This window comes from Bos javanicus, chromosome 1 (assembly GCF_032452875.1).
Source record: "Bos javanicus breed banteng chromosome 1, ARS-OSU_banteng_1.0, whole genome shotgun sequence".
NCBI lineage: Eukaryota > Metazoa > Chordata > Mammalia > Artiodactyla > Bovidae > Bos > Bos javanicus.
Window position 1 is genome coordinate 117,490,869 of NC_083868.1, and position 110,283 is coordinate 117,601,151.

At 39.4% G+C, this 110,283-nt stretch overlaps 2 protein-coding genes and 1 non-coding gene across 3 annotated transcripts; 1 reads left to right on the forward strand and 2 right to left on the reverse strand.

Moving 5' to 3' along the window:
- Positions 1 to 206: 206 nt before the first annotated feature.
- Positions 207 to 42,042, reverse strand: EIF2A (eukaryotic translation initiation factor 2A). The gene is made up of 14 exons (XM_061418972.1): positions 41,913 to 42,042; positions 29,535 to 29,604; positions 26,602 to 26,676; positions 23,745 to 23,863; positions 22,420 to 22,519; positions 22,090 to 22,172; positions 19,057 to 19,130; positions 18,770 to 18,914; positions 18,450 to 18,566; positions 15,114 to 15,685; positions 11,124 to 11,237; positions 4,918 to 5,046; positions 4,172 to 4,237; positions 207 to 1,030 (listed from the first exon to the last, which is right to left on the reverse strand). Exons 1-14 carry the CDS (start codon positions 41,938 to 41,940, stop codon positions 965 to 967), a joined length of 1,758 nt encoding a protein of 585 aa, XP_061274956.1. The 5' UTR covers positions 41,941 to 42,042; the 3' UTR covers positions 207 to 964.
- LOC133255301 (small nucleolar RNA SNORA42/SNORA80 family) lies at positions 33,205 to 33,336 on the reverse strand. Its single transcript, XR_009738919.1, has one exon. It is a non-coding gene; the product is annotated as a small nucleolar RNA SNORA42/SNORA80 family (small nucleolar RNA).
- Positions 42,043 to 42,076: 34 nt separating the features above from the next.
- Positions 42,077 to 46,816, forward strand: SERP1 (stress associated endoplasmic reticulum protein 1). The gene is made up of 3 exons (XM_061418986.1): positions 42,077 to 42,731; positions 43,011 to 43,086; positions 44,272 to 46,816. Exons 1-3 carry the CDS (start codon positions 42,648 to 42,650, stop codon positions 44,310 to 44,312), a joined length of 201 nt encoding a protein of 66 aa, XP_061274970.1. The 5' UTR covers positions 42,077 to 42,647; the 3' UTR covers positions 44,313 to 46,816.
- Positions 46,817 to 110,283: the final 63,467 nt, after the last annotated feature.

Here is a 110,283-nt window from a genome sequence, read left to right on the forward strand (position 1 = left end):
ATCAGGAAGCTCAGTTACCTGTATATCTCTCTCAGAGTATTCCTAGATTCTTTTCTTTTACTTAGCTTAAATATTAGCTCTGGATAATTAAAACCTGTATCAATGTAAATGTAATAAAAATAACTTCAAATGTAAATCAGATTAAAAAAAAGTAGCTGTAACAGACTCCAAAACCAAATATAAATCAGTTTTGATAGCTAAATGTCTTGGGTTACCAGTACATCTTTTATTCATCATATAAGTGAACAACTTTTATTCATCATATAAGTGAACAACCACAACAATCAAGACAACTACAGCAAAATAATCATAGTTCACATTTAGAAAATATTACCTTATCATTAAATGGCCAGGTTTATTATCTGAAATATCACGTTTTATTATTTTCTTTTTTTAAAGTTGATATTTTAAAACTAATCAGAAAAACTTTACTTCAAATACTACCAATAATATAAACAATTTAATATATTTAGTACAACCTGATTTTAAGGCTTTTCTTTAATGTTCAACCATATAATCTTTTAGGATCAAGATAGTTATGTTATATATTCAAAGGAAAAATTTCCCAAACTTGTCTTTGTAAATTAATAAAGAAATTGTTAATTGAAGAACTTAGAGTCAACAAAGGCTAAAATTAAAATATTTTTATTCATTTATATGGTAAATACTGTCTCCTACTAAAAAACAATGACATTAGTCTTTCAATCTGTCAAGCTTAGCTAAACAGAAAATCATATGTCTATTTTTGATATCATATGTTGACATGATACAGAATGCAGGATGTAAAAATCAATTTAACAGACATATTAAGTAATCGTATAGATATGTAGAATCTTAGATAAATGATCAAAATTATAAGTGAACGTTAAATGTGGGCACATGGATATATCTATGTACACTGATGGGTTTAACAGAAAATACGTTTGCAATGATTTCTGGTAACCAGCTTGCTTTCTGTGAATCTTTAAATACCCAGTTCCAAATCTTCCAGCTCTTGGAGAAGGGCTTTCTCTTTCTGAATTTTCTCCAACTAGAAAAGTTTAAAACAATAAAGTTATTAAACAGGAAATGAAATAATTATTAGATCAATAGGCACATAGCGAAAGAGAAAAAATTTAGAGAAAGAATATACCTGAGACTTTACCAGATTTTTTGGTCACCACAGATTTAAAAAACACAGATTAGAGACAAGGTCTAATTTGTTGTTTGATATGAATAAGGTACTTGGGGGCAATCTCAAAAATGACAGAATGATCTCTGTTCATTTCCAAGGAAAACCATTCAATATCACAGTAACCCAGATCTATGCTCCAACCACTAATGCTAAAGAAGCTGGAACGGTTTCTATGATGACCTATAAGACATTCTAGAACTAACAGCAAAAAAAGATGTCTCTTTCATCATAGGGGACTGGAATGCAAAAGTAGGAAGTCAAGAGATACCTGGAGTAACAGACAACTTTGGCCTTGGAGTACAGAATGAAGCAGGGCAAAGGCTAATAGAGTTGCCAAGAGAACGCACTGGTCATAGCAAACATCCTCTTCCAACAACACAAGAAATGACTCTACACGTGGATATCATCAGATGGTCAATCAGACAGAAATCAGACCGATTCTGTTCTTTGCAGCTGGAGAAGCTCTCTACAGTCAGCAAAAACAAGACTGGGAGCTGACAGTGGCTCAGATCATGAATTCCTTATTGCCAAATTCAGACTTAAATTGAAGAAAAGTAGGGAAAACCACTAGATCATTTGGGCATGACCTAAATCAAATCCCTTACGATTATACAATGGAAGTGACAGATTCAAGGGATTAGATCTGATAGAGTGCCTGAAGAACTATGGACAGAGGTTTGTGACATTGTATAGGAGGCAGTGATCAAGGCCATCCCCAAGAAAAAGAAATGTAAACAGGCAAAATGGTTGTCTAAGGAGGCCTTACAAATAGCTGAAAAAGAAGAGAAGCAAAAGGCAAAGGAGAAAAGGAAAGATACATGCATCTTAATGCAGAATTCCAAAGAATAGCAAGGAGACATAAGAAAGTCCTCCTCAGTAATCAATGAAAAGAAATAGAGGAAAACAATAGAATGGGAAAGACTAGAGATCTCTTCAAGAAAATTATGAGATACAAAGGAACTTTTCATGCAAAGATGGGCACAATAAAGGACAGAAACGGTATGGACCTAAAAGCAGAAGATATTAAGAAGAGGTGGCAAGTATACACAGAAGAACTATACAAAAAAGATCTTAATGACCCAGAAAATCACAATGGTGTGATCACTCACCTAGAACCAGACATTCTGGAATGCAAAGTCAAGTGGTCCTTAGGAAGCATCACATGAAAAAAGCTTGTGGAGGTGATGGAATTCCAGTTGAGCTATTTCAAATCCTGAAAGATGATGCTGTGAATGTACTACACTCGTTATGCCAGCAAATTTGGAAACCTCAACAGTGGCCACAGGACTGGGAAAAGGTCAGTTTTCACTCTAATCCCAAAGAAAGGCAATACCAAAGAACGCTCAAACTACCACACAATTGCACTCATCTCACATGCTAGTAAAGTAATGCTCAAAATTCTCCAAGCCAGGCTTCAACAGTATGTGAACCTTGAAGTTCCAGACGTGCAGGCTGGATTTAGAAAAGGCAGAGGAACCAGAGATCAAACTTGCAGCATCCACTGCATCATAGAAAAAGCAAGAGAATTCCAGAAAAAAATCTACTGCTGCTTCATTGACTACACTAAAGCTTTTGACTGTATGGATCACAACAAACTGTGGAAAATTCTGAAGGAGATGGGAATACCAGACCACCTGACCTGCCTCCTGAGAAATCTGTACGCAGGTCAAGCCAACAGTTAGAACCCAACATGGAACAACAGACTGGTTCCACATTTGGAAACGAATACATCAAGGCTGTATATTGTCACCCTGTTATTTAACTTCTATGCAGAGTACATCATGCGAAATGCCAGACTGGATGAAGCACAAGTTGGAATCAGGAGTGCCAGGAGAAATATCAGTAACCTCAGATATGCAGATGACACCATCCTTATGGCACAAAGTGAAGAGAAGCTAAAAAGCCTCTTGATGAAAGTGAAAGAGGAAAGTGAAAAAGCTGGCTTAAAACTCAACATTCAAAAGACGAAGATCATGGCATCCAGTCCCATCACTTCATGGCAAATAGATAGGGAAATAATGGAAACGGTGAGAGACTTTATTTTTGGGGGCTCCAAAATCACTGCAGATGGTGAGTGCAGCCATGAAATTAAAAGATGCTTGCTCCATGGAAGAAAAGCTATGACCAACTTAGCATATTAAAAAGCAGAGACACTACCAACAAAGGTCCTTGTCAAAGCTATGGTTTTTCCAGTAGTCACGTATGGATGTGAGAGTTGGACTGTCAAGAAAGCTGAGTGCCGAAGAATTGATGCTTTCTATCTAACTGTGGTGTTGGAGAAGACTCTTGAGAATCCCTTGGACTGCAAGGAGATCAAACCAGACAATCCTAAATGAAACCAGTCCTGAATACTGACTGGAAGGACATGCTGAACTTGAAGCTCCAATACTATGGCTATCTGATGTGAAGAACTGACTCACTTGAAAGACCCTGATGCTGGGAAAGACTGAAGGAAGGAGAAGGGGACAAGAGAAGATGAGATGGATGGATAGCATCACTGACTCAATGGACATGAGTTTGAGCAAGCTCTAGGAGTTGGTGATGGTGATGGACAGGGAAGCCTTGTGTGCTGCAGTCCATGGGGTCATAAAGAGTCGGACACAACTGAGCGACTGAACTGATGAATTAAGGAGACAAAAGACAGAGCTGTCTTACTGCATTCTCTAAGTCTAATAAATCTTCCATTCTACACTTGGGCTTCAAAGTGTGGAGGACAGGAGGAAGGAAAAGGGGAAACAGGACAGTGTGACCTGAGATACAGAAAAGAAGAGAATTTTCTATTTGTCTAACATAATAAGCAGCAGCTACAGCATTAGTATGTCTCACAGGAAATAGGGACTCCCTCATTCACCATGATCCACGTATTCCCCTATCCTTGCGTATTTCAAAAGAAGTTTTAAAATCTATATACTCTTTAATCTGATTAAATAGTTGCTTGTAATAAAAAGGGGAAGGGTGGTAGTAACTATGAGCCCAAATGAAAAATGCAGAAAAGACCTGATTTTTTTCTAGCTGTTTTCCAGCTGCTGCTTGTTCTTTCAGCTGTTCAATTGCTCTCAGTTTCTGTAAACACCAAACAGGAGTCAAAAGGAAGAAAGAATAAGTAATTCAGAATGCACAAACTACTTTCAAAATTAAACATAAAACTGTGTACATTAAGAACATGAAATTTGGTATTTTTCAAAAATTTAATATTACTATATATGTACATCTATGTATATGTACATGTATGTAAATATATGTCTAATTTCACCATTTATTTCAGTACCTCATGGTACTTGGACCACATCTTTAGCTTTAAGAGAAACTCAGTAATGTGGCCTGGGAAGCGCTCTAGAAACCTGATTTTACCTCCAAGGCCACCATCACACAGTGGTTGCAATTTGACAATTAATAAACTTCCTTTTGTGCCTCTTTCTTCATCTTTAAAAATGGGATGAATATCTGTCCTACCTGTCTCACAAGGGTATAATGAAGCAGTGAGTATAAAAATGTTCAAATGTCCATTATTTCTTATTACTCTAAAAATCAATAATAAAGAACTAATATCCCTTAGACATCTGTGAATAAAACTAAAATCAGTACCATTCCTAAGTTACAGTATTTCATGGTGAGAAAGCAACAACAAGGATTGCTACAAACCTCTCAGATGCCTGTCTTTAGGCATCTAAACACTATTTCCTTTATATAATTCTCATGTGTTCTTTCAATAAACACATGTGCTTTTCACTGAAGCCTCCCACCTTCTTTAGGTTCTTGATTTTTCTGTCTGTCTCAGGGTCCCCGGAAGTTGACTGAGAAATAGTACTTCGTGGTGTGCTTTGCTGGGCAGGAGCGGGCGGCATATCTGGACTCTTGTCAATTCTCGCTTCCTGCAGGAAATATTTTCAAGAATTCAGTTTTCAAAAATGAAATCACTTTAGTATTTCAACAAATAGAGCCTTTTAGAAAACAAAATATGATTTAGAAAACATAGCCTTTTACACACTTTATATAAAGAAAGCAACTGAACTGCTGGCCTCAAGTATGTTATATCGTCCCATAATAGATATAATGAAGCTTAAAAAAATATTTCAGTACAAGAGATATCCAAAAGGCTAGATCTGTAACTTAAAGTAACATAATAATAAAATAAAAAATAGCATATTGGGGAATTCCATGGTGGCCTAGTGGTTTTAGGTTCCTGTGCTTCTACTGCAGGGCACACAGGTTCAACCCCTGATCCAGTAACTAAAGATCCCTCAAGACACGTGATGCAGCCAAAAAAAAAAAAAAAGGATTTTAGTAATATTAGCAAAATGTAATAAAAATGTTATTAATGTAAAATATAATTAGTTATATAATAACAAATGGAAAGAAATGAAATGACCTTAGTAAAAGAGGAGATTACTGTTTCAGCCAATAAACATTCTAGATTTTTGGTTATTTGGGGATGTGCCATTATATGGATGATTTGGAAATGTGAGAGGGTTTATCTAACTAAGGCATGTGTGTGAAGTTTCACTCTTGGATATCCTCCAAAACTATGAGTATATAAACTCAAGTACATATAACAGATGATGTTACAGGGTAAGTCCCATAGAGATTTATTTACAATCAGATCAATTCAGCTCGGCAATACTGTGCCATGGAAAACTTTTTAAGTAGGGCTTCTACTTCTTCCTTACAGAGTTCCCAGTAGAATACACAGATTCTGCAAGACTCTAGAATCTCTTAGAGTTCTGGGTGGAATACTCCAAACTCCCAAAGCATCCTAGGGGAACATGGGACAGGGTATCTATCACTTGTAGATCTCCAAATCTAAAAATGTCTGCCGGAGAGTTTTTAGACAGTGCAGAATTCGAGCATTTTTTTCTTTTTTAGAGTCATGTTGGTTCTAATTCGTACACTACAATCCACAAATGTTAATTCCTAACCTTCTATGTGAAAATATTACTGAGCATTTAAGAGTATTTAGAAAGAAATTATTTAGTTTTGACTCTTAAGGAGCCTATAAGTTCTGATAATATGGTGTAGTTTAGTATTTTTCATAATAAAAAAGGAGAGGAGTGGATAAAAGGAGAAGAGACATACTTTGCCTACCAAAATTTACTTTTGAAATCTCATAAAAAAAAACTTTTTAAAATTATTTATTTTTATTTATTTTTGGGCTGTACTGGGTCAAATCATACTGGGTCCGATCTTCACCGCAGCATGCAGAATCGTTTAGGTGTGGCATGTGGGATCTAGTCCCCTGACCAGCAATCGAACTCGGGTCCTTTGCACTGGAAACGCAGTCTTAGCCACTGGATCACCAGGGAAGTCCCCTCAATTTTTTCAATTTAGTTGTTTGGGGGAATATCCTGGCAGTCCACTTTCACAGCTGAGAGCCTGGGTTCCATCCTTGGTGGCAGAACTAAGAGCCTGTAAGCTGGGTGGCATGTCCAAAAAAACAAAAATGTAGTTGTTTGTAATCAGGTGAGAATACTAATTTTCTAGGAAGATTCAGTTCAGTTCAGTCGCTCAGTCATGTCCAACTCTTTGCGACCCCATGAACTAGAGCACACCAGGCCTCCCTGTCCATCACCAACTCCTGGAGTTCACTCAAACTCACGTCCATCGAGTCAGTGATGCCATCCAGCCATCTCATCCTCTGTCATCCCCTTCTCCTCCTGCCCCCAATCCCTCCCAGCATCAGGGTCTTTTCCAATAAGTCAACTCTTCGCATGAGGTGGCCAAAGTACTGGAGTTTCAGCTTTAGCATCAGTCCTTCCAAAGAACACCCGGGACTGATCTCCTTTAGAATGGACTGGTCGGATCTCCCTGCAGTCCAAGGGACTCTCAAGAGTCTTCTCCAACACCACAGTTCAAAAGCATCAATTCTTCGGCGCTCATCTTTTTTCACAGTCCAACTCTCACATCCATGCATGACTACTGGAAAAACCATAGCCTTGACTAGACGGACCTCTATTGGCAAAGTAATGCCTCTGCTTTTGAATATGCTATCTAGGTTGGTCATAACTTTCCTTCCAAGGAGTAAGCATGTTTTAATTTCATGGCTGCAATCACCATCTGCAGTGATTTTGGAGCCCCCAAAAATAAAGTCTGACACTGTTTCCACTGTTTCCCCCTCTATTTCCCATGAAGTGATGGGATCGGATGCCATGATCTTCATTTTCTGAATGTTGAGTTTTAAGCCAACTTTTTCACTCTCCTCTTTCACTTTCATCAAGAGGTCTTTTAGTTCCTCTTCACTTTCTACCATAAGGGTGGTGTCATCTGCGTATCTGAGGTTATTGATATTTTTCCCGGCAATCTTGATTCCAGCTTGTGTTTCTTCCAGCCCAGCGTTTCTCATGATGTACTCTGCATAGAAGTTAAATAAACAGGGTGACAATATACAGCCTTGACATACTCCTCTTCCAATTTGGAACCAGTCTGTTGTTCCATGTCCAGTTCTAACTGTTGCTTCCTGACCTACATACAGGTTTCTCAAGAGGCAGGTCAGGTGGTCTGGTATTCCCATCTCTTTCAGAATTTTCCACAATTTATTGTGATCCACACAGTCAAAGGCTTTGGCCTAGTCAATAAAGCAGAAATAGATGTTTTTCTGGAACTCTCTTGCTTTTTCCATGATCCAGCAGATGTTGGCAATTTGATCTCTGGTTCCTCTGCCTTATCTAAAACCAGCTTGAACATCTGGAAGTTTATGGTTCATGTATTGCTGAAGCCTGGCTTGGAGAATTTTGAGCATTACTTTACTAGCATGTGAGATGAGTGCAACTGTGCGGTAGTTTGAGCATTCTTTGGCATTGCCTTTCTTTGGGATTGGAATGAAAACTGACCTTTTCCAGTCCTGTGGCCACTGCTGAGTTGTCCAAATTTGCTGGCATATTGAGTGCAGCACTTTCACAGCATTATCTTTCAGGATTTGAAATAGCTCAACTGGAATTCCATCACCTCCACTAGCTTTGTTTGTAGTGATGCTTTCTAAGGCCCACTTGACTTCACATTGTCTGGCTCTAGGTGAGGGATCACACCATTGTGATTATCTGGGTCGTGAAGATCTTTTTGTACAGTTCTTCTGTGTATTCTTGCCACCTCTTCTTAATATCTTCTGCTTCTGTTAGGTCCATATCATTTCTGTCCTTTATCGAGCCCATCTTTGCATGAAATGGTCCCTTGGTATCTCTAATTTTCTTGAAGATTAATATCATGTAAAAAATTATTAAAGTTAAGTGAAATATGACACAATTTCTCCGTATTTTAAAAAACAAAGAGTAAGTCAAAATGTCTATGTTACTGTATTTAAATTCTGGTCACTCTCTGGAAAGGCTATGCATATGATAAGATGAAACTCTTTGTTTCACTTATTTTTGATAAAGATGATAAGTTCATAGAATCACCATAAATTTATAAAAGTACTTGGTTAGATTATATACATCTGACTCCTTTCTGGTTCCTTAATTCACAGTCAGGCATAAGAAAGATGGTCTGGTTAAGGTGAGGTCCTATCATAGATTGTTTACCTTCATTCTACCTCACAATCATAACTTTTACTAACTTCAACCAGTTGTTTGAAAAAAAATAATAATGCTTTGCATATTGATAGAATTATCTTGAAAGTAGAAAACATTTTGCTCTCACTGAGAAAACATGCAAAAAGCAACTCTACAATGATGGGTTAGTAGTATCACCTTTAGTAAATAACATGTGTCGGTGATTATATGGCTGTATGCAGTGGGGTGTGGGAGAATGTTTCTGTAATTATTACGTTTTACAGTAAAAGCACGCATTGTTTTTTCAAAAGAGCCACAGGACTATCATTAAGAAAGTCACTATTTTAATATTAGTTTTTCTAAATTAGAAAACTGAGTCTATAACCCTCTTCCCAAAATTTCATGTACTCAAGAATCAGAAAAACACACAAAATAAACGACTAATATTTTATTACAAAGGGAATTTACTTAGCTCAGTACCAGCAATGGTCATATTAAAAGTATCTTTTGATAAAGAGGAAGAAATATCACATAAAAATAGGATTCTGTGTTGAAAAGATTTCTGAAGACCCTTAAATCTCAATTAGAAGGAATCTTATACAGTCATTGTAAAAAACAGGATGGCAGTTCCTCAAGAAATTAAAAAATAGAGCTACCATATGATCCAGCAATCTCTCTTCTGGGTATACATCCAAAGGAAACAAAATCATTATCCCAAAGATGTATCTGTACTCCCAGGTTTGTTGCAATATTATTTATAATAGCCAGGGTATGGAAACAAGCCAAGAGTCCATCAACAAAAGAATGAATATAGAAAATGTAATATATAAACATCAAACATATATAGAGTAGAATAGTATCCAGCCATAAAAAAATAAATAAAAAGGAAATCCTACCATTTGCAACAACATGTATGAACCTGGAGGACATTATGCTAAGTGCAAAAAGCCAGAAAGAGAAAGATAAACAGTTAAATACTGCACGACTTATAAGTGGAATCTAAAAAAGAGAGAAGTCAAAATCACATAAATAGAGAGTAGAAATGGTGGCTGTCGGGAGCTAGAGGAAATGGGGAATGGGAGAAATGGGAAGGGGCTAGTGAAAGGGTACAAACTTTCAGTTATAGGATGAATAAGGTTTGAGGATATCATGTAGAATACGGTGACTACAGTTGATAATATTTTATTATACTGAACACAGTGATTGAAATTTGTTAAGAAAGCAGAATTTAAATGCTCCATCCCTCAGAATATATGTGTTATATATGTGTTAATTAACTTGACTGCAGGAACCCTATTACCATGTATACCTATATCATATCATCATATTGGACACTTTAAGATTTTTATTTGTCAATTACACCTATAATCATTAGCTGGAAAACCAATGACAACAAAAAAGGAATCTTAGCTACTAGTCTGTAACATCAGGCACCAGCAGAGGTCCCTACCCACTCTGATGAGAGGCTAAGTCCTGCTTTTACATAAGTCTAATACGTGGACTAGATTATTTTACTTGTAATCACCAAAGCCTGGGTTATTTACAGATATTTCTGGAGATAAAAATATATCAAATCATTATCATTGGTGTGTACAAAAGAACACGCCAATATTTTAAGCCCAGATTTTAGCAGAATATGGTTACACAATGAAATTGTACTGGAGAAGGAAATGGCAACCACTCCAGTATTTTTGCCTGGAGAATCCCAAGGACAGAAGAGCCTGGCAGGCTACAGTCCCTGGGGTCACAAAGAGTTGGACACGACTGAGTGACTGAAGATGAAAGAAATTCTGTACCTTAAAATAGTAACTGTCTACCAAAACACCCAAGTAACCTAGAACTGTCAAAATCTAAGCATTAATAGGCAAGACCAAATTGTCTGAACCTCAAAAATGTGATTACCACGACTTTACTAACCACATGTTTCTAGCAGCTGGTCTCACTACCACCATAAGCCACAAGCCATCACTATTTACTTGTCAATTGTTGTTTTTCAACTACGAAGTATATAAAAAAATTCTTTTAGAACAATTTCACTGTTTGGATACTTCTGGTATTTAGATTTCTAGTTGAACAATTTCCTGTAGCAATCTACTGAGTGACAAAATGGCTTTATAATCATGTAATTTCTGGTCTCTCCTAAACACATGGTTTAAGAAAGCAAACTATACTACGTCACCCAGGCTCCTCCAAAACAGTCTGCTGCAAGTAACACACTACATAATCCCACCAGGGTTTCAGGTCTTAAGGTCAGTCCCAGTTCCCTCAGTCCCACGTTACACATACAGGACTACTGAGAAATTCATAGGTAAACACAAAAGAGACATTTTGGCTACTTATGTCTAACTCCAACTACATTTTATAATCTAACAATCAAGTTTTTAGGACTACAATTCTTTAAACTTTAAGGCATAGAGCTAATTTAACTGGTTTGGTCTGTTTTGGTTTGAAAAGATAAGTGTCCCAAGTACCTGCTTTGCAGCTTTCTTAGCCTCATGCTTCCTTTGATTTTTAAGGGCTGTTTTTGATAATGGCTTCTCATTTCCTGGTTGTGGTTTCATATTCTGAGGTGGTTCTTCTTCGTGCTATGGAAAATACAAATAAATGATTCTGAAATGGAGTCCATGTTTTTAAAAACATATACAACAAATTATACAATTTTGCTAGTACATGACAAATTTATTTTATCAAATTTATCTTAAGTTCACTGACAAAGAATATTTCAAAACTCTCGTGGCAGGTTTACTTCAATGGTCAGGATGGATTTAATAAAGATCTTCCTATTAGTTGATATATGATATCTTTCAATTATATAAGAGCCAGCAAAATTCACTTTATTTTTATTTAAACAATGGCATTTTTCCTAGTACTACCACTGACACATGATTTTTATAAAATTAGATACTAACAATAGCTTCTTCTGTGGTCCTTTTGGATCTGACTACTGCCAAAAGAAATTCAGTTGCCTCAATTATTTCCTTTGCACAAATAGTCAATTGATACATCTTTACTTGCAAAATCAGAGATTAGAAGATAAATGGAAAAAAAAACCGACAGTAAGAAAACAAATTGAATAGGAAGGAGTAAATAAATTACATAATTATAAATCCAGCTAACATAATGAAGAAGTCTTTAAAAAACTAAGCAACTTGTCAGACTGTACAATGAAAACAAGCAAATTTTCATCATCAGGTATTTCTATAATTATTAACTACATTCAATAAGAGGGTGAATTACAGGTAGGATCAAGAAGGATTTAATGTAAAACATGATGACTATACTTGATAACACTGTATTGCATAACTGTACAGCTCAAATTCCTTGAGAGCAAAATTCAAATGTTCTCAATAAATAAATAAATAAGGTGATGGATGTGTTAATCCCCAGGTGAGAGGAAACCTTTTCAATGTATATCAAATCACCATGATGTACCCTCTAAATATCTTACAATTTTATAGGTAAATTATGTTCCAATGAAGCTGGGGGGAAAAAAAGGAACACCAGAGTAATTTCAGGCAACATGTAGTATAAATAACAGTACTCAACTTCTTATCAGATTTATCTACTTATTGATTTCTCTCAACTTTGCTATAATCTGAATGCTGTCTCTTAAACTATCCATACTCAGCACATCAAAAGGACCAGATCTCCATGAAGTTTTCTGAGTACTAGATCTCAGAGCTGTGTTGTACTTAACAAGTGCCATAATCAAATGGGCAGGGATCAAACATTTAAGATACAGAGTAACAGCAAAAAATCATAAGGTGATTTTTATCTTAGCAGCTGCACTAACTATAGAAAGCATCAAAGTTCTATGTGTGAATATACCCTACTTGAAGTAACTGAATATATGAGAATCCATATTTGTAGAAGAGACAAATTTGCAGAGCAAGCCTTTCACTTTTTTTTATATCCACTGCTCATAATGATAGTTAAGATATACTAATATTTATTGAACATTTGTGTTATACATCAACATTCTTTCAATTGTGAGCTCTTCTATATAGTATCTTGCTTTAGTTGAAAAGTTTCACTCATGAGAACTTCAAAAACAGACAAAGCAATTAAGAAAGATGCAATAAGAAAGGATGAAGTCTCTTCCACTCTATAACCATCATGTAGCCACTGACAGACTTTTATTTTAGATGAAAAAAATCCACACAGTTATTATGGATCACAGGCTTTTCTGGCTTTAGTATGTGTCTACTCAACTTTGCTATAATCTGAATGCTGTCTTTAAACTATCCATACTCAGCAATTTCATTCTTACTAATAAAACTTGTTTCTTCAGTAACATTAACTCTAACACTGTTTTGATGAACACATTATATAAAAGTGAAGCTTTTCTGAAAGCCAAGAAATACTTCTTTAATTAATATATAAACTTTTTACTTATAAAAAAAGTAACCTTTTTTCTTCAGGGGGAAGAATCCAAACACATTTTTTCCTCCTTCTTCTATGTAACCCTTTCTTTGTGAAATTATCAACCAGGCTATCTTTGTTTCTAGTAATTTCTTGACAATATTTTCTTTGCCATTTAGCTCTTTTCTGGAATTAAATACAAAAATTTCTCATTTATAGGCATGTAGCTCCTTCAACTAAAATGATGTGACAGGGTCACATAATCCCCAGGTTATATATAAAAGCAAAAATTTAGTGGAAATCTTGACTGTCAAAAAAGTTTAGTTTTAAGAAGCTCTCACATAGTTTTCTCCCACTTTTTTCAAAGTATATTCTTTCCATTTTATTTTTTCTCCCCCCACTGACCAAAACAAATTAGTTTTATGAGTCAGAGAACAAAAATATATACTATTAATAATTCAGAATTTCTTTCTCTTGTGCTAACTTGCACAGATTCAGAAAGCAGGATGGGTTGAGGTCACTTCTTTTTTTTAATCTTGTGTAAGAAAAATTTCAATTGAGAGAACAAATTTTAAGACTAATATATCCTTTTTAAAAATCTAAAGACAAAAATAGTAAATAGGGCTTAATTCGTTATATATTTTTACTAAATAACAATGCAACAAAAATGTTTAAATACTAAGCACAGCACAGCACATAAGTGGCATAAGTGAAGCACAGAAATATTTATCCTTTGAAAAAGTATCTACTTCCCTGAGTGCCTAATCATTTAGTGACTATATAGTTGGACACGACTTAGCGACTGAGCACAAGCCCAAGACCATGCACTAGGTGTATATTAGGACAGTACACCTAATGTATGGTCTTGGGCTTGTGCTCAGTCACTACATGGTGACCAACTCTTTTTGACCCTATAGACTGCAACCTGCCAGGCTCCTCTGTCCATGGGATTTCCCAGGCAAGAATACTGCTGTAGGTCGCTATTTCTTCCTCCAGGGGATCTTCCCAACTCAGAGATAGAACCTGTGTCTCCTGCATTGGCAGGCAGATTCTCTACCACTGAGCCACCTGGGAAGTACCTTTCTATTAATACCAGTAATTTTGTTGTTCATTCTTTTTTTATTTTTTGTTGTTGTTCATTCTTAGAGTAACTTTATTCCTCAACATCATCACAGAAACTCATGTCATTAATAAATGCTCTCTCCTGAGCTCCGAAACATCTTATAGTAGATCAGAATCTGACGAATACTTGAACCGCAATTTTGCATCAGAGGTAAGGATCTAATGGTCCAAGGACAAGTGCGTTTTGTTTGATCAGCAGTGTCTTAAAAAAACTGAGGCATTTCATACAAGCATCCAGACTTGTTTTGTCTTGAAAAATCAAACATTTTGGCAAACTGGGCCTAAAAATCTCCTGTGGAAACAAAAGGCTAGTGTTGTGCAGTTGCTATGGCCTTTAAAGAGGGAATGTTCTCTCTCTTCACCCCTCCCCACCACTCACCACTGTCTCACACTACCAGCCTAGCTTGACAGGCATTTGAATTTGAGCCCACACTCTACAGCCAGTTAAGTCACACCCACTCATCTTTCCCAAGATTTTACATTAATTACTTTGCCAAGCTAACAACCTTTCACCATCTTCAGCAGCAGGTCCTCCACAATTTCTACCCTAGAGTTTATATCTTCTAATCAGATACCAAGTAACACAAAAACATGCATGAGAAAAAGATCTAGGGCATAAAGAATGGATGTATGGATACCAGAGCGGGGAAGAAGGGGAGGGATGAATTGGGAGATTGGGTTTGACATATACACTACTGATAATATGTATTAAATAGATAACAAATGAGAACCTACTGTAAAGCACAGGGAACTCTACTCAGTGCTTTGCGGTGACCTAAATGGGAACGAAGCCTAAAAAAAAGGGAATATATATATACATATAGCTGATTCACTTTGCTGAACAGCAAAAACACACACAACATTGTAAAGCAATTATACTCCAATAAAAATTAATAAATAAATTAAAAAAAAGAAAAGATCTAGGAAACTCTGCATTGAAAAACCTTTTCCTACCAAAGCAGTAAAACTCTACTTACCAGTTTGGAATTGGTGACTGGTTTATTTCTTAAAGCTGGGGGTCTATAAGCTGTTGCAACTTTAGGTTCTTCACTAGGCACATCACTTGGAACTACTTGGTAAGTTATTGCTTTTTCTGGAAATATTCCATCTAAGAATGGCTGCCAAGAAACCTGCCATAATTCTGCATTTGATGGTACATCATACTTGTGCAAGACAGAGCCTGTATAATGCCAAATCTTGTACCCATTATTAACACGTAACCGTGGGGCACATGTGGCTGTTAAAATATGCTCACCATCTGGGCACCAAGCAAAATATGTAGAATCAGAGGCCACTGGTTTAGAGATAAGTTTGTACTTTTTAACATCCCACACTTCCATTTGTCCCCTCAGATTCCCAAATCCAGCTAGTACTAATATATGTCCATGAGGGCTGTAGTAGGCTGCATTACGAGGGCCAGTTCCAAAGTCAAACACGGGATCACACTTCAGGTTGAAAACTGTCGCTTTGGCAGGCATGAACCCATACACGGCACAAAACTCAGTAGAACTAGAATTCCAAACCACATCATAGATGGGGCCGTTTTTCGCTGGAATAAGAAGATAAAATCTGTTAGAGATAAAGAATTCTATACAGGAATATAATATTTAGTAGTACAAGTTAAAATCATACAATATTCGTAAACAAGTCAAACAAGAAAAATCCAAAACTTTCACAGTATGATAAAATTAAGATTTTTTACATGACATACTGTGGGAATTAATGTATATTTCTTTTAAACATTTTGGCAATTTGGACTCATAGAAGCATCAGCTATTATTATTATTAAACTATTGATAGTTTTCCTTGAGAGAGGCAATATACGTATATAACAATAAAAACACAAAAAAGACATGGCACAAAAATAAGCCTCTCTGGTGGTTCAGTGGTAAAGAACTTGCCTGCCAATTCAGGAGATGTGGGTTCCATCCCTGGGTCAGGAAGAGCCCCTGGAGAAGGAAGTGGCAACCCACTCCAGTATACTTGCCTAGAAAATCCCATTGACAGAGGAGCCTAGCATGCTACAGCATGGGGTTGCAAAAGAGTCAGACACAACTTAGAGACTAAACAACCATGACACAAGGACAACCAATCCTCTATCATATTTCCTGCATATTATTTCAGAATATTTTTGTTGAAATTAAGCTTCTCTCTCTTAAATACATAAATGCACATACACAAAAAAAAGTTTTAAACCTTTCTTGTTTCATTTAATACTCCTATCTTGGAAATTCTTCCATAAAGGCACATTGAGCTTTGCCTCATTCAGCTGCACTGTGTTCCATTACAAACCCTGCTATTTACTTTTCATTTGTGTAAATTTACACAAATAACACCTGTAAGAGAGAAACTGCCTGGTCAAAGGACACATAAATTTACTTGATAATGTACACTGAAATGCCCTTTAAAGAAGTTGCACCAATTTACACTACCAATAATTTTTGATAGCAAAGACTTTCCCCTCATTCTCACTCACTGTTTCATATTTTTATCTTTGCCAACCTACTAAGTGGAAAACTGTGTCTGGTTTCCTTTATTATAAGCTAAGCACCTTTTAATACACTTATACATAATCTTATTTCTTTTTTTAGTGTCCTATAATAGTCCTGTGGACTATTTTTTACTGTCTTATACCTATTTTTATTTCCTATTATTGGTCTTTGTTATACTTAATATACTATCAAAATTCATCTTTTCTCATAATCATCCCTTTTCTAAAAATATTTTTCCCTAATTTATTGTTTGTTTTGCTTAGTTTATGGACTTTTTTCTTCCCCCAATGTAGAAATGTATAATTTCATATACTCAAACTTACCACTTGCCCCATATGACTTCTGTCGTGTTTAGAAAGTCTTATTCTACTTTAAGATTAGAAGAAAATTCCCCCGCATTTTCTTCTAGTTCTATAGTTTTAGATATAATTTTTTGGCCCAGCCAGAATTTATTTTGGTAAACAAGTAGTAGCAAAATCTTTTTGTTACAAATAGCCAACTGTCCCCAAAGCATGTATTAAAAGAGCAGCATTTTTACCCATGATTTAAATGCTGACTTTATTATAAGTCAATGGCTACAGAAGTATGGATCTATTTCTGAATCCTGTTGTTTTCTACTGATTATCTGCCTAACCATAACACAGAACGAAACTGTCTTCATTACAATTGCTTTATATCTTAATAGTATCAGAATCCCTCTTTCCTTCCTCTTTTTTTACATAGTTTTCAAACCATTCTTGCATGTTTACTTTTTGATAGCAACTTTGGAATGAGCTTATCTAGTTGTAAAAAAAGAAAATCCACTGGCATTCTAATTTAATTTTTAGATCAGTTTGGAGAGAAATGACATCTTTGTAAAATTCTCACGAAAGGTTAGTTTGCCCTTCATTAGTTTTAGTTTTCTTCCCATCAGCCCTATATATTTCTTGTTTTTTTGTTGCCATATATGGAATCTTTCCTTCCATTATGTTTTATAAGAGGATGCTGTTTATACTGTGACAATCTGTATGAGCTGAGGTGATTTGCTTTTCACCTTTCAAAACTGTATACTTATTCTTTTGATCAGAACACTCACTAGGTCTTTCAGAATGTTCTATAATAGTAGAAAGTGCGTGGGGGGAGTCATCCTTGTTTGGTTCCTGACTTCAATGGGAATACATACTGTTTTAAAAGAAAGTTTACCTTACCCTTACATGTTCAATTCAAAATAAAGAAGATTACTGAGTTGCAGGAATTTTAAAACTATTAAGTTACCTTAACTCCTTGAAACAAAGTATGAAGTGGTTAACACTCTTCAGTTCTGAAGATGATGCTAAACCCACTAGATCAACTTGCTGTCATAGTTAAATAAGCTCCCAAAGAGCTAATACAGTGGAATTACCTCACTCAGCAAGTTCCCTACTCAACTTACAGCAAAACTAAATTAACTAATTGGATTCTTTCAAAATAGGTATGTTTGGGGATGAGTTAAATTACTTAATGAAGATAAATTTTATCTTAAAGGTTGTTAAAATATGTGAGTTCTATCACTTGATCAACAACTTAGATGTGGACTTCCCTGGTGGTCTGGTGGTTAAGAATTTGCCTTGCAATGCAGGAAAGTGGGTTCAATCCCTGGTCAAGGAACTAAGATCACACATGCTGTGGAGCAACTAAGCCTACTGAGCCTGTGAGCCACAATTAGAGAGTCTGTGTGCCACAGCTAAGACCTGACACAACTAAAAAAAAAAAAAAAAAAAGAACTTAGATGATAACATTTTTATGGCACAGTATTTTTGACTATCATCGATTCTCCCAAAGGGAGACTACTGGAGCACTCACGTAATTGCACCACAGCACTTTCTCCATTTGTTGCAATGTAGTGCAGCGTCTGTTCCCCATAGTAGGAAGCTCCTGTCTTGTCAACATCTGTACTAGCTATTACCAACACAGCAGTAGCTAAAAGGATAAAAACTTTAATTAGGTTTAAAACATAAATTAACCTAATGTTGATAAGAAAAGCATTAAAAAGTGTAACAGGCCATATGTAAATTTTCAATAAATAAACACTGGTAATTTTTCCTTTTTCTATACACACAGGAATATAAGTCTAAATTAATGCTTGATAAACAAAATGGGAGATAAAAAGATATTTCTCATACCTTTTTTATTCCATAGCATTGTGACCTTATCAGCCTTAAAGAAACTTTTATTGGCTAAAGCTGCATGAGGCTCATCAAAGTTGGGGTACTGATATAATCTAACAAATGAAGGTGCACCCTTACTTCCTGGAACATAGACAGCCACCTAAGATACACAGACATAAGTAAACACTTAATTTTTTGAAGCATATAAACTAAGATGGACATGTCTTTAAAGTCACCAAAAACTAGGAAAAGGCTTAATCTCATACCATTCCACATGAACAAACAAAAACATTAGCAATTACCTTGTACGGTTGGGGTCCAGGTGATAACACAAAATCATTAATTTTTTTCAAATGCAATTTATTTGCAATTGTGTCTAAAAAAAAAAGTAAATGGTGTTAGGTTAATGAGCAAAAGGTAATTGATATGTGTCAAATTCTGAATACATCATAAAAGGTTAATGTAACTATACACAAAATGTAGTCTCATGTAGGCCAGGCAGAGCTACACAGTAGAAAAAGCATGGGGTGAGAGCCAGATGGACCTATGCTTGAATTCTTACTCAGACACTACTAACTGTATGACCTTCGCCAAGTAAGAGAATCACATACTTAATTCCTAGTACACAGTGCCAGGCACAAAGTAGGTATTAAATAGGTATCTATTCTCTTCCCTTAAACCTCTGAACTAATGTTGTCTTAGAGCCCATCTGATGGGAAAGATGACTCTAGCTTGCTACTGTAGAATGTGGATATGAAAATTCCGTAACTAACATGATACACAGATCCATAACAATGTTAATCACAACAATAGTAACAATAACAATGGCTAGATATTTGTTGAATGATTCCTCTGTGCCAGGCAGTAAGAAACCATGTTATCAACACTACTGCTCTCATGGTCAATGGGATCAAGAGCTATTACTCGCCCTTTGTTCAAATATGAGATCAACAGCTGTTCAAAAGTAGCATATCCAGCTGCTAAACTGGCAGCCCCCTCCTTTCAGCATGCTCATGAAGTGGCAAGTAAGATAAATAAGCAAGCTAACCCCAAATCAGCGGGAACAGGTTAAGTCTCAAAAGCAGGAAATTGAAGGGTACAGCTAAATGATTGTGTGGATGCTATCAAAATCAGCCTGCACACCATCTCTGGTACATGTGAACAGTTTCTAATTCCCATTTTACTTTCTCAACTTACAACATGGTTATGTCCTGATAAACCCATTTTAAGTTGAAAATATCATAAGCTGAAAATGCACACCTGATGCATCGCTTATGTTAGACTACCCTAAATGTGCTCAGAACACTTAACGTTAGTCTATAGTTGAGCAAAATCATTAAACACAATGCTGATTTTATAATAAAATGTTGGATCTCTCATGTAATCCATTGAATACTGAACTAAAAATGAATAACATAATGGCTGTAAGAGTCCAGAATAGCTGTAAGTGTATCAGTTGTTGACCCTTGTGATCAGGTGGCTGACTGGGAGCTGTGGCTCACTGCTGCTGCCCAACATCATGTATCATACCACGTATCTCTAGCCCAGGGAAAGATCAACACTCAAAGTACAATTTCTACTGAATATATATCGCTTTCATTTTAGTATAAAGTCAAAAAAGATAAGCCAAACTATCCAAGTTGGGGACTGTCTGTACTGAAAAGTGTTCAGTCACCAACAGAATGCTCTAAGGACAAAAGGAGCTACAAAATTTCTCCTTTAAAGTATTTTTCAGTAATCATGTTATTGGTGTTATATTGCTGGTACTGCTATTCTTAAAACACTATGTGGTCCAGTAGAACAAAGCAAATAAATAATTATATGGATGTACTATTCTCAAACTATCTCCCCTGGTAGCCCAGAGAACCAGATTCTCAGTGTTAGCAAAAAAACAATACAGATGAAAGCTAAGAAAGAAGAAAAAAAGGAGTAGAAACAATGATCAATCAACACAGTAGCAAAGAAAATCCTCTACACCCAGACTGTAGTCTCTAAATACCATTTTCCACCAAAAGAGAGCAGAGTGTACTACAGAATTGGCTGATTATAGGTATATAGCAAGAAATAAACAAGATAACCCTAGAATGACTTGTCCCACCATACAGCAAAGAAGTCATTAAAGACCAATGACAGGACAATTTAAGCATTAATAAAAATAATTTTTAAAATGGATTAATCATATATGTTTATTAGGTTGGGGGGAGGCTAACTTGTCTAAGGGATCTAGTTGCTAGTGAAAGAATTCATTTCGTTAAAAGTGATAAACGAAAAGAATATTTATCTTGCCTTTCCGATATAAAAAGTAACACTAGGTAACCAAATAGTAGAAAAGGGAATTCTCTTTATAGTGGTAGTATAAACTAACAAATGAGATGAGGAGGGAAACTTTAATATCAGCAATTTCTAACCACTCATAAAATAATGGATCAAGGCACTGAATATTAATGCCAATTAACTGTACAAAATTAAAGACAATGAGACATTAGGTGCTTCTTGATAAAAAAAAAAATACTGCCTTATGATGATGTAGTCTTGCCCTCATATCTCCCAAAAAGAACTTGAAACTGACCAACTCTAGATTCAAATAGTTATTTACAGGAAATAGATGAATATGGTAAATTACAGAATAGGATACAAGAGCAAAACTTAAATTATGGGAAGATATATAATACAAGTAACCTTGTTTCTAAAATAATAAACTGCAAGGGGAAAAAAGAATAGAGAGGAAATCTATATTTAAAGAAACTTATATATATATATCAACTGTAATATGAAAGACATTATCTAGATCTTAAGTATTAAAAAAATTACATTTTGCAATTATTAGAAATTTGAAACTGACCAGATATTTTATAATCTGTGATAACAGTATTATGACTACCTTACTGAAATATTTACAGGTAAAATTATATGATGTTTATGATTTGCTTAAGCAGAGTAAGAGAGATGATAGGTGAATAGATGCCTGGATGAAGAAGGACTGGCAACAGGCTGATGATTACTGGGACTAGGTGTCTACTTTCGTGTTTGAAATTCTACACAATATTTTAAAAATTCATATCACAGAATTTCAATAGCAACTAAACTCAGTAAGAGCTATTCAAATATATTAATTTAGTAGTAATTAGATGGTAAAAACTTATTATAAAATAGTATATTTGTGTTATAACATTTTACTAGCATTTAGACTTGAGTTACTCAAATGAATTCCTGTAACAGCAACTGTTGTTAACATAAAAACAGGATTTAGGAGAACCATATGATGCCATATAAGGCAATAAAAACTGTACACATTTATAGTAAATAATACAATTATTTCATAAATCTTTCCATACTAAAGTTGTTGTTTTCAAAAAAGTGAACTTCATTGTTAACATTTCGGGCACAAAGCGTTTCATCTTCTGACCAGGAAGGACACCTACAATGAAGAGCAAGAATATAACTATAGCATGTTAAAGTTTATGATACTGTTTACCATTTAAGGAAGAATACTTATAAACAAAGATCAAGATCTTACTCTATTATATTTCCACATACAAAATCCTTAAAGATCTGGATTTTGATCTGACAAGTTATATTCTAAATTATACCAGAAAAACAAATAATATGCAAAAAATATATTTAAAATATTTAAAAATAACTAATATTTTAAAGCACTTATTTACCAATTTTGCATTTTTTTCTGAATGAAGGACTTCAAACATGTTCCAGTTTTCACATCATAAAGTTGCAGATTGGGTATCCCAGCTGCATCATCTTTAGAAGCTGCCATAAAAATAAATTTTTTTTGCAGTTAACTGTCTCCTAACACCAGTAAAAAGATTTCATTCTTAGAAAAAATTTCAACAAGATTATAAAGATCAGGTAAGAGATGCTTTAAATCAATTTTCCCCTCTAACTTAAGTTATAGATTTAATCGCCCATTCCTAAAGCCATGACGATATGACAGCTGTTTGAGAAGTTCAGTATTTCTGAAATGAGTCAGTTACTACAGTTTTTAAAAATACTTACGAGATTTCTTGTTTGTTAAGTCTGATGTGGTTTGCTGTTAAACAGATTAAACTGTCTTATGAAAGCTGTGTCTATAAGTCACACGCATGAAAAAAGTTACATAAAACCACTCATAGTTCTCAACTGATTCTCCAATTCTTGTTTACTTACTTGGAAAACTAAGATTCATTACAGTCTATGCCTCTTGGAAGAACAAACTCAGAAGGTTTATAACCCTATAATGAACTACTAACTGATGCTGGGAGGGATTGGGGGCAGGAGGAGAAGGGGACAACAGAGGATGAGATGGCTGGATGGCATCACCGACTCGATGGACCTGAGTCTGAGTGAACTCCGGGAGTTGGTGATGGACAGGGAGGCCTGGCATGCTGCGGTTCATGGGGTCACAAAGAGTCGGACACGACTGAGCGACTGAACTGAACTAAACTGAACTTAACATATATTTATTCAACAATATTCACATTATTACAAAATGCTTTTAAAAATAAGCTCTATACCAGTGCCCAATATTTTATCACTCATCTACAAAGCAGTTACATAAAATGCTCATATAAAGTATATTAGATCTTTACTTGTTCCAGAAAATGGCACACCATTTCCTACTCTGTCATACCATCCACATTTCTTAGATGATGTGTCTACTGTACTTCCTCTTTATGCTTATATAAAACATTTCATCTTAAAGTTCATTATTCTTCTTAATTTTGAGATCTTCTTTATCCAGTAATTATTTACTTTATAAATTTTCCCTTGAGCTTTTTCTTTTCCTCTATCTCATGACAAATCTTCTAACTTGAAATCATTTAAAGTACACTGTATTTGGGGAATGCAAGATTCATTGTTGATTAAAAATATTCTTAAACACTGCTTAGTATTATAAAGATTAATTATTTTCCTATAAGGTTATAACCTTCTCTTTCTTCCCCCACTGAATTGCATTGGTCCTATCAGAATATTTTTACAATTGGAATATACTTACCAGTGTAAGGCTGCCATGTTGCCAGGACAGTGTTTTTTGGTGAGAACTCAAGGCAAACTGCCTTTGGAAGGTCGAAGGAGTGCAGCAGTCCCTTTTTAGTGACACTGATAACATTTATTCTGGTTTCAAAAGAAATTACTTCAGCAATGAAATACTGTTTCACAATAGTCAGCACTATCCAAAACATTCATACTTCTTTTTAAATACAGATCACTCTGAAGTGTTCATTTTTCATAAAGATCAATTTTCAGTTAGTTCTAGAAAATATCCAATAAATACTCTAACATAAAAAAGAATATGTTTTACCAAAAGGCCCCTATTAAAGGCTGGTGCTGGGAATTACTAAGAGTCAGACACGACTGAGCGACTTTACTTTCACTTTTCACTTTCATGCATTGGCGAAGGAAACGGCAACCCACTCCAGTGTTCTTGCCTGGAGAATCCCATGGACGGGGGAGCCTGGTGGGCTGCCGTCTATGGGGTCGCACAGAGTCGGACACGACTGAAGCGACTTAGTAGCAGCAGCAGCAGCAGCTGGGAATTAAAATAGAATTTCCAGGAAGACACAATAGATGATACCACCTTTAGCCAAAAACAAATAACAGGCCTTTGAGTGAACACAGTGCAAACCCAGACAAGCAAAGGAATATCAAATTCAAGAGAAAACAAAAAGTGTATTTTTTAATTTGAGTAAATGGAAACTGAGCATCTGGGGAAATCATCAAGGAGAGTTTTGATGTCTATTAAAATCTCAGAAGCATTCTCCAAAAGACACTACTATAAGAATTATCATGATACAATAAAGACAAAAATGACAATAACCGTATATTAAAAAAGCAGTTTCCTTTTTTTTGGAATATTTTCTACGTACTATGTTCTGTTTTAACCACTTTATGTACATTTTCTCATTTAATCTTCACAACAATCTCATAAAATAGATATTAACATCTCCATTTTACAAATGGTAAAACTGAAGGTTAGGGGAAAAAAAAGTGATATGATTTGATGATTTGCCCAAGATCATACTACTAATAAATGCCAGATCAAGGCTTTGAAACCTGTTTGGCCTGACTTGCTCTTGTGTAGTCCTTAGGATTAAAAAAAAAAAAAAAAGATATTCCTTCTCACTGCAGAAATTCCTTAAGTTATTTTATTCAACTCAAGTTTGAGAACACTGGGTTAGGATAAGCAAAAACTGCTTAAACACACAGATATACATGCTTACAACGGTAGATTCTTTACAATTTACTGTAAATTACATATTTTAGAATTACATGAAGTTTTCTGTTGTTGTTAATAAACTTTGAAGTTATTCTTAGTTTAATGAAGGGTGTATATTTTATATGCATATATTTAAGGAAAAATCAGCTATAGCTTCTGACTTAATTAACCATGGACTCAGCAAAGACTACAATCAATACTCTACATCTGTTTCTCTCGACCCAGGAACAATATGTATTGCTGTGGCTGTAGCACCTTAAGGAAATAAATACTAGAGCAAGGTATGAAAAAATATATTAAAAAGATGAATGGACACAACATGTGGGGACATAGTAAAAGAACTGAGTTGAACTCAACAGAAAGCAAAGAGGAGATATGACATATAAAATAATTAATGATAATTGCCAAAGTGAAAATAAATTTACTTAATAAACTCTAAGTTATCAGAATAAAGGATACATCAAAAAGATAATAGGCAATGAAAAGATATATGGTATATCCTATCAGATAGTAAATTTCTATCAACTTATTACCCAAATAGTACAAACTAAAATATGGATTTAAAAACAATACAACCCAACAGGTTATACCTAAAGAAATAAGTTGAAAGTGCATCCTTTCTTTTGAGACTAAGACTGTTAACATTGTGAATAAGACCCAATATAATTACATTATTAATAATTTGAGAGTAGTAGTTTGTTGATTGTATTTAGTAACTTACAAAAAAATACTAATGAACATTTTTAATTATAAAAGTGAATCCTACCAGCTACTTATAGTTGTAGAAGTGAATCAACTAACTCAACACAATCTTTCTAGCACTTTTAAAAATCATATGTTTAATCCAACTTGACCTGATAGTCGAAAGACCCGAGAATATATTACCATGGTGTAAGAAACATTTAAAATGCACTTTTCAAACTCATGTAATCGTTTTTCCCCCTTAAAAATCTAAGCTATTGTATCTGGCTAAACACAACAACACTAAAATAACTTTAAATCAAGCAACAAATACTCGGGCATTTTTCCTGGTTCTAGTAATTAAAATACAGTGACTATGGAAAATGGAAAAGGATTAGTTTTCTGAGTGAAATTATGACACTGAAATCTAAATACTTATTTTTCTTAAAACCAATTTTATAATCTGATTATTTTATGTAATATAGACTATACCAAACATATTTCTGAATAACTTATACTTAATGACACGCTGTTATCTACAACAAAATAGCAATAAATACAGCTGTTAAGTAGTTTAACAGCAAAAATATAAAGTATCTAAGATAAAGCAGCAAAGAGAACTACTCTCTAAGTATTAATGCAGAACTCAAGAAACCCTAACCAGTAACTTGGAGCACCACTTAAAACAAACTGCTGGCATTAAATTAATAGCCCCTTTTCATATGTTCCTTTTTAATTCTAAGAAACTAGAGAACTCAAACAAGTTTGACACATAAATAGAAACTAACAACTTTGGAGATGTTCTGTGAATGTTATACTGGAGATAATACCTAATTGTACCAAGACTATAAAGATGGAGTTTATAAATGACATCCAAATACATGTTATTCAAATAAAACAATTACGTTTTATATTCATGACATATACAAAAAAAGTTATATAAATAAACACTAACTTTTCTCCATTGCCCCAGGCAAACAAGGTCCCATCCTTACTAAAGGTATAGGCTTTGCAATTTTTCCCAGATTCTCTGAAAAATGACAAGGAAAAAAAAAGCTTAAATTAATAAACATTATTAAAAAAATCTTATCAAAAATCCACAATCTTACTAATTTAGTGACTAAGAACTTACATAAATTTTAGAAAATAATTCTAACATGCTTTAGTTTGTCCAAAATACTTTCCCTCTTAAAATGTAGCATTGACCACCACTATAAAGTAAACTGGAAATCAATTTTTATACCAACAGATCAATCTTAAGTAAGAAAGAGAGCCCTTTGGGGTGAATAACTAGTTTGTCTGAAAACCCAAAAAAGTAAGTATATGTGGAAACTAGGAGTTCCCAGGTGGTTTAGTGGTAAAGAATCCGTCTGCAATGCAGGAGACCTGGGTCTGACCCCTGGGTCAGGAAGATCCCCTGGAGAAGGAAATGGCAACCCACTTCAGTATCCTTGCCTGGGAAATCCCATGGACAGAGGAGCCTGGTGGGGCTATTCCATGTAGTCACAAAGGAGTCGGACAGGATTTAGCAACTAAAAACAAACAACAATGTGGAAGTTACCAGCTGTCAGTCCTTATCCTGAGACAGCTGAAGGATTTCAACACAGCTTTGTAAAGAATTTCCCAAACTACCAGCGTAACAAAACAATGGTGGGTACAATATCCTCAAGTAGCCAACAAGTGCCCCTGGATTTAAAAGACAAAGATCTTCCATCAATTTCTCCTGTGCAGAGAAAGTATTAACAACCAGAAGAGGATATTCACATTAAATAAATATGGATGCAGGATTCTGTACAAAAACTAACCTGTGGAACTTGGACTTCTTGGCAATCTTCTATCAAATGATGAAAACTTTAAGCACTGTATCTCTCAAAAGGAGATGGCCACTGTGAGCACATCTCCCAGAGATAATGAAGACCCATAAAGAAATGTGTGTGTGTGTGTGTGTGTGTGTGTGTTCAGTAATGTCCATACATGTAGTCACAACATCAGATCAGAATTTTGTAGCTAATAAATATTTGAATTGTCAAATAACAACACACTGAGAACTCACCAGTACACCCCTTCTAAACAGGGCACTATCTTTGCATTAATTCATCTGATGATGACATTTGTGTTTCTGTAATCACACAATGCCCAGATCTAAAAGCCTGACTAGAAGCAGGTTTTTAAAAATCTTCATAGAAGGTAAATACTACATTGTTCCTATTGCAACTCACCAAGAGACATGCACTGTCTCCTTGTTCTACTCTTAGTGATGCTGAGATTGTACTGGACTCACTATGCGCCTCCTCAGATCCAGTGAATCCTTCCTGCTCCCAGGCGCCAGCCATTCAAGGAAGACATGGCCACCTCATCTCCTTAACACCACTGGTTGTCTCAGACTCTTCAGGAATGAGGGCCACATTTCAGCATGGCTTCCATTACACCTACTGCAGTAGCAGGAAGAGGAGCACTGGCACTCAGATTCAGCCCAAACAGATCAAAAGAGACTCTGGCTGCAGTCAATTCTGTACCCATCCTCTTAACAATAGGTTGTTCGAAGGCACAGTGGTTTTATACAACCTCACTGGAGAGATTTGCATGACCAAGCAACCCGGGTGGATTTTGTGAACTGGTGGTCAGCTCAGTGTATCCTATTCTATGTTTCCTTTCACTTCCTTTTCTCATTTCCATTTCTCCCTCAGTCCTGCTGCCTTGGGACTGCACATCCCAGTGAAGTGCAGCACAAAAGCTTTAATCCAGACTCATTTTCTAAAGTGGTACTTTTCAAATATTAATTTGCATACAAATTACTGAGGACCTGGTTAAACTACAGATTTTGATTCAGTAAACTGAGTAGGGCCTGAGATGTTACATTTCTGCACTGACTCAAGGTGTTGCTAATACAGTTGACCTTTGGCCCGTATTTTCTGTAACAAAGTTTTAGAGAACTGGAGCTCATAAAAAAAATCATCAATAGAGTCAGACGATGACAGTCTGATTATAAAGTTCCCTATCAACAGTTCATCTAACAGTTTCAGCATCTTTCGATGATCATTTGCCTATATCAGCTGTTCTCAAAGTGTTGTCTCTAGACTTGAAGCATCAGCATTAACTGAGAACTTAAAAATTCTTATTCTTGGGGTCCTGCCCCAGATTTACTGAATCAGAAAACCTAAAGAGGCAACAGTATCCTGTGTGTGTTTTTTTTAACAAGCTCTTCAGATGATTCTGAGGCATGCAAAAGCTTGAGAACCACTGATACATGACTTCTTTACGATAAAGAAATAGTGATTATCTAAGCCCAATCTTCCTTCTGGGTTTACTACTGCTCTATAGAGAAGTTTTCTTCATCAACAGTTTGGTTTCTCTGAAAAAGTTTGTACAGGAAGTAACATAAATGCTTGATTTTTTTTTATCAGTTTTCAAAGTAATGAATAGGATCCCATCAATGTCTAACACTGACCAAAAATATTTGGAAGGAGAAAGATTTTGGAGGGAATATTTATATACTTGACATGCCTTAATTTTTGGTCATTATTCTCCTTAATCCTCAAATTGTTTTCTCTAAGGTTGGCAGGAACTCTTTCAGGTTGACTCCTATCACAGTTTAGCAAAACCCCCTCAGGCTGTAATTTAATGGAGATGATAGGCAGTGGTCTGGCTATCACATTCACAAGTTTCTCCCCATTCCTCTAAGCCTCAGGCATGAACTAAATTACACTGTTGTCTAGACCTTTTAAATGTACTCAAGCTACTGTTTTCAAATCTAAAGGTCATTTTTTTTGATAGAGAATATGCATTCTTCCCATCTTCTGTTAACATTATGTGATATGTCCCAAGAAACTAGCTTATCTGTTCTTTTTTTTGTTCTCTATAACATTACTCAACAAAATAAAACCATACCTTGGGAACACTGTGCTTTCTGTAAAATGTGGTGGTCCATTTACCATGTACAGCCCTTCTGATCCTCGGACTAAAGGAAAAAAAGGGAAAGAATCACCATTACTTTGTTAATAAATATTCAGTCTTCACAAATGTTTAAAAAAGCGAAAAGTTTCCAATCAAAATACTAAGAAAATCACTAAATATTTCATAGAACTATTAACATCAGCATTAAATGGGTACATTTTTCTTGCTCTTCTGCATAAGATCATTTAACTGCTGGGAAATAAATAGGTAATGCAATGAGTTGAATGTTTGTGTAACCACAAAAGGCTCATGTTGAAACCCTAACTCCAATGTGATGGTACTTGATCGTGGAGCCTTTCAGAGGGTTATTAGATCACAAAAGTGGATTCCTCATGAATAGGATTAGTACCCTTTTAAGAAAAACACAGAGGATATGTGAGGCTACAATACACTGGCAGACAACAAACAAGAAGAGGGTTCTTACCAGCACCTGACCATGCTGCACCCCGGGCTCAGACTTCCAGCCTCTAGAATTCTATCTCCTGTTGTTTACAAGTTACCTAGTATGCGGCGCTTTGTTATAACAGCCTAAACTGACCAAGGGGCTTCCCAGTTGGCGCTAGTAGCAAAGAACCTGCCTGACAATGCAGGAGACATAAGACATGCAGGTTCGATCCCTGGATCAGAAAGATCCCCTGGAGGAGGGCATGGCAACCCATTCTAGTATTCCTGCCTGAGAATCCCATGGACAGAGGAATCTGGCAGGCTGCAGTCCATAGTGTTGCACAGAACCGGACACGAATGAATCAATTTAGTGGGCACACATGCAAACTGACTAAGACAATCAATATTATTCTTTTTTTTTTTTCTGCAGAGCATACTCATTTAGTCTCTGAGGAGATTACTTCAATAAACCCACTTTTATCTATTTTACAAGAAATCTATGCATGCACATTGAAATATAACATTCATACTTACATCCTTTCATTCAAATGGGAAAAAAGTGATCTTAGTATTATGTTTTCACATTATTTTGTAATCACATTTTCAAAATGTATAGCTGCTGGAAACAGAACTAGAAGCTGAGTCTAAATTAAATCTTTGTATCAGCTTACTATTTCAATTAAGTTTTATAAATAAAAGCTCAAAATTGTGACTGTCACCTGTGAAAAGTAGTTGTACTGTAACAGAGAGGACATGAACTCAAAGGCAGACCTCAGTTCCTACCTGGCTGTGGAACCTTAGATTCATTACTACCTCAAGTCTGTGCCCTACTCAACAAAATGAAAACTTTAGAACACTGTGTACTTTATGTAAAATAATAACATGAAAATACAGTATAAATTCATGCAAAGTTATTTAAAAAAAAAACAATAACAAAGCACTATTAATATAGTCACAATTTCTTAAACTAAGAGAATAAGTAGCATGAGACACTGACACCCTCAACAACACTAATGTCCTAAAAAATTAGGTGGGAACAAAGTTCAAGATTAAATAAGCAAAACCATCTACAGGACTAGATTCTACTTTGTTTTAAATGGCTGAATTAGAAGCTTATAAAGCTGAACCAAACAAAATGATCCATTCATTCAACAAATGTTTACAGAGGAAAAAAAAAAAAAAAACTACCTCTCATGTTGAGTACTACAGATACAATAGGGAGGAAAATCACTCTTGTCCCTGACCTCACTGATCAAATAATTAGTCAAATAGATGGAAATCTGTAACTGCATTTGGTGCTACAAAGGAAAGACAGAAGAGGCTACTACAGTGAATAATTCGGAGTTTCAATCTAAAAATCGAAGGATAGGAAAAGCATCCTTGACTAGTGATTTGTGTGCTGATATGAAAGATAAAATAGCAGTTAACAAGCAAGGAGTAACAGTAACAGATACAGACGCTCCATGGCAGGAGAGATGACAGCATCGCAGGAACGAAAAGAAGGCCTGTGTGGCTGGAAGGAGATGGATCTAGAGAAGAAAACAGAGCTCGGACCAAACAGGATCCCGGGGCCTAGGTTAGGCAACACTGGACTGGAGCCGAAGAACCACGGGAAAATTCAAAGAAGTTTTAGGCAGATTTTTAAAACCAGATTTGCAATTTGAAAAGGTCAACCTGACACAGTGTAGACAGAGACCCAGAAGGCAGTGAGAGGGCGTGAAGAGACTGACAGAGCGTGAAGAGACTGCTCAAGATGGTTTGCAGGAGCCCCGCAAGAGAGATACAGAAACCGGGTGATTCTCTGGTGGTCCAGTGGTTACGGACGCTTGTGTTTCTACTGCTATGGGCCCGGGTTTGATCCTTGGTCAGGGAACTATGATCCTGCAAGCTGTGCAGCATGGCAAAAACAAGACAAAAACCTTGGACTAGGGCCAGGCAGTAGAAATGCAAAGTGGAGAATCAGCATTCAATATTCAAGACAGAAAACTGACAGAACTTGGTGATGAGTTACTATTGTATCAGCTAGAATTCTTGCTAGCAGCATCAGTACACACCTGAAGAAAAGGTTTTACTGAAGTGCACCTGCTTCCTTTTCTACCAGCTATTTCCAAATCTCCCACTCTTCAGCAGCAAAGCTGGTACCCAAGGGCCACTCGGGCTCCAAATCTGATCCCCATTTCTTCTCCCTTCCCAAGGGACAGTTCTCATAACACTGATTTTCTGCCTATAGATTAACTAGCTCAATTTTCAGATATTGAGAATTGCTATTTACTTTTCAAAGTAAATGCTTTGAAGTTAGAATGAAAGTAAAAGAACCAGTGACAAACAATCCATGTACTCAACGGAGCTTTCATTCTAGTGGAAAAATGAGAAAAAAGTTGAGTAAACACATACCTGAATGATAAGTTTCTTGTCTACATTCACAAGTATACAACTGGATACCATGTTTCCTCATATACTAAACTGAATTGCCAAACTGTTGTGGCTAACTTGCCCTTGAACAGAATGGAGTCTAGCAAAGTGTTCTACATATCAGTTCAGTTCAGTTCAGTCGCTCAGTCGTGTTCGACTCTTTGTGACCCTATGAACTGCAGCACACCAGGCCTCCCTGTCCATCACCAACTCCCGGAGTTCACCCAAACCCATGTCCATTGAGTCCGTGATGCCATCCAACCATCTCATCCTCTGTCGTCCCCTTCTTCTCCTGCCCTCAATCTTTCCCAGCATCAGGGTCTTTTCCAATGAGTCAGCTCTTTACAACGGGTGGCCAAAACATTGGAGTTTCAGCTTCAACATCAGTCCTTCCAATGAACACCCAGGACCGACCTCCTTTAGGATGGACTGGTTGGATCTCCTTGCAGTCCAAGGGACTCTCAAGAGTCTTCTTCAACACCACAGTTCAAAAGCATCAATTCTTCTGTGCTCAGCTCTCTTTATAGTCCAACTCTCACATCCATACATGACCACAGGAAAAACCATAGCCTTGACTAAGCGGACCTTTGTTGGCAAAGTAATGTCTCTGCTTTTGAATATGCTGTCTAGGTTGGTCATAACTTTCCTTCCAAGGAGTAAGCGTCTTTTCATTTCATGGCTGCAGTCACCATCTGCAGTTCTACACATATCAAAACCTAAACTCCTCATAGGACTGCCCACAAGGCTCTCTATCTGGCCCCTGCACAGCTTCATGTGCTACGCATTAGGGGTTTTTGTTTTTTTTTTTCACTGTGCAACCCACTTCAGTGCCTGCAGCCTACGGGCAGAGGCTGGGCAATGGTTCGGGGCCAGTTTTTTCTGGCATGGGACACTATGAGAGGCCCAGGGGGATGGGCCTGCCATAAATCCAAACCCATGCATTGTACTAGGGATCTTAAAAAATGAGTCCATCACCGCACTCAAGATAACGGTTTCAAATGGGCTCAGTCCATTGCTACACCTTGAATGAAACACTGATGAATACCTATTCTAAAAATCTCTAATATTTGGTAAACATTTTCTGCCAAAAAATGTTATCTTAGATGACTTGAAAACTATGAAGTTTAATTCTTAACATCAGAAATTCTCAACTGTTTCTTGTTTTTTTTCCTAAGATTTCTGGATGTGGACCATTTTTAAAATCTTTATTGAACTTGTTATAATATTGCTTCTGTTTTATGTCTTGGTTTTTTGGCCATAAGGCATGTGGGATCTTAGCTCCCCGACAAAGGATGGATAAAATCTGCACCCTGTTGCACTGGAAGGCGAAGTCTTAACCACTGGACAGTCAGAGAAGTCCCATTCTTGGCCTTTGACTAAAATCAAGTATTCCGTCAAAATTCTCTTACTACACAGGCAAAGCTGTCCTCTTTCCTGTCACCAAGTCAATCACCTGCTGCAATACAATGTATGATACCCTGATTTAGAAGAAAAGACACCATTCTTAATACTACAATTACGGTTTTAATAAATATTTGAAGGATTAATAAAAAATGAATTTCCCAAACTAGGGCATGTACAGTTATCAGATTACATGTTATAGCTAGGTTACATAATATTCCATCAGCCTAACGAAGTCCCTCTCACAAACTGCAGTGACAGTTTAACTCACTAAGCACTCTCTCTCAGAATTCTCACACTCATCTAGAAAAACAAAATGGTACATTGTCAGCACAGACCCAATGAAGCCACAAATACTTTTTAAAATGTGCCATATGCTGAATGCAATCAAACCACGTTCTACCCAAAATGATTGGCAAAAAAGAAAAAAGCCATCCCCGGCTCGTCTCAACTTCTTATGCTCTCATGGAATTTGTACCTAGTGACCTCGGTCCTCTGTATCTGTTGATTCTGCTGTTATTACCAACCCAATGTTGACCTGATGAAAATTCAAAGGTTTTGTATGTTATACTAAACTGGCAGCTGTACCTCAGAACCCAAGAAGGTAGCCTTCTGCCACAGCAGTGGAACTTTCAGGGTATTCAGGGCAATCATTACAAGTATAAGATTTTCCTCTTACAAAATTCCTGTCATACTTATATTCCAAACTAAGATAAGTAGAAGATCCCAAAAGAGTTGCTATAGACTGAATGTCTGTGTACCCCGACCCCAAATTCATACACTGAAACTTACTTCTTAATGGTATTTGGAGTGGCTTTGGGGAGGTAATTAGGTCAAGAAGGCAGAGCCTTTATGAATGGGATTAGTGCCCTCATGAAATAAGCCCCCCAGAGCTCCCCTGTCTCTTTTGCCATGTGAGGACATGGTGTAGAATGACTGTCTATAAACCAGGAAGCTGGTGCTCACCAGACACTGAATCTGCTGGTGCCTTGATCTTGGAATTGCCAGCCTCCAGAACTGTAATAAATAAATTTCCGTTGGCTACCACCCAGTCTTGGAGTAGGAAATGGCAACCACTCCAGTATTCCTGCCTGGATGATTCCATGGACAGAAGAGCCTGGCGGCTGCAGTCCATGGGATCACAAGGAGCTGAACACCACTGAGAACTGAGCGTGCACCCAATCTATGCTATTTGTGTTACAGGAGCCAGAATGGACTAAGACAGGGAGCAAAACTCCCACTTAACCCTCACTCTTTCACGCAGATTAACCCAAAATCTCAGGAAGCAACACTGACAGAAAAGTCACTGTGAAAAGTGCCATGTCTTTCTTTCTCAAGTAGCATTCACTTTCGTGATTTTCAATTACTGGTTTTAATATGATTCTGGAGAAGCAAAATCTGAGTCAAATTAATCAACTCCTTTTCAACATGCATATGTTCTCATTCTAAATAAAGAACACTTTAAAAACAAAAATCCACAGTGGTCTATGATCCCGTTTATACAACACTCTTGAAATGACAAAGTATCATGATAGAGAACAGATCAGTGGATGCCAAGGGTTACAGGTGGATGGAGGCTCCAACCAGAAAAGGGTGACAGAGTAGTCCTTTGTGGTGATGGAGCAGTTCTATATTCTGATAGTGGTGGTGACATGAATCTGCACATGTGGTAAAATACATGCATGCACAAACAAGTAAAATCCAAATAGGACAGCAGTTTAGTGAATACTACCATACCAGTATCAATTTCCTGGTTCTGACAATACACTATAGTTATATAAGATATTATCATTGAGGAAAGTTAGGTGAGGGATACACAGGAACTCTCTTGACTCTTTTTGCAACTTCCTGTCTTAATTTACTTCAAAATAAAAAGGCTTTTTAAAAGCCCATCATTTTTCAGTAATATTTCGTTTACAATATTCTAAGAAATGAAACCAATCAAAAGTCTGCCAACATTCTGCAAGAATGGATTTGCTTGGGAATACCGAACAAAAGTGTTAAATTAAAAATCACATTGACCAAGAATTTCTGTACTAAGATAAAAACATATTCTGCAAGATAAAAGTACATATTAAAATTATTGCAGATGGTGATTGCAGCCATGAAATTAAAAGACGCTTACTCCTTGGAAGGAAAGTTATGTCCAACCTAGATAGCATATTCAAAAGCAGAGATATTACTTTGCTAACAAAGGTCCGTCTAGTCAAGGCTATGTTTTTTCCCGTGGTCATGTATGGATGTGAGAGTTGGACTATGAAGAAAGCTGAGTGCCGAAGAATTGATGCTTTTGAACTGTGGTGTTAGAGAAGACTCTTGCGGGCCCCTTGGACTGCAGGAGATCCAACCAGTCCATCCTAAAGGAGACCAGTCCTGGGTGTTCATTGGAAGGACTGATGCTGAAGCTGAAACTCCAGTAATTTGGCCACCTCATGCGAGGAGTGACTCATTGGAAAAGACCCTGACGGTGGGAGAGATTGGGGGCAGGAGGAGAAGGAGACGACAGAGGATGAGATGTCTGAATGGCATCATCGACTCGATGCACATGAGTTTGGGTGAATTCCGGGAGTTGGTGATGGACAGGTAGGCCTGGCGTGTTGCGATTTATGGGGTCGCAAAGAGTCGGACACGACTGAGCGACTGAACCGAACTGAAAGCTACTTTATGCACTAATGATACAGTTGGTTCCCATTAAATTAGACAACTTCTTTATACATGATGCTTTACAGTAGATATGTCTATTCTAGGGGAAGTAAATATCAATTATATTCATCATAAAAATCATAATGAGTCATTATAGCTTTGTTCATACATGTAAACCACTATTTAAAACAAATATTTTATTATATATTTCCCTACACAGAAATACAACTATAAGAAAGTGCTGTAAAAAATTTTGGAACCACTAAGATATACTACTGATATTAAACTGTATTATCAGTTTGAACAACTTCCACAAATTTGAATACACAGATATACAAAGTTTATCAGATGAAATGCAAAATCAGGTTCATAACAGAACATAAACTGCATTATAAATTAATAAAAGCAAAAATAAATATGGACTCAAAACAAACTCTTTTCAATAACCGAAACAATCTTTTTTCTACATGACTTTCTAATGAGGAATTCATTTTAATTGGAAGTGACTAAATGTAAAACAATGAGTAAAGTGTGGGGATAGCTTAATATAGTGTATTGACATGATTCCTTATTTTTAATGATTTTTCCCTTTAATCAAAAAAGGATCAACATGTTCTATAAAAAAAGAAAAATCAAGAATACAAATGGTTCTTTTCATTAAAGCAACAAATAAACAACAAAGTTCCACAAAAAATTACTGTTTAAAAACAATAATTATGTTAAATACTGTGCCTATATAGTATATTTTAAAAACTTACTAGCCTTTCTAGATACGTACCATTCATTGCTCTAGGCCTGAGTTAATAAGCGAAGACTATGAGGCTCAACGAAAATTGGCCCTAGGTCTGGGATACAGTGATATCATATTATTTCCAATCCTTGTACCCACGGAAGTATATATCAATTTAGGAAAATGACTCAATCTTGATTATCTCAATGGCCTCAAGTAGGCAAGCTGACTGAACAACATGAGCTTCATGTAAGGGTTATTGTTCTTTTATGGCCAAGCATCCTGGACCCCCTTTACAGAAGACCTTAGTTTTCCTTTGAGAAATATCCAGGGGTGAGAATAATTTGGTTCTGGTGATCCGATTAAAAACTGACTAATTTAGGACTTCCCTGGTGGCACAGTGAATAAGAATCCACCTGCCACAGCAATGGAGACAGAGAAGAGATGTGTGGTCACAGGTGTGGGAGGGGTGGGACCAATGGCGAGAGTAGCATGGAGACATATACACTACCATATGTAAAACAGACAGCAGGGGGGCTTTGCTGTATGACTCGGGGAACTCAAATCAGGGCTCTGTGACAAACTAGAGGGGTGGGATGGAGTGGGAGATGGGAGGGAGGTTCTGGAGGGAGGGGACACATGTATACCTACGGCTGATTCATGCTGATGTATGGCAGAAACCAACACAATATTATAAAGCAGTCATCCTTCAATTAAAAATTAATTAATTAAAAAACCAAACAGAAAAAAAAATCCTGAGAGTTCTCATCACAAGAGAAAAAATTTTCATTTCCTTAAATTGCATATGAGAAACTTATTGTGATAATTATTTATTGAAAGAAGTCAAATCATTATGCTATACACCTTAACCTTATATGTGCTGTCTGTCAATTCTCTCTCAATAAAACTGGGAGAACAACAAAAAGAATCCACCTACCAATACATGAACTTCCTGATGTTCAAGCTGGTTTTAGAAAAGGCAGAGGAACCAGAGATCAAATTGCCAACATCTGCTGGATCATGGAAAAAGCAAGAGAGTTCCAGAAAAACATCTATTTCTGCTTTATTGACTATGCCAAAGCCTTTGACTGTGTGGATCACAATAAACTGTGGAAAATTGTGAAAGAGATGGGAATACCAGACCACCTGATCTGCCTCTTGAGAAATTTGTATGCAGGTCAGGAAGCAACAGTTAGAACTGGACATGGAACAACAGACTGGTTCCAAATAGGAAAAGGAGTTCGTCAAGGCTGTATATTGTCTCCCTGTTTATTTAACTTCTATGCAGAGTACATCATGAGAAATGCTGGGCTGGAAGAAACACAAGCTGGAATCAAGATTGCCGGGAGAAATATCAATAACCTCAGATATGCAGATGACACCACCCTTATGGCAGAAAGTGAAGAGGAACTCAAAAGCCTCTTGATGAAAGTGAAAGTGAAAGCGGAGAGTGAAAAAGCTGGCTTAAAGCTCAACATTCAGAAAACTAAGATCATGGCATCTGGTCCCATCACTTCATGGGAAATAGATGGGGAAACAGTGGAAACAGTGTCAGACTTTATTTTTCTGGGCTCCAAAATCACTGCAGATGGTGACTGCAGCCATGAAATTAAAAGACGCTTACTCCTTGGAAGGAAAGTTATGACCAACCTAGATAGCATATTCAAAAGCAGAGACATTACTTTGCCAACAAAGGTTCGTCTAGTCAAGGCTATGGTTTTTCCTGTGGTCATGTATGGATGTGAGAGTTGGACTGTGAAGAAGGCTGAGCGCCGAAGAATTGATGCTTTTGAACTGTGGTGTTGGAGAAGACTCTTGAGAGTCCCTTGGACTGCAAGGAGATCCAACCAGTCCATTCTGAAGGAGATCAGCCCTGGGATTTCTTTGGGAGGAATGACGCTAAAGCTGAAACTCCAGTACTTTGGCCACCTCATGCGAAGAACTGACTCACTGGAAAAGACTCTGATGCTGGGAGGGATTGGGGGCAGGAGGAGAAGGGGACGACAGAGGATGAGATGGCTGGATGGCATCACTGACTTGATGGATGTGAGTCTGAGTGAACTCCAGGAATTGGTGATGGACAGGGAGGCCTGGCGTGCTGCGATTCATGGGGTCGCAAAGAGTCGGACACGACTGAGCGACTGATCTGATCTGATCTGACCAATACATGGGACATGGGTTCAATCCCTGGTTCAGGAAGATTCCACATGTCCTGGAGCAACTAAGCCTGTGTGCCACAACTACTGAAGCCCAGGCACCTAGAGCCTGTGCTCTGCAACAAGAGAAGCCACCGCAACCAGACAAAGCCTGTGAAAAGCCACGACCCAGCGCATCCAAAAATAAATAAATACATGGGGGAAAAAAAAGACTCTTAAAAAAATAAATAAATAAATCTGACTAATTAAATGGCGAACAAGAGCCAAGTCAACTCAAAGACAGCCAACCTTAACACAGGCACAGATGTGCACTTTCCTTAGGGGCTGCTGAGCTGGCTGAATGTAAACCTGGAGATCCCAGTTCAAACATTAGCCTGAGAATAAATTTAACCTGAAAGAAAGCAAGAGCTTAGGGATGAAGAAAAACAGATTTTTGGAGTCATGAGAATACCCGAATGTAACAGTAAAAGCTTTCAGGTACATGAGTTTTTTTTTTTTTAATCCTTTCACTTGTTTTAGCTTTCTGTCATTTCCAGTGAAAAATAATAACTAATACAATTTACTAGGTAATCTTAAGTTAAAACCATTAACAACTCCTAAATCCCATAAATTTAAACAAGATTTTGGAAGTAAAAGGATCCATTGTTGACTGAAATACCTATTCTCAGAATGTTTAAAAGATTAATCAGTATGTTCCAATGCAAGAAAAAATGAAACATGGGGTTGAATGATTGAATATAATTCTGACTTTGCCAATTTGTAATGTGAATCTCACCACTTAATTTCTCTGAGCTGCTATAAATATGAGAATATAATGAGAAGACTGACTGATAACTCTTAAGCTCTTGATTTTAACTTAAGTCCTTGATTTTAAGCATTGTAAGAAAACTGTCACTCTTGGTTAGTCTGAGTACAAATAAAGGGGTTATCTTTCATTACTTTATTTTTCCATTAAATATTTAGTGTCTCTTGTATACCAGGCATTGTATCTGGTATTGAGAAGACAGGGATGAATAAGACTCTGTCTCTGCCATTAAGGAGTTCACAGTCTACCAGGGGAGAAAAGCATCTGAACAAGTAGATAATCATCCTATGTGATGAATGAAAAGAAAAAAAAAAAGTATATACAAGGTACAAAAACAGTCTGAGGAAAGATTGACTATCTGGGAAGATTAAGGAAAGCCTTCATAAAGTAATGACGTCTAAAATAAAATTAAAAAGATAAAAAGAAGTCAGCCAAATCAAGAGAAAGAGGATAGTGTTAGACTAAGGAAACACGTGGCTCAAGGGTTTTAAAGTTCAATATTGATGAAGAACAAAATAGGATGAGGTTGCAAGGAGTAAAATGAATGACAAGAGCTATTCAAAAGATTATAAAGGGTTCCACATGCTGTGCTCAACAGCAAAGAATTTACCCTGTAAGCAGTTACTATAAGGATTTTAAAAGGGAAAAGATAAAATGATTACATACAAAAATGTATTAATTTTTAAAGTTCAAAAAAGCATTCAGCATTCCTAAATTGTAAGTAACATACAGGCTACCTTTGTGAAATTAGAGAAATAAATTCATTTAGTTAGGTAATTATGCTTTTAGGCAGTACCTGCCTGGCAAGGTATCTAACAAATCAGTCAGTATTTGACAAACGTTTGATGAAAGAACTGTGGTAGCCACACTGAATATGAATGAGCCTGGTGCTTAACACTGACAACAAAGATCTCCAAATGCAGAATGGCAAAAGGTGCAAAAGTTTTTTAAGGTTCCTTTCAAGTCTCAGGGGGAAGTAACCCCTTTCCTCAATGGCTTCTTTTTCCTCTACATGTTAAGTTATTGGTAACTTAATTTAAGCCTTCTTTTCTCTCCCAACTCCCCTCTCCTTACTAGAAGCTCATATATGAGACTCCAGCCACTACTCTAATCCAGAGTCATCGCCGATATTATCTAAGAGAAAGTTTATTATCTTCTGTAACATTATAAACTATGCCTCGGCTTCAAAACCTCAGGAATCACATAATGTTCTAATGTTGCTACTTTGTAATGCTCATTGCTACTCCTCTAGACCACACTCTCATCTACTTAAAACTTACACTAGCACAGCTCCACTCAGTCCCACAAACTGCATTAAAGCAAAGAGAATAGGATTTGTCATTAGTTAAATTTCGGTGTATTTAACATGCGCGGTTACTCTAGTATTAACAGACTTTCCTTTTACAGAGTTAAATGACTTCACACTGTCAACAGGGCCTGTCACCTGGTAAGCGTTAGAGTACCACCGGTATTGCAGACCCAGGTTAACAAATTCCACTGGCACTCTGTTCTTACGCCCCTTTCGCTATTCCCGTAGAACCTGAAGTGTTAGGAAAGAATGATGGATGGGCAAAAGCGGGGGGCGGGATGCTGGACCCTCGATGCTAGGGCCTAACTTCCGATTGCCACGCTACATCAAGAAATCCAAAAGGCCCTCCGGCTCTACCGCAATCCACAAAAAAAGGCGGATCTGACGCCAAGGCTTCTCGTGTGGTGCCCAAGGTCAAAGACAGAAAAAACTCTGCTCTAAAGAAATAGTCCCTCGCTCGTTCAGAACTCACCTGTCAGGAGTGGCGTGGACGGCGCCATCTTGTCCCGGAAAGAGAAACTCAGATACTTGGGTCAGAGTTCACGAGGGCCGAACCCGGCCCCAACACGTCTCCTCCGGCGTGGAGACGGCGAACTTGTGTTTCCTAGGTCATGAGCCTCGGGACCAATTCACTTCCGGTCGGAGCGAGACGCTAAAAAGACCTCGAACGCGCGCACGCGCAACTTTGGGGCCGCGCTTTACGGTGCGTGGAGGGGCAGGGCTAGGGTCGGTGCGCCGGACTTCACCCTCCCTCTCCGTCTTCCTCAGCAGGCGGAGCCTGCACTTCCGCGGGGCGGGGCCAGTCCAGTGCTGACGTTGGCAGCGGATCCCGAAGCAGTTTGAGGCGACGGGCTGCTGCACTGTCTCGTTGTTGCGTTGTGTTCGTTTCCTTCCTCTTACATTCCACGCTCCCGGCGGCGGCCAGAGCGGCAGCGCGAGACTATTCTGGCGGCCTGCTCTGCACCTCCCGCGCGCCCGCCTCGCTCGGCCGGACAGTCCGGCGTCGTCAGTCGGCCCGCGCCCCGCTAGGGTTCAGACCCGGAGCCCGCCTCGCCCAGGCCCAGTGGTCGGAGCTAGCGCCCCGCCTGAGAGCCCCCTCGCTCTGGCGGCGCGGCCACCGGGAGCGGAGCGTCGGTCGCAGCGGCCCGAGAAGAAGCGAGCGAGCGAGACCGAGGGGGTGGCCGGGGCAGGTGGTGGCGCCGCGAAGATGGTTGCCAAGCAGCGGATCCGTATGGCCAACGAGAAGCACAGCAAGAATATCACCCAGCGCGGCAACGTCGCCAAGACCTCGGTAAGGGAAGAGCGGGCGCCTCTCTCCGTTCCGCAGCCGGTTCTGAGGCCCGGGAGCCAGGGCCGCGTCGAGCTCTCTTCCCCAGGCTCCGGCCCGAGGCCGCGAGCTGGACCTAAGTTGGGAGCTTAAAAGATGGGTGCGGGATCTGGTCAACTCGGGAACGCGGGAGAGACCTGTGACGTGCGGGGACCCGGCCACCTGGCCCGGGGTGCGGGCGGTGAGAGCCCGGGCTCAGGGCGGGTTTTTTGCATTGCAAACCGCGGATTTTCCATTTTGCAGAGAAATGCTCCTGAAGAGAAGGCGTCTGTAGGACCCTGGTTATTGGCTCTCTTCATTTTTGTTGTTTGTGGTTCTGGTAAGTGTTTTGGGGTCGACCGTCGGGTTGGGTGTTGGATGACGGGTTTGGGGATGACGTGGTGACCCATGAGTGGTGAGTCCTACCCGCGTAGTTCTCAACCCACCTGCCGGGAGATCCATATAATTTTCTTTCGTCCGAACCAAATTACTTGCCCCACATATGTACAGAGGGTGGTGCTCTAGAAACTTCTCCCCGTTTGATTTGCGCTCACAGGAGAACAGAAAAGGGGGTCAGGTCCTTAGTAATTATCGAGTTGAAAAACATTAGATCAAAACAAAAAATACACCTCCCAGAATGAGAATGTAGAATGTTAAGCAACTTTTGCGAAAGAGAAGCTTGTGAATTTCACGTTCATGGAATTATTCGAACTTAATCTAACGTGTTCCAAAATCTAATGTCTTTAAGTCAAAATTGGTTATGTTTTATAAAGTAAAGCTAGTACAAGGAATTAATCCACTGTAGAGGAATTTGTACCTGATTGTCAATTTAATGTGTGAGACAAATGTTTTTAGTTTAATGAAAGAAATGTTTGGCATATGGTAGGAAGAATTAGTTGTCAGGGCAGACTGCTGTTCGAGTGGTAGACTCTTGTCTCTGCGAATGGATTATAGAATGTCTTTCCTCTCTTCATTTATTATCTTAGTATGCAGGCTCTTAATATGGAAATAACGTGTTTCTGCTTTCCTTGTCCTGACATTTTAAAGTCACTGGAGGTTTCTTTTAACCATTTCCCTTTGTCTGTCTCCTGGACGTTGGCGAAGCTTTCCTGATAAATGGCCAAGAGCCAAGCAGTTTATGTAACGTAAAGATAATTGAATTTCAGCTTCCTAAGAATGAGGAAATATGCATATATTACAGGTCAAGTACACCTGATATTTAGGGTTAAACCAAAATACTTGTATGCTAGAAAAACCTGTTCACTTTGGTACTTTAATTTCTTTCTTAAAAATCACTCCTTATGTGATAACTCTTAGACATTTAGACATAAAATTCAGGAAAGCTAAGGCATAGAAAAGTAATTGTATTATCACAGTAGGCTTGTCTTCATAATACTTCAAGTTACATAGTATTTGCAAGTAATTGTCAGGGTGTTCTTGGATTCTTGAACTACTTTAACACTTGTCAGTTGCCAGGCCTGTTTTATTCAAAGCATGTTTTAATTTTTGCTCTTTCTTTTTACAGCAATTTTCCAGATTATTCAAAGTATCAGGATGGGCATGTGAAGTGACTGACCTTAAGATGTTTCCATTCTCCTGTGAATTTTAACTTGAACTCATTCCTGATGTTTGGTATCCTGGTTAAAAACAATTCAGTAAAGCATCCTGCCTCAGAATGACTGTTCATATCATCCTTCATGTGTCATTCCAAGGTTTCTTCACAAGTCATTCCGAGTTTTCTAGTCCATACCACAGTGCCTTGCAAAAGCACCACATGAATAAAGCAATAAAATTTGATTGTTAAGCTACAGTAGTGGACCCTACTTATTCAGTCAGTAAAGAGTAAGTTTTTGGTTTTTTTTAAATGTGGTTATTAGAACAAGATATAGAATAGAAAATTAGATCAAATCTATGTAGACAGGGTCTAGATTTTGTTAGCCCAAATGTGTAAATGCAGTTAGCTTAATTTAAAATTTGGAATCCTACAGTTTTTATATAGCTAGGCACTTTATTACTATTTCTTGAATTGAAAGCACACTCCCACAGAGGGTCGTGTAACTGTCCTGTAATAAGGTACTTACAAATGGAACAACTACACGGCTAGCCTAGTTTTCCCACAATCTTTTAGCACCTAAAATTTTTTAAAAGCTTCTAAATGCCCGATATAAAGGGAGATGCTTACACCCACAATGTCTATTTTAACATTATTATTTCTATTACACTACCTTGGATTGTGCATGAGTGAATATACTAACCGAGGATGCCCTAAGAAAACAACTTGGTTGAGCATTTTATAACTTAATCACTTCAGTTTCACTAAAAGTAGCCATGGTGGAGTAAAGTCAGGGAAGGTTTTTTAATATCACTGTTGATTTCACCAGAATTACTTTAATATATCAAAGGGGTCTATTATGGTGAACAACATTTTAGGGGAAAATACTACTAAAAATGGATGCCTCACCAGGACATACTATTGAGTCCAGTGTGCCATAAGACATCTTAGCATGTTGATAGCACTTTTAATACCAAAAAGGCACATCAACTGAAAAGTTACACTTAGTTTGGAAATGCTTTTCTTGATTTATGGTTAAAATTCTGTTAGGATACTAGATATATCAGACTCAAGTGTCATTGGGAATTAAATGGATTTACTGATAAGAATCAGTCCTTAGTCTTCCCTTTGTTATATGGTTTTACAGGTTATGATTGATCAGACTTTGTTTTTACTAATGGTAAGGGTGAGTGATAAGGCAGGTTTGAGGTTTACTGGTACTGTTGAAAATTTCAAGTATTGGCTATTTAAATACTTAGCCCTAAGGTTGATGAAAAAAGCCTGAGAGGTGTCTGTGTGTTAATGAATTGGAGAGAAAGCTGCTTGTTTGCTTTGTTGATTGCCTCAGGATATCTCTTTAAAATAAGCTGTTTTAAGAGGAGCAGAAGGGAAATCTACTACCTAGTCTATACAGTAAGAACCTCAAAGCTTCTGATAGCCCTAAGTATGGGGGAGAGTGAGCGAGAGGAGTGGTTAGGATGGTCCTTGACTGCTCTGGAATAGGAAAGGAATCCGCTGACCTTGGTCCAGCACGTTTTTATCTGCATTGTTAACCTGCCTTTCTCACCCAGGAAATCAACCCCTGTATTTGTTTCCCTCTTGGTTAACTAATTCTATTTTATTGTACCTTTAAAAATGAAATTTATTGTTCTAAATTCATAGCAGGTGCCTTAGTCTTTGCTTTTGAGTCAAACTATTCCATATCTCCATATCAGAATTTCCCTTTGGTTTACTATAGATAGTTGGCTTTAAAACATTTGAGGTTTTTTTTTTTTAACAATGTCTATTAATTTGATTGTTAAATTGCCATAGTGAGCAATCATTTTACATATGTAAAGTTGCATTCCCTTTGTATTTCATATGTAATTACCAATTGGGTGCATTTTATATTAAGGATGGATTATGCATGTTTGGGTCAATGAAAGCTATGTCTTATTTGATTTACCCTTTAAAAATAAAGATCCCTGAATAGTTGATGTTTTCTAAAAGGAAATGATTTTGTAGAGTTCTTAATCTGAGTATACTTTTTATAGTTAATAGAAGATGATTTTAAGGAACGCCTGGTATGTTGTACTTGAGTTAGAAGAAATAGTACCCAGAGGCACAAATTTTAAGGTTAATAACTGGTAATAGGTACTAAGAAAAATATATAAAAGCACAATGAGTTAAATACTTTCCCACGTGGAATTTACCTTCACCTCATTATTTGAGTCTGGTACAAGGAAAAAGCACAGTTTTTTTGATCTCCCTTTCCCAGTTGAATTTTATATGTCACCTAATGTTGAGTACAATGTAGAGAATAAATACTTTATTGGGGTGGTCTGCATTATCCAATTACTCTTTTGTAATTTAGCTATAACATATCAAGGAGTTGTCAATGACTTCATTTTATCTGTTGGATTGTATATAATGTTGCTCAAAGTAATTAAGTGGGTTTCCAAAATAAGTGAAGATTTTCATTGTAACAGGATGCATTGTAATAGACTTTTATTTACATTAAAGAAGTGTATATATTCAACCACAAGGCCATGGCTCTTCTCACTGAGGTTCCTGGAGTTTTGGCACATGGGAGATTCCACAACAAAATTTTATTATGCTTTAACATCTCTAAAATTTAGGATATCATCAAATTTTCCACGTGGAAATTGTCTTGAAGTTTGGTTTAACTTTACCTACCTTTTTAGTTTCTTGTCATTTTAGATGCAAACCACAACTTTTAAGAGATAGGAGTTCAGTTCAGTAGCAAATATTACGACACTCCCTCAGAGAATCCTTTCCTGTCTGAACAGTCCCACTCTGCTTGTATTACTATATCTTCAAGTTGAGTTAGAACAGAAATGTCTGAATTTGGACAGAGTTCTAATGAGCAATAAAAGGCTAGAAATTAACTTGAAGGGAAAAATTCCACTGTCTGAACTTACATAATTCAAAGTAAATTCATATATATCACAGAATCTTAAAGATAGAAATAACATGGGAAATTTAGCACAACTGCCTCAATTTACAGATAAGAAAATTCATTTATTCAGAGGTAACTTAGGTGCCAGCTCTGGAAATAGAGCTGTGAATACAGAGTCCCAGCACTCAGATGTCTTCCAGTCAAGTGTGTGAGTCACTCAGTCATGTCCAACTCTTTGTGACCCCATAAACTGTAGCTGTCCATGGGATTCTCCAGGCAAGAATACTGGAGTGGGTTGCTATTTCCTTCTCCGGGGATCTTCCTGACTCGGGGATTGAACCTGGGCTGCTCACTTTGCAGGTAGATTATTTACTATCTCAGCCACCAGAGAAGCCTTTCCTTACAGTAGTAAGGAAAAAATGAAATGAAAACAACCGTAATTGTGATAGGTATTTCAAAAGAAAAGTAAAACCAGATAAATGGAGTCTTTGCCCTCATGGGGCCAGTTGAGGTAGAATAGAAACTAGAGCCAAGGTTTCCTGGCTCACTAAGCCATCTAGAAACCATAGGACTGATTGCAATACATCCACACAGGACACTTCTGTTTTCATGAACTTTTTGCTTCTGCTTTTAGAAAAGCTCAATTTTTTTTTTTGGCTATGCTGGGTCGTCATTGCTATGCATGCTTTTTTCTAGTTGTGGGAAGCAGGGGCTACTCTCCAGTTGCTGTGCTTGGGCTTGTCGTTGCCATGGCTTCTCTTGTGGAGCACAGGCTATAGGGCACCCAGACGTCAGTAGTTGCAGCTCCTGGCTTCAGAGCACAGGCTCAGTAGTTGCGGTGCATGGGCTTAGTTGCTCCATGGCATGTAGGATCTTCGGGATTGAACCTGTGTCTCCTGCACTGGGCAGGCAGATTCTTTACCACTGAGTCATCTGGGAAGCCCCTAAATTTTTTTTTCCTCTTGCCAATTGAAAGAAAAAGAGAATTTGTCCTTTTATGGATGCAATTTCTTTTGAAAATGAATTTGTGACAAATTTACTATTAGTGTTTCCTGTACCTCATGAAATTAACAAAGATGAAATCAGTAATGTTATTCACTATAACATATTTAAGGGTACATTTTTTTTAAAGTAGTTTTGCTAACACTTTGTTTAAATTTTTTAATCTGTGATGTTGAAAAAATTTTTTTGTTAGCCCAATAGTCAAAAAAGATACATGCTCTCCACAGATACAAGGTTCAGTGAACAATGCGTGTGTGACTTACTTTCCTATATACAAATTTCCACTTTGGGATGAAGATAGAACTTAATCTGCACATTTTAATAATTAAAGCTATGATTTCAGTATGCTCAAATGGGTTAGTAACAGGTTTTTCTTTTTTTCTTACTTAGGGAGAAAGTCAAACAGGAGAATGAGAATAATTTATTTTGGAGCTAAAAGGAACTCTTCAAATGATCTTTATTATCCCCCTTTATTTACACTTCAGGAAATTATGGCCTAGAGAAGTTATCTTTCTCATCATCAACAAACCAGGAGCAGAGCAAGGATTAGAAAACTGGACTTGGGGTGACCAAACTGGCTCTTTATTATGCTGAATGCCAAGAAATTATAATTCTTTAGGAATCTCTCCTTTTACCTTAGAAGATTATATGTTAATTTCATGAACCCCCTTGAGTGAGTGATAAAGGTAAGATCTGGGGATTAACTAAACTTCAATGGCTTCCTACTGCCATTGGAATGAACTAACTCTTTAACTATGATTTTTAGGCCAGTTCATAACATGGCCCAACCTTCCTTTTCAGCCTTGTGACACATAATCTTCCTTTCAGAGACTTGTTCTTGCTCCATGAGTACTTTCATTTTTCAGATACCTTGTGCTATTTTTTTTTAATGCTTCCTTCTTTTATTTATATAATTCATTAAGATTCTTGTACCATAGTTTTTCAGATTCAGCATTCCAGACATGGCAATGAATTATTTTCCTTTATGTGGAAAAAGAACAAACAGAATTGATTTTAAATACAGATATAAAATGGCCATTTGCTTACACACTTTGACCTGAGGGAGGTTACAAAAGCAAAAACAAAAAGTATTCTTTAACTCCTGGTTTTTGGCTCACAATTTTTATCATTTTGAGTACCGTCTTCTCCCTGGAGTCCTGTTAAGATTGTATGTACATGTAAGGCTCATTATATTATCCAGGTTCAGTGTACATGAGTTCTATTGTGTGACTTTTATTTTGACTGGGGTAATTGGATTAAAATCATTTTTTTCTTCTAGAAAGAAGGATGAACTCTGAGAGAAAACTAATCCCTATATACAAGCATACCTCAGAGATACTGTGGTACACTTCGTGGCTACCACAATAAAGTGAATATTGCAATAAAGCAAGTCACAGGAACTTTTTGATTTCCCAGTACATATAAAAGTTATGTTTATACTACACTATAGTCTGTTGTGTAAAGTAGTAGTGTGTCTGAAAAACAATGAATATACCTTAATTTAAAAAATATTGCTGAAAAATGCTATCATCTGACAATGCAGGGTTGTCACAAACCCTCAATTAGTTTTAAAAAAAGCACTATCTGCCTAGACTTTCTATACTCTATTGCCCTTCCTCCAGATACTGCATTTTTAAATAAAGGTTGAAGCAACCCGTGTTGACCGTAAGCACCATTTTCCAACAGCATTTGCTCACTTTACTAAATAATTTTTCTTCCAGGCATATTAAATTGGCATAAAGCATTGTGTAAGTTTGATTTAAGATCCCCTTAATGGATCACAGCCTTGTTATGTTAAAGAGGCTTGTGTAAACAATGGAATGATCTTGGTTCGTTTCCAAGACAAACCATTCAACATCACAGTAATAAAGTCTATGCCTCAACTACTAATGCTGAAGAAGCTGAAGATGACTGGTTCTATGAAGACCTTATAAGACCTTCTAGAACTAACACCAAATATGTCCTTTTCATCTTAGGGGATTGGAATGTAAAAGTAGGAAGTTGAGATACCTAAAGTAACAGGCAGTTTTGGCTTTGAAGTACAAAATGAACAGGGCAAAGGCTAACAGTTTTGTCAAGAGAACACACTGGTCATAGAAAACACCCTTTTCCAACAACACAAACGACAACTATATATGGACATCACCAGATGGTCAATACAGAAATCGAATTGATTTTATTCTTTGCAGCCGAATGGAGAAGCTCTGTACTGTCAGCAAAAACAAGAATGGGAGCTCACTATGGTTCAGATCGTGAGCTTCTTATTGCAAAATTCAGGCTTAAATTGAAATTTTAATTTCCTAGTGGGAAAACCACTAGGCCATTTAGATATGACCTAAATCAAATCCTTTATGATTATACAGTGGAGGTGATGAATAGATTTGAAGGATTAGATCTGGTAGACAGAGTGCCTGAAGAATTATGGACGGAGGTTTGGAACTTTGTACAGAAGGGAGTAACCAAAACTATCCCAAAAAAAGAAGTGCAAGAAAGCAATGGTTGCCTGAGGATGTTTTACAATTAGATGAGAAAAGAAGAGAAGAAAAAGCAATGGAGAAAGGGAAATATACCCAACTGAATGCAGAGTTCCAGACAATAGCAAGGAGAGATAAGAAAGCCTTCTTAAGTGAACAATACAAAAAAGTAGAGGAAAACAATAGAATGGGAAATACAGCTATCTCAAGAAAATTGGGGATATCAAAGAGAACATTTCATGCAAGGATGGGCACAAAAAAGGACAGAAATTATAAGGACCTAACAGAAACAAAAAGAGGTGGCAAGAATACATACAAGAACCACACACAAAAAAGCTTTTAATGACCCAGATAACCATGATGGTGTGATCACTTACCTAGAGCCAGACCTCTTGGAGTGTGATATCAAGTGGGCCTTAAGCGTTACTACAAACAAAGCTAGTGGAGGTGATGGGATTCCAGGTGAGCTATTTAAAATCCTAAAGATGATGCTATTAAAGTGCTGCATTCAGTATGTCAGCAAATTTGGAAAACTCAGCAGTGACCACAGGACTGGAAAAGGTCAGTTTTCATTCCAGTCCCTAAGAAAGGCAATACCAACAAATGGTCAAACTACCATAAAATTGCACTTTTTCACATGCTAGCAAGGTAATGCTCAAAATTCTTCAGGCTAGGCTTCAGCAGTACATGAACCCAGAACTTCGAGAAGTACAAGCTGGATTTAGAAAAAGCAGAGGAACCAGAGATCAAATGACCAACATTCATTGGATCATAGAGAAGGCAAGAGAATTCCAGCAAAACATCTATTTCTGCTTCATTGACTATGCTAAAGCCTTAGACTGTGTGTATCACAAAAAACCTTGGAAAATTCTTAAAGAGATGGGAATACCAGACCACCTTACCTGTATCCTGAGATACCTGTATGCAGGTCAAGAAGCAACAGTTAGAACCGACGTGGAACAACGAACTGTTTCCAAATTAGGAAAGGAGTATGTCAAGGCTGTATATTGTCACCTTGCTTTATTTAACTTATATGCAGAGTACATCATGTGAAATGCTGGGCTGGATGAATCATAAGCTAGAATCAAGACTGCTAGGAGAAATATCAACAACCTTAGATATGCAGATGATACCACTGTAATTGCAGAAAGGGAAGAGGAACTAAAGAGCTTTCTTGATGAGGGTGAAAGAGGAAAGAGAAAGAGCTGACTTAAAACTCAACATTCAAAAAAGTAAGAACATGGTGTCTAGTCCCATCACTTCATGGCAAAGAGAAGGGAAGTGGAAACAGTGACAGATTTTATTTTCTTGGGCTCCAAAATCACTGCTGATGGTGACTGCAGCCATGAAGTTAAAAGATGCTTGCTCCTTGGAAGGAAAGCTATGACAAACCTAGATAGTGTATTAAAAAGCAGAGACATCACTTGCAAGCAAAGGTCCATATAGTCAAAGCTATGGTTTTTCAATAGTCAATATGGATGTGAGAATTGGACCATAAAGAAGGCTGAGCACCAAAGAATTGATGCATTTGAACTTTGGTGCTTGAAGAAGACTCTCAAACAGGAAGGAAATCAAACCAGCCAATCCTTAAGGAAATCAATCCTGAATATTCATTGGAAGGGAGGATGCTGAAGCTCCAATACTTTGGCCAACTGATGCGAAGAGCTGACTCATTGGAAAAGACCCTGATGCTGGGAGAGATTGAGGACGGAGGAAAAGGGGGCGACAGTGGATGCAATGGTTGGATAGCATCACAGACTCAATGGAAATGGGTTTGAGCAAACTCTGTAAGACAGTGAAGGACAGAGAAGTCCAGTGGGTGCAGTCCATGAGATTGCAAAGAGGCGGACACCACTGAGAACTGAACAAGTTTCAGATCTAGAACCTATGTAGTGACTGGGCTCTGTGCTTTCACTGCTGAGGGCCCAGATTCGATCCCTGGTTGGAGAACTAAGATCTTATAAGCTGCATGGCATGGCCAAAAAAGATGTAGAGCATAATGATTTTACCTAAATACATCATGAAATGATTACCACAATAAGTTTATTGAACACCTATCATCTCATACAGTACAAAATTAAACAAAAAAATTTTTTTTCCTTGGGATGAGGACTCAGGATTTACTCTAACAACTTTCATATATAACATGCAGCAGTGTTGATTATATTTATCATGTTGCACATGTCATCCCTCGTATTTATCTTATAACTGGAAATTGTACCTTTTGATTGCCTTCATCCAATTCCCCCTTCCCCTAATCCCACCACTGCCTCAAATCTGATCTCGTTTTTCCTATGAGTTAGTTGATTTGTTTTTGAAACATGTTTAACCTCCATCACTGTGTTAGTTCCTGGCACCCAAAATGGTGATTCAATACATTTCAAAATGATCATCCTGGTAAGTCTAGTTATGATCTGTCATCATACAAAGACATTACCTAACTATAGACTGTATTCCCTACAGTGTACATCTGTCTCTATATCTCATTTATTTTGCAACTGAAATTTTGTACCTCCTAATCTCCCTCACCTATTTCTCTCCTCTCCCCCTGCCACTCCTCCCCTCTGGCAACCACCTGTTTGTTCTCTAGATAACCTGTACTATTTTTCTTCATTTTCCTATATTATCATACTACATAGCCTTCAAAATCTAGCTTAAATTTCACCTCCTCTGAGAAGTTTCCCCTTCCTATTGGAATCAGAAATACTCTCTTTGGAACTGATGACCCTGGACCAGTCAGCATTTATTATGTTACCTTGATTGATAGTTTTTGTTTCTTAATTTCTCAGCTAGTATATGAAAATATTTAAGAACAGATGCCATATCTTTCCTTTTTATTATTTATTTCTCATATCTTTCGTTTTCAATCTTTTTTCATTTACTTTCACCACCACAAAGGCTGGTGTGAAACTTTGCACTCACAGGGGGAGCTTGACATTTCAGTTGCATGATAAAGTGAAAGAGCAATGAGAGCTCTATTGTATCAGAATCACATTTAAAGTAAGACTATGTCTTATAAGATCATCTACCCCCGAATAACATGTCCCAACTACTTCCAATCCTGGCCACCTCTACTTAATGGCTGGACTCAGAATTCAGACTACCTTAGTTAGACATAGCTTCTCCCAAGATAGGCTTGATATTTGAAAATATATCAACAGCTGTATTTGCCCTTCAGTCACATTTGAGAACTGTTCATAATAACTGTAATTGAGAAGACCAAAGCCTGCTTCACAAAGAAAGCTGACACCTCACTATACCAGTCTGTCCAGTTATAAGGGAAGAGTCAAACCAGCACATTTGCTGTTTAGAACAGGTGCCTATGGGCTGTCTGCTGCCCTCTCAGCCCCAACCTAGGGCACAGGAAGGGGCAAGGATGCCACACTGGGGCGTTCTTCAGCACCCTAGACTGGGAACCCAGAATGGCTGTTTCTGCCCACCCCCACCCCCCCAAACTGGGTCCAGTCCCTGGGAGAATAGCTGCTTCTCCTCACAGAGGAATTCCTACAGCAAGGCCACACCACATTGCTTAGCATTTATTAATAGGATGTGGTGTGGTTACCAAACCAGATCTCACAGCTGAGGCAGAGGAGGCTGCCAGAGCCCCACTGTGTAAATGCCAGTTGTGCTGCAGGGCTCCTGAAGAGCACCTAGCTCCTGTCACCCAGGGGTGCTGGGGAGCCAGGTGAAGCACAAAGGTGCTGCAAGTTTGTTTTATTTGATGCACTGCTGATAAACAACTAGATTGTAAGGTGCAAATGCAACCAGGATTGCTACAGACTCTTAACTTTTGACAAAGCCTAGATCATAAACACTGAAGTACCCAAGCATATTTCCTCCTGACTCCAGTCTTGGTTATCCATGCACGGCCCATCTGTTAATTACATATACAAAGAAGAAAGGTGGCCACAGAGAATGAGTACACAAAATCGTGTCAGCTTGCTTAAGTCATATCTGCTTGCTTAACAACAACGTCAGGATTTTCTCAAGGTGATAGCCCTTTCTTCCCCTGTTATCGTTTGCACCGCCAAGTACACACAGGGAAAGCAGACCAGTGAAGTTTAGTACCTAGACCGAGTCAAAGGGTTAACCTCCCACTACTCAAGAGTGTGGCCTGGAGATCAACAGTAAGGAAACCTGTTAGCAGTGCAGCAGCTCAGGCCTCACCAAGGCCCACTGAATCACAATTTGCATTCTTACTGGATCCCCAAGTGATTTGTACGCAAATTAAATTTTGAGACTTTCTGAAGAGGGCTCTGAGTTCTAGAAGTAGATGTTCTAAAAGAAAGCAGTTCTGAATTCATTGGAAGGACTGATTCTGAAGCTGAAACTCCAATACTTTGGCTACCTGATGCAAAGAACTCACTCATTGGAGAAGACGCTGATGCTGAGATTGAGGGCAGGAGGAGAAGGGGACGACAGAGGGTGAGATATTTGGATAGTATCACCGACTCGATAGAAATGAGTTTGAGCAAGCTCCGTGAGTTGGTGATGGACGGGGAACCTGGTGTGCTGCAGTCCATGGGGTCGCAAAGAGTAGGACGTGACTAAGCAACTGAACTGAACTGAATTCTAGATCTTTGACCTTAAATCCCTTAAGCTTCTTAGCCTAAGGAAAAGGAAACTCCTGTCACAGGCAACTGTTATGAAACCTAACGATGGTAAAAGCACTTCGAAAAGTTAAAAATACTCTATGCAAATAACATTCCCCTACTTCGTGAACCGCAAAAACGAAAAGATCTCTGATAGGGTGAGGGGCCTTCCTCATTGAAAACAAAAAAGGAAAGCAGGCTCCATATTTAACTTGGCAGGAAGTCACCAGCTTTCTTTTTCTCAAAGCTTGTGGGGCTATAAAAAAATGTAGATATTTATACATTGCTTTCTTGTTCAGATAAAATATTGTAGAATTTCCCTAGTCTAGAAGTGGAATTTCTGAGTGTGAGGTATGTGCCTCTTCAAATGTATTGAGTGGTGAAATCATTATCCAAAAAAGGCTCTAAAAATTAAACAATGTGTAAGAGTTCTTATATCCTCAAGAGCTCACTAAAATGTCATTTTATTCAACCTTAACTTTTGCAGTTCTAATAAGAAAATAAAGTATCTCAATGTTATTTTATCAATAATATGCATTTCTCTGATTCTTAACAAGGTTGACCAAGTTTTCAGATGCTGCCCCTGAAGCCTGGGTTTGTATCTCTTTTTGGTCACTTTGTTTCTGTGTAACCTTGGGCAGTCTATTTAAGTCTCAGTTTTGTCAATTATAAAATTAAATGAACTGATGCATGTTGTATATTCCAGCTGCTCAAGATGGCTGTCTCTTGCCCTGTCTACATCCCCTGCCCAACTAGTGCCTGCTTCGTGTACACCCTGCTCACAAGCCTGATCTTCCTGAGTGCTTGCCCCAGGCCCCAGCTAGTGATAGCTTCAGATCAGATCAGATCAGTCGCTCAGTCGTGTCCGACTCTTTGCAACCCCATGAATCGCAGCACGCCAGGCCTCCCTGTCCATCACCAACTCCCGGAGTTCACTCAGACTCACATCCATCGAGTCAGTGATGCCATCCAGCCATCTCATCCTCTGTCGTCCCCTTCTCCTCTTGCCCCCAATCCCTCCCAGCATCAGAGTTTTGTCCAAGGAGTCAACTCTTCGCATGAGGTGGCCACAGTACTGGAGTTTCAGCTTTAGCATCATTCCTCCCAAAGAAATCCCAGGGCTGATCTCCTTCAGAATGGACTGGTTGGATCTCTTTGCAGTCCAAGGGACTCTCATGAGTCTTCTCCAACACCACAGTTCAAAAGCATCAATTCTTTGGCGCTCAGCCTTCTTCACAGTCCAACTCTCACATCCATACATGACCACAGGAAAAACCATAGCCTTGACTAGACGAACCTTTGTTGGCAAAGTAATGTCTCTGCTTTTCAATATGCTATCTAGGTTGGTCATAACTTTCCTTACAAGGAGTAAGCATCTTTTAATTTCATGGCTGCAGTCACCATCTGTGATTTTGGAGCCCAGAAAAATAAAGTCTGACACTGTTTCCACTGTTTCCCCATCTATTTCCCATAGAAGTGATGGGACTGGATGCCATGATCTTCGTTTTCTGAATGTTGAGTTTTAAGCCAACTTTTTCACTCTCCACTTTCACTTTCATCAAGAGGCTTTTGAGTTCCTCTTCACTTTCTGCCATAAGGGTGGTGTCATCTGCATATCTGAGGTTATTGATATTTCTCCCGGCAATCTTGATTCCAGCTTGTGTTTCTTCCAGTCCAGCGTTTCTCATGATGTACTCTGCATAGAAGTTAAATAAACAGGGAGACAATATACAGCCTTGACGAACTCCTTTTCCTATTTGGAACCAGTCTGTTGTTCCATGTCCAGTTCTAACTGTTGCTTCCTGACCTGCATACAAATTTCTCAAGAGGCAGATCAGGTGGTCTGGTATTCCCATCTCTTTCACAATTTTCCACAGTTTCTTGTGATTCACACAGTCAAAGGCTTTGGCATAGTCAATAAAGCAGAAATAGATGTTTTTCTGGAACTCTCTTGCTTTTTCCATGATCCAGCAGATGTTGGCAATTTGATCTCTGGTTCCTCTGCCTTTTCTAAAAGCAGCTTGAACATCAGGAAGTTCACCGTTCACATATTGCTGAAGCCTGGCTTGGAGAATTTTGAACATTACTTTACTAGCGTGTGAGATGACTGCAGTTGTGCGGTAGTTTGAGCATTCTTTGACATTGCCTTTCTTTGGGATTGGAATGAAAACTGACCTTTTGCAGTCCTGTGGCCACTGCTGAGTTTTCCAAATTTGCTGGCATATTGAGTGCAGCACTTTCACAGCATCATCTTTCAGGATTTGGAATAGCTCAACTGGAATTCCATCACCTCCACTAGCTTTGTTTATAGTGATGCTTTCTAAGGCCCACTTGACTTCACATTCCAGGATGTCTGGCTCTAGGTCAGTGATCACACCATCGTGATTATCTCGTGATTATCTGGGTCGTGAAGATCTTTTTGTACAGTTCTTCTGTGTATTCTTGCCACCTCTTCTTAATATCTTCTGCTTCTGTTAGGTCCATACCATTTCTGTCCTTTATCGAGTGCATCTTTGCATGAAATGTTCCTTTGGTATCTCTGATTTTCTTGAAGAGATCCCTAGTCTTTCCCATTCTGTTGTTTTCCTCTATTTCTTTGCATTCATCGCTGAAGAAGGCTTTCTTATCTCTTCTTGCTATTCTTTGGAACTCTGCATTCAGATGTTTATATCTTTCCTTTTCTCCTTTTCTTTTCACTTCTCTTCTTTTCACAGCTATTTGTAAGGGCTCCCCAGACAGCCATTTTGCTTTTTTGCATTTCTTTTCCATGGGGATGGTCTTGATCCCTGTCTCCTGTACAATGTCACGAACCTCATTCCATAGTTCATCAGGCACTCTATCTATCAGATCTAGGCCCTTAAATCTATTTCTCACTTCCCCTGTATAATCATAAGGGATTTGATTTAGGTCATACCTGAATGATCTGGTGGTTTTCCCTACTTTCTTCAATTTAAGTCTGAATTTGGCAATAAGGAGTTCATGATCTGAGCCACAGTCAGCTCCTGGTCTTGTTTTTGCTGACTGTATAGAGCTTCTCCATCTTTGGCTGCAAAGAGTATAATCAATCTGATTTCGGTGTTGACCATCTGGTGATGTCCATGTATAGAGTGTTCTCTTGTGTTGTTGGAAGAGGGTGTTTGTTATGACCAGTGCATTTTCTTGGCAAAACTCTATTAGTCTTTGCCCTGCTTCATTCTGTATTCCAAGGCCAAATTTGCCTGTTACTCCAGGTGTTTCTTGACTTCCTACTTTTGCATTCCAGTCCCCTATAATGAAATGGACATCTTCTTTGGGTGTTAGTTCTAAAAGGTCTTGTAGGTCTTCATAGAACTGTTCAGCTTCTTCAGCGTTACTGGTTGGGGCATAGACTTGGATTACTGTGATATTGAATGGTTTGCCTTGGAAATGAACAGAGATCATTCTGTCGTTTTTGAGATTGCATCCAAGTACTGCATTTCGGACTCTTCTGTTGACCATGATGGCCACTCCATTTCTTCTGAGGGATTCCTGCCCACAGTAGTAGATATAATGATATCTTAGTGATAGCTTATCAGAATTTTAACCACTGAGCCACCAGGGAATTCTGAGTAATAGCTTATCAAAGATGTGATAAGTGATAGCTTATCAAAGAGAGGCATGTCCCTCTACTGGTTTCCCTGGTAAGCCCACCTGAGGTCAGTTCCCCTATAACTGGTATTGCCCCACTGCTATGCCCCAGGAGGGGAGACTGCCACCACATCCTGCTCGCAGACCTGCCCACTGCACATGGTGGGGTGTCACTCCAGTACCTTGTTTCAGACGCATTAGCTCCCCCCATCCATTAAACCAGTGATGTCTCTGTTGCTGATGCGGACTTTTTCTCATAACAGGTTACCCCAGAGTCACCTGAGCTATTTGCTGCCCAAATATGGATTCGGCAATTTTCTCAAAGAGCCCCTGGTTCTTTGTATGAATGTATGGTATTTAGAAATCACAACCTGAAGTTTATGGGTGTTCATTACCCCCTATGTTCTTGTTGCTGCTAAGACTTGTGGTGAACAAAGATAGAAAATATGTACTTTAAAGATAAATGCATTTACATGATTTTATATTGATAATTCCAGTTCAGATGTAAGATTATAGGCTTTCACATATTTCTTGAATTTTGTGTTTATATCCTTTTTTCTTAAATTGAAAACCTTGGCTCCCAAGAACATTAATGTAATTATATAGTTACTTTATCCTACTAAATATACAGTAGCTTCAAAATACAGTAACAATTTTATTAACATTTATGACTACTGAAAACAGTATTTTAAAATTTTTCTTTGCAAAAAAAAAATTAAAAAAAAAACATTTAGAAGAAAAACAAATTGCTTTGCTGTTCTTTTTGTCCTTGGCAATATTTCATGAGGGAGATAGAGTCAATATGTTTTATATACTTAAATATTTAGTCAATGGAGTTTTCAACAAGGATGCCAAGACAATTCAGTAGGAAAACAAGAGTCTTTTCAACAAATGATGCTGGGACATCAATAGTGACAAAGGAATAAAAGTGGACCCTTGCTTTATATCATATACAAAAATAAACTCAAAATTGATGAAGACCTAAATGTAAGAGCCAAAGAAAAGTAAAGAAGAAAACATGAGCATAAATCTTTACTACCTTGCATTTGGCAATGAATTCTTAGTATGACACTAAAAGCACAAACAACAAAAAGTAGATTAATTGGGCTTCCATCAAAATTTAAAACTTTTGTGCTTCAAAAGACACTTTCAAGAAAGTTGAAAAGACAACCCAAAACTGGAAGAAAAAACTTGCAAATCATATATCCAATAAAGAACTTCTGTTTAGAATTATATCAAGATCTCTTGGGTCGCCATTGCCTTCTCCAATCAAGATCTCTTACAAATCAATAATAAGAAACAAATAACTTTTTTATTGGGCAAAAGAGATCTCATATAAGCATTCTTTCTTTGATGGTTACCAGAGTCAGGGGGTGGGGGTGGGTAAGTCAAAAGGAGTCAAAAGGTATAAACTTCCACTTATAAAATAAATTAGTCATGGTCTGTAATGCACAGCATGATGACTATAGTTAATAATACTGTATTGAGTATTTGAAAGTTGCTAAGAGTACATCGTTTTGCTTTTTTTTAATGATTTTTTTGGTGTGGACCATTTTTAAAGTCTTTATTGAGTTTGTTACAATATTGCTTGTGTTTCATATTTTTTTTTTTTTGGCCACAATGGTCCATGTCAAAATGTGGGATCTTAACTCCCAGAGCAGGGATCAAACCTGCACCCCTCCTGCAGTAGAAGGTGAAGTCTTAACCACTGGACTGTTAGGGAAGTCTCGATTATTGTGGTGGTCATCTTGCAACATATCGATGTATACAAATATTGAATCATTATGTTGCACACCTGAAACTAAAGTTTTATGTCAATTATACCTCACTTTTAAAATGTTCTTACTAAAGTCAAATATAAATCAGCACAGGGTCTGCATAAGTATCTCACCAAAGAAGATACACACCCAGGCAATAAGCACATGAAAATCATTTGCCATCAGGGAAGTGCAAATTTAAACCACAATGAGATACCACTTCACTCCTACTAGGATGGCTGGAATCAAAAAGACAATAATAAACACTGACAAGAATGTAGAGAAACAGGAACCCTCATATACTGGTGGGGATGTGAAGTGGTGCAGCCGCTTCAGAGAACAATCTGGCACTCTTCAAAAAAGTTAAGGACTTGAGCAGTTCTACTGCTAGAGAAATGGAAACATGTTCACACAAAAACTTGTACACAAATGCTTATAGCTGCATCATTCACAATAGTCAAAGGTAAAAAACAACCCAAATCTCCATCAGTTCATGAGTGGATTCACAAAATATGGTATATCTATTTAATAGAATGTTATTCAGCCATAAAAAGGAATGAAGTGTTTGTACAGGTTACAGCATGGATGCAGCCAGTCACAAAATACCACGTATCAAATGATTCCATTTATGTGAAATGTCCATAATTGGCAAATATATAGAAAGAGAAAGTAAATTAGTGATTGCTTTAGGCTATGAAGTGAATCAGAGAAGGCCATGGCACCCCACTCCAGTACTCTTGCCTGGAAAAATCCCATGGATGGAGGAGCCTGGTAGGCTGCAGTCCATGGGGTTGCTAAGAGTCCGGCACGACTGAGCGACTTCACTTTCACTTTTCACTTTCATGCATTGGAGAAGGAAATGGCAACCCACTCCAGTGTTCTTGCCTGGAAAATCCCAGGGACGGGGGAGCCTGGTGGGCTGCCATCTATGGGGTCGCACAGAGTCCAACACGACTGAAGCAACTTAGCATAGCATAGCATGAAGTGAATAATTGAGTAGTAATTGCTAAAGGGTACTAGGTTTCTTTTTGAGGTGCTAGAAATGTGACTGTGATGATGGTTGTAGGACTCTGTGAATATCATAAAATCCACTTAATTTTTCACTTTAATAAAATCGGTGATTTATTTGGTATGTGAACTATATATTAGTAAAGCTGTTAGGAAAAAAGAAAAGTCTGAAAATAAAGATCAAATGGAACAAATGAATCTAACAGTGTAACAAATTAATGGCATAATCACAGAGGAATTTCAGGATTTTATTTATTTATTTGGCTGTACCACAGGCTTGTGTGGTCTTGGTTTCCTGACCAGGGATTGAAACTGTGCCCCCTGCATTGGAAGGTGGAGTCTTAGCCACTGGACTGCTGGGAATTCCTGCTTTTCAATTTGATTTTATTTATATGTGGCTTATTTACATGTTTCTAAAGTAAAATCTATTAAACAACATGAATATATTCAGAGAAATCTAGTTTCTTTTTGTATTTTTTCTATTCTATTACTTCTTCCTATTGATATGGTTAAAGCATTTAAAATATTTAGATATAGTTAATATACCATAACACTCACCCTTTAAAATGTATAATTCATAGTTTTTAGTATATTTACAAAGTTGATAACTATCATCACTATCTAATTTTGAGAAGAATATTTTATCTTCTCAAAAAGAAAAAGTAACTCCCTATTCCCCATTCACCTTCCCCCTAACCCTGGCAAATGCTAATTTACTTTCTTTCTCTCCGTGTCTGCCTACTCAGGACTTTTGTTATCAATGGCATAATTTAATCTATGGCCTTTTGTGACAGTCTTCTTTCACTTAGCACAATGTAGTCAAGATTCATTTATTTTGTTGTATGAATCAATATGTTATTCTTTTCTTATGACTGAATAACATTCTGTTGTTTGGATATAACAATTTGCTTACTCATTCATCAGTTGATGGACCTTGGGGTTGTTTCCATTTTTTGACTGTTAGGAACAGCGCTGCTGTGAATATTCATGTTGAAGTTTCTGTATGAACATATGTGTTTCCTTCTTTTTGAGGGGTGTCAAAGAGGAATTGCTGGGTTACATAATAGATAACCTTTTTAAAAAAGTTTTTGTTCTTGCAAGACAGAATAGAGATATGAATATTAATATTATGCAGATATCATCATTTTCTTAGCCAAATGGTAACACTCCACATATATTTTTTCTTCTCTTTGCTTTCTTCCCTTAAAATGTACCCTCCAAAACAAAATACAAATTTCGTATGCTGGGCATCAGTCCATATCAGTATGCAGATATTCCTCGCTTTTTTTTATAGTTGCATAATCAGGATGTGCCATGTTTATTCAGTTCAGTTCAGTTATTCAGTTGTATTAGACTCTTTGCAACCCCATGGACTGCAGCATGCCAGGCTATCCTGTCCATCACCAACTCCCAGAGCTTGCTCAAACTCATGTCCATCCAATTTGTGATGCCATCCAACCATCTCGTCCTCTGTTGTCCCTTTCTCCTTCTGCCTTCAATCTTTCCCAGCATCAGGGTCTTTTCTAATGAGTCAGTTCTTCGCATCAGGTGGGCAAAGTAATGGAGCTTCAACTTTATCATCAGCCCTTCCAATGAATATTCAGGACCTATTTCCTTTAGGATTGACTGGTTTGATCTCCTTGCAGTCCAAGGGACTCTCAAGAGTCTTCTCCAACATGTATGGATGTGAGAGTTGGACTGTGAAGAAAGCTGAGTGCCAAAGAGTTTTGAACTGTGGTGCTGGAGAAGACTCTTGAGAGTCCCTTGGACTGCAAGGAGATCCAACCAGTCCATTCTAAAGGAGATCAGTCCTGAGTGTTTATTGGAAGGACTGATGCTAAAGCTGAAACTCCAATACTTTGCCCATCTCATGCGAAGAGTTGGCTCATTGGAAAAGACTCTGATACTGGGAGGGATTGGGGGCAGGAAGAGAAGGGGACGATGGAGGATGAAATGGCTCGATGGCATCACTGACACGATGGACATGAGTTTGAGTAAACTCTGGGAGTTGGTGATGGACAGGGAGGCCTGGCATGCTGCGATTCATGGGGTCGCAAAGAGTCGGACGTGACTGAGCGACTGGACTGTACATATATATATGTATTTAATGGTACTTCCCAGATGGCGCTCATGCTAAAGAACACATCTGCTAATAGAGGTAGGCGTAAGAGACACTGGTTGGATTGCTGGGTGGGGAAGATGTCCTGAAGGAAGGGCACAGCAACCCACTCCAGTATTCTTGCCTGGGGAATCCCATGGACAGAGGAGCCTGGCAGGCTGCAGCCCAAAGTGTCACACAGAGTCAGACACAAGTGTAATGACTTGGTATGCATGCACACACATATATCTTTAATACATATATTCATATATATATTCATTTCCTTTTGGGTGCTGTTTATGCTATGTCTATTTCTCTTTTTCAATCTTTCTATGTTATTCTGTTTAAAGTATCTATTTTAAATAGCATATACCGGAAATTTGAATATGTTTTTATGTAATTCTTTAAATGGAGAAGAAAATGGCAACCCACTCCAGTACTCTTGCCTGGAAAATCCCATGGGCGGAGGAGCCTGGTAGGCTGCAGTCCATGGAGTCGCTAAGAGTCAGACACGACTGAGTGACTTCACTTTCACTTTTCACTGTCATGCATTGGAGAAGGAAATGGCAACCCACTCCCGTGTTCTTGCCTGGAGAATCCCAGGGACGGGGGAGCCTGGTGGGCTGCCGTCTATGGAGTCTCACAGTGCCAGACACAACTGAAGCGACTTAGCAGCAGCAGCAGCAGCAGTTCTTTAAAAGACCTGTTTCATTTACACTTGTTATTATTAGTGACATTTTAAGATTTATTTCTACTGTCATATTTATTGTTTTCTCTTTACCATATATTTTAACTTTAATCACTTAAAAATTACTTTATTTTGCTTATATTTAACTTCTATTTCTGCCTTCTAATGGGTTGTTGGGATTTGGAATTTCTGGGCTTTTTTATGAATAAAATTAATCTCAGCAGCATGACATTTTCTTTGCTATAATTTTTACCTATGTCATTTTTTTCTTCAGAATTGGAGACCATTTTCCCATTAAGTTTAGTTTCTTCATTTCCTCCCAGCTTAGGGATATACTTGAGAAGGGCTTTTTGTAGAAGTTAGTATAAAATTTTTTAAATTTCTAAACCATAATTTAAGTACACATAAAGCACACAAAACCTACAATGTGTGAAGCTTTTGGGAAAATTTTTTATCTTAATCTTTTGTACTATAAAAATTTTTCTAAATACCATCAAAACAGAGACTCTTTTGAATATCCCTATTATCAGGAAATACACACTAAAATATTCAAGGGTAAAGACTCCTTATGTATGTAACTTTTCTGCAAATAGTTTAGGAATATAATTATAGTTAGGTAGAAAAAATTATTAGGGCTTCCCAGGAGGCTTAGCGGTAAAGAATCCTCCTGCAATGCACAGATATGGGTTCAGTCCCTGGGTTGGGAAGATCCCCTGGAGAAGGAAATAACAACTCACTCCAGTATTTGTGCCTGGAGAATTCCATGGACAGAGGAGCCTGGTGGGCTACAGCCATGGTATCTCAAGACTTAGTGACTAAACAATAGGAACAACAACAAGAAAAAATTATTAGAATGAGAGAGAGAGAACGATACAAGTGAATGATGTAAAATGTTCACACTAGGGAAATTAGTGTAAAGACTATATGACTGTTTTGGTACTATTTTTATATTTGCAAAATTTTATAACTTTGAAATTATTTCCAAAGGAAAAAATGATGAAACTTTATGTTCAGCAAAATATTGAACAGAAAATTTCTTTGTGTGTGAAAATTTCCACACATTAAAAAAAAGTGACTATAGTTATATTTTTGATGATGATTGGGTGCCATCCAGTGTTCAATTTCTGCAACTGCTAATCTTACAAATTTAAACCCAACTGTTCCTAACTGTATTTGGAAATGGCTTTTTGTTGATTTCTTTATGCTGGTACCATAAGACTATAAAAATAATGTACCTAATCAAAATTAGTAAAACAAATCTATTAAATATGAAAAAAATTGCCATGCTTTGTGAGATAAAATGCAGGTTTCTGCCTCTCCGGAATTTTATCAAAATCTTGAGAGGGAGTCAAAGTAGCTGGAGCATACAAAAAGCTAATGATCAGTGCCCAGACTAATCAAAACTAGAGATTTACATATAATCTGTGATGATCACAGGTCATAAAATTTATTTTAAAATAATTTTATTTTTTAATGTTTATTTATTTATGGCTGTGCTGGGTCTTTGTTGCTGTGCATGGGCTTTCTCTAGTTGCAGTGTGAGGGCTTCTCCTTGCAGTGACTTCTCTTCTTGGGGGGCACAGGGCTCTAGGGTGCGAGGGCTTCAGTAGTGGCAGCTCGAAGGCTCAGTAGTTTCGGATTTTCAGACAGGCTTAGTCGTTGTGGTGCACAGGCTCAGTTGCCCCACAGCCTGTGGGATCTTAGTTCCCTGACTAGGGATCAAATCCATGTCCCCTGCATTAGAAGACAGATTCTTAACCACTGGACCACCAGGGAAGTCACTAGCTTATCTTTTTAATTACAGCCAGTTCTGGTACTTGTATTCACAGACTCACTTATGGTGGAATATTTCCTTATGCTTTAACAAAGTTTTTAGATTTAACTCATCTTTAGTGGGGGCTTCCCTGATAGCTTGAACGTGAAAGTCACTCAGTCATGTCTGACTCTTTGTGACCCCATGGACTCCACAGAATTCTCTAGGCCAGAATACTAGAGTGGGTAGCTATTTCCTTCTCCAGGGGATCTTCCCAACCCAGGGATAGAACCCAGGTCTCCTAAATTGCAGGTGGATTCTTTACCAGCTGAGTCAGATAGCTTAGCTGGTGAAGAATCTGCCTGTAATGCAGGAGACCCCAGTTCAATTCCTGGGTCAGGAAGATCCCCTGGAGAAGGGGCTACCCGCTGCAGTATTCTTGGGCTTCGCTTGTGGCTTAGCTGGTAAAGAATCCGCCTGCAATTTGGGAGACCTGGGTTTGATCCCGGTTTGGGAAGATCCCCTGGAGAAGGAAACAGCTACGCACTCCGGTGTTCTGGCCTAGAGAATTCCATGGAGTCCATGGGGTCACAAAGAGTCATATACGACTGAGTGACTTTCACTTTCACATCTTTAGTGGGGGTTGTGTTTTCTGTGAAAAGAGTGGCCTGTGGTGTAAAAACATTATTCCAGGGAAGAGCACTGGATGTTTCACAGAGCTGGGAGATATCATTAATCTCTCAGTATTTTATATTAATTTTTCAGCTGGGGTGGCAGTGGGCATTGAGTTCTTGCGTCATGAAATTCTTACATCAAAACTGAACGAGGTATTAATGCCAGGGTTTTAGAATTCTATACAAACAAACAAAAATAAGTAAAAATCCAAACTTTAAAAAAAAAAAAAAAAAAAAAACCCTTTTCTCTTTTTTTGATTGTGCTGCATGGTATGCAGGATCTTAGTTCCCTGACCAGGGGTCAAACCCACGCCCCTTGCAGTGGAAGCTCTGAGTCTTAACCACTGGACCACCAGGGAATTTCCCACATGTGCTTTTAACCAGAGTCTAGAGCAGGGACAGACAAGCCTCCTTGACATCTTGCTGGCTTGGTGGACACATTTCCTTCTGATCCACTCTGTCACTGAGGGCATAGACCCTAAAAGGGCTCCATTTATTTACTGCATTCCTCCCTCAATCCTCAAGAAACAAGGGTTTGTCTTTAGTCCCTTTGTCACTTCTAGAAGAGCCAGAGAATTATCTCCTGTGTTTACTACCTCGGTTTTCCATTCCTTCCTTATATTGGCACTTAGGAATTCTCCATTATAATCTGCGAGTTTAGCCACTTGCTTAGGGAGAATATTGTTATATTTTATTTAGCAGGTCTTTGATGGAAGGCTAGATTTTTCTAGTACTCTTATTGGAATTGGGAAGTTTGACATTGTTAAACTATGATTTTCAAAAAAGTCTAAAATCATAACTCTTATTTAGATAGAATATAAATATGTGTTTAAGATTTATTTAATCTGTTATTAATGAAGAGGCATGTAAGACGCTAACCATTTCAAGTAGGAAGTCAAGAAACACAAACTTAAATGGAATAAAGAAATGTTGAAATGAATTTACAAATGAATAGGGGAACTGACTTTTTCCATGGGGAGGAGAAAAGTCAGTTAAACATCCATCAGACAGAATATATTTATGTCTCTAGACAAGACCTTCCTTGCATTTCTATCATTCACCCATAATTTACAGACTTGTAAAATAGGTTAAAAAGCGATGAATGGCTAGATAGTAATCTTCTTTATTTTATTTTTGGCTGCACTGGGTCTTCACTGGTGTACAGGGGTTTTCTCTAGTTGCAGCTAGCGGGGGCTACTCTCGAGTTGCGGTGTGCCAGCTTTTCATTGCAGGAGCTTCTCTTGTTGCAGGCACAGGTTCTAGGATGTGTGGGCTCATTAGCTACAGTGAGTGGGTTTAGTTGCCCCATAGCATGTGGAATCTTCCTAGACCACAGACTGACACTCAGAAATTCATATCATTTTCTTTTGACTGTTCTGTACATCAGTGTCTTTTTGCTGATACCACTGCTTTCTTATCCATTCATCTGCTGATGGACATCTAGGTTGCTTCCATGTCCTGGCTATTATAAACAGTGCTGCGATGAACATTGGGGTACACGTGTCTCTTTCAGTTCTGGTTTCCTCAGTGTGTATGCCCAGCAGTGGGATTGCTGGATCATAAGGCAGTTCTATTTGAGTTTTTTAAGGAATCTCCACACTGTTCTCCATAGTGGCTGTACTAGTTTGCATTCCCACCAACAGTGTAAGAGGGTTCCCTTTTCTCCACACCTTCTCCAGCATTTATTATTTGTAGACTTTTGGATCGCAGCCATTCTGACTGGTGTGAAATGGTACCTCATAGTGGTTTTGATTTGCATTTCTCTGATAATGAGTGATGTTGAGCATCTTTTCATGTGTTTGTTAGCCATCTGTATGTCTTCTTTGGAGAAATGTCTATTTAGTTTATTAGCAAGGTGAAAAGACAGCCTTCAGAATGGGAGAAAATAATAGCAAATGAAGCAACTGACAAACAACAAATCTCAAAAATATACAAGCAACTCCTACAGCTCAACTCCAGTGGCAGGTGGATTCTTAACCACTGGACCATAATGGAACTCCCCCAATAATCTTTCTTGCTATTTCCAAATATACTTCAACTGATTAAGAGTCTTTCTTTAACCAAACTTTAATGAGGCCCCTCTGAACTCTCTTGTGGACTAGATGTTTGTGTCTCCTCCAATTCCTGTGTTGAGATTCTTATCCCCAACATGACAGTATTCGGAGGTGTGGGTCTTTGGAAGGTCATTAGGACATGAGAGTGGAACTCTTGGAAATGGGATTAGTGCCCGTTAAAAGAGGCCCCAGAGAGCTCCCTCACCTTTCACCACCATGAGGACACAGCGAGAAGATAGTCTTCTATGAATGAAGAAGAGGGCCCTCAGTTTGGTTCAGTTCAGTCACTCAGTCACGTCCGATGCTTTGCGACCCCATGGACTGCAGCATGCCAGGCTTCCCTGTCCATCACTAACTCCCAGAGCTTAATCAAATGCTTGGCCATCAAGTCGGTGATGACATCCAACCATCTCATCCTCTGTCCTCCCCTCCTCCTTCCACCTTCAATCGTTCCCAGCATCAGGGTCTTTTCAAAGGAGTCGGCTCTTCGCGTCAGGTGGCCAAAGTACTGGAGTTTTACCTTCAGCATCAGTCCTTCCAACGAACATTCAGGACTGATCTCCTTTAGGATGGACTGGTTGGATCTCCTTGCAGTCCAAGGGACTCTTAGGAGTCTTCTCCAACACCACAGTTCAAAAGCATCATTCTTCAGCACTCAGCTTTCTTTATAGTCCAACTCTCACATCCATACATGACTGCTGGAAAAACCACAGATTTGACTAGATGGACCTTTGTTGGCAAAGTAATGTCTCTGCTTTTTAACATGCTGTCTAGGTTGGTCGTAACTTTTCTTCCAAGCAGCAAGCATCTTTTAATTTCATGGTTGCAGTCACCATCTGCAGTGTTGTTGGAGTGGTAAAAAATAAAGTCTGCCACTGTTTCCATTGTTTCCCCATCTATTTACCATGAAGTGATGGGACCAGATGCCATGATCTTCATTTTCTGAATGTTGAGCTTTAAGCCAACTTTTTCACTCTCCTCATGCACTTTCATCAAGAGGCTCTTTTGCTCCTCTTTGCTTTCTGCCTTAAGTGTGGTGTTATATGCATATCTGAGGTTATTGATATTTCTCCTGGCAATCTTGATTCCAGCTTGTGCTTCAAACAGTCCAGTGTGTCTCATGATGTATTTTGCATATAAGTTAAATAAGCAAGGTGACAATATACATCCTTGACATACTCCTCTTCCAATTTGGAACCAGTCTGTTGTTCCATGTCCACTTATAACTGTTGCTTCTTGACCTGCATACAGACTTCTCAGGAGGTAGGTAAGGTGGTCTGGGCTTCCCATATCTTGAAGAATTTTCCACAGTTTGTTGTGATCCACACAGTCAAAGGCTTTGGCATAGTCAATAAAGCAGGAGTAGATGTTTTTCTGGAACTCTCTTGCTTTTTCGATGATCCAACAGATGCTGGCAATTTGATCTCTGGTTCCTCTGCCTTTTCTAAATCCAGCTTAAATGTCTGGAAGTTCACGGTTCACATACTGCTGAAGCCTGGCTTGGAGAATTTTGAACATTACTTTGCTAGCATGTGAGATGAGTGCAATTGTGTGGTAGTTTGAGCATTCTTTGGCATTGCCTTTCTTTGGGATTGGAATGAAAACTGACCTTTTGCAGTCCTGTGGCCACTGCTGAGTTTTCCAAATTTGCTGGCATATTGAGTGCAGCACTTTCACAGCATCATCTTTTAGGATTTTAAATAGCTCAACTGGAATTTCATCACCTCCACTAGCTTTGTTTATAGTGATGCTTTCTAAGGCCCACTTGACTTCACATTCCAGGATGTCTGGCTTTAGGTGAATGATCACACCATCATGGTTATCTGGGCCATGAAGATCTTTTTTGTGTAGTTCTGTGTATTCTTGCTACCTATTCTTAATATTTTCTGCTTCTGTTAGGTCCATGTTATTTCTGTCCTTTATTGTGCCCATCTTTGTATGAAATGTTCCCTTGGTATCTCTAATTTTCTTGAAGAGATCTTGAGTCTTTCCCATTCTATTGTTTTCCTCTATTTCTTTGCACTGATTACTGAGAAAAGCTTTCTTATTACTCCTTGCTGTTCTTTGGAACTCTGTTTTCAAGTGGGTGTATCTTCCTTTTCTCCTTTGCCCTTCACTTCCCTTCTTTTCACAGCTATGTGTAAGGCCTCCTCAGACAATCATTCTGCCTTTTTGCATTTCATTTTCTTGGGGATGGTCTTGATCCCTGTCTCCTGTACAATGTCACACCTCCATCCATAGTTCTTCAGGCAATCTGTCTATCAGATCTAATCCCTTGAATCTATTTGTCACTTCCACTGTATAATTATAAGAGATTTGATTTAGGTCATACCTGAATGGCCTAGTGGTTTTCCCTACTTTCTTCAATTTAAGTCTGAATTTGGCAATAAGGAGTTCATGATCTGAGCCACAGTCAGCTCCTGGTCTTGTTTTTGCTGACTGTATAGAGCTTTTCCAAATTTGGCTGCAAAGAATATAATCAATCTGATTTCAGTATTGACCATCTGGTGATGTCCATCTGTAGAGTCTTCTCTTGTGTTGTTGGAAGAGGGTGTTTGCTATGACCAGTGCATTCTCTTGGCAAAACTCTATTAGCCTTTGCCCCGCTTCATTCTGTACTCCAAGGCCAAAATTACTCCAGGTGTTTCTTGACTTCCTACTTTTGCATTCCAGTCCCCTATAATGAAATGGACATCTTCTTTGGGTATTAGTTCTAGAAGGTCTTGTAGGTCTTCATAGAACCGTTTAACATCAGCTTCTTCAGCATTACTGGTCGGGGCATAGACTTGGATTACCATGATATTGAATGGTTTGCCTTGGAAACAGAGATCATTCTGTCATTTTTGAGACTGCAATCCAAGTACTGCATTTTGGACTCTTTTGTTGACCATGATGGCTACTCCATTTCTTCTAAGGGATTCCTGCCCACAGTAGTAGATATAGTGGTCATCTGAGTTAAATTCACCCATTCCAGTCCATTTTAGTTCGCTGATTCCTAAAATGTTGGCGTTCACTCTTGTCATCTCTTGTTTGACTGTTTCCAATTTGCCTTGATTCATGGACCTAACATTCCAGGTTCCTATGCAATATTGCTCTTTACAGCATCAGACCTTGCTTCTTTCACCAGTCACATCCACAACTGGTGTTGTTTTTGCTTTGGCTCCATCCCTTCATTCTTTCTGGAATTATTTCTCCAGTGATCTCCAGTAGCATATTGGGCACCTACCGACCTGGGGAGTTCATCTTTCAGTATCCTATCATTTTGCCTTTTCATGCTGTTCATGGGGTTCTCAAGGTAAGAATACTGAAGTGGTTTGCCATTCCCTTCTCCAGTGGACCACATTTTGTCATAACTCTCAACCATGACCCATCCTTCTTGGGTGACCCTACACAGTATGGCTCATAGTTTCATTGAGTTAGACAAGGCTGTGGTCCATGTGATCAGATTGGTTAGTTTTCTGTGATTGTGGTTTTCAGTCTGTCTGCTCTCTGATGAAGAAGGATAAGAGGCTTATGGAAGCTTCCTGATGAGAGAGACTGACTGAGGGGAAACTGGGTCTTGTTCTGCTTGGTGGGGCTATGCTCAATAAATCTTTAATCCAATATTCTGTTGATGGGTGGGACTGTGTTCCCTCCCAGTTATTTGACCTGAGGCCAAACTATGGTGAAAGTAATGAAGATAATGGCGACCTCCTTCAAAGGTCCCATGCATGCACTGCTGCACGCTGCCCCCAACCCTGCAGCTGGCCACTGCCAACCCATGCCTCTGCCGGAGACTCCTGGACATTCACAAGTGAGTCGGGATCAGTCTTTTGTGGGGTCACTGCTCCTTTCTGCCGGGTCCTGGTGCACACAAGGTTTTGTTTGTGCCCCCAGTAGTCTGTTTCCTCAGTCTTGTGCAAGTTCTGTGGTGAGGTTAATGGTGACCTCCTCCAAGAGGGCTTTTGCCATACCCAGGTCTGCTGCACCCAGAGCCCCTGCCCTGCAGCAGTCCACTGCTGACCCGGACCTCCACAGGAGACACTCGAGCACAGTTTTGTCTCAGTCTCTGTGAGGTCTCTGGATCCTGGTGCACACAGGGTTTGTTTGAGCCCTCTGAAGGTCTCTGGCGGCTATGGGGTTTGATTCTAAATGTGATTTCACCCCTCCTACCATCTTGCTGGGGCTTCTTCTTTGCCCTTGGACATGGGTTATCTTCTCAAAGTCGCTCCATTGCCACACAGCTGCTGCTCCAGCGCCGCGCAGCTGCCACTCCAGCACCTGCCATCTTGCTGGAGCTTCTCACAAGTGGCCCTCACCAGATGTGGTGAGTGGGCCCTCACCAGATGTCAAATCTGTTAGCACCTTGATCTTGGATTGTTAGGTTTTAGAACCTTGGGAAATAAAGGTCTTGTTTAAGGTACCTAGTCTATATATTGTAGCAGCTCAAATTTATCAACTGCCTTGACTTTTGGGCTTCTGTGTTTGCCTTTTCATTGTTGGATTTCAGCAAGAATCCTGCCAAGTTACTTTAGCCATACTCCTTCATCCTCAATAGCTGATCAGGTTCCTTTTCCTCCACCATCCAGATGATATCTGATCACCCTGACTTGCCTTCAGCAAGAATCCTGCCAATGCAGTTTAGCCAGAGTCCCCCTTACTGCTGATGTTCCCTCTTAGTTATTTTCTATTCACTGATTCCCACCCTGTTCCTTGGCTTCAAATTCCCACTTTTCCTTATTGCATTTGAAGTTGAACCCTATCTCTCTCTCCTGCTGCAAAACCCCATTGCAGAGTTCTGTACACATGTACACATAGCTTTGAAGTCTGCCTTACCATTCTTTCACTAGCATCATAAATAAAATGTTTTTAAAACACAACCTTGGATTTTTTAGTATTTTTTCAGAGAAGACTACTCTGATCAGTCATTTCAGTTCGTCACTCAGTCATGTCCGACGCTTTGCGACCCCATCAACTGCAGCATGCCAGCCTTCCCTGTCCATCACCAACTCCTGGAGCTTACTCAAACTCATGGCCATCAAGTCGGTGATGCCATCCAACCATCTCATCCTCCCCTTCTTCCATCTTCAATCTTTCCCAGCATCAGGGTCTTTTCCAATGAGTCAGCTCTTCGTGTCAGGTGGCCAAAGTACTGGAGCTTCAGCTTCAGCATCAGTCCTTCCAATGAATGTTCAGGACTGATTTCCTTCAGGATGGACTGATTGGATCTCCTTGCAGTCCAAGGGACTCTCAAGAGTCTTCTCCAACACCACAGTTCAAAAGCATCAATTCTTCTATGCTCAGCTTTCTTTATAGTCCAACTCTCACATCCATACATGACCACTGGAAAAACCATAGCTTTGACTAGATGGACCTTTGTTGGCAAAGTAATGTCTCTGCTTTTTATATGCTGTCTAGGTTGGTGATGACTTTTCTTCCAAGGAGCATCTTTTAATTTCATGGCTGCAGTCACCATCTGCAGTGATTTTGGAGACCAAAAAATAGTCTGTCACTGTTTCCATTGTTTCCCCATCTATTTCCCATGAAGTGATGGGACCAGATGCCATGATCTTAGTTTTCTGAATGTTGAGTTTTAAGCCAACTTTTTCACTGTCATTCACTTTCATCAAGAGGCTCTTTAGTTCTTCTTCACTTTCTGTCATAAGGGTGGTATCATCTGCATATCTGAGGTCATTGATGTTTCTCCTGGCAATCTTGATTCCAGCTTGTGCTTCATCCAGCTTGGCATTTCACATGATGTATTCTGCATATAAGTTAAATAAGCAGGGTGACAATATATAGCCTTGATGTACTCCTTTCCTGATTTGGAGCCAGTCTGTTTTTCCATGTCCAGTTCTAACTGTTGCTTCTTGACCTGCATAGAGATTTCTCAAGAGGCAGGTCAGGTGGTCTGGTATTCCCTTCTTTTGAAGAATTTTCCACAGTTTGTTGTGATTCACATAGTCAAAGGCTTTGGCATAGTCAATAAAGCAGAAGTAAATGTTTTTCTGGAACTCTCTTGCTTTTTGATGATTCAACGGATGTTGGCAATTTGATCTACTAATGTCTTTATCTTCATAATGGAAAAAACCTATCGTTTTCTCTTCTATCTTTTGCTCAGTTGATGGAGCCTAATTTGAGGGTGTGAGAAGGGGATAAAGAGAAAAGGAATCTTTAGTATCATTTCTCCCATTTCCTCCTTAAATTTTGAGAAAATATCAGTTCAGTTCAGTTCAGTCGCTCAGTCATGTCCAACTCTTTGCAACCCCATGAATCGCAGCATGCCAGGCCTCCCTGCCCATCACCAACACCTGGAGTTCACTCAGACTCACGTCCATCGAGTCAGTGATGCCATCCAGCCATCTCATCCTCTGTCATCCCCTTCTCCTCCTGCCCTCAATCCCTCCCAGCATCAGAGTCTTTTCCAATGAGTCAACTCTTCGCATGAGGTGGCCAAAGTACTGGATGGTCAGTACTTTCAGCTTTAGCATCATTCCTTCCAAAGAAATCCCAGGGGTTCAGAATGGACTGGTTGGATCTCCTTGCAGTCCAAGGGACTCTCAAGAGTCTTCTCCAATACCACAGTTCAAAAGCATCAATTCTTTGGCGCTCAGCTTTCTTCACAGTCCAACTCTCACATCCACACATGACCACTGGAAAAACCATAGCCTTGACTAGACGGACCTTTGTTGGCAAAGTAATGTCTCTGCTTTTCAATATGCTATCTAGGTTGGTCATAGCTTTTCTTCCAAGGAGTAAGCGTCTTTTAATTTCATGGCTGCACTCACCATCTGCAGTGATTTTGGAGCCCCCCAAAATAAAGTCTCTCACTGTTTCCATTATTTCCCTATCTATTTCCCATGAAGTGATGGGACCAGATGCCATGATCTTCGTTTTCTGAATGTTGAGCTTTAAGCCAACTTTTTCACTCTCCGCTTTCACTTTCATCAAGAGGCTTTTGAGTTCCTCTTCACTTTTTGCCATAAGGGTGGTGTCATCTGCATATCTGAGGTTATTGATATTTCTCCCGGCAATCTTGATTCCAGCTTGTGCTTCTTCCAGCCCAGCGTTTCTCATGATGTACTCTGCATAAAAGTTAAATAAGCAGGGTGACAATATACAGCCTTGATGTACTCCTTTTCCTATTTGGAACCAGTCTGTTGTTCCATGTCCAGTTCTAACTGTTGCTTCCTGACGTGCATACAGATTTCTCAAGAGGCAGGTCAGGTGGTCTGGTATTCATTCCCATCTCTTTCAGAATTTTCCACAAAGAAAATATAAGGGACCATAAATGCATATTTGGTCCGAGTCCTGCACAGGATCTTAGTCTATCAGATTCTTTCTTTGATCTGATGGAAGAGTAGGTGATTGGTTAGTGAGGGAGAGGGCATTGATTTCTGAAAGATGCACAGGGCATAAATGCTTTCATTTCCTGGTACAGAAAATCCATTCTCCATCCATCTACTACTCCAAACCACTCCCTTTGAAGCATATTTTTAAAACCACTGCAGGAGTTTGAAAGGTGAAGATCATTCAGGATTTCCCTTTACCTTTCAGGGTTGTACCTTATTACTTTTGTTTCTGGGAAGGAAGATTAGCAGATTTTGCCCAGGTATTATCAGAGAACTGAAGGCACTTTGGGGACAGCCCTGCATGCCCATCCCTGGGAACTCTAAGGGAGTTATAGAGACAAAAGCCTGCTTATGTTGAGATAAAAGGCAGGTAAGATAATCTCTTCCTCCAGCAATGGGGGAACAGCTGGCTCTGTTGTCACTGATTTTAAGTCTTTGTGAGGCAACAACAGTGTCTTTCAGGCACTTGACTGAGGCAGTTGCTGTTTCATGTAGGAGAGATTAAAGGGATGGAGTAAAATGTGTAAGCATTCTATGATTTTAAATGTGGTGAGGAGTGAAAAAAATTGACAAGGAAAAAACCTGTTAAGTTTGCTCTGGTCATTTGTGTTAAGTAAAATTTTGAGGAGTGGAATTATTAGGTTGAAGAATTTAGATATTTTAATCAGCTTTATGTGGTCCCTAAATATTAATTTAGTAAAGGTTGTGTGGTAACATGGAAATCCTTAATAATAAGCAAGAAGCGCACTAAGAAGTTGCTTAGTTGTGTCCAACTCTTTGCATCCCCATGGACCATAGTCCCCCAGGCTCTTCTGTCCATGGAATTTTTCAGGCAAGAATAGTGGAACAGGTTGCCATGCCCTACTCCAAGGGATCTTCCCAGTGATCAAAATTCTTGTCTCTCGTGTCTCCTGAACTGGCAAGCAGATTTTTTTTTTTTTTTTAACACTAGTAACACCTTGGAAGAAAAGTTATGACCAATCTAGATAGCATATTGAAAAGCAGAGACATTACTTTGCCAACAAAGGTCCGTCTAGTCAAGGCTATGGTTTTTCCAGTGGTCATGTATGGATGTAAGAGTTGGACTGTGAAGAAAGCTGAGCGCCAAAGAATTGATGCTTTTGAACTGTGGTATTGGAGAAGACTCTTGAGAGTCCCTTGGACTGCAAGGAGATCCAACCAATCCATTCTAAAGGAGATCAGCCCTGGGTGTTCTTTGGAAGGAATGATGCTAAAGCTGAAACTCCAGTACTTTGGCTACCTCATGCGAAGAGTTGACTCATTGGAAAAGACTCTGATGCTGGGAGGGATTGGGGGCAGGAGGAAGAGGGGACGACAGAGGATGAGATGAATGGATGGCATCACCGACTCAATGGACATGAGTTTGAGTGAACTCCGGGAGTTGGTGATGGACAGGGAGGCCTGGTGTGCTGCAATTCATGGGGTCGCAAAGAATCGGACATGACTGAGCAACTGAACTGAACACCTGGGAAGCCCTGAGCAAGAAGTGCAGCATATAAAATAACAGGCATACTGATATAATGATGCCAAAATGGGAAAGGAATATGGGTAATATTAACTTGGTGGATTTTTTATTTTTACCATTAAAGGGTCATGTGTGTTTTTTAAAAAAATTTATTTTTATCATTGTGTCCCTAAGGTTTGGGCAATTTTAAAAGGCACAGTAATGCAAAAGAAGGAATAAGCATTTGCTTACTCCAGTATTCTTGCCTGGAGAATCCCACAGACAGGGGAGCCTGGCAGGCTACAGTCCATGGGGCCGCAAGAGTCGGACATGGCTTAGTGCACTGTCTGTCTCTGTCTTATTGTTATTACCAGTTAATTGCAAATGTTTCATTTTACCCTCATACATAACCTTAAAGAGGAACAAGTAATACACATCAGATTACTAAAGTGATATTGGAAAATACCAATGGTGAGATAACTTACGGAATTTAAAATGTGTGTTTGCTCTCCCTGTATTTTAGGTCCTTAGGCCTTTGAGCCTTCAGGGATTCTTGCAGGATTAAACACAGAAGCAACCAGAAGTCAAACGTTCCCCCAGCCTTTTGTAAAAGCCCAGAGAAGTGATAAAGCTGGGGTCATGGAGGGTGAGCAAGCAGAGAAGCACAGTGGGTCCCTTGGGGCTGGAAGTGACTCCCGTGGGCACTGGAGGGGAACTTTGGAGGAGACTGCCTAATCCCTTGTAGGGTGTGGAGGCTGGAAGCCCACCAGGCTCACTGCCAGTGAGGACTCCAAGAGAGTCAATGGGGTCTTGGGGGACTAGAAGTGAGACCCCTTTTCCTGATCTATACCTACTTCCAAGGCTGCATAGCTTACGAGGGGAAAAGAGCCCATCAGGATGGAGAAGAGTCTCCCTGTACTACTTGAGGATGGGGTGTTCAAATTAAGGTGATAGAAATTAATATAAACCCCAGTCTATAGCTTGAGATTCATACTGCAAAGCAGATAACCCCAGCAAAGAATGAGAAAGGAGAGTTAAGAACCGGAGCCTGCTGCCCAGTGCTTGGGAGCTAAAGCCAGGTGTTTGAAATGTTAATCACCTATGAAGTACTTGGATATCACAGAAAACTAGTCAATCTGATTACATGGACCACAGCCTTGTCAAACTCAATGAAACTAAGCCATGCCACGTAGGGTCACCCAATACAGGTGGGTCATGGTGGAGAGGTCTGACAGAATGTGGTCCACTGGAGAAGGGAATGGCAAACCACTTCAAATTCTTGCCTTGAGAACCCCATGAACAGCATGAAAAGGCAAAATGATAGGATACTGAAAGATGAACTCCCCAGGTCGGTAGGTGCCCAATATGCTACTGGAGATCACTGGAGAAACAACTCCAGAAAGAATGAAGGGATGGAGCCAAAGCAAAAACAACACCAGTTGTGGATGTGACTGGTGATATAAGCAAGGTTCGATGCTGTAAAGAGCAATATTGCATAGGAACCTGGAGTGTTAGGTCCATGAATCAAGGCAAATTGGAAACAGTCAAACAGGAGATGGCAAGAGTGAATGTCGACATTTTAGGAATCAGAAAACTAAAAAGGACTGGAATGGGTGAATTTAACTCAGATGACCATTATATCTACTACTGTGGGCAGGAATCCCTTAGAAGAAATGGAGTAGCCATCATGGTCAACAAAAGAGTCCAAAATGCAGTACTTGGATTGCAGTCTCAAAAATGACAGAATGATCTCTGTTTGTTTCCAAGGCAAACCATTCAATATCATGGTAATCCAAGTCTATGCCCTGACCAATAACACCGAAGAAGCTGAAGTTGAACGGTTCTATGAAGACCTACAAGACCTTCTAGAACTAATACCCAAAGAAGATGTCCATTTCATTATAGGGGACTGGAATGCAAAAGTAGGAAGTCAAGAAACACCTGGAGTAACAGGCAAATTTGGCCTTGGAGTACAGAATGAAGCAGGGCAAAGGCTAATAGAATTTTGCCAAGAGAATGCCCTGGTCATAGCAAACACCCTCTTCCAACAACACAAGAGAAGACTCTACAGATGGACATCACCAGATGGTCAATACCGAAATCAGATTGATTATACTCTTTGCAGCCAAATTTGGAAAAGCTCTATACAGTCAGCAAAAACAAGACCGGGAGCTGACTGTGGCTCAGATCATGAATTCCTTATTGCCAAATTCAGACTTAAATTGAAGAAAGTAGGGAAAACCACTAGGCCATTCAGGTATGACCTAAAATCAAATCTCTTATGATTATACAGTGGAAGTGACAAATATATTTAAGGGACTAGATCTGATAGACAGAGTGCCTGGTGAACTATGGACAGAAATTTGTGACTTTGTACAGGAGGCAGAGATCAAGACCATCCCCATGAAAAAGAAATGCAAAAAAGCAAAATGGCTGTCTGAGGAGGCCCTTACAAATAGCTGTGAAAAGAAGAGAAGCAAAAAGTAAAGGAGAAAAGGAAAGATATACCCATTTGAATGCAGAGTTTGAATGCTGTTCTCCAGAATAGCAAGGAGAGATAAGAAAGCCTTCCTCAGCGATCAATGCGAAGAAATAGAGGAAAACAATAGAATGGGAAAGACTCGAGATCTCTTCAAGAAAATTAGAGATACCAAGGGAATATTTCATGCAAAGATGGGCTCAATAAAGGACAGAAATGGTATGGACCTAACAGAAGCAGAAGATATTAAGAAGAGGTGGCAAGAATACACAGAACTATACAAAAAAGATCTTCATGGCCCAGATAACCATGATGGTGTGATCACTCACCTAGAGCCAGACATCCTGGAATGTGAAGTCAAGTGGGCCTTGGGAAGCATCACTACAAACAAAGCTAGTGGAAGTGATGAAATTCCACTTGAGCTATTTCAAATCCTAAAAGGTGATGCTGTGAAAGTGCTGCACTCAATATGCCAGCAAACTTGGAAAACTCAGCAATGGCCACAGGTCTACAAAAGGTCGGTTTTCATTCCAATCCAAAAGAAAGACAATGCCAAAGAATGCTCAAACTACTGCACAATTGCACTCATCTCATATGCTAGAAAAGTAATTCTCAAAATTCTGCAAGCCAGGCTTCAGCAATACATGAACTGTAATTTCCAGGTGTTCAAGCTGGATTTAGAAAAGGCAGAGGAACCAGAGATCAAATTGCCAACATCCACTGGATCATCAGAAAAGCAAGAGAGTTCCAGAAAAGCATCTATTTCTGCTTTACTGAGTATGCCAAAGCCTTTGACTGTGTGGGTCACAATAAACTGGAAATTTTTTAAGAGATGGGAATACCAGACCACCTGACCTGCCTCTTGAGAAACCTATATGCAGGTCAGGAAGCAACAGTTAGAAGTGGACATAGGACAACAGACTGCTTCCAAATCGGGAAAGGAGTATTTCTAGGGTGTATATTGTCACCCTGCTTATTTAACTTATATGCAGAGCGAATCAAGAGAAATGCTGGGCTGAATGAAGCACAAGCTGGAATCAAGATTGCTGGGAGAAATATCAATAACCTCAGATATGCAGATGATACCACCCTTATGGCAGAAAGTGAAGAAGAACTAAAGAGCCTCTTGATGAAAGTGAATGAGGAGAGTGAAAAAGTTTGCTTAAAGCTCAACATTCAGAAAACGAAGATCATGGCATCTGGTCCCATCCCTTCACGGCAAATAGATGGAGAAACACGTGGAAACAGTGGCAGACTTTATTTTTCTGGGCTCCAAAATCACTGCAGATGGTGAGTGCAGCCATGAAATTAAAAGATGCTTACTCCTTGGCAAGAAAGTTATGACTAACCTAGACAGCATATAAAAAGCAGAGACATTACTTTGCCAACAAAGATCTGTCTAGTCAAGCTATGGTTTTTCCAGTAGTCATGTATGGATGTGAGAGTTGTACTATAAAGAAAGCTGAGCACTGAAGAATTGAAAGAAAAGCTGAGCACTTTTGAACTGTGGTGTTGGAGAAGACTCTTGAGAGTCCCTTGGTCTGCAAGGAGAGCCAACCAGTCCACCCTAAAGGAGATCAGTCCTGAATATTCATTGGAAGGACTGAAGTTGAAGCTGAACCTCGTGTACTTTGGCCACCTGATGTGAAGAGCTGACTCAGTGGAAAAGACCCTGATGCTGGGAAAGATTGAGGGCAGGAGGAGAAGGGGATGGCAGAGGATGAGATGGTTGGATGACATCACCGACTCAATGGACATGAGTTTGGGTAAACTCTGGGATTAGATGGACAGGGAGGCCTGGCGTGCTGCGGTCCATGGGGTCGCAAATAGTCAGACACGACTGAGAGATTGAACTGAACTAAACTGAATATTATATTGCATATATATACTACATTTTGTTTACCCATTCATCTACTTCTACCTTTTAACCTTTTGTAGTATTTTTGTTATATGTGTGTGTTAGTCACTTTGTCGTGTCTGATTCTTTGTGATTCCATGAACTGTAGCCCACCAGGTTCTTCTGTCTATTGGATTTCCCAGGCAAGAGTCCTGGAGTGGGTAGCCTGGAGTGGTAGTCCTGGAGTGGTCTCTTCCTGACCCAGGGATCATACCTGGGTCTCCTGTCTTGCAGGCGAATTCTTTACCACCTGAGCCACCAGGGAATAGTAAATATATTTGTGACTTGGAGACAATGTATATTTTGGAGGAAAAGTAAATAGAAAGGGGATAATGGGCCATTTTTGGTATTTGTGTATTTATTCTAAGTGACTATACAGTTTTAGAAGGAAGTCTTTAGTACATTGTGTTAGATTTTGTGACCCTCTAATCACTTGCATTACCCTACTTGTATGGTCCCCAGTTCTTCGGTGCCTAATGTCTAACACAACATGAATCACTTGGCTAGTGTGGGATAATTCAGCTGAGAACAGGGTAAAGGGTTACAGGGTAGCATCAAATAAAGCCACTAATCAGAGATAAAATTTCTTTCTAGTTGAAACTTTATGAAAGACTACATGTTTGCAAAATACTGTGTGATCAGTTTAATCAGATAGGCATTTTAATAGTCCTCTGTGATTTATGTTTTAATCTGTGAAATCTTCAGATCTAACAGGAGATAAGGAAAGAGGGTTACTCGTGGCTTGGGGAAGTGAGAAGGAAAGACAGCAAAGGGTAAGAGAAACTTTTCAATTCCTTTTAGTGAAACTGACATGCTACAAAGCAAAATTTTCTCTAAGACTACAAAAAATGAAAAAGCAGTATTTGGACATGTGACTTTGAGTTTCTAATGTACTCCTTGTTGTTTTCAGTTGCTAAATCATATGTGACACTTCTATGACCCCATGGACTGCAGCCCTCCACGCTCCTCTGTCTGTGAGATTTCCCAGGCAAGAATATATTTTCTTCTCCAGGGGATCTTCCCCACCCAGGAATTGAAACTGCATCTCCTGCACTGGCAAGTCTACTCCTCAATTATGTCTAAAGTTCAGTAAGAGAAGCAAATAAAAATCAGATGCATCAAAAGAATAGCAGCAGCCAAGGCCTAAGGGATCCCTGCTCAAATGGCCAAGAAAAGTAGCTCCAAATATCCAGGAGGGGAACTTTTCAGGTAACAAACATAACAGACTTAGGAGTTAGCCACAGACCTTGTCAATATCTTGACGGTCAGTAACCTAGAGTTTTAAAATTCCTTAATTGATATACTTTCTTTCTGGCTGTGCTGGGTCTCTGTTGCTGTGCATAGGCTTTCTCCAGTTGCGGAGAGGTGTGTCCACTTTTTGTTGTGGTGCATGGGCTTCGCATTGTGGCAGTCTCTCTTGTCCTGGAGCACGGGGCTCTAGAGCACAGGCTCAGTAGTTGTGGCTCACAGGCTTAGACGCCCCTCAGCACGTGTAATCTTCCCGGACCAGGGATGGAACCTGTGTTCCCTGCATTGGCAGGCAGATGCTCAACCACTGGACTACCAGGGAAGTCTCAGTAATCCAGGTTTTTAAAGGCACCTGTCCCCAAGGAACAACTAAACAGAATTCACAGTGGCTCCCAGGGTCTCACTCTACCCAAATGAAGTGTGGTATTTTGTACCTTGGCCACCCTGCCATCTCTGGCCTTTTCATCTTTGCCTTATTTTGCCTTCTCATTCCTGATTGTTCACTGCAGCAGATGTCCTGTATCCAAGCTGTTCCTCTAGCTGTGCTTTGAGTATCTTGTCTGGGACTTTGCTTTCCTGTTCATTTGGTTTCTCTTCTTTGTGTAGTCTGATCCCTACCATGATCTGCTCATCAATCAATAGCTTGCTCCAATTTAAGTACAGTGTTACAAGCCTTCAGAGTGGGTCTGCACAAGATTATGCATTAACTTGGTGCTCCCACTGGTTCTTTTCATAAGAGCTAAAGAGTCAGGAACTCAAACTTTAGATCACCATTTCCAAAGGGCAGGTGTCTGCAAATTGTAGACCATGTCAGATCACCTGGAGGGCATATTGAAACAAACTATTGCGGGCATGACTCCCAGTCATGCCCCTGATTGAGTAGGTCTGAGTGGGGCTCAGAATTTGCATTTCTAACATTTTCTCAGCTCATGCCAGTGCTTCTGGTCTAGGGACTGCACTTTAGAATTAAAGCTCAATGATGATAATATTAATATGAGAACTACATCTCACAGTTATCAGCGCTTTACGTATTTTGTATTTAAAGCAACTTTTGTTTTTCTTGTTTTCAAATGAGGAGTCACTGAGAAATTAACTACTTTTCCCCAAGTCACACTGTGAGTGCTGGTGCTGGGCTATGAACCTTGATAGTTTCAGAGCCCAAGGGTTTAAATTAACTTCTATAATATCAAGTAACATATTTAACAGTTTGCAATGAGTATATTGGCATACATTTTGCATTTACTTATGGGTGAACCTCTAAAAACTCAGAGATGCTTAAGAAAAACAATTGGTGTTGTTAATATTGAGCCAGTTGTTGCATTTCTCCCCAGTTCTATTCATTTTTACTTACTGTCCCCACTGTGGACCAGAATGATGAAGAATGAGGGATATAAAAAATGTTTAACTGAAAAATGTAGAAAAGATTTACCTCTCAAAATGAAGAGTTCTCTTGCATATTATTTCTCTTTTAGCTCGCCTCCTTTTGAACCAATTTTCAGCCATTGTAGTATTTTTTTTTTTCATGCACTTCAATCACCTGTGGAGATGTGGGTTATTACTTTTCTTCTTCCCAGAGAAGGGCACTTTGTCTCTGCTCCACTGATGCTTTAATCTGGGCTTTCCCAAGAGCTGAAACTGAAAAACATTATTGATTGAGAGCTTACTGCTTGAATGACTATAAATTGTGACAAATTCTCTCCTCTTGGGTCTCCACATCCATGACCATAGTCATTTAGAGCAAAAGAAAGGTCTTGAACGAATATGACTGTTATTTCAAGTCCAACTGCACCTAATTGTGGAAAGAACTATTATGTTACGTATCACTAAAAAAAAAAAAAAAGAATTCTGCCAGTTGACTATGACACAGTGTCTCAGCTGAAGTTCTTAGGCGATAGTTGGTCACACTAATCTCTCATGTCTTTTATCTCTTCTGAAGGATTCGGCAAGGGCTCCAGATTTATTCAGGTGCATTTCTTGGCTTTCGATATATCAGGCTGCTGCTGCTGCTGCTGCTAAGTCGCTTTCAGTCGTGTCTGACTCTGTGCGACCCCATAGACGCAGCCCACCAGGCTCCCCCGTCCCTGGGATTCTCCAGGCAAGAACACTAGAGTGGCTTGCCATTGCCTTTTCCGCGATATATCAGGCAGAGCTTTTCAAACTTGATCTGTCATATGAATCACCTGGGAGCCTTGTTAAAATGTAGATTCTGATTCAGTGGGTCTGGGATGGGCTAACAATCTGCATTTCTTTCTTTTTTAAACAGTATATATATATCAAATTTATTTTTAATTGGAGGATTAATTGTTTAAAATGTTATGATGGTTTCTGCCATACAAGAAAGTGAAATAGCCATAAGTATACATATGCCCCCTCCCTTTTGAACCTTCCTCCTACTCCCCACCCCTTCCTGCCCCTCTATGTTGTCGCAGAGCACCAGGCTGGGCTTCCTGTGTTATACAGCAACTTCTCATTTGCTATCTGTTTTACATATGGTAATACATATTTTTTCAATGCTACTCTCTCAATTCCTCCTACCCTCTCCTTCCCCAACTGTGTCCACAAGTCTGTTCTCTGTGTTAACGGTCTACATTTCTAATAAAATTCCAGATACTGCTGACGCTACTGGTTGCACACCACTTCTTGAGTAGCAATGTGGTAGGCAATTTTTTACATATATCTCCTTAACAAAATGTAATTCCTCTTCATCTACTCTTGGCTATCTTGCTTCTTAGGCCTCATAAAACACTTGTTTGCTGCTTTGCAGAAAGAAACAAAAACCCATAGAGTTCCTTCAACAACATATATTTACTTTACAAATATCAAACCTAAGTACCACACCTGTGCTCTGAGGGCTTTCTTCGTGTGCAATGACTTTCTGTTTCAATATTGAATCATAGAGTAAACATTTTGAAGACATTGTAAAGGGCGATAGAGCTGGACATATCCAATAGGACACTGCACACAACTCAACAGAGGAGAGGATCACATGCATAGCCATGACCAAGTACACGAACACACAGGCGATGAGAACCACGTCACAGCGGCCTCCTGGGTGACAGTGCACATGGGACACCATTAGGGTGCATGCCTTATTTGGATTTCTCTGCAATATTAAAATATGAAGAAAGAATATATGGAAAGTATAATTATGGTATATTAAAAACAAAACAGGGCTTCCTTGGTGGCTCAATGGTAAAGAATCCGCCTTCCAATGCAGGAGATGTGGGTTCAATCCCTGGGTCAGGAAGATCCCCTAAAGGAGGAAATGGCCACCCACTCCAGTATTCTTGCCTGGGAAATCCCATGGACAGAGGAGCCTGGTGGGCTACAGTCCATGAGGTCGCAAAAGAGTCAGACATGACTGAGTGACTAAAAAACGATAGAAAACCAAGAGCAATAGGTAGGCAAGTAAAGACTTTGGAAATTAAACTATATAAAGTGCTTTTCACTTACTGGTTTGGTCCTGATCTATTCTTTTATTTACTATAGCTACAGTACTGTACCCGGAGGAAACAGCAGTGAACCAGCAGAACCACAGTTTCTGCCTTCATGAAGCTTACAACTCAGCAGGGAGACTGACGTCAAAGAAACACAGGCAGAGGCCATTGTTTGTGGATTCTGTGTTTGCTGCTAAGTCACTTCAGTTGTGTCCGACTCTGTGCGACCCCATAGACAGCAGCCCACCAGGCTCCCCCGTCCCTGGGATTCTCCAGGCAAGAACACTGGAGTGGGTTGCCATTTCCTTCTCCAATGCATGAAAGTGAAAAGTGAAAGTGAAGTCGCTCAGTCGTGTCCAACTCTTAGCGACCCCATGGACTGCAGCCTACCAGGCTCCTCCATCCATGGGATTTTCCAGGCAAGAGTACTGGAGTGGAGTGCCATTGCCTTCTCCATGTTTGCAGGGAGTAATTAAAAGGAGTCATTTTTTTTTTCTTTCAGTTCCATGAAGGGCTTGTGTTCTACTTTCCAACCACCAGGTGGAGACCACACAAAACTAATTAAGGCAATCCCTGCTGCTGCTAAGTCGCTTCAGTGTGTCCGACTCTGTGCGACCCCATAGACGGCAGCCTACAAGGCTCCGCCATCCCTGGGATTCTCCAGGCAAGAACAGTGGAGTGGGTTGCCATTGCTTTCTCCGAAGGCAATCCCTAAGTCTGCTTTATACTGAATTTTCTCAATTTCTTAACCTAAATCAAGGGCACAGAGAATTGTTTTATCTTGAGAGTGACCACTGACCTCCTAGAGAATAAAACTGTAAATCAAATCATGCAAATTCAAAACAAACACAATTTTTTCCAAGAGAACCTACTGGATTCAAATCAATGATTTTTATGTATTTATTTTTGGTTGCACTGGGTCTTTATTGCTGCATGAGGGCTTTCTCTAGTTGTGGCAATCTTGGGCTACTTTTCGTTGTGGTGCACAGGCTTCTCACTGCAGTGGCTCCTCCTGTTGCAGAGCACGGGCTCTAGGCACGCGGGCTTTGGTAGTTTCAGCACATGGGCTCAGTAGCTGCAGCTCTTGGGCTCTGAAGTTGTGGTGCACAGGCTTAGTTGCTCCCTGGCATCTGGAATCTTCCTGGACCAGGGATTGAACCTGTGTCTCCTGCATTGACAGGAGGATTCCCATCAACTGCACCACCAGGGAAGTCTATCAAACCAATGACTTTTAAAATAAAAATTGGGAAACCTGTATATTTTATTTTTGGCCACACTGTGGGGCATGAGAGATCTTATAGCCCTGACCAGGGATCGAAACTGCTCCTCCTGCAGTGCAAGCCTGGAGTCCTAAATGCTGGACCACCAGGGAAGTCCTGAAACCTGTATATTTTAAATAAATTTAACAAAAGTGAATGTATTTTCATGTTACCTTATGTCCAGTTAGAGGGCGAGTGAGATGAACTAGAGAAAAATAGCAGCCCCTCACTCACCAAAAAAGAGGAAGAAAGAAAAAGCAGGCACAGACAGGCCTATACAGAGTGAAACAGCAGCGGTTGAAAGCTGGGCTAGAGGGTGAACGAGAAGAGGGAGCCAAGTCTGCTGTCTTGGGGCCAGCACTGTTTTGATCCTCCTCCTTGTCCCTGTGCAACACGGCCATCTGGGCCAGCAATCCCTTTCCTGATTAACCTCCCAGCATCCCCCTTTCTGAACGAGGGATTCTCTGCTTTTCTTTGCAAACTTCCAAGTTGAATGTTCAAATGAAGATTTCTGGGCTTCCCTGGTGGCTCAGTGGTAAGGCATTCACCTCCCAATGCAGGAGATGTGGGTTTGATCCCTGATCGGGGAAGATCCTACATGCAGTGGAGCAACTAAGCCCATACACCACAGCTACTGAGGCTGTGCTCTAGAGCCTGGGAGCTGCAACTTCTGAAGCCAGGACACTCGAGAGCCCATACTTGACCACAAGAGAAGCCCACCGCAAAGAGAAGCCTGTGCACCGCAACTAGGGAGGAGCCTCCCTGCCACCCCCTGGCCCCTGATCGTTGCCACGAGAGAAAAGCCCACATAGCAATGAAGACCCAGCCCAGCTCAAAATAAGTCACTACCTAACTAAATAAAAATTATAAAAAGTATGCGCGGCTCATGGGGTCACAAAGAGTCGGACATGACTGAGCGACTGAACTGAACTGATAAAAAGGATGGGTCATTAAAAAAAAAAAATGAAGATTTCTTTTTCTATCCAACTTGAAAAAATTTCCCCACCTCATGTAAAGCTATCACTTGTGTTTTTAAAGTTCCCTCTTTGTAATTTTATAAGTGCTGTCTTTGGGGGTGAGATATTTACTATTCAGAAGCAGTCAAGTAGCCTTATGTCTGGCTTTTCTTTCTCTTTTTTTAGGTTGGGGCTTCTCGTGCCACAATATTTGGAAGTTATAATCATTCTAGTGGCCATATCACTGTTCTGAACCTTGTTGCCAGTCAAACCTCTTGTGTATGTGTGTGTGACAGCCATAGCAAGTCACAGGCACACTGCCTGATTATGCCTTGAGAGGATGTTCTGTGGTAGGAACAGAGATAAAATTGCCCTCTGGGGACTAACAGACCCTGTTTCCTGCCTCTTCAGGGATCCAACAATTTCAGTCACTACAGCTTACCACAAAGAGGGGGAAATAGCCCTGTGTCTGCAGCTCACTTCTCCTTACTTACCAGAAACTAGACGCAGTGGAATTAGCAGCAGAACTTCTCCCTGAGGGTCTTGTTGTGCAGATGGTCTGGCAGAGTTGTCACCGTGACTAGAAAGTCGTGGGGGTATTGAAACCAGTTACACTGTTCAAAAAAAGGCCATCTCATAGATACTGAAAACGACCACATTTTGAGGCTTCTGTAACATTACATCATAGGAAAGTTGGCAGCCTTTTGATGAAAATGTGACAGTGCTCATATTTCTTCCTGTACCACTTGGGGATTTAAAATGTGGGGCGGGGGATTCCTCTGGCAGCCCAACATTTTATAATATCCAGTAGACATGGATATAGAATCTCCCATAAAATAGTGGTAAAGGGAATTCTCTGGCAGTCCAGTGGTTAGGACTCTGTTCACTGACAAGGGTCCAGGTTCAACTCCTGCTCTGGTGAGTAAGAGCGTGTAAGCTGTGTGGTATGGCAAAAAAAAAAAAAAAGCTGGGCAAAAAGAAAGCTAATGCTGTCCTGTTATTTAATGAGTATCTCCTTACTTTTTAAGAACTTTAAAACAAACTCCCCCTAATTGCCTTACTGGAAGCCAGCTGTGTGACCTTGGGCTACTCATTGAACCTGTCTGGGCATCTGAGTCTCGAAGGTGGAGCATGCCCTCCTGGAGCCTGGGTGAAGATGATCCACTAGGGAGCTGGAAGAAATGTTACAAGTTTTATTTACTTTTTTTTTCTATCTTATATGTAAGAAAAAAATACGAAGCTTTACTAATAAGTGATACATGGACCAAGAGAGTACAAGTATATAATTTATAAATATACAAAAGTTGGGACTGTATGCTCAAAAGTGTTTCTCTGAATGGCATATGATCAAAAAAATGTGGAGATGACTGATCTACACATTTTCAAGATTAGGCTACATTCAGGGTTTTTTCAAATTGCTGGTTGCAACCTGCTGTTGGATGGTACAGTCCATTTAGGGAACTTTTAAAGAAGAAAAGGGCTTCCCAGGTGGCGCTAGTGGTAAAAGAACCTGCCTGCCAATGTAGGAATTGTAAGAGACGTGGATTCGATCCTTAGGTTGGAAAGATTCCCCCGGAGGAGAGCATGGCAACCCACTCCCATTTTCTTGCCTGGAGAATCCCATGGATTCCTCCTGCCCGAGAAGCCTGGCAGGCTATGGTCCATAGTGTTGCAGAGAGTCGGACATGCCTAAAGCAACTTAGCACACACGCAAAGAAGTAAAATTAAGTATACAATGTCAGAGTGCATTGCTTGTAGTAAGAATTAAGTATTGTTTTGTGGAACTCCTCAGATGAACACATGTATGAATGCTAGGTTCTGGTGTAAAATGTGTCTCCTACTGTGTGGCTTGTACTGAAAGAAAATTGAAAGCAACTGGACTATAGCACTAATGTCACCCTTGAACCAGCAGCTGCATCATGGGAGAACTTGTTAGAAAGGCAGATTCTTCGATCTCACTCCAGATTTACTGCATCAGAAAGTGGGGGTGGACCCAGGCAATCGTGTGTTCTGGGTGATTCTGCAGAATGCTAGAGTTTAGAGCCACTGGCTTAGACCATTTCTAGGCCTCATCTGGTTAGAAAACCTTAAGACTCTGTTAGATATTCATCTAAGGCAGTTCTTTTTGAACTTCCCGGTCATAAGATTCACCTGGTAATTTTAAAGTATCTCAGAGAACCTAAGTAAGCAGCTCTGGGTTGGAGCCTTGGAATCTGATTTTTAGCAAACATCTCTGGTGATTCTTGTGATCAGACAAGTTTGGGAGCTACTTTACCAAGAGATAGGGAGATTAGAAAGAGTCTGGAGAATGTAACTACTTTAGTGAACAGAAACGTGTTCTAGAGAAACAAAGTCCAAGGTTGGAAAATAAGCCATTCAAACCGAAACCAAAAAGCTAAAATTATTTCAACATTCCTAAACTGAATGAAATGACCCACCTTTCATTTTGAATCAGCTGAGACTGTGATTCTCTGAAAAGCTTGCTCTGGAGTTCTGCACAGCATTTCAACTCTAGCACACACTAGCTGTTCAAGAAGAGCTAACTGAGGGACTTGCCTCAGGTCCAGTGGCTAAGACTCTGAGTTCCCAATGCAGGGGGCCCAGGTTCAAGCCCTGATCAGGGAACTAGATCCCACATGCTGTAACTAAAGATTGTGCATGGTGCAACTAACTCCCAACACAGCCAAAAAAAAAAAAACACAAAACACCCATAAATATTAAAAAAAAGAGGTGCTAATTGTATAAACCTTTCAGGCCTACAACATTTAGTCCTGGGGTGGGAGAGGAGGGCAGCTCTGGATTCAGGAGTTTGGGGCAACTGTTGTGGGGGTGGGGATGTCCTCAAATTCCTTCGTGGTTGAACCAGACAAATTTCAAGTGCCTTGATGTGATAGGGACCCCACTTTCAAAAAGTCACTATCAAATTCGACTTAGTTTTGTTACTGCTAAAACTCAATTCCCAGTTGATTGTAATTAAAAATAAAATCTTTATAGGGTAGAAACATAATGTCTGGATATTATAAATATATTCAATAAAAATGTGTATTAAAATGTGAAAATCCTCTGACACCCCCCTCCTATTCTCAGCACCAAATCCCCAGATCATCATTGCTAACAATTTGGAGGATATTTTCTGACTTGTTGATATACATGAATGTTTTTTGACATACATACACATAACCATTAAACATCAAAAGTATTATTGATGTAATTTTTCAGCAGACTATAGACCATGGATATTTTTCTGTGTCATTCTATATCTAGCCCAATTCTTTTGAACACCAGCAGATTTTAAATGTCTAATTTGTTTTTTCAAGACTTAAACTTTTTATTTTGTATTGGGGTATGCTGTGGTGTTGGAGAAGACTCTTGAGAGTCCCTTGGACTGCAAGGAGATCCAACCAGTCCATTCTGAAGGAGATCAGCCCTGGGATTTCTTTGGAAGGAATGATGCTAAAGCTGAAACTCCAGTACTTTGGCCACCTCATGCGAAGAGTTGACTCATTGGAAAAGACTCTGATGCTGGGAGGGATTGGGGGCAGGAGGAGAAGGGGGTGACAGAGGATGAGATGGCTGGATGGCATCACCAACTCGATGGACATGAGTCTGAGTGAAGTCTGGGAGTTGGTGATGGACAGGGAGGCTGGCGTGCTGCGATTCATGGGGTCACAAAGAGTCGGACACGACTGAGCAACTGATCTGATCTGATCTGATAGCTGATTAACAATGTTGTGATAGTTCCAGGTGAACAGTGAAGGGACTCAGCCATACATACATGTGTATCCATTCTCCCCCAAAGTCCCCTCCCGTCCAGGCTGGCTTGTAACTTAAATGTTTAATTTTGGGGAAACTTATTTGATCTCAGAATACTTAAAATTAGAATGCATTTTGATTGAATATCCCCAAGTGCTCAAGGCAGACAATGTATGCTTGGATGAAAGGAGATAGCAAAACAATGTCTTCTAAACAATGTATACTGCAAGAAATGATATAAATTTAATTTATTGCATTTTAAAATCTTTACAACAGGAAGAATAATGAATGAAAAATTAAATTATCGTATTTTACAAAGAACAGATTATGCTGAGATTAAGTAAGATGTTTTTCTTTTGTTATAAAATGTGACATAAAAACAAACTAAAAGTAAAGACAGCATTTGGGGTTATTTCATCCCAAATTAGTAGCTGTAACACTGTTATGGGGGTAAAATTCGTATATGTGTTTAACATATCAGATCAGTTGCTATATGTTATTTTAAGATATCAGATCAGTTGCTATATGTTATGTAAAATTCGTATATGTGGTTAAGATATCAGATCAGTTGCTATATGTTATTTTATAATAATGAGATGTTAAAGGAATCTCATTATTAGTATGAGGACACTGTAACAAAAGTACACAAGCCATACAAACATTTTATGGTCTCCAAGTATTCTTGATTTAAATCTTCTAAAAATCCTTAATTTTGTCCTGTTGAATAGCTCTCTGCTGACTTTTCTAGAAATGACTTTACTAGAATGATGAGTATGATCATTCATTTTCGTGTTGACTTGCTCAGCAATTCTGTTCTTTTAATCTGCACAAAGCTTTTGAACTACAAATTTGTGTTCCATTGAAACTCTTTTTTCTTTCAGCCTTTAGTCTGTGAGGAGAAAGTTTGTGTATTATGTGATTAAGAATACCATAAGTATCAAACAATAACTTCAAATGTGTGTATCAGTATGAGATAAGACATGTAGCATGGAGCAGAGCCATTATCATCCAAAGAGGATGTGCAATGAGGCATTCAGAGACTTTGATACTAGGCATCGTTCTCCTGCAACTTCCTACCATTCTGGGGTAGGAAGCAACTTTAGAATTTGATGAAAGTTTATGGTTTAGGATCCAACTGTAATATATAGTAAGGGAGTAAACAAATGCTAGTAAGATGCTATAGATTTAATTTGGGGGTCAATTTTTTCTAATATCAGAATAAAACTCTTGAATCTGGATTCTTCAGCCCAGGACTCAGACCTAAGGGAGGATATTCCTTTACAGAATTTATTGAATTTATTATTTATTGAATTTATTATTAATTTATTAATTCAATTATAGCAGGTGAGGAGGAAAGGAAACATCCTTCCATAATTTTCATCAAGGCTTCATAACTTTATTTTATAGTCTACAGAAGTATTGTCTATAGACTATTTCATTTAACCCTTAGAAACACACTGTGAAACAGGTATTATTGCCATTTTACAGATGAAGAAACTGAGGCTCAGAGTGGTAAAGTGACTTGTTCACAAGGCCATTCTCTACATCTGTGTCTCTATTCCTGCCCTGCGAATAGGTTCATTAGTACCATTTTTCTAGATTCCAAATGTATGCATTAATATACAGTGTTTGTTTTTCTCTTTCTGACTCACTTCACTCTGTATGACAGACTTTAGGTTCATCCACATCACTACAAATGACCCAGTTTTGTTTCTTTTCATGGATGAGTAATATTCCATCATATATATGTACAGCATCTTCTTTATTCATTCATCTGTTGATGGACATTTAGGATGCTTCCATGTCCTGGCTATTGTAAATAGCCTGTGTTCTTAATAATTAGTAGCATTCCTGGCTTCTACCAACTAGATACCAGTAGCACACTCCCCTGCTTTGCCCTGCTTGGCCCCTGGCAAGTTATGATAACCAAAAATGATCTAGATATTTCCAAAAGTCCCATGTAGGGAAAAAACACCTGAAGTTGAAAACCACTGTATTAGGTTATAATTTGTGTGAGGAGTTAAAAAGAAAATGGAAATTCAAGGAGAAAAGGAATCATGCAATTTCTGCTTATTACAGAAGAGCCTGTTCATTCTTAGTTGATAACATGTGTATAGTCACTAAGGGATTTCAATTCTACTACTCTATATCACCATATAAAGGGAAAGCCAGTTTTCTTTAATATTCTGGGTTGAATTGCACCCTTCCCCCAAAAAATATATTGAGATTCTAGCTCCCATGACACTCAAACATGACATTATTTGGAAATAGAGTCAATAAAGTTAAAGTGAGGTTATAGGGTGCGTCCTAACCCAGTCTGACTGGTGTCCTTATAAAAAAGGGAATTTAGACAGAAACAGAGATATGCACAAAAGGGAGACAATGTGGAGATGGCCACGTGATGCTGAAGGCAGAGATTGGACTGATGCAGCTACAAATCAGGGATTGTTAAGGATTGCTAGTCAGCACAGGAAGCTAGGAAGAGGCAAGGAAGGAGTCCATCCTGAGTCCTAGAGGGGGCATGGCCTTCCCAGCACCTTGGCTTTGGACTTCAAGCCTCTAAAACTAGAAGGTAATTTTTTTTTTTTTTAAGTTATCCAGCTTGTGGCCCTCTGTTATGGTAGTAGCCCTTGTAAACTAGTATATTTGTCATAAAAGTAAAACCATTAAAAACAAATACAATAAAACAAGACAATCCTCTTGAATATTATTAAATTCCAGCTAGATGCTTAGAAATCCACTAAAGACAGGCTTGAGCCACAGTTCAGTTCAGTCCATTCACTCAGTTGTGTCCGACTCTTTGCGATCCCATGGACAGCAGCGCGCCAGGCTTCCCTGTCCATCACCAACTCCTGGAGCTTACTCAAACTCATGGCCATTGAGTCGGTGATGCCATCCAACCATCTCATCCTCTGTCATCCCCTTCGCCTCCTGCCTTCAATCTTTCCCAGCATCAGGGTCTTTTCCAATGAGTCAGTTCTTTACATCAGGTGGCCAAAATATTGGAGTTTCAGCTTCAGCATAGTCCTTCCAATGAATATTCAGGACTGATTTCTTTTAGGATTGACTGGCTGGATCTCCTTGAAGGCCAAGGGACTCTTAAGAGTCTTCTTCAACAGTTCAAAAGCATCAATTCTTCAGAGCTCAGCTTTCTTTATAGTCCAACTCTCACATCCTTACATGACTACTGGAAAAATCATAGCTGTGACTAGATGGACCTTTGTTGGCAAAGCAATGCCTCCTTTTTAATGCTACGTTGGTCATAGCTTTTCTTCCAAGGAGCAAGTGTCTTTTAATTTCATGGCTGCAATCACCATCTGCAGTGATTTTGGAGGCCCCAAAAATAAAGTCTGTCACTGTTTCCCTGGTTTCCCCATCTGTCTGCCATAAAGTGATGGGACCAGATGCCATGATCTTACTTTTCTGAATGTTGAGTTTTAAGCCAACTTTTTCACTCTCCTCTTTCACTTTCATCAAAAGGTTCCTTAGTTCCTCTTTGCTTTTTGCCATAAGGATGATATCATCTGTATATCTGGAATGCAAAATAGGGCCTAAGTCAAGAGATACCTGGAGGAACAAGCAAATTTGGCCTTGGAGTACAAAATGAAGCAGGGCAAAGGCTAACAGAGTTTTGCCAAGAGAACATGTTGGTCATACCAAACACCCTCTTCCGACAACACAAGAGAAGACTCTACACATAGACATCACCAGATGGTCAATACTGAAATCAGACTGATTATATTCTTTGCAGCCAAAGATGGAGAAGCTCTATATGGTCAGCATAAACAAGACTCGGAGCTGACTGGCTCAGGTCATGAACCCCTTATTGCCAAATTCCGACTTAAATTGAAGAAAGTAGGGAAAACGACTAGACAACTTAGGTATGATCAAATCCCTTATGATTATACAGTGGAAGAGATAAATCAAGGGATTAGATCTGATAAACAGAGTGCCTGAAGAACTATGGATGGAGGTTCATGACACTGTAAAGGAGGGAGTGATCGAGATCATCCCCAAGAAAAAATGCCAAAAGGCAAAATGGTTGTCTGAGGAGAGCTTGCAAATAGCTAAGAAAAGAAGAGAAGCAAAAGGCAAAGGAGAAATGGAAAGATATACCCATTTGAATGCAGAGTTCCAAAGTATAGCAAGGAGAGATAAGAAAGCCTTCCTCAGCGATCAATGCAAAGAAATAGAGGAAAACAATAGAATGGGCAAGACTAGAGATCTCTTCAAGAAAATTAGAGATACCAATGGAGAAATTCATGCAAAGATGGGCACAATAAAGGACAGAAATGGTATGGACCTAACAGAAGCAGAAGATATTAAGAAGAGGTAGAAAGAATACAGAGAAGAACTGTACAAAAAAGATCTTCATGACCCAGATAATCACGATGGTGCAATCACTCACCTAGAGCCGGACATCCTGGAATGTGAAGTCAAGTGGGCCTTAGGAAGCATCAGTATGAACAAAGCCAGTGGAGGTGATGAAATTCCAGTTGAGTTATTTAAAATCCTAAAAGGTGATGCTGTGAAAGTGCTGCACTCAATCCTAAAAGGTGATGCTGTGGAAGTGCTGCACTCAATATGCCAGCAAATTTGGAAAACTCAGCAGTGTCCACAGGACTGCAAAAGGTCAGTTTTCATTCCAATCCCAAAGAAAGGCAATGCCAAAGAATGCTCAAACTACCACACAACTGCACTCATCTCACACACTAGCAAAGTAATGCTCAAAATTCTGCAAGCCAGGCTTCAAGGGTATGTGAACCATGAACTTCCAGATGTTCAAGCAGGATTTAGAAAGGGCAGAGGAATCGGATCATTGAAAAAACAAGAGCGTTCCAGAAAAACATCTACTTCTGCTTTATTGACTGTGTGGATCACAAAAAAGTATGGAAAATCCTTCAAGAGATGGGAATACCAGACCATCTTACCTGCCTCCTGAGAAAACTGTATGCAGGTCAAGAAGCAACAGTTAGAACTGGACATGGAACAACAGACTGGTTCTAAATCGGGAAAGGAGTACGTCAAGGCTGTATATTGTCACCCTGCTTATTTAACTTATATGCAGAGTACACCATGCGAAATGCTGGGCTGGAAGAAGCACAAGCTGGAATCAAGGTTGCTGGGAGAAATATCAATCACTCTGGTTTGGGATGGCAGAGTAGAAGGACATGAACTCATCTTCTCCTGCGAGAACTCCAAAATTACAACTTGCTCCTGAACAACCGTCAACAGGAAAATGTTGGATCCCACTAAAAAGAGATATCCCATGTCCAAGGGCAAAGGAGAAGCACCAGCAAGATGATAGGAAGGACAAAAGTGCATTTAGAATCAAACCCCATAACCAACAGAGACACTCGGAGGTCTCAAACAAGGGCTCTCCTTGTGCACACCAGGAGAACCCACAGAGACTGAGCCAGACCTGCCTTTGAGTGTTTGAGCGTCTCCTGCAGAGGTACAGGTGAGCAGTGGCCTGCCGCAGGGGCAGGGGCTCTGGGTGCAGCAGGCTTGGGTATGGCATAAGCCCTGTTGGAGGATGTCGCCATTATCCCCACCACAGAGCTGTCAGAACTTACAGAGGGCTGGGGAAACAGAGTCGTGGAGGGCACAAACAACCTTGTGTGCAACAGGACCCAGGAAAAAGGAACAGTGGCCCCAAGAGAGACTGACCAGGCTTGCTCATTAGTGTCTAGGAGTCTCCAGTGGAGGTGTAAGTCGGCGGTGGCCTGCTGCAGGGTCAGGGGCACTGAGTGCAGGCAGTGTGACCTTTGAAGAAGGTCGTCATTGTATTCATTACCTCCAGCATAGTTTGGCCTCAGGTCAACAGAAAATCGGATTAAAGATTTACTAAGTATGGTCTGGCCCATAAGAACAAGACCCATTCCCACTCAGTCAGTGTCTCCCATCAGTTCAGTTCAGTTCAGTCACTCAGTCATGTCTGACTCTTTGCCACCCCATGAATCGCAGCACACCAGGCCTCCCTGTCCATCACCAACTCCCGGAGTTCACTCAGACTCACATCCATCGAGTCAGTGATGCCATCCAGCCATCTCATCCTCTGTCGTCCCCTTCTCCTCCTGCCCCCAATCCCTCCCAGCATCAGGGTCTTTTCCAATGAGTCAGCTCTTCGCATGAGGTGGCCAAAGTACTGGAGTTTCAGCTTTAGCATCAGTCCTTCCAAAGAACACCCAGGGCCGATCTCCTTCAGAATGGACTGGTTGGATGTCCTTGCAGTCCAAGGGACTCTCAAGAGTCTTCTCCAACATCACAGTTCAAAAGCATCAATTCTTCGGCGCTCAGCTTTCTTCACAGTCCAACTCTCACATCCATACATGACCACTGGAAAAACCATAGCCTTGACTAGACAGACCTTTGTTGGCAAAGTAATGTCTCTGCTTTTCAATATGCTATCTAGGTTGGTCATAACTTTCCTTCCAAGGAGTAAGCATCTTTTAATTTCATGGCTGCAGTCACCATCTGCAGTGATTTTGGAGCCCCCAAAAATAAAGTCTGACACTATTTCCCCATCTATTTCCCATGAAGTGATGGGACCAGATGCCGTGATCTTAGTTTTCTGAATGTTGAGCTTTAAGCCAACTTTTTCACTCTCCTCTTTCACTTTCATCAAGAGGCTTTTGAGTTCCTCTTCACTTTCTGCCATAAGGGTGGTATCATCTACATATCTAAGGTTATTGATATTTCTCTCGGCAATCTTGATTCCAGCTTGTGCTTCTTCCAGCCCAGCGTTTCTCATGATGTACTCTGCATAGAAGTTAAATAAGCAGGGTGACAATATACAGCCTTGACGTACTCCTTTTCCTATTTGGAACCAGTCTGTTGTTCTCTCCCATCAGGAAGCTTCTATAAGCCTCTTTTCCTTATCCATCAGAGGGCAGACAGAATGAAAACCACAATCACAGAAAACTAATCAAACTGATCACATGGACCAGGCCTTGTCTAACTCAATGACACTATGAGCCATGCTGTGTAGGGCCAACCAAGATGGATGGGTTATAGTGGAGAGTACTGACAAAACGTGGTCCTCTGGAGAAGGGAATGGCAAACTGCTTCAGTATTTTTGCCTTGAGAACCCTATGAACAGTATGAAAAGGAAAAAAGATAGGACACTAGAAAATGAACTCCCCAGGTCAGTAGGTACCCAATATGCTACTGGAAACTTTACATTCTCCCTGACCCCCAGCCATATATAACTCCAGAAAAAATGAAGAGACGGAGCCAAAGCAAAAACAACACCCAGTTGTGGATGTTGAGTGGTGATGGAAATAAAGTCCAAAGCTGTAAAGAACAATATTGCATAGGAACCTAGAATGTTAGGTCCATGAATCAAGGTAAATTCAAAGTGGTCAAACAGGAGATGGCAAGAGTGAACGTTGACATTTTAGGAATCAGTGAAATAAAATGGACTGGAATGGGTGAATTTAGCTCAGATGACCATTATATCTACTACAGCAGGCAAGAATCCCTTAGGGAGTCCGAAATACAGTAGTTGGATGCAATCTCAAAAATGACAGAATGATCTCTGTTCGTTTCCAAGGCAAACCATTCAATATCACAGTAATCCAAGTCTATGCCCTGACCAGTAACACTGAAGAAGCTGAAGTTGAACAGTTCTATGACGACCTACAAGACCTTCTACAACTACCCGCCCCACAAGAAAAAAGATGCTTGAGCCTCACCATTTCTTTATGAAAAGGAAGAATAGTCAATGTGACACCCATGTTCATAGCAGCATTTTGGCAATAGACGAAAGGGAGAAACCCGAGTGTTCATCAATGAATAAGTAAAAAAATAAAATATGGTGTATAAACACAATGAAATATTATTCATACTTTAAACTACACCACTAATCAATCTTGAGGATATTATGCTAAGTGAAGCACGCCAGAAAGACAAATACTGTGAATGATTTCAATTATATGATGTACTTAGAGTAGTCAAATTCATAGAGACAGACAGTAGAATAGTGGTTGCCAGAGGGGTCTGGGGTCACAGAAAATGTAAAGTTTCAGTTTTTCAATATGAAAATCATTCTGTGGATGAATGGTGGTGATAGTTGCACAACCACGGGAATGAGCTTAATGCCACTGAACCATACACTTAAACAGTTAAGGGACTTGACTGGTGGCCCAGTGGGTGAGAATCTGCCTTGCAATGCAGGGGATGTGGGTTCCTTCCCTGGTCTGGGAACTGAGATCCCACGTGCCGTGGGGCAACCAAGCCTTTGAGCCACAGCTAGAGTCCTTATGCCATAATGAAGATCCACAAAGTGCCACAACTAAGACCCAATGCAGTTAAATAGATATATAAGTAAATAAATATTTAAAAAACAAAATGGAAAATGTTATAATGTGTATTTTACCACAATTAAAAGGAAAAAAATGAATAGACAATGTTAAAAGAGAGGTGTTAAAAGCACAATAGAGGTGATTAGGTCACACAAAATGGAGGTGACCTAATCACACAAACCACCAGTCCATTCTAAAGGAGATCAGTCCTGGGTATTATTTGGAAGGAACAATGCTAAAGCTGAAACTCCAGTACTTTGGCCACCTCATGCAAAGAATTGACTCATTGGAAAAGACTCTGATGCTGGGAGGGATTGAGGGCAGGAGGAGAAGGGGACGACAGAGGATGAGATGGCTGGATGGCATCACTGACTCGATGGATGTGAGTCTGAGTGAACTCCGTGAGTTGGTGATGGACAGGGAGGCCTGGTGTGCTGCGATTCATGGGGTCGCAAAGAGTCAGACACGACTGAGCAACTAAACTGAACTGAACTGAATCACACAAACTGGACATTAGTTTGCATAACTTTCTATGTGAGTGAATATAATTTTTTGCTAGATAAGTGTCTCAGTTCAGTTCAGTTGCTCAGTCCTGTCCAACTCTTTGTGATCACATGGTCTGCAACATACCAGGCCTCCCTGTCCATCATCAACTCCTGGAGCTTGCTCAAACTCATGTTCATCGAGTCGGTAATGCCATCCAACCATCTAATCCTCTGTTGTCCCCTTCTCCTGCCTTCAATCTTTCCCAGCATCAGGGTCTTTTCCAATGAGTCAGTTCTTCACATCAGGTGGCCAAGATATTGGAGTTTCAGCTTCAGCATCAGTCCTTCCAGTGAATATTCAGGAATGTCTTCCTTTAGGATTGACTGGTTTGATCCTCTTGCCAAGTGTCTACACAAAGTCATCTCACAGGGTGGAAAACTCAACCCTACATCATGTGAACTTCCCTAAAAAAGATTTAAGACATACAAAACCAGAGCCAGGACTTGAACTGTGTCCTTTGACTCAGTCTAGCACATTCCCTTATAACACAAAGGATGCTTATTTTGATAATAACACCTGGTCCTTAGTTACTGGACTCTGAACCTGGTGCGGTCTGTTAGGTAGTTTCAGTAGGAAAGTATTCTAGGGTGAAGGACAGAGAAAGAAGAAACTCTTGTATGATTGAGGTTTCAGGGAGAAACTTTCAGAGAGAGAGAGTGGCTGGGGAGAGACAGACAGGGACCAGAAAAAATAAATACATTCTCATTACAGGGCAATTGAGGAGGAAAAGTGAAGATCCCTATTGGAAAACTGCATATTGTATGCCTCTTGGAAAACTACAGTTATTTGACAGTTGTCTATTTTCTTCCTGTTTTGTTTGATCATTCAGGGGAACTGCAGCACAGGTGATTCAGTGCTAGCCGGAGACAGAAGCTTAGCAGCAGTTAGTCTAGAATTAGAAGCCAGAAAGTTGGGGATGATTTTATTAAGGGTGAATGGGAATAGTGAAATATTTTCAGATCAAATATTATTTGAAACACTGTTTTTATGCCTGGCTTGGAAGACACATTTTAAATGTAGGTTTAAAATTAGTTTGGAAATTGTCTTTAAGAGGGGATTGCATAAGTTATTTTAGATGTGGGGCCTCATTAAAAATACATTAAGGAACAATCAGATACTGTGTCTGCCAGTGTGAAGCAGTTTGAGGCACAGAGCACCAGGTAGGAAGCTTCTAGCCAACAACGTGCACTTGAATGTAAGGAGGCCCCTAGAGGTGCACTCCTGCTTATAGGAAATGGGGAGGGGAGGAGAAAGAAGAAAAGGTTAAATGATAACATTTGAACTGAGATTCGCTGTAAAAATGGGCTTCCCTGGTGGCTTAGATTGTAAAGACTCTGCCTGCAATGCAGGAGACCTGGGTTCCATCCCTGGGTCGAGAAGATCCCCTGGAGAAACACATGGCAACCCACTCCAGTATTCTTGTCTGGAGAATCCCAGGGACAGAGGAATCTGGAGGGCTACTGTCTGTAGGGTTGCAAAGAGTAGGACAGGACTAAGCGACTAACACTTGCTGTAAAGTACTTGAGTAAGGGGGGAGAAAAGTGAAAGAACTGTGCACTAGTTTCCTGTGGCTGCCATACAAATTGCCACAAACTTGATGGCTTACAATAACAGAGATGGATGTTACTGTAAGCCAGTACCAAAGATGTAATATCATCTTACATGGAGAAAGAGGTGATCAAGTTAAGGTGGGCTTCCCTGGTGGCTCAGTGGTAAAGAGGACACGGGTTTGATCCCTGGTCCGGGAAAATTCCACATGCCATGGGGCAACTAAGCCCATGTGCCAAAACTACTGAGCTAGTGCTCCAGGGGCCACGAGCTGCAACTGCTGAGCCCGTGTCTGTGTTCCACAACTGCAGAAGTGGGCACCTGGAGCACGTGGTCTGCAACACGTGGTCTAAAACACAGAAGCCACTCTAATGAGAAGCCTGCGCACTGCAATGAAGAGTAGCTCCTGCTCGCCACAAATAGAAAAAGCCCACATGCAGCAAGAAAGACCTAGTGCAGCTAAAAATCAATCAAAAAATAAATGGGTCTAATGGCAATTTTATCAAAAAAAGAAATATACACTGAGAATTACAAAATATTGGTAAGATAAAGACTTAAAGAAATGGACAGGAATTCTATGTTCATGGATTAGAAGACTCAATATTGAGATGGTATTTCTCCCCAAATTGATCTACAGTTTCAATAAATCCCTATAAAAATATCATCAGCCTTTTTTTGGGGGTAGAAATTGATAAACTGATCCTGAATTTTAAATGGAAATGTAGAGAATTTAGACTCACCAAAACAGTCTATAGTCCATACCACCCTTAATTAAAAAAAAAAAAAGAAGAAATTTGAAGACTTAAACTATCCTATTTTAAAACTTGTAAACAACAAGGCCCTATTGAATAGCACAGAGAACTATATTCATATCCTATGATAAGCCATAATGGAAAAGGGTTTATATATACATATATATATATATTTAAATATATATATATGCATAACTGAATTACTTTGCTATATAGCAGTAATTAACACAACATTGTAAATCAACTATACTTCAATAAAAAAATAAGGAAGGCCTTTCAAAAAAAAAATAAAATGTGCTATAAAGCTACAGAAATTGAGCATATAGTATTTACACAAAGATACACATGTAGATCAATGGCACAGAATTGACAAAATTAGGGGTTATATTTAGCTTCCCTGGTGGCTCAGAGGTTAAAGCGTCTGCCTGCAAGGCGGGAGACCCGGGTTCAATCCCTGGGTAGGGAAGATCCCCTGGAGAAGGAAATGGCAACCCACTCCAGTATTCTTGCCTGGAGAATCCCATGGATGGAGGAGCCTGGTAGGTTACAGTCCATGGGGTTATATTTACATTGTGTGGGTTTTACATTTATAATCAACCACTTTTTTACTAAGATTCTAAGATTCAATAGGGAAAGGGTAATTTTCAGTTGGAATCCATATGCAAAAGGGTAAATTTAAGCTCTTATCTTGTGTGCACGCTGACTTGCTTCAGTTGTGTCTGACTCTTTTGGACCCCATGCACTATAGCCCTCCAGGCTCCTCTGTCCATGGAATTCTCCAGGCAAGAATACTGGAGTAGGTTGCCACGCCCTCCTTTAGGGGATCTTCCCAACCCAGGGATCAAACCCAGGGATTGGACCTATGTCTCTTACATCTCCCGCATAGCGGGCGGATTCTTTACGACTAGCGCCACCTGGGGAGCCCTCTTATTCCATCCTACATACACAAGTTAACTCAAAACGGATCACAGACTTAAATATAAAAGCTCTAAATACATAAAAACTCTGGGAGAGAACAAAGGAGAAAGCCATCTTGACTTTGGAGTAGGCAAAGATTTCTTAGATTAGACTGAAAGAACATAAACTATAACAGAAAATTTTGATAAACTATATTTCATCAAATTAAAATGTTCTACTCAAAATGAAAACAGGCGGAGAGAAAATATTTTTAATACCTGTCTCTAATGAAAGATGGTGCACAGAATACATAAAGATATCTTACAACTTAAATAATAAGAAACCAAATAAGCTAATAAAAATGGATAAAAGATTTGCAGACACTTCACAAAAGAAGATATAGTCATGGCCAATAAGCATATGAAAAGATGCTCAGCATCATCAGTTACAAAGGAAATGCAAATTAAAAAAATCACAGTGAGGGACATCCCTGGTGGTTCAGTGGTCAGGACTTCGTGCTTCCACTGCAGGGGACATGGGTTTGATACCTGGTTGAGGAACTAAGATCACACATGCCGCCATGTGGCCAAAAAAAGAAAAAAAAAGTCACAATGAAATACCACTACATGGGGAGGGAGGAGGGAGGAGGGTTTGGGATGGGGAACACATGTATACCTGTGGCGGATTCATTTTGATATTTGGCAAAACTAATACAATTATGTAAAGTTTAAAAATAAAATAAAATTAGAAAAGAATAAATAAATAAATAAAAAAGAAACACCACTACATACTTCTTTGAAGTCTAAAATTAAAGAGTGACAATACCAAGTCCTGGCAAGAATGTGGAGCAACTGGAACTCTCAGTGAGAAAGACATGTAAACACTTTGGAAAACACTTCGGCCATTTAAAAAATCAACTGAACTATATATTTACCGTATGAATCATTCCTGGGTATTTATCCAAGAGAAAAGAAAACAATGTATCCATACAAAGATCTGTACACAAATGTTCCTACAGCTTTATTCATAACAATTCTAAACAGGAAGCGGCCCGTTATTCACTGACACTGAATGGATGCACTGTGGTGAACTCTATGATGGAATGCTAATCAGGGATACAAAGAAATGAATTACTGATAGAGCGACAAATATGAATGTCCAAAAATACTTCAATGAGCAAAAGAAGCCAGGTTCAGAAGATTAATTCTGCATAATTTAGTTTATATGAAGTTTAAGATAAAGGAAACCTAAAATTTCAAGCAAAAAGTCTGAAAACAAAATCCTCCTGCAAACCCGAACAACAGAAAAAAACAGCCTAGGGCAGGAATGGGTAGGACTCAACTTCAAAGGGGCAGGAGGGGATTGTTAAGGTGATAGAGTTACTCTTCATCTTGACTGTGGTTGTGGTTATACGAGTGTGTACACTTGTCAAAACTCATCAAATTCTTATTTAAAATAGTTTATGTTGCATTTTATTGTCTGGATTATACTGTTATGGAAGGATGTCCATGATTACTGTAGATTTGTAGAAAGCAAGGTGAAGAAGAATATGTTTAGTATGATCCCATTTATGTTAAAAAAAAAAACCACAAAATGTGTATATGCATGTATTTCTTAATTATATGCAGAGAAAACTGTTAGCAGAGATTAACTCTGCAGACTAGGGTTGAGGATGAGTCAGGAGATTTAGATTTTATATTGGAGTACTGCTAGTTATCAACGTTGTGACAGTTTCAGGTGGACAGCAAAGGGACTCAGCCATACATTTACATGTATCCATTCTCCCTTAAACTCCCCTCCCATTCAGGCTGCCACATGGCCATCTTTTGAATCATAGACCTGCCTCGATGAAATCAAATAGATGAATCAATGAATAGAAATAATTTGTGTACAGCTTCAATGTAATGTGTTCTAGAAAAGGAGCTTTTTCTTCCTTTGACCTCTAACTCACTTAAGTACAATGGGAACAAAAACATGCGATGTGGTTTTTTTCCATAGCCTGGAATCTAGTTCTACCACTCAGCAGATTGGAGATCTTACACAGATTATAAGATCTCTCTCTGGATTCTCTACACCTGTTTCCCTATCTGTCAAATGAGCAAAATATTTGCTTTCCCAAGACTCACTAGGATAGTTGTGAGGATTTAATGAGATAAAGGGGGAAAAAGACTTTGTAGCAGGTGGTTTAACTTATCTAGGTGACCTCTATTACCATGGGTGCTATTCTCAGGTCCTAAAAATCACCCAATCTTTTCCTAGGGCTTTTGGTCGAGAAGTGCTCACTATGGGCCAGGTCCCAGTTAAGCAATGCATGTATTTCACCTTGTTTCATCCTCACAACAAGCCTAGGACTTGTTATCTCAGGCTATGTTTACAGATCAGAACACTCAAAATAAAGAATGCGTAACCTATGTGCAAGCCCTTGTTCATTTATCCATTTAGTAACAGTATTAGGTACCAAAAGTACAACTAAGGTGGAGTCCCTGCTCGCACAGATCTTACCTTTGAGGGCAATCTGGCTTGAAGGTCCTCGGCTGTGAATGGCAAAGGAGGGATTCTCTTTGTTTTTTAAAAAAGTACTTATTTATTACTATTTGTATTTTTGGTTGCACTGGATCTTCTTTGCTGTGTGCGCGGACTTTCTCTAGTGGCGGCGGGTGGGCGCTATTCCCGAGTTGTGTGGGCTTCTCACGAGGTGGCTTCTCTTGTTACTGAGCACGGGCTCTAAGCACACAGGCTTCAGTAGTTGCAGCACATGGGCTCAGCAGCTGAAGCTGGAAGGCTCTGGAGCATGGACTCAGTAGTTGCCCCTTTAGCAGGTGAAAGCTTCCTGGCCCAGGGGCTGAACCTGCGTCCTCTGTGTTGGCAGGTGGCCTCTCATCCACTGTACCAGCACGGAAGTCCTCTCCTTCAGTTCCATACCACTCAGCTTCTGGCTTTAAGTATTGTAACCTTCCTGCCCCATGGTTTTTGGATTCTTCACCTTATGTCCGGGGCTTCCCAGGTGACTCTGTGGTAAAAAATAATCTGCCCGCCAATGTAGAAGACTCTGGTTCCATCCCCGGGTTGGGAGGATCCCCTGGAGAAGGAAATAACAATCCACTCCAGTATTCTCCCTGGGCAGAGGAGCTTGGCGGGCTATACAGTCCATGGGGTTGCAAAAGAGTTGGACATCACTTATCGACTAAATAGCAACTTTATATCCCACAAGTTGGTTCCAGAACACGGATGTCTTTTCTCTTTCTCCCCCTGAGATTCCCCACCCTGTGCCAGCAACATTCTTGAATATCCAGGGGTAGAAGCCTTTGTTAACCAGTTTTTGTTGTTCCCCGCCCCCCAAGGTGTGATTATCTGAGCAAAGCAAACCTCCAGGAAAACTGCATTCCCAGATGAGTCAGCCATCATCACAGCGATTACCTAATGCTGAGCTGGATGGGTTCAGAAAGCTGAAGGCAGGAAAAAAGCCAAAACTCACAGGTTTGGAACTCAAGGTCACTGGAAGCCAGGGGTTGGCCGTGTTTCTGCAGCTGGTGCCATTTTTACTTGCTCATTCTCTCTGGAGAGCGGGATGGGGTAGCCTTCAAGAGTCCCCTTTAAAAAGATGCTGGTATTTCTGGGAAGAGGTTCCTTCTCAATCTTTCCCGAAGAGCGTTTGTTTACCAAGGACAGTCAACAGGGGCAGAGTGGGGTGGGGAGAGGGGAGAGGAAAGGGCGAGAGGGTAGCGAGAGACAGGAGGATGAGAGGAGTGGTTACTAGGAGGTACTTAAGCTCATGTCTCAATACTGAAGTCTCTTCTTGTGTCCAGGGCAAGACCATAAGAATAATAAATTGATCCTTGTAAAGAGTCAAGACATGGTTAACAAAGGCAATAAACAGAACACATGGGCACCAGTGTCGTTGATTTTATTGCCTTGCTAGAAGAAATGCGGCATAAGCTAAATGTTACCCATCCATGCTGTGTTTCTTAGGAAACTTCCTGGCTTGTTGTCAGCTTGTAAGGAGAGTATTTCCAGTCTCCACTTGGCATAGACTAAGCACACAATATTCCAGGACTCCGTTTGTGTAACTCTTCTTCACTCCCTGGGTCCTCAGGGCACCCTGACCTGCTTTCTCCGGTGGTGTACGCTGCTCTGACCCAGCCCCCAAGCTGCCCAGATACGGGCTTCCTGTCTCTATTCCCTCAAGGTACTCTTGACTCACAAGTTACTCCCAGACTCAGCAGTAAAGAGAAGTTTTCAGGTTGCCATTTCTCAACCTCAGCTTTTTGGGAGTAGTTATTTCCTGGTGTCTCCCTACCAGCCCCTGAAACAGACCATCCCAGATCAACTCACTTTATTCTGTTTCTCAGAATAAAATATCAAGGAAGTCTTCCTCAATCACTCATTTACTTTTTATTCCTTTCCAGATACTCATTATTTTGAAAACTGAGAAATTAAAGTAAAGCATTAAGTCCCTGACCTCCTTATATGAACTGTACCTCAAGGTCACCATGACTTCCCTGGTGGCTCAGACGGTAAAATGTCTGCCTACAATGCGGGAGACCTGGGTTCAGTCCCTCGGTTGGGAAGATCTCCTGGAGAAGGAAATGAAATGGCAACCCACTCCAGTATTCTTGCCTGGAAAATCCCATGGATGGAGGAACCTGGTAGGCTACACTCCATGGGGTTGCAAATAATTGGACACGACTGAGAGACTTCACTTTCACTTTTTCAAGGTCACTGAATTATTAAAAAGGGTAATTTTCTCTCTAGAGAAAGTGTTTTGCTAATGAGTGAGAAGGAACGAGAGAGTTAATAGGTTAATGGGTCTAGGTAATGCTTATCAGTGTTGCCAAAATCACAAAATAGGGATACCCAGACCTTATGTGATGGAAGTATACACTACTACTTATGAATTAATCTTGACAAGATATGAACCCAAATCTGATTAAGCTCCTAGATCTAACTAATTTACAGGAAATGCAGGGATCAGTGACTGTACAAGAATGTAATCAGGAAAACTTGGGAAAGTTGTTGGACAAACAACTCTGATTTTTAATTTCAAGAGGAAAAGAGGGCAGTGAGGAATCTATAGATTAAAAGAGACTTAAGAAGCATGCCAAGCAATTGCAACATATAGACATTAGTTTGATTCAAATTCAAACAAATGCACTATGAAAAAAATTTAAAATAAGCAGGGGAACATAGACATTGATTATTTTTTAATGATATTAAGGAAGGAATTATTGTTACTTTTGTAGTGGAATAATAGTACAGTTATTTTTTTAAAAGAAACCTTATATTTTAAAGATGTTTTATTTTAAAAATACATTAAGTGTTATGGTATCTTGAATTTCTTTCAGTATAATTCAGAGGTCCATGGGGGAAATGGGGCACAAGTGTAAATAATAGATTAGATAATGGTTTAAACTGAATGATAGGTACATAGAAATGCATTATGCTGTTTATTTTTGTACATAATTGAAAATTTCCAAAACAAAATGATAAAACCTGTAAGATAAACCCC

Coding starts and splice junctions, on each gene's coding strand:
- SERP1 (XM_061418986.1), top strand. CDS start 42,648: ATGGTTGCCAAGCAGCGGATCCGTATGGCCAACGAGAAGCACAGCAAG. Junction 42,732..43,010: donor GCAACGTCGCCAAGACCTCG/GTAAGGGAAGAG, acceptor TCCATTTTGCAG/AGAAATGCTCCTGAAGAGAA. Junction 43,087..44,271: donor TTTTGTTGTTTGTGGTTCTG/GTAAGTGTTTTG, acceptor TTCTTTTTACAG/CAATTTTCCAGATTATTCAA.
- EIF2A (XM_061418972.1), bottom strand. CDS start 41,940: ATGGCGCCGTCCACGCCACTCCTGACAG. Junction 29,605..41,912: donor GTCCACGCCACTCCTGACAG/GTGAGTTCTGAA, acceptor TTTTTCCTTTAG/TCCGAGGATCAGAAGGGCTG. Junction 5,047..11,123: donor CTAAGAAAGCTGCAAAGCAG/GTACTTGGGACA, acceptor TATTTCCTGCAG/GAAGCGAGAATTGACAAGAG.